The 110,475-nt window shown below is 41.0% G+C and overlaps 6 protein-coding genes and 1 long non-coding RNA gene across 9 annotated transcripts; 5 read left to right on the forward strand and 2 right to left on the reverse strand.

Annotated features, from left to right (window-relative positions):
- The first annotated feature begins 9,285 nt into the window (after positions 1–9,285).
- Positions 9,286–12,816, forward strand: LOC146680530 (zinc finger MYM-type protein 1-like). Of its 2 annotated transcripts, XM_085449136.1 has the most exons (3): positions 9,286–11,217; positions 11,642–11,756; positions 11,964–12,816. In XM_085449136.1, the coding sequence occupies exons 1-3, from the start codon at positions 9,689–9,691 to the stop codon at positions 12,489–12,491; spliced, it is 2,172 nt and encodes a 723-aa protein (XP_085305262.1). In that variant the 5' UTR covers positions 9,286–9,688; the 3' UTR covers positions 12,492–12,816. The 2 variants fall into 2 exon arrangements, 1 of the variants encoding a protein (XP_085305262.1); XR_014918140.1 differs by having other exon boundaries at positions 9,286–11,756.
- A 7,256-nt stretch (positions 12,817–20,072) lies between these two features.
- Positions 20,073–37,085, forward strand: LOC146680531 (protein shisa-like-2A). Its single transcript, XM_085449233.1, has 3 exons — positions 20,073–20,389; positions 29,821–29,957; positions 34,167–37,085. Exons 1-3 carry the CDS (start codon positions 20,208–20,210, stop codon positions 34,352–34,354), a joined length of 507 nt encoding a protein of 168 aa, XP_085305359.1. The 5' UTR covers positions 20,073–20,207; the 3' UTR covers positions 34,355–37,085.
- Positions 37,086–42,608: 5,523 nt separating this feature from the next.
- Positions 42,609–55,667, forward strand: lg23h19orf44 (linkage group 23 C19orf44 homolog). The gene is made up of 10 exons (XM_085449423.1): positions 42,609–43,065; positions 47,248–47,415; positions 47,548–47,669; positions 47,764–48,289; positions 48,767–49,136; positions 50,352–50,431; positions 52,930–53,401; positions 54,136–54,225; positions 55,106–55,272; positions 55,472–55,667. Exons 1-10 carry the CDS (start codon positions 42,946–42,948, stop codon positions 55,559–55,561), a joined length of 2,205 nt encoding a protein of 734 aa, XP_085305549.1. The 5' UTR covers positions 42,609–42,945; the 3' UTR covers positions 55,562–55,667.
- Positions 55,668–56,446: 779 nt separating this feature from the next.
- On the reverse strand, positions 56,447–64,224 carry akr1a1b (aldo-keto reductase family 1, member A1b (aldehyde reductase)). 2 transcript variants are annotated; one of them, XM_085449427.1, is made up of 10 exons: positions 64,158–64,224; positions 62,472–62,646; positions 59,775–59,870; positions 59,006–59,125; positions 58,684–58,835; positions 58,209–58,404; positions 57,920–58,119; positions 57,462–57,534; positions 57,283–57,369; positions 56,447–56,761 (listed from the first exon to the last, which is right to left on the reverse strand). In XM_085449427.1, the coding sequence occupies exons 3-10, from the start codon at positions 59,853–59,855 to the stop codon at positions 56,696–56,698; spliced, it is 975 nt and encodes a 324-aa protein (XP_085305553.1). In that variant the 5' UTR covers positions 59,856–59,870; positions 62,472–62,646; positions 64,158–64,224; the 3' UTR covers positions 56,447–56,695. The 2 variants fall into 2 exon arrangements, with proteins under 2 accessions (XP_085305553.1, XP_085305552.1); XM_085449426.1 differs by lacking the exons at positions 62,472–62,646; positions 64,158–64,224 and adding an exon at positions 62,337–62,425.
- Positions 64,225–64,357: 133 nt separating this feature from the next.
- On the forward strand, positions 64,358–73,923 carry uhmk1 (U2AF homology motif (UHM) kinase 1). The gene is made up of 9 exons (XM_085449425.1): positions 64,358–64,658; positions 65,299–65,428; positions 66,170–66,356; positions 67,145–67,342; positions 67,449–67,543; positions 67,622–67,698; positions 67,787–67,885; positions 68,018–68,106; positions 68,599–73,923. Exons 1-9 carry the CDS (start codon positions 64,358–64,360, stop codon positions 68,743–68,745), a joined length of 1,323 nt encoding a protein of 440 aa, XP_085305551.1. The 3' UTR covers positions 68,746–73,923.
- A 3,139-nt stretch (positions 73,924–77,062) lies between these two features.
- On the reverse strand, positions 77,063–95,825 carry mep1ba (meprin A subunit beta a). The gene is made up of 15 exons (XM_085449424.1): positions 95,726–95,825; positions 95,558–95,585; positions 95,307–95,357; positions 95,176–95,219; positions 84,120–84,198; positions 83,913–84,030; positions 83,084–83,262; positions 82,707–82,925; positions 80,681–80,830; positions 78,975–79,190; positions 78,483–78,739; positions 78,016–78,226; positions 77,750–77,926; positions 77,373–77,629; positions 77,063–77,257 (listed from the first exon to the last, which is right to left on the reverse strand). The coding sequence occupies exons 1-15, from the start codon at positions 95,765–95,767 to the stop codon at positions 77,213–77,215; spliced, it is 2,073 nt and encodes a 690-aa protein (XP_085305550.1). The 5' UTR covers positions 95,768–95,825; the 3' UTR covers positions 77,063–77,212.
- On the forward strand, positions 84,979–85,337 carry LOC146680536 (uncharacterized). The gene is made up of 2 exons (XR_014918276.1): positions 84,979–85,123; positions 85,203–85,337. It is a non-coding gene; the product is annotated as an uncharacterized LOC146680536 (long non-coding RNA).
- Positions 95,826–110,475: the final 14,650 nt, after the last annotated feature.

Consider the following 110,475-nt stretch of genomic DNA (forward strand, 5'->3'; position numbering starts at 1 on the left):
CAGCAAGGATGGCAAAAATACAGGCTGGAGTTCTTCATTTCAGTCAGATGATCACCAACAACAGATCAGAGATGGAGTTGTGATGGAGGTAGCAATGATGAGAGTGTTGTGCATACACTTTTTGTAGATGAAGCCACTAGCTTGAGAACGCAGTAAACAGAAAGCAAAAATTCTGAGATGAACAATGAGTTAAATCAAATGAAAACATATCCATCCTTTTCCACTTATTTGGGGCCAGGTCACAGGGGCAGCAGCCTAAGCTGAGAAGACCAGACCTCCCTCTCCCCGGCCACCTCCTCCAGCTTGTCTTGGGGAACACCAAGGCATTCTCAGGCCAGCTGAGAGATATAATCTCTCCAGCGTGTCCTGGGTCTGCCTCAGGGTCTCCTCCTGGTGGGACATGCCCAGAACACCTCACCCAGGAGGCGCCCAGGAGGCATCCTTGTCAGATGCCCGAACCACCTCAACTGGCTTCTTTTGATGTGGAGGAGCAGCGGCTCCACTCTGAGCCCCTCCCAGATGGCAGAACTCCTCACCCTATCTCTGGGGGAGAAGACAGCCACCCTTTGGAGGAAGTTCTTTTCTGCCACTTGTATCCATGATCTTGTACTTTCGGTCACTACCCACAGCTTGTGACCATAGGTGAGGGACATAGATCGCTTTTACACTCAGCTCTTTGTTCACCACAATGGACCCGTACAGCGTCTGCATCACTGCAGTCGCAGCACCAATCCATCTGTCGATCTCCCGTTCCCTTCTTGCATCTGATAGAAGTTTTCGAAGAGATTAAAATGATGTACTGAGAAATGGATTTAACGCAAAGTCTGAAAATGTATTGCACAAGGTAAAATTTGAGTTGTTTTTTTTTTTTTTAACTAGCATATACAGTATTGCATCGTGGCTTAAGAGTTGGGAGTTCGCCTTGTAATCGGAAGGTTGCCGGTTCGAGCCCCGGCTGGGATAGTCTCAGTCGTTGTGTCCTTGGTTTGGGCAAGACACTTCATCTGTTGCCTACTGATGGTGGTCAGAGGGCCCGGTGGCACCAGTGTTCGGCAGCCTCGCCTCTGTCAGTGTGCCCCAGGGTGGCTGTGCCTACAATGTAGCTTGCCATCACCAGTGTTTGAATGGGTGGATGACTGAATGTGTAAAGCGCTTTGGGGTCCTTAGGGACTAGTAAAGCGCTATACAAATACAGTCCATTTACCATTTCATACTAACCAAACCAGTAAAAACACCTGAACCTGCTTCAAAATCCTCTGTAATGTTATTGCTGCGTACAGATAGGTTTATTGTACGCAGGGAAAGGGAAAAGCCCTTTTTTTGTTGCTTAGTTCAGTTTTCCACTTTTTCTTCTATTGTTTTCTAAGGGTCTGTAAGTCAAAAACGTCCTCTTTAGCTGTCTCTTCTTGTTTGTCATCCAACATGAACTGTATACAAATAATTGACACCATGTTTGTCATCTGTCGTTTCCACCTTAGTGTTTTGAAATGGGATGTGTTGACTACTGAGTTAATCTGACTCAGAAACCAGACTAGTGACTTGGTAATCACTAGGTATCCCCATTCTAAATCGTCCTCTGCTTTTTGTGTTCTCTGACTCTAATGGGACTATGATTTACATCATGTTGTGTCCAGTAAAACTCGGCCCTACTGTAGCGACTGAGAGCTTGAACTGACCTGGAAAGTCTTAAATCAAGCGTGAAGTAGGGTCATTTTCACCTAAACTATAAAATTGAACTTCCTTTTTGCCATTAGAAAAAATGTAGTTTTAAGACACATGCAGAGATGGGCAGTAACGCGTTACTGTAATCTGATTACTTTTTTCAGGTAACAAGTTTTACTATTGCAAAAACGGTAATTAGATTACCGTTACTTTCCCGTAGGAACGCTGCGTTACCGTGTTACTAAAACCGTGATTTTTTTGCGAGAATGTCTCATGACAATGACGTAAGCGAGTGCGACGTTCGTGACAACAGCTGTGTGCAGATCAACAATGGATAATATATCGAGTGCGGGAGAGAGTATGAGCATGCAACGTTTAAAGCTTGGAAGTACTGACCTTACTTTGAGTTTGATTCTATAAAAAGTGACAAAAACATTAGTGTCTGTTGTGCGTGGGAATAAAACTTCTTTTTAAAGCGAAAAAACCCCCTAAACTTCCAAGCAAGCACCGGGAGTGCGCTACCACATAATGGGAAACTCACCGAGAAACTCGCGGATTCTTCAACTGACCGCTGCGGCACACCTGCACCAGAGCACACCTCCGCCTACCCTACTCCTGCTTTACAGGTGAAAATAGAGCAACAGGACCGCTAGTCTTTGATGTTATTTATTTTCTGCTGTTTTACTTGCATCTATTTGAAAGAGTGATTGTAAACACACACAAAAAAAATATTTTATGTGCTGGAATGTGCAGAAAATAAGTTTAAATGTTAAACAAATTTCTTCAAGTCAGAAAATGTTGCATATAATTACATTTTTGCTTGATGCATAAAGTTAAAACTAATAAAACAAGTTTTAAAAAGAGACTTTTCCATTTGATTACATTTTGTATGATGGATTATGTAGAAAAAGTAGAATTGGGCTGAAAGATCTATCGCTTTATCACCTATTCAGGTTGTAAATCGTGTTTTTAAAAAGTAACTAAGTAACTAAGTAATTAATTACTTTCAAAAATAAGTAATCAGTAAAGTAACGGGATTACTTTTTTGGGGGAGTAATCGGTAATTAGTTACTGATTACTTTTTTTAAGTCACTTGACCAACACTGGACACATGGGCTTTGCTTTTCAGTAGCTGTAAACAGTTTCCACACTAATCTGTCAAGAAATGGTGCATCATCCTTCTGCTTGCCAGGATGATTACGAACAGCACTTTAGAAGCACCAAATAATGGTCACTGAGAACAAAGAAGATAATACGCCTGAAGAACAGTGTGCTCAGATAAGGTGTGCGCACATACAGATCTGATACCACTGCAAGTGCATTAATTTATTTTTTCCACTAAATGACACAATGTCCTCGTGAATGCCACTGTCATATAATCAGCAGGTTTCAATGCACCTGCTTTTTAAAACGAAAGAAGCTGTGATGTAAATGTTAACATACAGTCAAAAAGGAATGACACATATGTTCCTCCTCCACATTTTTACAGCACATTAAACATTATGTAACAATTACTGTGACACATAAAATATCATGTGAAATACTCAAAGACGACAGCTAAATACAGCTTCTAGTTGCAGACAAAGGAGGATCAGAGATGAATTACAATGTAGAATACAACACCCCATAGCTATCGTCCATGTCTTTCTATTGCTGTGCTTTATTCTGCAGCTGTTCATCAGAGTGTTACATGAACTACACCTTTGCACCTGCATGCTCAGCTGTAAAAACTCCTGTATTCCTGCAGTCTCCTTTTCACTCAGCAACAAGATTTTCAGTTTCTTCTGTTCCTTATATAAACTGCCACATATCCATACAAGCTCAAACTGAATTACTACAGTGTATTTTATTATATCTCTTTGAAAATAAATTAGTTTTTGTCTTATTTATAACTTATTGTTCTCTCCACTACTTAATCACAGTATTTGAGCCAGGACTGTGACAAGAACCACAGCTACAGCCAGGTCACAAAAAGCAGAACACTAAGTCAGAAAAAGACAAACAAAATGTGATTCAGACAAAAGTTCCAAAATAATTATAAGCAGCGGGGCATTCGTGTGTCACTGTGTCATTCCTTGAACTTCTCAAGCCACAAGAAACCAGAAGTGAGTCACTTTGTGAGCAAGATGTTGTCGGAATGATGAGGAGGAGCAGGAAGACATCTGTACTGTGGCTTTTTTTTTTAAAAATAATAAAGTATGATGTTATTTAGTCGTCATAAAACACAGATAAAAAGAAGTTGTATTTGTTCCCATCCATTGGTGAAGTGTGTAGCAGAGCATGATAATCCACTTTAAGTGTTGTAACATAACAAGTGAAGCAAGCAGCAACTGCTGGTGCTGAAAAATGAAATGTCAAAAAATTTGGGGTTATTCAGCCACTTAAGGCCGACTCCAAAAGTGAGTCAATCTCCACATTTGCTACCATTCATACATCCAAATCTGATCACTTCTGGCCTCTCAAAAAAGAGGGTAATGTCCATGAACCAGTTAGTTACCTCATAATGGCTAAAATGTCCATCTTGTACATAGAGTCTGTGGAGTGAACATACAGAACAAACAGTCAGTGAGTGAAATGTGAAACTGTTGTATAGACTTGTATATATACTATAGTCTATAGTATACTCCTCAGTAGTGTACTATACAAGTAGGTGCACATTCCAATGTTCATTATTTTGTTATATATATATATATATATATTAGGGGTGCAACGATACTCATATCAATATTGAACCGTTCGATACAGTGCTTTCGGTTCGGTACGCATATTTATCGAACAATACAAAATTTTTAATTTATTTTATCAACTTTCCTTCTGACGATGCTGTCTGTGTTGAGCGCTCAGTGGATCTGCGCTCGACAGTGCAGCCTAGGCGGAGTAGTCGAACGCACATTCACTGAGCGCAGGGCAAGCTAGGAGACAGAAGTTAAGCTCTCCTTGCAACATGGCAAATTGAACCTCCCCCACCCTCATTCAGATCTGGCATTTGGAACTAGTTTGGTTTTCATGTGACGTATGACCCTGAAGGTAAGCGCGTCATGGACAAAAGTAAAACAGTATGTTGGATGTGCCATGCAATGCTCAATTACATGGGTGGGAACTACTGCGTTAGCGCAGTTAGCTCGTTAACGTGTTGGCCATCCAGCCCCACGCACTGGGCGATCCGCGGTAGCTCGTTAACGGAGATTTGCCGTGTTGTGGCGTTAACGTCATTTCAACGAGATTAACGCTGACAGCACTAGTGGGAACACAACGAATATGACTGCACATTTACGCCGACGTCATCCTAGTGCAAAGACACGTGGAAGCCGACAAAAACAACAAGCACGCATGCTACAAACTTTACCCGAGTCATTTAGACAGCCATTAGCACATGATTCTCCTTATGGGGACCTGATATGTTTAATATGCTGCTGAGAATATAGCCCAGAAGAAGCGTATAGTATAGCTTTTATTTTGGAAAGAGACATTTCTCTGTAATAAACTCTCTTTTCCAAAGATGAGTGATTTCTCGATCAGATTATTTTTTTTATTACTTTGTTGTTTCAGCAACATTAAATTTAAAAACTGTACTTTTGAGTTAAAATATATATTTATAATTTTAATAAATGACAAATGAAAAAGGCATGAACATTTTTTTGTATCGAAAAAATATCGAACCGTGACACCAAAATGAATATATATATATATATATTAGGGGTGCAACGATACACAAAATTCACGGTTCGGTTCGGTTCGATACTTTGGTGTCACGGTTCGATATTTTTTCGATACAAAAAAATGTTCATGCCTTTTTAATTTGTCATTTATTAAAATTATAAATATATATTTTAACTCAAAAGTACAGTTTTTAAATTTAACCCTAACCCTTGTGCGCGTTTTTTATTTTGACAGCAAATGCGCACCTGCGGACCACTTATGTGCAGCCCTGGTTATTTAGCTCGTCATATTGCAGCCACAGAAATTATTTTGTCCATGAAACCATAAAGCTGCACTTTCTTTTTGCCTTATAGTCTCATTTGTCATAACTTTTCCGTTTTGTGGTAAGCTTTTCTTTGGCTGTCACTTCTTCACCCTGACCTGTCTTATTTGGCTCAGCAGAACTGAAATATAAATCCTGCTGCTTTTACACATGCACTCACATAAGCTCAGCGATTCTCTGTGCGATCAACCTCTCACATGTTTAAGCTTGCTGCGGGAGATTTCACTTGTCATGTTTGCATAGTAAGCTAACGATTAATAAGACGATGTCAGAGGAATTGGTGCGCAAATTATCATCACTCACAGATCAGTGCTGTCGCTCTCTATACACAGTTCGCAAGATTGCAAAGTGAAAGCAAAAAAACAAGCGCAAATTCAAACGCGATTTCAATATGTCACATATTGACAGTGGCTCACCGATGCCAATGACATAATTACCCAGCTACATTTCTGAAAGAATGCAAAAGCATTGACATATATTTTTCCTTCCTACAATAGCCCGACGGGCAGAGTAGCCCGTCTGAAAAAAATCGCTAGCCCCAGGACGTCGGGCTAGCGATATTGCAAGCCCTGTATCTGATTGAGAAATCACTCATCTTTGGAAAAGAGAGTTTATTACAGAGAAATGTCTCTTTCCAAAATAAAAGCTATACTATCCGCTTCTTCTGGGCTATATTCTCAGCCGCATAAGGAGAATCATGTGCTAACAGCTGTCTAAATGACTCGGCTAAAGTTAGTAGCATGCTTGTTGTTTTTGTCTTTGCACTAGGATGATGTCGGTGTAAATGTGCAGTCATATTCGTTGTGTTCCCACTAGTGCTTTCAGGTTAATCTCGTTGAAATGACCTTAACGCCACAACACGGCAAATCTCCGTTAACGAGCTACCGCCGATCGCCCCGTGCATGGGGCTAGACGGCCAACACGTTAACGAGCTAACTGCGCTAACACACTAGTTCCCACCCATGTAATTGAGCATTGCATGGCACATCCAACATACTGTTTTACTTTAGTCCATGACTCGCTTACCTTCAGGGTCATACGTCACATGAAAACCAAAATAATTCCAAACGCCAGATCTGAATGAGGGTGGGGGAGGTCCATGTTGCAACTTCTGTCTTGCTAGCTTGCCCTGTGCTCTTCCTTCTGACGATGCTGTCTGTGTGGAGCGCTCAGTGGATCTGCGCTCGACAGTGCAGCCTAGGCGGAGTAGTCGAACGCAGATTCACTGAGCGCTCCACACAGACAGCATCGTCAGAAGGAAAGTTGATAAAATAAATTACAAATGTTGTATTGTTCGATACATATGCGTACCGAACCGAAAGCACTGTATCGAACGGTTCAATATCGATACGAATATCGTTGCACCCCTAATATATATATATATATATATATATATATATATATATATATATATATATATATATATATATTAGGGGTGCAACGATACACAAAATTCACGGTTCGGTTCGATACTTTGGTGTCACGGTTCGATATTTTTTCGATACAAAAAAAATGTTCATGCCTTTTTAATTTGTCATTTATTAAAATTATAAATATATATTTTAACTCAAAAGTACAGTTTTTAAATTTAACCCTAACCCTTGTGCGTGTTTTTTATTTTGACAGCGAATGCGCACCTGCGGACCACTTATGTGCAACCCTGGTTATTTAGCTCATCATATTGCAGCCACAGAAATTCTTTTGTCCATGAAACCATAAAGCTGCACTTTCTTTTTGCCTTATAGTCTGATTTGTCATAACTTCTCCGTTTTGTGGTAAGCTTTTCTTTGGCTGTCACTTCTTCACCCTGACCTGTCTTATTTGGCTCAGCAGAACTTCAGGGTCATACGTCACATGAAAACCAAAATAATTCCAAACACCAGATCTGAATGAGGGTGGGGGAGGTCCATGTTACAAGGAGAGCTTAACTTCTGTCTCGCTAGCTTGCCCTGCGCTCTTCCTTCTGACGATGCTGTCTGTGTTGAGCACTCAGTGAATCTGCGTTCGACTACTCCGCCTAGGCTGCACTGTCGACCCTAGGCGGAGTAGTCGAACGCAGATTCACTGAGCGCTCAACACAGACAGCATCGTCAGAAGGAAAGTTGATAAAATAAATTACAAATTTTGTATTGTTCGATACATATGCGTACCGAACCGAAAGCACTGTATCGAACGGTTCAATATCGATACGAATATCGTTGCACCCCTAATATATATATATATATATATATATATATATATATATATACATACACTTTAAGTGTTGTATTTTGCATAGTACAATGCAAAATACATTCAATACAATACAATGCATCACATGAACATTATCAAGCCGTCCTAAAGGAACTTCCACATTTTCTGACCTCTTGTTGTTTTCATTCACATCCTGTTACAAATCATCCTGAGCCATCTCAGTTGGATTTCAGTGATTGTGGATGTCAGGTAATCTAGTGCAGTGCTCCATCACTCTGATTCTCTGTCAAACAGCCCTTACAGACCCTGCAGGTGTGCTTTGACTCACTGATGAAGGGCCCACGAACTTTAAATGGAATGGCATATCGCTGCAAGGTGCTCTGGTAGTCCTGCCGGTCATGTGTTTTTCTGAAATCGGGAAAGAAATTTAACAATGTCTCCCCGCCCCATAGCTCGCACATGTTGTGAAACTCAATCTGCTAGTTGTTCACAGCACTGAACAAGTGAACTTCCGCTTGCACTCCTTCACACAGCCACTGTGCTGCTCCTTTTTCTAATTATTGATTACAGTGAATTACTACAGCCCATAGAACCTGCTAGAATGAGGAGGGGGGTGAAACTGTATATGGGACTGATAACTAGAGATGGACCGATCCGATATTACGTATCGGTATCGGTCCGATACTGACCTAAATTACTGGATCGGATATCGGAGAAAAATAAAAAATGTAATCCGATCCATTAAATATCACGAAAGCACCTCACAAAACTTGCAACAGGCCGTAACTCACCTCAGAACGTTAGCACGTCGGAGCAGTATGCATCACGTGATAGAGCGGCTGTGGCATGCGGGACCTGTCGGTGGTCTGGATAGCATGTGGAGCTTCGCTAGCAACCCGGCATTTCATCTCCGACAAAGTTATCCCCGAGAGAAGTAAAGCAAGTGTGTAAGTCCATCTCTGAATGTTTGTAAAGCATTCCTGCATTAAGCTTAACAAGCGACTGCCTCTCCTGCTGCTACTTCAATCGTGAAACTGCTTAACGATCAGCTGATCGGCTTTTCTGTCGCGAGTCCGTGACTCTAGTTTGCTTTTGGCCCACTTTGCACCAGAAAGAGGAAACCAGCGGCTGAACAACAGCAGCACGTTTAAGCTTGATCAGCTGTTGTTAGAATTTATTTAATATTACTTTCTACTCCAGGATCTTTTTCTATGTAGCTGACGTAACTGTGCAGGGGCGGATCTAGCAAAGTTTAGCCAGGGGGGCCGATAGGGCATGAACAGGGAAAAGGGGGCACAAAGACATACTTTTCTTTCTTACTCTCATTTAAAATGTCGAGCTTTTAATAAATAATTATCTGACACCCAAAGTTTTAATTTGATGTAAAATGAATAGAAGTCAATTACTGTATATAGTGACTATTAAGTCTAATATATATACCAGTGGCGGCTGGCCCATAGGGGGCGCTCGGGCTCCGCCCCCCCAAATGTGGAGGAGTAAAAATATATATTTTTAAAAAATTCATCAATGATAGTTTTACTATGTGTGTGCCCATATACAGCCAGGCGTATTTTAACATTTTCACCAGCTGACTCATTAAAGTTCAACCAACAAACGGTGTTTTTCTTCTTCTGGGGCGCTCGTCAAAGCGCCCTTGATATGCAGCGAAATAGCCTATCATTAAATGGTTGCCAGGGGAAAATAATAAATATTTGACCTATCAGCGTCGCTGAATTAAATGGTTTGGGGGCGCTTAAAATTGCGCCCCTGCAGAAAACGCGCGAAGATTTGCTGTTCTAGAATTTTACCTCAGTCAGTAGCCTAAGTGAGCTATAAGGTCAGAGAGAGACGATGGCAGCGGTATTGTTAACGGTTGAGGCACAGCCTCCCCCAAATTCGGTTAGATCGCTTCTAACCTACCCTTTTGCCAGAAGGACAATGGCAGAAAAACTGCAAGTTAAAGAGTTGGGACCTGACAAGCCCGAAATTCAACTAACCCAGGCAACGAAGGAGAAGTCAAAAGCATACAACAGGACTTTTTGTCGGAGTTGGTTCCAGCGCAAGTCGTGGCTGACAGGCTGTGGAACAGCTAATGCACTTTTTTGTTTCCCGTGCATACTGTTCAAAAGTGACAAGTGTGATTTGACGTGGACACAATCTGGACAAACCGACTTAAAGCACCTCTCCGAACGAATCAAGAAACATGAAAGCTCACGAGTTCATATGGACAACAGTGTAAAGCTAGCTGTGCTAGGGAAAACTAGCATAGCGGCGCAGCTAGATGATGGACATCGGATTGCTTTAAGAAGGCACAACGAAGAGGTAGATAAAAACCGTCATATTTTATCTAAAATCATCGATTGTATTAAGTTTTGTGGTGCTTTTGAGCTAGCAATGCGGGGACATGATGAAAGTGATTCCTCAGACAATCCAGGGATTTTTAGAGGTTTAGTCGACTTGATGGCATCAATTGATCACGACTTGAGGCAACACCTTGAAAATGCTACTGTATTTAAAGGCACCTCGAAAACAGTCCAGAACGAGATCCTGGATTGCATGTTGGCAGTTCTGAGAGAAAGGATCGTGGAAGAAGTAAAGGCAGCGAAGTTTTTAGCCATTCAAGCTGATGAAACCACTGACATTTCTACACACTGTCAGTTAGTCATGGTGCTAAGATACATTGACCAACGAAACCGTATTCAAGAGCGTTTTTTTGAATTCATCAAGCTACCCAATGCTTGTGCAGATGCAATAGCCAGTGCCTTATCGGAGAGGCTGCGCTTCATCCTCCCCCAGGGACAAGAGAGAAAGTTGATCGCCCAGGCCTACGATGGGGCCGCTGTAATGAGGGGTACCACTGGAGGAGTGCAGCGTAAGATACAGGACATTTATGCTAACGCTCACTACGTACATTGTTATGCCCATCAGTTAAACCTGGTAATGCAACAAGCAACCTCCCACATCCCTCAAATCAGTCACTTTTTTTCCGACATAGCAGGATTCGCTTCTTTTTTTACTAAATCGAGCAAGAGGACTGCAGTGCTTGACGAGGTGGTGGCGCACCGACTTCCAAGTGCATCGGCAACCCGTTGGAACTTCAACAGTCGTGCTGTGAATACAGTGTATGAACATAAAGACGATCTGGTGAGGTGTTTTCAGACCATCCGTAACAGTGAAGGATTTGATGCCCCTACAAAGAGAGATGCCGGTGGTTTCGTGAGAATGCTGGAAGACGAAGCTTTCTGTTTTTTCCTGGCCTTGTTTCACAAGATAATGCCACATGTAGACATGCTGTATAACCACCTACAGAAGAGAAACATCGATTCTGTCACCATCGCAGGGATCACCCAGACATTCATCAGCCGCATGCAGGCTATCAGGTAGGCATAAAAGCATAAATATGTAACCTAGAATAAATGTTAATTATCTATGCATAGATTCTATCAAATTCTCTGCATATATTCTGTGTTCTGTGACTTAAATGTTTAATGGAATTCAGATAATTTTGATTTATATCAGCCTTTGAAGTAATTTTATGAAAAATATTTGATTAAGTATATTTGATGAAGTATATTCCCAGTAATGATTTGATGTAGCCTATACCATAGGCTATTTCCTGAAATTATGGCCAGGGCCTTTATTTACTTGCACTGGTTTTCCCCCAGCCATTAAACCAGGTCCGGTTATTAATTAAATCCGGTAATTCCCGGTAATTAGAACACAACCTTTGTTTGGTTTGTGTTTGGTTAATATATCCCTATTCAGTTTTCAGAAGCCATTAATGAAACTTATGTATTGGATCAGGGAGGCACTTCCTAATCTGGTTGTGGATGAGGAGTACAGGGGACCTGTTCAAGACCCACCCACAAAGAGACGGAGAACATTGGGGGAAGACAGGCAACACCATTTGGCACTGGAGGTAAGCACTAGCTGCTTGGTCTGATTTAAATCGGATCATCAGATAAAATCTAATGACGATGCTGTCAGATGTCATTTGATATAGTGGTCATGACTGTTTTGTTTTGTTATGGACAGATTTTTTTTTTCAGAATAATGATTAACATGAGACATGTGCCAAAGTCTTACCACTGAATCTAACTCTTACCAATTATATATTATTGGATAGGTGTGCGACACCATTATGAGCCATGCCAAGGAGAGGTTTTCTTTCACCAAGCACCTTGTCAGCGCCACTCTGTTGCAAGGAGACTTGTTCCAACAACACAGCAAAAATTTTCCAGATGCAGCACTACAAACCACAGTGGAAGCCTATCCCTCATTGGACAAAGCCAGACTTAAAACAGAACTGTCCCTGATCTACGACAACGAGGAGTTTCAGAGTTGTAGTGGTGCGCTGGCGCTCTATCAGGTTCTGATGGAAAACAACCTTCAAGACACATTCACCGAAACTGTAAGTCTTCTTAACATCCTCATCACCACACCAATGACAACATCAGAATCGGAGAGGTGTTTCTCTACTTTAAAGAGGATAAAAACTTTCCTGAGAAACAATATGGCTCAGGATCGGCTCAACGCTCTGGCTATGCTGTCCATAGAGAAAAAACTCACACAAGAACTTCCTGATTTCAACACCAGGGTCATCGAGAAATTTGCCACTCAGAAAGACAGACGAGCAAAGTTCTTGTACAAATAAGAACCCTTAACCATATTTACTCTCTTTCTCCATCCCTCTCTCTTTCTCTCTTTAGCCCACCCCCCCAATCAGTTTACAGTTGTTGTTTTCAATAGTTATTTTTCATTCATTCATTCAAAAAAAAAAAATCTGTTCATGTTCATTTTTACAAATCTATACAAATGGCCAGAATATGGTTGTTCATTTTTACAAATCTATACAAATGGCCAGAATATGGTTGTTCATTTTAAATTTAAATTAAAATTGTGTTGTTTGATGTACTCATTAAATGGGTCATTTTAGTCGATATCATAAAAATTGCCCCCCCTGAGATTTTTTTCAGGAGCCGCCACTGATATATACCCTAGTAAGCTATAGTACTTTTTACTTTGGGATGGTACCATCTGTGCAGTCTGCAATTTTGTTGAAGAAAGATGTTGAATCTATTTAATATTTCTTGAAAAATAATTGATTTCTGTGCATTTTTTTCACACTTCATCAAATTAAGGTTGATTACGTCGATTAAGCATCATGAGGTGGAGCGTGAGGGGTGGTTCCCTATTTTTTATTTATTTATTTTTGTTGTTGCTGGGAGTTGGAACCCTATTAGTTAGGTTGCTTAATATTTACGCTAAGTACTCTTTAAAATACCAGAATAGTGAGGATGGTGTAGGTTTAAGTTTATTAGATTGATCAGTATTGCTGAACTATGAAATATTTTTTTTGTATACAGGTATAACAGAATAGCTTTAGTGTAGTTGTTGTTTTAAACTTGAGTATGAACTTGCAGACTTGCAAAATGCAGCAAGATATTTTAAAAAACAGTTTTGTTGATTAAAAAACACTATATCGGATTCATATCGGTATCGGCAGATATCCAAATTTATGATATCGGTATCGGTATCGGACATAAAAAAGTGGTATCGTGCCATCTCTACTGATAACTACTGATAGTTGAAGTGGTTCAGGTCATTGTCCACTTTTAAAATGAACAATGATCCCACTGATGAGAGCAAAACCACTGGTGGTCAGGTGTGAACAACCGTGGGGATACTATGAAGGGAAACTAAGTTGAGTGAGCATGATTTTGAGGGGAGAAATACACAAAGAAGAGTTTTCTGATGTTATTTGGTGAACTTAATTAACTAAAGTTTGTCTTGAACACTGTTTTATGAGGAGAATAATAAAAAAAATTCAGAATTTATCAAATCTAAATGTAACAACATAGTCTTTGTGGAAGGAAGGTCAGAATAAATTAAAATCCCCTTTGAAGGTGAAAAATGTAAATATTGCAACATTTTCTCAAAGAAAGCCCTCACTGAGTTTTGTAGTCCCTCATTGCTTGATACTGCGCACAATAAACCAGTTCGAAGTTCAAAGTCAAACCCATCTAATGACTGCCATGAAGAGAAAGGCAAGGAAAAGAACTCTATGAATGCTTGAAAATAAGTGAAACATGCTCTAAGCCTGCAGCATGTATCCTCATTTACGTTATAACAAAATTCTCTTTCTTTTATTTTTATAACAGTGAATTTCTTTAACATCAAAACACCAAACACCATCAAGCTTATCCACTTCGACTGTGTCAGCACATGGATGCAAAATTTTGCCCTTTAGGTATGGTGCCCCCATCAGGATGATCAGTGTTATGAATACTGCCACAAAATGTTATCCGACCCTCTCACTGATTTGCTCTCTATATGGTAACGTTATTAATTCATTAAGTACTTTATTCACATTTCCATGACTTATGTAAACGTTCCTGCATGATAACCAGTTTTAGGATTTTGAGGTGAGCGTTACTGATTTGAACTAAACAGTGTAGGAAACTGAATATTTTTATACGCTACTGAGGTCTCATCTATTCACAAAGGTTATTTGAAGACTGAGGACGTGATGTTATGTCAAAGACTATAATTATGCTGTTTGCCTACTCTTACACAATAATTTTCCATGAGCTAAAGCATGAAAATGCAAACTGAAACCAAGTTTGAAACAAAATGATGGTATAATACTAGCAGACTGTTGCACAGAGTGCTGTGGCAGGGTCAGAGTAGCTGACTAGTTTACATACATAAAGCCAAATGCACAACAAAAATAAATAAAGAAAATGTCATCATTGCTTAAAAGCCTTGGCTTTTCTCTGAACCTTTACCATTAGCACTGGCAGTACATCATATTTTGATCCAATGCTTTATGCGCCTGGGTCCTCGTGACATAAGACCAATCAATGCCCTTTCAAACGTATTTTAGACATCAGAGCTTGGATGTAGTGAAATTCTCAGATAAAGCAGAACAGCGGCAAAATTTTATTTACAGGTTCACAACAGACTAGAGAGCACTATTTACACAGTCGATGTCCTTTGTTAGTTGGTTGGCTGCCAATTGATTTTAAAGTTCTTTCACTTATTTTTAAACCCTGAGACGATCTAGTCTTTCACCGTCTTTCATTACCTTGTCTGGCATGTTTCAAATCAACTTTGCAGTCATTCACAAGTGTAGAACAAGAAGCTGAGGTAGCTTTTACCCTCTGAGAGGTACAAGCTGTCTACAAGCTGCAAGTGCTGATATCATTCAAATTAAAATGTATTTTTGTTTTTTATTTATTAACCATTGTCTTTGATAATGACTGATTGTTGTTAGTTTAGTTCATGCCGTTCCTTTTTACTTTACATATTTTAGTCTTGTGGGGGTTCTCTTGCAGTTAGTTGCAGCCCTTGTTTGTACTATAATGGACCTTTGGGAAGCTGTACACTTCTCCTGTTCGAAACAAGTAGCTTCAGCTCATTTTTCTTTATGACACCTCTCCTTTTAGTTCAGCTTTCTTCTGATTGGCTGCCTCTTGAAAACAAAAGACTTAAACGCTAGGAAACTGGGCTGCTGTGTGCCAAGAGTAGCAAAAAAACCAAACCCATTTTGGCTCAAAGGCATTACTTGTACATGTGCTGACTCATTATTTAAAACTCTTAAAGCTAATTATCACACTATGTCAGTAAAAGAAAATATAGAAAAATCCATAAAGTTTGACCAGTTGATCGAGTTAAAAGTCATTTAATGAGTGTTTCACTGAGATTGTTACTTCAGAGGAGCATATATTCAGGAATGCAGTGCTCTTGAATTTGACAGGATCTTTCCTTTTATTTAGGTCCAAAAAAATCTTAAGAGATCTTCTATTGTAATGTAGGCTAGACACATTTGTATAACAACTCTCATCAAAACAGTCTCTTAGCCTCTTTCTGTCATCCAGTTGCAAGGAATCGTGATTTTTGACCGTGCTTTAAAATTTAATAAACAGATTAGCTCTGTAGTTAAGACAAACTTCTTTCAACTAAGGCTCCTCACTAAGGTCAGAGCCTTCCTCCTACCACATGACTTTGAGAGTAATACACACTTTTATTTCCTCTCGTTTAGACTATTGCATGTCTTTATAAGTTGGCTGTGATCTAATATGACACCTGCAAGCTGTTCAAAATGCTTCAAAATTCTTTGTTCACAGTTTTGCTTTTTGTTAGGTTCAGATTTTTTCAGTAGTTCTATAGTATTCTTTGCCCTCTGTTCAGTTTGAGCATTATCCTGTATGTAAATTTGATGTTTCAGCATTTCCTTATTTGGTATCAGCGTGGCCGTGGCTCAGAAGGTAGAGTCACTAGTCAGAAGGTTAGTGGTTCTATGCCAGTCTGTTCCAGTCTGTACCTACCACAGGTGTTGCTCAAGTATCCTCGAGCACTGAATGCCTAGTTTCTCATCACAGTGGTAATGTTAGATAGAAAGCACTTGGGAATGGAAGAAAGTATTTGTATGAGTGAAAATGGCTTTTAGTATGAATCACTTTGGGTGCTCAAGCAGAGAAGAAATGTGATATAAAAGAAGCAATCAGTATTATCAATCATTTCTCTTTGAATTTTATGTGTTTTGCTTCCTGTCCCATTGTTTAGATCAGCCATCCCCAAAGTCAAGAGTGCTGTGGGCCACTCAAGAACCAGAAAGTCCCAAGCGGCCCACCCAGTCTTAAATCTTCACTCTAATTAAAAGACAAGTGAAACTGATGTTTTCCCTTTTTTATTCAAAAAACATAAACAACACAGGCTGTTGGCTATAAATTGCTAATGCTACCCAGGCCACTATGTGACCCATCTGTTACTACACACAAACCTCAATATAACAGCAGCAAATTTAGAATCGGAGTAATGAGTAATATCACAAATTTTAACAGTTTTTGTTTAAGTTTTATATCAATCAATACATATATTAATAGTAGATAAATATCTCACTGTACGTACATGTGAGTCATTTTAAACTGAATTCCTGTTAGTACTGTGGCCCACCTACAGTAACTTCGCAGCCCACCAGGGGGCTCACTCTTTTGCAAACAAGTGGTCTTGATTAAATGCAGCTGTGTCTCCTTACCCTGCTGTCTCTATTTCCCTGATTACTCTCATATGTATAAATCATCCTGTTCTTCTCCTCACTCCTGTTAGCTTTTTGTTAAGCCCTCTTTTGTGTTTGTTAAATGATTAAGAACTTAGTTGGATTTAGTTTGTCTTTATCCTTACGGACTCCTCATAGTAGATTTCATATCAATCTTAAAAAGATGTGCTTTTTCTGTCCTCCTGCTTCTTCTTTTTTAGTTTTATATCTGGATTTAATTCCATGCACATCTTAACAAGTAGAAACAGAGACCTGTCTCTGTTGTGATAAAGAGTGAACCTTGCTGTTTTGGAGCATGTTTTTAAAGTTAGTTTTCTTCCAGTATTTGTCTCTTAATTCTGAACAATCTGTCTGTACCTACCACAGAGAAAAGCCCCCATAACACATGCTGCCAGTATGCTGTGCTTGACGCGCATAGTTCTTTGTGTGTGTGTCTGTGTTTTGAGTCCTTGAAATAATGTTTGGCAGACTTTGAGTGGGTTTTATATACTTTTTCTTGTCAACCTTCTGTCTGCCCATTAATTGATAAGTGCAGCTGAGTTGGTCGCCCATACAACAGGTTCTCCCTACAGAGATCTTCAATAACTGCTGGGTTCATAGAAAAGACTCAACACAAAAGATGGATTTAGAAATTCTGTTTAAAAATAAAGCCAATGGAGAAGTTTCATAAAACTGCAGTCTTTCTAATGGCAGAGTGGATGAGTCCTCTCCCAAAATCAGTTGGATTGTATAAAAGTCTGAGGGTAAAACAAATAAATGCACCTCTTGACCATGTTCGTGACTTTCCAATCATTTTGAAGGCAAACGCCTCAAGATAATGTCAGTTTTACTGTATTAAAGGTTTATCACAGGAGTGTTCATTTAGCATTTGGTCACTAATGTTAAAAAAACAAACAAAAAATGTTGATCACAAAAATATGAAGCTTACATAAAGTTCTATTCCTATAATTTTTCCAAAACACTGTCCAATGGTCTGGTAACTCATCTAGAAGTGTACCTATAAAATATTATTTCCTAGATCTGATACCAGGCTTCAGGAAATTGTACAAATAAACTTTACAATGTGTATTAATGATTAATTTAATCAGTCAAATGTATTTAAAGGTGAAGCGTTTGACTTGATTTCTAAAGGATTGTTCTGCTCGACGAGGAGGAAAAACAGACTAAAGTGACTGAGCTGGAGCATTGGAGTGGCTTTTCTTTTTTATTCAGTGCAGATGTGACAGTTGCCTTACATCAGCAGGTCTTGGGTTTGAATCTAGCTTGGACGTTGCTGTGTTGAGTTTGCATGTTGTCCCTGTGCCTGCATGTGCTCTGTCTTCGGCTTCTTCCCACTCTCCAAAGATATGCTTGTTACGCTAATTTGTGATTTTTCTAAATTGACCATAGATGTGTATGTGAGAGCATTTCTGTCTTAAGTCCAATTACGGCTCCCATGACTCTGAATTAGATAAATAATGGAGTAAATGGACTGATGTGTGACATGTGTGTCATGTCAATTCAGAACAATGTGAGGGCTTGATGATCAGGATGAGTGCACCAAGTGCCCTCTGAATGCCAGGTAAAGAAGCTTGTAGCTGTGAAAGAAATCACTTGCTGTCTCTCATGTCTCCATTCAGAGTGAAGAAGTGAAGAGGATAGATAGTAACAGCATTTAAATCAACTCAAGATGTAGAGTGGGACTGCAGTCCTTCCATTTTTTTTCAAGTCATGGAGATTTTTATAAGGGATCATCAGTGTGACAGAATGAACCAACATTTTAGTCATGGCTCATACAGATCTGCTGAAATTTGAAGAGACAAAAAAAAGTGAGACAAAAGGCAGGTTCAAATATAACACATAGTAAAACAAGAGACCACTGGGAAGCAATGACGTAACAGTGACAATTTTGTATGGTATGTTATGCCTAAAATCATCAGTTTTGTGGATTGTCAAGAAAAGAAAAGGTGACAGAGGTCATTGGAGATATGCCCAGACTGGTTGGAGCTGACAGAAAGGTAAGTTCACTTTACAAAAGTGCTGAACAGAAAAGGTTCTCCACATGCAAAATCCATCCAGTCTTGTGAAGCATGGGCTTAAAAAACAAAAGACTATGTCAGCCACAAACAGAAGCCTGAGTCTGCAGTGGGCAGAGGCTAAATAAAAATGGACTTTTAAAGACTGCTGCAGATAGTAGGCTTGACAACACAGACAACAGCATCAATCCATGGACCCGCCCGGGGTCAACAATCCAGGCCGCTGATTGTGATGTGGGGAATTTTTTTTTTCTGCACACTTTGACGTCCCTTAATTGCAATTAATCATGGTTTGAAGGGCACAGTCTCAGTGTTGTTGTAACCATGTGCATCCTATTATGACCACAGTTTACCAGCTCATAATGGCTGCTTCCAGCTGGGTAACACACAAGTCAGCACTTCAGTTTTAAAATCTTAAATGTTCGATACAATTTTGCATTATTAAAGGTGACTTTTATAATGATATCAATTTTAATAGCAGGAAATAAACTAGATGGATAATTATTTTATTTTTCTCTTTTTTTCCACATTTTTCAAGTAACCTATATTTGACAGCAGCATAATAAAACTGGAAATTCCATTTTTATTAAACCACCATAATATTTGTAGGGGCCCCCATATCTGCACGCCTATAAACAAAATTCTGGAGGCGCCCCTGTGACCTTGGTCTCTTTAGCACTTTTACAGAAGAGTTTTGGTATCGTAGCGCTATCGTGCTTTACTTTCATGTTAAAATGATTAAACGATAGATTTAATTTGATGTAAAACGCTTTCACACGGCATTTCCAGACCAGGAAAGCCGTAAGAAGGAGATTGGTCATGATTGCCACATTAATGCATTGTTTCCAATTCACCTAGCCCACCACTGTGCTTATGGTCGCAAGATGACAAGAGACATGCATCTGGCACGTGCTTGGCGCACTTGATTGTCACCTGTGCCATGAGGGCAGAGCCCTCAGCTTTGAATTGTCTTTATATGTGGTCAACAGCTGCCTGCTTCCTGAATGCATACTGCAACTTAATTAGGTAAATCTTTCCAAATGTATCATTTAGGTAATGTAGTTGATCATTAACATAGATTAGTTAAAGATATCGGGGATCGGATTATACGAATGTACTGTGTACCATGACGACAGGGTGGGGGAGATAGAGAGGGAGTGTGAGTGCGGTACAGCTTCTGGATCACACTGTTTGACGGTGATGAGAAGTTGCGGCAGTGGGAAATGGACGGAATGAAACCGGGTTTTAATCACCGCGCATCTGGCTCTCCGAGTGCGCGCAGTTTACGTCTGACATGAGTTCGGACTGCGAGAGTTACTACACCGAAGAAAACGTGCTCGTGGAGAACTTCACGTGTCCGAAAGCGGACGGTGACACCACGGCACTCTACTGCTGCGGGTTCAGTGACTTGAAGTACTGCTGCGCTGACCCCAACAGCTTTTTCCCTTACGAATATGGATACATGTGGTGGCTGAGGTAAGAGCATGTAAACTCTTAAATCACTGATGAGTGTTTCATAGAATTTTCCGATTTATAGATGGTACATGACATTGATGTAAATCAACATGTATCAGGCAATCTCCAGAGCGCAGTGAGAGCAGGAAGCATGCGATGCCAGTTTTCTGGCATCTCTTGGATTAAACAGAACCGCAGAGGGAAATATAAGGTAAACGCGTGGATGGGTTGTAAAGCGCAGAATCATTTAGTGTTCCTATTAGTGCTTTGTATTTAAGAGCCAACTTGCTGATGACATTTTGCGTCTCGTGTCTGTTTAACTCCAATCATGGTAATTGGCTGTTATAATGAGAGACTATAGACTAGAGGGAGTTTTGAGACAGAGAACACGGGTAACCTTTAGAACAATTTAATAGCGCAGAGACGAATTTCAATGAATCTGAAGTTTTAACTGCAATACGGTGCAGAGGAAATTATGAAGGTGTACCACAAACAAGCAAGCAAATGATGGAAGATAAATTAATGACTTATGCACTGCTCTCAGGCATGCACGCGCATACTGTAATTAATCATTTAAAGTAAATAAATTGAAACTGAAATCAGAAACACGGAAATAAAAATATAAGAAAAAAAAGTGTAAATGTTCAAATCTGATGTAACTTCTAAAACAGTAAATTAGAACTGTTGAGTTTGTTTGTTTGTTTGTTTGTTTGTTTTGTTTTTTGTGCTCAGGGGCCCCTCTATGCTTGATGTTCAAGAGATATGGTTAAACCAAAATTTGCCCCCAGGGTTATTATACATAATTGGATCATTTCTGCAATTTGTGTTATGACTCATAAGCCACAACATAAAATGGATGCTGACCCCGGAGGAAAACAGGGGCTTTGTGTCAACTGCAACCAAGAGAGCATGACTGGCATGGCATGGTGGCCATATTAAGTTGCCATAGGCAATTCAAGTTGTGGACAATTGTCAATTAAGCCCAAGCACCTAGACACTCTTGCAATGCCAGTAGGGATGTAGAGGGGCCATATTGTCATGTTTCAGTTTTCCTATTTTGGGTATTTAAGATTTGTGATTATGTTCTTATTTTGTTCTCAAAATTAATGTAACATATTTCATAGCCCATTATTTTTCTATTTCCTTTTTTAAAATATTTGACAGTAAAATATTACATTATCCTCCATTGTTCAACAGTGGGGAGATTCACATACCTAAACCTTGGAAAAGAACATCATCAAAAGAGAGTGCAACATCACCTGTTCCGCACAAAAATCTCAGTAGCTGTGTATGTGTAAAATCTATCCATGCTTTCATGTCTGTGAGAGTTAAGGTCAGTGAAACTAGCCAACAGCGGACACCATATGGCTACTCTGCATCATTATATGTCATTATATGTAATAAGAATTTCAGTGAAACACTGGTGCTTTAACACTTTTAAGCCACAGAGTATGCATTCATATCATCATGCAGGAAACAGAGAGCATAACTCGCATACTCTGCTGCTCAGGTGCAAAAATCGAATGTTTAGGACATCTTGTTCCTTCATATGAGAATGTAGTAAATGTTCTTGTAGTCTTTAGTGTGGGGGAGAGAACAGAGAATAATAATCAGGCTTCTATTCTGTGATTTTTTTTTTTTTTTTTTTACTTCAAGTACATTCTGTACTCTGGATTCTCAGACAGTAAAGTAAAATGTTAATTAGGAAAGATGGTGGTTTTCATCAGTTCTCACATTCTGCCTGCATACACTGCATATATACATATACTGGCATTTTCATGATGCTGCAATTAATTATGTAATGTGTTAATTAACTATAAATGTTCTGCATAAACAGTGTTTCCAACTGAGAGGCACCTTTTCAGGTTTCGAGGGGCACATCCAAAGGTGTTTTTTAAAGACGTGTTTCAGTTGAAAAAGAAAAGTTTTGAGAAGAGGTGTCAAACGTAAAGGCCTGGGGGCCAGAAAAAGCCTGGGCAAGATGCCTGCTGGACATCTTTGGAAAACGTGAAGGAGGGCATACATTTTTAACAATATTTTCATAAATTTTACAGCTTGTTCTGCTGACAAACACTTTCCATTTATACACACCAACAGTAATAAAGTAATAGATTAACAATTAACAAAAAACAATAGACATTGTTTACAGTGTATTCAAATGGAAACAAATAAATAAATAAAATATATAAATATTTACATAAATCATTTGCTTCAATAAATGAACTACCAGAACCTTTTCTCTACACATTGATTTCAGTTGAAGCCCAAAGAGTTGCACAGACAGATTAATTTTATCAACTAAAACAGCATTTCTTTATCATACAGTTGACACTGCACTTCTGTTGACTTCTTTTTCTTATATTGCGATGTCTCAGAGATTAAAGTGCAGTTAAACCTCCGTACACCGAGAGAAAGGGGAGTTTCCCTTTGATCTTAAGTCCAGCCCACCTAAGATCAAAGTGAGCTGTATGTGGGCCACTGTGCAAAAAGAGTTTGACATCCTTGCGTTAGAGGCAGCTCTTTTTTAAAAAAAATTATTATTTCTATTTGACTCTGCATCAAAACCGGGTTTAACATGTGGATTTTGCATTAATACATTTTACATTAACATGGAAAATGCATCTCCCAAATATTAAATAAAATGTCACTGCCACCTTCCAGTGGTGATTTGCTGCTAGAGCCTGGTGGGTGGGCAACACGTGCAATCCCACACATTTTGTGAGTTCCTGCTACGCCATTAACTAACATAAATAAAAACAAACTTAAAGGGGACATATGATGCTAATTTTCAACTCCACATTTTCCTTCTTGCACTCTTGGGTTTGATGCTGCCTTTCCGTTCGACGTTTGTCTGCAATGAGCCATTTTAGCTCCTCCCCCCTTTAAGGCCTTACTCTGACTGGCTGCTACTAATAAACAGACAGTTTGGACAAAAGGTGGGTGAGGCTTCTATGGATCGGCAGAGGTAAACATTAGAATCTTTCAGTTAATTATTTAATGCTCACTGACACGCTCTGCAGGGGTGGGGGCGGGGGGTAAGCCACAGAAGGTCATTGCTGAAAAGGCTAGCTGTTTGTGGAGTGCTGTATTGAAACACATTAATGGAACGTTGGTAGGAAAATGTACAAAAGCTACAGGAAAGACCGCAGCCTTGAGAATTGTCAAGAAAAATCTATTCAAGAATTTGGGCAGGCTGATTAAATTTGGAAATCCTAGAGTCTGGAGGAAAAGGCACTGAATCTAAGCTGTTTGAAGTCCAGTGTGACATTTCCAGCCATTGCTGACCATGTTATTACTGTGCTTGTGCATGGCCAGCCAAGTAGCAGGACCTGAACCCTTTCGATTCTGTCATGGTCCTGAGTCTGAGGACTCAGTGTTTTGTGTTCCTTATGCTTTTGTTCATTCAGAGTGTGTATTCTGTTGTGATTTTGCCATTTGTTAGGTTTCTGTTCTTTGCCTGCCTGCTTCCACTTCTCTGTGTTCCCTCTGTCTGTCCATGGTGTTATTGTGTCTGCTCATGAGTCTGCCTGTCAAGTTCAGTGTCCGGTCTGGTTCTCTGTGTCTGTTAGTTTCCTGTTTTATTCTGAAAGTTCTTGTCTCATGTCAGTGTGTTCAGTTTTACCTCTCCCCTGTCTCGTTAGCCTTATTGCTCCCAGCTGTGTCTCCCTCCTGTGGCCCATTCCCTGATTACTCCCCGTGTATTTAAGCCCTGTGTTTTCCTGTGCTCTCTGTCGCGTCGTCTGGTTAACTCCATGTCAGTCTGCATTATTCTGTTACCTGGTATTCATTCTGCGTCTCTCTGCCATCTCTCTTTGTGCATTTCGCTCCTCCTCCCGTGAGTGTCTGGTTTAAGTTTTGTTCTTTAGTTTTCCCAGTTTAGGTTTGTTTACTCCCCGCTCTGCTCTTCCTGTTTTGTCACTTTATCACCTCTGCAAATAAATTTTCACTCGCACCCCAGCCGGTACCTGCATCTTGGATCCTTTTCTCAATTCACCACACGACTGCTGTGCAGCCGTGACAGATTCTCTGTGGGGTATTGTTAAAAGGAAGATGAAAAACACCTGACTCATAAATGTAGACGAGCTGAAGGCTGGTACCTTATCAATTTAACCTGAGGTTCAGTAACACCTCAGAACTGCCACAAATAATTTGTGAAAAAGAAGCCCAAGCGAAGTATTGCCTGTATAAATGCATATACATTTCTGATGTTGGACATTTTGGTCTTATGATCTTAAGGAATTATTCTCATAATTTAAGACATTGTATTTCTGATTTTCATGAGCTATAAGGTCATATTTTCCATCAAAGTCAACGCCTCACGGCAGTTTTTACTGCAGAAACTTTAATTGTGAGGTCCAGACCTCAGTAACCTCATAACTGGTTTTAACCAGGGGCGACCGTGGCTCAGGGGGTTGGGACGCGCATCCTTAACCGGAAGGTCGCCGGTTGGATCCCTGGGCTCTGTGTCCTGGTCGTTGTGTTCTTGGGCAAGACACTTTACCCTACCGCCTACTGGTGTGAGGCGCAATATGGCAGCCTCACTTCTGTCAGTCTGCCCCAGGGCAGCTGTGGCTACAACTGTAGCTCGCCTCCACCAGTGTGTGAGAGTGAATGAATAGTGGCATTGTAAAGCGCTTTGGGTGCCTTAAAAACTGCTATAGAAATCCAATCCATTATTATTAACCATGGTACTGATATTAACAGTGCTGTGAGGTTAAGTTTGAGATTCAGAGTCACTGCTTTATAGCGTGCATAAGCAGAGGCTACATGTATTCTGAATTAGTGAATTTTATTGCATTTGCTGTTTCTCAGAATTAGTCCTTTTTTCACTCTGCTTGTGTCTCATAGGTTTAATGCAATAGGTTTAATAATAGGTTCAATAAGTCCTTAACAGAATGCATTAAGAAGAAGGCCAAAAAAATAAAGGAAAATCACTCCATTCACTAAGAAAAACATCCTGTACTACTGGAAGTAGAGCACAAATAGAAAAGACAAAAGGGACAACATTGATTTACTTAAGGAGCATTGAAAAAAATTATGGGATATGTCAGTAGTGTAAGAGTTATGAACCATAGCGTTGAAGCCAAATGATTCATTCATGCTACCTGAAGTCCACTGGAGTGCAAGATAAGAAGTCTAAAAATGTAAAACTCAGTCATGACATGGGGAGGCTATTATTGGTTTTTCTTTTCTTTTTTTTCTTTTTTTTTGCCTGTCCCGTTTGGCTCTTTTGCCATCAGAATTGTTGTCTAAAGGCAAAGAAAGATGCCCAACAGATTTACTTTACCAAACTGACCATCCCAGCCTTGCCGTAATGGTCCATTTGATTCACCTTTTATTGTTTATTTTATTTTCACTTGCTGAATACGGGACAGACTTGACTGGGGGAAAGAAGGGGAGAAAGAAAGAGGGAAAGAGAAACAGCTGAGAAGAGGGACGGGGGAGAAGGGCAAAAGACAAAAACCAACAGAATGAGCAGGAAAAAAAAAAGAAATAAAAAATGCATATATCAATCACCTGGATCACCTGTTGAGAAAGAAAAAAGAAAATAAGCAGAAGAGAACAAGAGTAATAGAATAGACATCATCACAATGATATATGGGAATATGACAGTAAATACTAAATATTAAACATTATTGTGCAGCACATAAGATCAACAGAACACAGTGTGCTTTGAGGTAGGAGCCAAAAAGGGTGTAGTTTGTGGGTGTGATCACCCGTGTGTACACCTGTGAGCATGGACGCGCTTGTTTTTTGTTTTTTTAAAAGGTTCCTTCATGTAATGATCTGCTAGAGGGTGTGGGGGGGGCCACAGCCCCGTCCTCCAGGGCATGAAGCAGGTATGGAGGAGATCAAAACTCCAGACATCCAGAGGCCCCCAGAACACAAGAGACCAAGGAAGACCAACAGAGGGGCAGCCGCGCCACTGTCCCGGAAAGATCTGAGGAGAGTCCCAGATGAGGGCTCACTCAGCAGCCGCGGAGCAGAAGCCAGGGGGAGTTGCAGTTACGCGCCCGTGAGCTCCGCCGGCAGCCAGCCGCGCCTGAGTGACCGAGCCCCAAGCCGAGTGGCCGGGGGCACCCCACCTCCGAAGTGGCCCGAGCGAGCCCCAGGCTCCAGGCCCCGATAAGCGGCCGCCAAGGAGTGAGCCGGTGTGTACCTGGACGCCCATCCCCGGACACAAAGAACCACCAACGCACCGATGTCTGAGGGGGTCCGCCACTGGCAGGGGAAGTGGTGGTGGGGGGAGATAGGCCTCCAAACCTTGGAGGGCCTGAGATGTCCCCAGAGAGGTGGCGCCTGACACCCAACCTGACATATAGACACAGACATACAGACACACACATATACAAACATCCATTCCCACCCTCATGCTCTCATATGCACTTACTCCACACTCAACCAACGTGGAGACAGACATAAAGAGACGTTGTACACACGATCACACTCCCCAAGCGTACTCTACAAACCGGGTCTAGGTACCCTTGCCCCTGGAGGGGGGAACTGCACCCAGACCCAGGTGGTGTTACCCTTTTCCCTGCGGTGGGGGGAGGCAGACCGCCCCGACTCCGCAGCAGCAGGGAGGCCCCACACTCCAGACCGCAGTTGGACGGCCAACTCCTCCTTCTAGCCCCCCCGCTCCAGCAGGCCGCAGAGAACGGGGGTGAGAGAAGACTCCAAACCTCCCTCCACCCGCTCATTGTAGTGTTGATGCATGTGTGTTCTAAGGTGCAATTAAAACCCAGGAGGGCATGGAGCTACCTGCCAGAGAGCAGCAGGTAAGCGCATAGTCCCTCCTGCTAGCCCTCAATGTCTACGTGTATTTAACATTGAGAGGTGGGCAACGACGCCAGGGGTGAGGTTGTACACCCTGATGGTCTTTTGGAATCCGTGTATCGTGCCCACCCCCAAGATCCTATATGTATGCGTAATGAGAGTGTGAGTAATGTGAATGTCTAAGTTGTGGGATAAAATTGAGGCAGAGGCAGCCAGAAGGGGACAGAGGGGGGGGGTAGCCTCCTCTGCACCCTGGTGACATACCCCTACTCCAAGGTCCTGCATGTGTGGGTGGTTCTGGTGGAGCGGGAAGAGGGAGGCAGATGGAGATGGGGAGGGAAGGAAGGGAGGGGCAAGTGACCCCTCCCTGGGGCCAGCTCCCCCGCTGACCCCAGTAGGCACCCCCATACTCCGCGACCCGCCAGGGAAAGGGGGCCCAGGCCCATCCAGACCGGGGCCCAGTGCAGCAGCGCCTCCCGGCCCCACAGAGCCCGGGACAGTCCACCCATCCCCACCACAGAGAAAACTGCACCCACCCCACCATCCACTCATCTTCCAGACTACATAAGACAATAAACACCCAGGCTGAGATCTTCCTCCACCTCTCCTGTATCTCCCCCTCCTGCAGAGAGAGCTCCTGAAGAGAGGAAAGCTCCTGCAAGATGTGACAACCTCCCTCACCAGTTGAAGAGCCCCTCAGGTGGCTCGACACACCGGCGACACCCTGCGCCAGGGCTGGGCCCCCATGCACCCACCTGCCCACAACCCCGGCAACACACCAACCAGGACCCAAGCCCCCGAGGCCCGGCCAGGGCCCCAGCCCAGAGACGGAGCGCCCCCAGAACCTCACGCCCATCCCGGACCCACCCAGGGGCAGCCAGGCTACCAGGTCAGTAACCCACGTCCGTCAGCACAGACCCTCCCCTAGCCCCGCTGCACGCAGCCACGAGGAAACCGTCACCTGAGAGCCAACAGAGCCCCTAATTGGACATCACCGCTACCCCGGGTTGAGCCCCCCAAGAAAGATGCCTCCGGGGAACCCCCCGACGCCCTAAGCCTGTCCCTACCCCCACACCAATCACAACAGTGAAGGCGGGACCAAACTATGACCCCCCACCCCCACTAGGTGATGGAGCTGATCAAAGGAGCCCAGAGCAATTGATCTGATGTGGTGGCAGAGGCTGTATCAAGACTAATGTAATCTAATAGATAATTTCTATATTGGTTAGAATTAAGATTATTTTTATTTTTCCAGTTCATGAGGACAGTTTTCTTGGCTGTGCATAGGGCAGTGAAAACCATATGGGCTATATTCTTTTCTGAAGTGACATTATCTAAGCTGCCCAACAAACACTATTCTATTCAGGTATGTTTCTATGGCATTGGCAATTGTTTGGGAACATTGTCACACTGAAAAACAAGCCATTAGCAGTTAGATGCTCTCCAGATATTTTGATGCATGCTTAATCATCCAGGTAAGTAAATCCCAAACAACTGCCGAGGCTAATATCGGTTTTTCTATTCAGGTATGTTTCTATGGCTTTGGCAGTTGTTTGGGACCATTGTCACACTGAAAAACAAGCCATTAGCAGTTAGATGCTCTCCAGATATTTTGATGCATGCTCAATCATCCAGGTAGTAATGTAACGTTTTCAATGGGAGAAACATCCAAGTGACTTCTTCAGTCTCGGCTGACTGCAGGTTTCCCCAATCTTATAAACAGTCCAAACTGTACTGTTGAAAACATTACATTCAGATGAACAGAATCAACCATATGCTTTCCAGATAGTTTTGTATTGTGGATTTAAATCTAACAATTCTTTTCTGCATTCATAATTACATACATTTTTAAAACAATTTGCAAATATTCAAAACTGCCAAATTCTGAACCCACAGTTTGACACTTAACAAAACCGTAGCATACGTAGCATCAGTGCCTAATAATGATCTGCTGCCAGGTTGGTATGAGAACTGAATGAGCTGAAAATGAGGCTGAGGAGTCTGCAGTGGTCCAAACTCAAATTTCTGACCTACATGAGACTCCATCCAGGTGCTTAAAGCAAAACGCCTGTATCCATATTTGTGCGAAAGTAAAATAGCAGGTGTTCAAAATGCGATGAAAAGAAGCAGGGATGATTGTGAAGGTGTACCCAAAATGATTACTTATTTTTCTTAACTCTCTATCAATAATGCACAATTGGAACAAAGAAGAAAATATAAAAAAGAACAGACAGTGCTAAATTTCAAGCAGTGACTCTTGATAAGGTGTACACATACCAGACAAGCAGACATTTCCCCATCACATTAGCCTCCATATTGATCTCTTAAAGAAATTAATGATTTGTACTTTGTTGTAGGGGAGCTCCTAGTAAATGATCCTTGCCCTCCTCTACATCTCAGCTTACTCAGTGTGCCAAGCGACATTAGTTTAAGAGTTTGCATTTTGTTTAACTTTCCTCTCATATGAGCACAATGGCAAAATTTGTAACCAGGACTGGCCAACAAAATAAGTAGTCTGGTAGTTTGTGTGAACTGGGTAACCATGGATGAGCCAAAATTGACAGCCTGATGTTGTTCATCCTGTACATTTCTAGCCATCAGCAATATTGTTACCTCTCTGAGCTACAGTAACCAGGAAGTGTTTTTCTGGTGTGTCTTTGTTCTGTGTCTTCTAGTCTCGGAGCCCTCATGGGTCTCTCAATAGCAGCTGTGGTTCTTCTCGCCTTCATCATCACTCTGTGTGTCCTCTGCTATCTGTTCATCACCACCAAACCCAGAGGTCTGGACAATGGACTGCCGCTGCGAGCACCAGGTACAGAGTTAAACTTTCTGCTAACATATCAATAAAATACACAGAGTTAAGTAGAACTGGGCCTCTGACAAAGTCAGAGCCAAAGGTTCTGAAATACGTCAATTGGTATCTTCTCTATTTATTATTAAAATAATGCTAATTTCTTGCCTTGCCTTGGTTTATGGCCAGTCTTTTTGTTTTATTATAGACATTATTAATGTACTTGATGAGCAAGAAAAAATCCCAAAAGACTTCTGATGAATATATTCATAAGCACAAAAGTTATTACTACACAACCAATGAGAGATGCTTTGCTTTGGATCGTTTCTTGATCTGGAAACAAAACATTTTGCTTTTTTTCTTAATTACTGAAGCATTAAACTGTAGAATGCATCAGCCACAGAGTGTGGGTGGATGTTACAGTTGAATTTTCAAAAGTTTTATCTCAAATTTGTGACCTTTACAGTGTGCTACTCCAAAGAAGTATTTTGAATGAAAAACCAAGAACACGGCATTTAGGAATGCTAAAAGAACCTGATATGATTTCCTTTCAAAAAAAAAACTGGAAAACCTTCTTTGACAAGACAGCCGAACTTTGTTGCTGAGTGAGGAGGCAGCCTTGTACTAGATAAAAAATGTTTGCAGAAAATTACATTTGGTGGAGCTGTGTTTGAAATGTTTTAGAGCAGGTGTTTTGTAACCGCTATCTCCAATTCAGTTTTGATTTGGCTCAAGTTTGTGTTTGGGCAATTAGAAGTTTTCTGTCTGGATTTCTTTCCAAATGATTTTAAGTGTCAGTAAAATGGTTTCCATGTTGTGCCTCACAATTGTGGAGCTGTGACTGGACGACTCTGGGAGGGTTTGGGTGGATATTTTGAAAGATAAGTTAGAGCTTATTTTTTTTTATTCATGTGGGCTGTTTGAGAAATGGCCACAGTATAATTTTTAAGTCTTTTAAGTCTCACTGTGCACATTGTTTTGATTTTATGACTCACAGCTTTACCACGGTCACTCTCACTCCTGTCTTCAGCAATTGTTTTTGGAGAGCTTGTGCTGTCCTTAAGAGAGGTTCTGGTAAATCCATTTTTGTTATGCATGCAGGACCAGAAAACAGACAGTTAATTAATAATGACAATAATAATATGACCTGCTGTGACAAAACAAATTTCCCACGTGTGGGACTAATAAAGGTTATCTTATCTTATCTTATCTTATGACCTACATGTTCATCCCACTATTTATTAGACATAAAAACAAACTGAAAATAGAGTGAATAACAGACTTTATCGCCAAGACAGAAGTTAAGTTAAGTCAAGTTAGTTTTTTCTTCTGTTCACATGCTTTATTAGACTTGCATGTTTTTGTGATGACTCCAGCTCATGTAGCTGGTGTTGTTATTATAAATGTATTTGTTCAGCTTCAAGCCTTCCCTTCATATTCAGGAAATATGCAAAAAATCTTCTGACCAAACAATATATTGAAAAAAATTGGCATCATTCTGCTTCCAAGTTTGGAGAGATGTTAATCAGTGTCTGCTGTGAATTAAAATATGCTGCTTAAACCAGATATCCATAATCACACGAATCACACTCCTCCATGCTTCAGGGTGGAAAATACACATGCAGGTATCAGGTTTTCACTAATCTAATATCTCTTTCCTGTCTTCCTTGGTCTTAGCACTTCTTTTCTACTTCTTGATAGTTTTGCATCTGTGCTTTTTGTCACGATGAGTTGTGTGACTGTCAGTGGCTGGACCCACGTGCAGGACTCGGAGACAAAACATTAACTTAAACGACGGCTTTATTTGCTGGAGAGTCACCTTTGGACGATACATAAACAACAACTTAAACTAACTAGACAGGAGATGCTGAAGGAAGACGACCATGGATACACACACAACAAACGTGGAGGACGCAACAACTGGCAGGGAAAAACACAGGGCTTAAATACATACTGAGGTGATTAGGGAATGTGAAACAGGAGGAGAGCACAGCTGGGACTCATCAGACATGACAAGACAAGGGGAGGCAAAACTCAACACATTGACATAGTACACAGACTTTCAAAGTAAAACAGGAAATTGAACAGACGTGGACTAAACTAGGGGATACAGTGACAGAAATCAAACCCAAGAGAATCAAAACACATCATGAAAACAAAGATAACTAATACAAACAGAAAAACACTGAGTCCACAGACTCAGGACCGTGACACTTTTAGTTTCCTGAAATTTTCCAGATTAACTAATGTGCATGCACTTATGGACTGTTTTTGTTTAAAATATGTCACACTTTTTCTTAAAAACTTTGTTTCCTATGTGTTATTTCATAGTTTTTAATGTCTTTTGTTTTGTTCTACTCAAAATGAGTTGATATGTTCATCGTTGTTTCAACCCTGTTGTTGATTTGGCAGGTCTAAGATTCTTAGTTTGAACTTTTTGTGTGCATTATAGCAGTCCCTTTGAAGATTTAGATGTGTGCGTGTTCAGATATTAAAGCTACCTGTCTCAGGTCAGAAACTGAATCTGAACAAAGAACAATGGGGATGGAGTTCTGAATTTAAGAAAGAGACATGTTGTCATTCTAATAATTTGCTCCAAACAAAGCTTTAATTCCACAAGCAGACGCGAAGTGCACAAATTGTGTAACCCCTGTCTCCTGTGCCGTTCGGCTTTGCTCATGCATATAAATTATTAAATATCTTTAATGTTGTTTTCACTCGAGTTGCCTCATTAGATTTCTGCACAGGTCTTCACACACATCTACAACCTGCTCTTTCATTCACCCCGCTGTGGGGTTTGTTGCACCTGTTAGACACTGCTGTCATTATAATTGGTCGATGAAGTTTGGGGACATCGTGTGATTCCAATCTTCCACTTGAATGGAGGTCCAGTCTGCCAGAGTAATTGACAGCACTGGTGTGGGTGTGCAGGGCATTCAAAACGTATATCAGAAACTCTGTCCATCCGCTCACTTTACACAGGTGGCATTGCAGTCAGAAAAAGAAATATTTGCATTTTATAGTGATATCTGTAGAGGCCGTATAACCTAACTCAGTCGGAAAGCTCAATTTAAGGCTTAACGTTTCAAACAAGATTAACATTAAGGGGTGAGATGGGGGATTAAGATGTTCCCAATACTCTCTGGTAATTTATCATTAGCCAAGGTTGAAGTCCACAATGTATTAATTTTTTTAAGTCATGTGAAAACAGATTTCTTTCTTTATTTTCTGTAAATTTGTAACTTGAAGATGTCACACTATGTAAACTCTTTGAATTACTGTGGTTTAGTAACAGTGCAAAGAGATAAATAGTAACTTGTAACACATTTGTAAATGATCAAACTTCTAATTACAAATGCCACTGGGTTATCAAGAAACAGTCCACTGATCACAACTCACATAGTGTTAAAGTTGTCTGGCTGACTCAACAGGTTACTCCTGTGCCTGTGCTGAGCAGGGGAATATCTGAGACAAAATAATGTGCTGTTTATTTGCAGTTTATGCGTCATCAAGTGTTCAGTTAGCCATATTTTTCTGACATAGCTGTGAGAGTGATTGTGGACAGTGAAGTTGTTGCCAGTTTGGCACACTGCGTTAACACACAACGATCTCTACAGCAACTGGGTAGACCTGAGATGGCGTGGCCTCGCCTGCAGCCTGTCTGCTTGGACAAGCATTTCACTGCATGTTGTACTGCGAATTGTGTATGTAACAAATAAAATTTGAAGTTAGGATAACAAACATGTCTTTGGTTGGCTTTTCACATGCTGTGTCACATAAATAGCAAAGAAAACACATGAATTTGCAATATCCAACAAAAAAACTCCACTTCTGTGTAAAGTTTGAATGTTCTCCCTCCCATGTCGGGTAATCTGGCATGAATGCTGGGTTAATGGGTGATTCTAAAGACTGGTGATCTGTCCTGGGCATCTTGCTCTTTGTAGGCTCCAGCACCCTCATGACCCTAAATTGGATCACTTAGAAAACTGATGCTTAAATAAAGACTGTCTAAATGATCATGCATTTTGGTCATTCTTGTTGACAGCCAGTAGCCATGCAATATTATGGACAGTTACCTCATCATGCTGAAAGTGTGATCTTGTTTCCCTGGTGAACAGGTAGTCTCTGATTTCACTTTACAGATATCATCAGCGTTATCATAGTAAATGGTACTAAGTGGAACCACAAGCCTTATCATTTCTTCTCTTGTCCGTGAACTTCTTCTTCCAGGTTCTACATCTAGCCCACAAGCACCAGGGCCCAGTAACAGCAGTGTCCCACCTGGTCCCCAAGGCCTCAGGAAACATTTCCTGAGAGGCAGGCTGGACTGTGACAACCAACCCCCGGACCCTGACCGCCTTTTCCAACGTTGTTTCTTGGCTACGGTTACGTCTGTCAAAGTGGAGGGTCCTGCTTAGCCAGAGTTATTTCTTGGTGTTTCTTGGCCGCCTACCTGTCACCACTCCACTATAGTTTTCTGCATTACAACAATCCAGGCTGAGCTGAAGTTTGATCTCCACATAGTTACATTTTGTCATGTTTGATTCAACAGAACACAAATGCAAACATTTCTGTTTGAGCCCTGAGACAAATTTTTCCTGCTTTAGAAAAAGAACAAACTGAAAAGGTTTCAGCTGATTAAAAATGTAGCCAAAGATGCAAATGTGATTTTGATGGCGCAACCTTTTGCATGTATTACTTTTAGTTTGAAGAGTCACAACTATTATTTGTTGCACTGAAACCCAGAAGTTATTGTTCCACTTAATCAACAGAGACAGCAAAACCTCTGATTGGAAATCATTATTTTGCTGCCTGTCCCAAAAGGCTGCTTGGAGGAATACAACTAAACAGTACAATTACAGGCTGCTACTTTATGGATAGTTGAATATTTGTATGCTGGCAAATCACCAGCAGTGAGTATTCAAAAGAATATATTTACTGAAAAATGTTGATTGCACATTATTTAAAATCCACAGTTTGAAATGGCTTTAGATGGATGAGCTTACTTCTAAAAAATTTTTTTAAATGATAAGTAACCCCAACATGGACCTTGAGGGGAGAAAAAACAAACAAACTCATTGACTCATTCAAATAACGGGGGGTTTGGGGTGGGGGCGAGGGGCGCACTGAGTTTGCCCACATGCTGTGTGTTTGATTTATTTGAGCCATTTCTTCTCATTTAACACGGTGGCTCTAAACACAGTGAGCACAGGTGAAGAGACATTCAATAAAGAGAGGGTTGAACTCTGAGTTAAAATGAACCCGAAGCATCTCACTGCTACCGAATCCTGTCGGCCTTCTTTTTTTTACACATTTTAGACATTTTTTATTTGTAAGTCCTTTTAAGCATGTGACAGGTAACATTACTGGCTTTGTCAATCTCTTAAAATGGTTTTTGTCTTTCACACATGGGTTACTTTTATGCCAATTTCTCTCATGGAACATTGACACATAACACTCACGACCCCGGCTATGAGAGCTAAAGTACATGTGCAATTCTTGCCAAACAGTACGTTCAAAAAAACTGTTGCACTTTTGCCAGTCAGCATTGTGTTTGTTTACTGTAGTGAAGCGTAACCATTACAACCACCACACTTGTCACCCAGCATTGTCACTAAAGAATGGCTGGGTGCGTATATGTTTGTGCAGTGCAGCAGCAATGGCTAGCTGCTCCTGCCACTCCCAATCAGGCCTTCATAAAGACAGAGCTCTTTCAAAGAAAAAAAAATATAATTTTTATTGCAAATGAGAAATTCCGTTTTTTGTTTGGCCTTTTTCTCCTTTTTTGTTCAATGATAGTGGACCAAGTTTATTTAAAAATAGGACAAATCTAAGTGATAGGAAGTCCTAAATAAATGATAAAATAATGGCGACAAGAGAAAGAACCAAAGCGAGATGACAATGACTGAAGGAAACACACAGACTAAATGCACAAAAAGGAAAGTGACAATAAGACACAGGTGAAGTGAATCAAGACAGCTGAAAGAGACGCAAATAATTTGCACAAAGAAACAAAGAACAGAAAAAGAGAACTGCAGGACAGCAAAGCGAGGAAAAAATAAGATGTTGTAACAAAAACCAACAACCATGACAGATTAACATTTGTGATTTTAAAGGAAATGTCTACAAAACTCCAAGATCGATCACCAGTATCAGGTCAAATGTTCACTCTGGGGGCTACATTGGTTTGTTTTGTATGCATATATTTAGCGCTGTTTAACAAGCCAAACTAAAACAGTTGGTGATCATTATTCTTTCTTAGCAACTACACCTTAGCGTTGTCATTGTGAGCATGTTACAGTAGTATTAGCACCTGTCTCACAACAATGCTGTGCCTTAAATTCGGGCTCACAGAGCTGTTAGCATGGCTGCAGTCTCTTACTTTGTGTTGTACGAGAAACTATAGCCATCCATGCAGACCTGAAGTACTGGAGTATAAAGTAGGCACCATGCATGTGGTTGATACTGGCACTCCAGCTCGAATGGCAGCAGTTTGTCTCTGGAAACTGCCACTGCAGAGCAGAGCAGAGCAAGGGTGTGTTAAAACTGCATTTAAAGCAGTCCAACTGTACATTGTGCTTTGTTCAGCAACCACCAAATGAAAAGAAAGCTACAGATTTTGCTTTGTTTTTATGTGCCTTTTTGGTTTGCTGTTTTTATTTGTTTTCAATCCAAAACATTTGAATTATGTGATTTGACTTTGTAATTTCAGTGTTTTTGAGTCAGCTGTAGGAATGAAAACTAGGTCTGGCCACACTTTAATCCATCAGTGTTGTTGTGCTTTGCTGAGTGTGAAAAGAATCTGGAGGAATTTCAAACCCACTTGTATATCTCCCGTTCACATTATGGAACAGTTTGTGTTTACTTTGCAAAGAAAGAAAGAAAGAAAGAAAGAAAGAAAGAAAGAAAGAAAGAAAGAAAGAAAGAAAGAAAGAAAGAAAGAAAGAAAGAAAAATAAATCAGCTTTATGTTGTAGTTGTGGGTTTTCATGTTAATGCAACTGCTCAGTTTATTTAAATGATAGGTGTCAGGCTTATTAATGACCTACATGAATTACAATAAATCGTTCTTATTGTTGAAATGTACTTACAGAAAAATGTTTGGCAGCTCAAGTGCCTATTACTGATAAATAAGTTATTAAAGATTATGAAGCTATATGTGTGTGTTTGTGTGTGTGTGCATACTGTTTGTTGCCTTTATTACATAGCTTTGAACTTACTACGGTACACTTTTTTTTCAACATACTTTTTTTCAATGTTCATCGTGAATATTTTATAGTTTGACGCACCGGAGCTGCTGTTGGAGTTTCACTGGTAATTTACTCCCTATTATAGGATGTTTTTATGAGTCATTCATATCAAACCACATGTCAGAAGAGAGCCCCGCTCTTTACATTTGCAACAGCACCATCAAGACTCCAAATGTCTTTCCAGCAAACTCTTGGTCCTCTGCAATCCAAGCGCATAGTTTAGTAGTAGTTCATGGTTTCAAGTTATACCTAAATGTATGTGTATGAATATGAAATTTGTGCAAAACAGTTCAAATGTAGCCACAAATGTTTTTATTTTTAAAGCAGTCAAACTTGAGCCTCTTCATCCAGGCTTCAATGCAAAAGCCACACTACCATCTTCATCCTCTCTGTGTCTTACAAATACAACAATTTCGGCTCATTAGACCATTTTCACTGGTGTAGTGTTCACCTCATGGTGTCCCTTTTTTTTTATTTTTTATTTTTATTTTGCCTGATTGCCACAGTCTATTCCAGACAATTAATGTTGATGTGTCTGCTGCTTATCTGCTTATCGACTCTTACCTGGAGTAAATTTAATTGGTGATTTCTGAGGCTGGTAACTGAAATGAATTTATCCTCTTATCTACAGCAAAAACGGAAAAAGGGGAACATTCAGATCTTTCTTTCCTGTAGTGATGTGAGAGCCAGTTTTATCACACTGTTTGATGATTTTTGGAACTACTTTTAAAGAAACGTTCTTGAAATGGTTCAGACTTATTTACCTTTTGCTTACTTACCGTCTGATAGTAATCATGGTGCCATGAGTTTGGTGGTCTTACAAGACGGGCTATCATTTAGGCTAAATGAGGCACTTTTTCACGACCCACAACATCAATATATAAACATCTTATAGTTGAAATCCATTCTTGCGGGTTAGTTAAATAAGTGAAATTGAACAGGTGGTGAGCTAATCTGAGAGACCGGGACGATAGTAAAGAGCAGCAGCTCAAAGTAGTGAAAGCAAAAACTGAGTGAGCAGGTGTTACAAATCTTTTGAGTGGTGCCTCACTTAATGGTAATTTTTAGTTTATATGTTTTAATATAAGGCACAGCAGCTCGGTTTCATGCTTGTGCTTTGATCTTTTGGAGGCTTCCAGACAGTATGTGATGTTTAGTGGGGATGAAGGTTGAAAACTGTCATAAGTGTGCAGTGTAGTTTCACTAGTGGAATGAAAAGTGTTGCATGTGGAAGGTGATGCAGCCAAAGAACTGCAGTGAATTTCTTTTGAGATCACAATAATTAAAAGATGTTTCATTTTGAGGCTGTTTAAAAACACTCAGAAAATGAAGTATTTCATTTTGGGTACAACAGCTTGCCACTGAGGCAATACCCTCTAAGGTACTGCTGCTGTACACTTGACAGGTAGTGCTCATTTGTACTCTTGTAATTTGAAGCTACCGTACTGAGAGCAGTCTGAAGCCTAGTTGGTTAGGAACAGTATGTCAGATCCTTCACTCGGATACATAATTAGCACCAAATGTAGGGAGAGGAAGTAGGTGGCAGATCTGAAATGAGTCATAGTGTACTCTTGTTCCTGAGGTTTACTCCTGCAGGAAGCACTAGTTTGATCATTTACGCAGACTGCAAAACTACCAAGGGAAAAGGGTTCATATTCAAATTCATCTTCAATCTTATTTAAGTAATAGCATTAACCTGAAGTGTTCCATAAAAATGATCTTTCTGCTTATTTCTCGAACAGTGTAAAATTTCAGTCTGACGGGGAATTCAAATTCAATCCATCACTGGTTTCATTGTTTCGAAACAGATGAGCCAATCGTAGCGAATGATGACAACAAAATCTCAAGAAGTTGAAAGAGGCCTCTCCATGAAATTATATCGGTATTGGCAGTGTACAGAGACACGATTTGAACTCACAGCACTTTAAATTTCCAGCCACACGCAGATGGTTAAGTAATACAATGATGATGAAAATAAACAATGAAATGTGAAATTCTGCTTAAGCAAAAAGAAAGTTGGAAAGGAAGCAATAACGCAGGACTGAGGAGCTGCTGTATCAGATATAGAACACTGATTCATAAAGACAGTATGGTGTGTGTAGGACTGAATGAACTTATAGTGCCATGGTGTAATTTGTAAATGACTTGTGGCAGGTCAGCACACTGGATGGATGGATGTGTGGGATGGCACTGCTCTCTCTGGCATAGCACTTATCCAATAAGTGGATCTAATGAATTTAAGGAGAGGCGTGAGTCATTTCAATAAATGTTCTCCTAGTAACACCACAATGAAACAAACAAAGGAAGAGATGGGGAGACTATTTTTGTGTTCTGACCAGACAGTCAGTACTGCTCTTTTTCAGTCCTTTCCAGTGCTATAGGTATCCCATCATTACAAAGACTTTGCAACAGCAAGTTCTGTTTTGTCCTGACGGCCATTCTTTGATTGAGGTTATAAAATGTGTGGCCTTTTAGACGTAAGTAGTGACTTTGCTAACTGATTTAACACATAGAAGGACATGTGTAGGCAGAATTACAGGATGGAAAAAGTCTTCCACCTGTGTGCTGCATCAGTTTTGTGTGTTCTCAGTCTGCTTATGCAACGGGATTCAACTAATCTAAGTACTGAGAACAGCTCAACTGTAGAGCAGGGGTAATATCAATCACAGGGACTGATGTGAGTTTATCAGTAGCATTACTTGCTTTTAATTACTGTGGTTCTGTCAGCCTGAAACTCAGCTCAGCTCAATGAACTGCTGAGTGGGAACAAGATTTAGAAAAATCTCTACATTGTGATAAGAGAGAAACTCAAGCCGTAGAAGTCCAGCTACTGACTTTGCGCCTTGAACACTGGCATCCCGAAACTGGTGTTTGATCTCTCAAGAATTACCTATGCTGAGTACTCACCTCTTTACACGCCACACATGAACTACGTTGGTCTTAGATTAAGTAAAAAGTGAGGGAAAAGTTATCATAATCATAGAGGCAGATAGAGCCACATTAATAAGAAAGACACTGCTGAAATAAACTGGAAGATTTCACAGCTGAGTCAAGCATTGTTACAGACCTAGGGACAACCTCCACCTTCAAGACACCAGCACTCCGCAAACGTTGGCCTGTCTAAGCCACACTTGCAAAAACTGGTTAGAAATCGTTTAAGGACCGAAGAACAAGAGGTGTTGACCTTACCTGAGCTCAATAGCAAATTATGTGGCGACATTCAACTGCAATCCCAGCAGTTCACTTCAGTGCTATGTCACATAATTCCCTTCTAAACAGCTGGCAATTATAGGCTCATATAGGGTGTGATATTTTTAACTCTTTAGCCTACAATGCTGTTATGCTGTATCAGCAACCCACTTTACCCCAGATCCTCCTTTTAATGTATGTACTCACTTCACTAAGGTCAAATCTGTCATCACTCCTGCCTGATTTGCTCTGTTGTCTTGCTTCTATGAGCATACAAAAATAGACTCTATTATCCAGAAACAGCTGTGCTCTCTGTAAGTCTCTGAATAAACCATTTCCAAATATAGATCACTGCAGATCAGATATAAAATATAGTCTTTTGAGTGCAGAAGTGCTGACTGAAATCAAATTGATTTCATGTATATTGTGGATTCTTTTGGCACTGTAACAATATCTCGTCTCCTTTGTTGTCTAGCACTATCATCAGGTCAGAAATTCAATTTGTCCAGTGATTTTGTTTATGACAAAATACCTGCAAAACAAATGACATTCCCATTTGTCTAATCTGTATGTTATCATGCTAGATTCACTGCTGGGACTATGCCCAGTCTCACAGAGCTGCTAGTGTGAATGAAAACCATTTCTTTCTTTCTTTCTTTCTTTCTTTCTTTCTTTCTTTCTTTCTTTCTTTCTTTCTTTCTTTCTAGATCGCAGGCTTGATTTGAGCGTCCTCACGGGAAACAAAATGTCCTGAAGGGGATTCTATCTTGTCATTAAAGAATCAGCAGCCTGATACAATAACAGGTGATTTCTTAGCACACAGGCTGATAATAAATAATGTTGACTGGGCACATGCAGAGCTAGCCTGGCACAAGGACATGAAAAAACAACAAACTCAATAATACAGAACAGCTCCAAGGCCGTGGCCATTGGTGACTCCAGCCCTGTGTGGGAACTAGAAACAGCATTTCCTGTCAGCTGTCTGACTTTTATGCTGCCGCAATCTGACACAGGGCGGGAAAAAGTGAAAAAGACAGACTGTGTTTATCTCCGGGATGTGAGAAGCCAGAAGAAGGCAAAAAAAAAAAAAAAAAAAAAAAATGAAAAACCTGGAACATCTTAGTGTCATCTGCACTGAACCTCTGCAGGCAGCCAGATGCAGGTACTTCATATATTGATCTGTTTGTTTAGTTTATTTGCACAATTCAGCAGCATCTGTGAAGCTATTCCGAAATATCCATAGAAAAATGCGTGCATTTAATTGAATTCCTTTTAAATTGCCCCTTGGTCTCATAATACAAAAAAGATTATCTCAAAACTTCTGATAGTCGCCTCACAACATTTGAAAATAATTAGTAGAAACTCAATAAACACAAAGCAGTTGTTAACGATTTTTTTTTGTCTTTGTCTTGCTGCTATTGATCGCTTGAAAACTCTGACATAAGAGCACGATGTAAAAAAATTTCTATCTTTCATATTAGCAGCGAAAATATGTAATCATATATATAGACAGAGAGACTATATATTTTCTTAATGAACAGCAATTCAGATCACACAATATACTAAAGCCTGTTAATATTGCTTAATCGGACGGTCATCTTCGTATAGCAGAGTGGCGCAGCGGAAGCGTGCTGGGCCCATAACCCAGAGGTCGATGGATCGAAACCATCCTCTGCTATCGCATGTTTTAAAATCAGCGCATGTTAAATTTGGTGTACAATTAAACATGCTCATCATAAAGACTCACATTTACCTGCTGGATCGCACAGGGCCAGGGTTACCTCTACAGTCTGTTTAGGATATATTACTATTTCCATTTTGCATTTTCTTGCCATTCTACCATGATTTTTGTAGTATTTATGGAATTATAGAATAATAACTAAACTAGTTTAACTTACTATTATTACCAACAAAACAATACTAATGTGGAATGGGGGGAATGGAGGGAAATGGGCGCATGCTTGGACACAGAGGTATAAACAGAATAGATCGCAAATTACGAACCTTCTTTGATAATGAATAAAACATAGCAGCCAAATAGCTTTAAATATAATTAAAGTAAACATAAAATAGCAAAGCTTAGATTTAATTTTGACTAAAGTGCAGAGATAAAAATGGACTGAATGAAAAAAAAAACATAACGGTGCCCATGTAGGACACATACACGTAGCTTCTGTACTGAACTGTAGGTGGCGCTCCAAGGAGAACTTTCTTACTACCAAGAAGAAGAAGACGGAGGCGGAAGCTCTTCCATGGAAACAACAGACGCTTCTAACTCATACTCGTTTACGTAGTAGGTGGGATACGGAAATAATGTAGTTTAATTGGGAACTCCTGAATGTTGCATAATTGATAATTAACTATACTGACAGGAAAGGCATCTAAGTGAGTCTATGTCGAATTTTCTTTGTGCAGTTAGAAGTTTTAGCTTTAGCTACTTGCTAGTCAACAGTAGTCTCTCGTATGCAGGATAACATGGGTTAGCTACTGTGGAAATTGCGTACAAAACATGTGATATTACATATCGAACTGTATCAAGGAGCAGTTTGCCAGAAAGTGAGTGTTTTAAAAATGTGGAAACTAGGCGGCCGAAACTCCGCTGTGGATCGAGCTCAGGCGTTGCTGTCCGCAAAGAGGAGCAATGGAGGAGACGCTCAGGGCTCCAGGCAAGAGTCCTCATCCAAAACACGGGTATGTACCGAGTTTTCTTTAGCTGTCGTCTCCCCCCTTTTTAAGAGCTGTCTGTTCTTACACGGGAAAGTTACCTTGTCTGTGGTAAAATTAAATTTGAAATTCTTCAGCATCATAGTTAAAAGCGATGAAATAATTTAATTTGTTTTCTTGCGTTACGGTTGGTAACAATAATATCAGAATCTTTATTGTAACTTTACTCTGATGCAATGAAATTTTGCATGTAAGATAAAATAACCTTTATTAGTCCCACACGTGGGAAATTTGTTTTGTCACAGCAGGAAGTGGACAGTGCAAAAGTTATATAGCAAAAATTAGAATACAATAAAAATAAATAAAATACTGTACACAACTGTACAGAAGAGAATAAAATAAAACACTATGTACAGTAGAATACATAGAATAAGATGTACAATAGGATAAAAATAGAATACAAATGCTGTATACAACAGTAAAAATACAACTTTGTCAGAAAAAGAGTATTGCACTTAGTGTTATTGCACATGTGTGGGTGTGTGTGTTTGATCAGTTGGAGTCTTTGTTGTGGAGTCTGACAGCAGTGGGGAGGAAAGACCTGTGAAATCTCTCTGTCCCACACCGTGTGTGCCGCAGCCACTGAAGGAGCTGCTCAGTGCTGTCACAGTCTCCTGCATGGGGTGGGAGATGTTGTCCATCAGGGATGGCAGCTTAGCCACCATTCTCCTGTCACTTACCACCTCCACTGGGTCCAGAGGGCATCCTAGAACAGAGCTAGCCCTGTGGATCAGCCTGTTCAGTCTCTTCCTGTTCCCGGCAGAGATGTTGCCATCCCAGCAGACCACACTGTAAAAGATAGCTGAGGCCACCACAGAGTCATAGAAGGTCTTCAGGAGTGGGCCCTTCAATCCAAACGACCTGAGTCTCCGCAGCAGGTACCGTCTGCTCTGCCCTTTCCTGTAGAGGGCTTCCGAATTATGAGTCCAGTCCAATTTGTTGTTCAGATGAACACCAAGGTACCTGTAGCTGTCCACAGCCTCAATGTCCATACCTTGGATGTTCAGTGGTTGCAGTGGAGGATGTTTGTGCCTGCGGGAGTCTACCACCAGCTCCTTGGTTTTACTGGTGTTGATCTGGAGGTAGTTCAGCTAGCACCAGTCCACAGTCTTGGGTCAGTCCTCTGTACTCCTTGTCGTCCCCATCAGTGATGAGGCCGACTATTGCAGAGTCATCAGAGAACTTCTGCAGGAAGCACTGGGTGGAATTGTGGGAGAAGTCTGCAGTGTAGATGGTGAAGAGGAACGGAGCCAGAACCGTTCCCTGTGGGCCCCCCGTACTGCAGATATGAATAAACAAATAAGTTAAATCCAGATAAAAATTTATAATTTTGATGAAAATGATCAAATAGAGGTTTTAAAGTGGTTTTGCATTGCAGTTCACATCTCTGAGGGCGGTATGTATGTAAATTGCAGATTGTGTGGGTGTAGTTCTACTCCTTGTTACCAGTGCTTTAATGGAGCAGAAAAATGGAGTGTCATAGAGGTTGTTTCTCAGCTTGTTGATACTAGTTTACAGCAGTGGTTCAAACAGGCTGTGAACGCGGTGGGTGGTATTTTCACTCCTGGCTCTCATTCTCAGTTGGCTGTTCTGCTGCTATTCAGGTCCAGGAGTTTTGTCCCACTGAGCTGTGCTTACCGCGTGATGCAGGTCCTTCCTTTCAATAGCAACACTTCAATGTGACATTCTCAGTGGTGCTCTTGTAGAAATTTACCAGCAGATTTTCTAAAGAAGTATTTCTTGTGAGATATTTCTTGTGAGATACTATAAGTGCATTTGTCTGTGAAGGTTCTCAGTCATCCAGGTCATCGTAGTCAAAGGAGCTTGCAAAGAAAAGCGTCTGGACTTCTTTAAGTTGCTTGAAGACGTTTCACCTCTCATCCGAGAAGCTTCTTCAGTTCTAAGGTCAAATGGTGGAGAGTCCCAGATATAAACCTAGTGGGAGTGACCCCCCACAGAGGGACAAAAGGACCCCCTGATGATCCTCTAATCGCCTGAGCCAAGGTGGGAAACTGGGCGTGGACCTCTACATCGGAGAGACCAAACAGCCACTTCACAAGCGCATGGCACAACACAGAAGAGCCACCTCCACAGGACAAGACTCAGCAGTCCATCTGCATCTTAAGGACAAAGGACACTCTTTCGAGGATGCCAAAGTTCACATTTTGGACAGAGAGGACAGATGGTTTGAAAGAGGAGTGAAAGAAGCCATCTATGTCCACTGTGAGCGACCATCTTTGAACAGAGGCGGGGGTTTACGACACCAACTCTCTGCCATTTATAATCCAGTTTTGAGATCCCTTCCCAGACGCCTTAACGCCCACTCACATCCTGGGCCATCTGACCTCAGGAATTCGCATGATAAGGTGGGGCCAGGTTTCACAATGAGCTCACCCGAAACTCTGGCTGATTGGGACCCACACCCAGTTTCCCACCTTGGCTCAGGCGATTAGAGGATCATCAGGGGGTCCTTTTGTCCCTCTGTGGGGGGTCACTCCCACTAGGTTTATATCTGGGACTCTCCACCATTTGACCTTAGAACTGAAGAAGCTTCTCGGATGAGAGGTGAAACGTCTTCAAGCAACTTAAAGAAGTCCAGACGCTTTTCTTTCCAAGCTCCTTTGAATAAGTGCATTTGAGCTCTTTAAATAATTATTTGATTTGTGTAATTTTAAGTCTTTCATATTTTGATGGAATCTTTAATCTTTCCTAAAGACCAGCTTTATTCTATGTATGTATCTATCTATCACTAAACAATGGATTATATAGTATTCGTATAGAAGGTATGATGCCTTCTCACTCTGCCTGGATGGACGCTGCTGGTGAGGCACCTGCTGCTTCGGTAGCTGCTAAGTAGGACCTTTGAAGCCTACATTACATCCTCTTGCTGCCTGGGCAGGTAGGCGGAGGCTGGTGTGGCGTGGTTTTATGGGGAAGCCAGAGGTCAAAAGCTTCACCCTGCTTCTTCCTCAGGTCGCTAACCTGCTGCATAGCAGTTAGTGCCTCCTCAAACGATCCCCTAGCTCGTGATGGCTTATATGGAGAATTCATAATGACCTTGTCTTGGCCAGGAAGGCTGGAGAGATTGAGCCTTGATTGAGCCCTTATCCAGCAGGGGGCCCATGTCCTGAAACAGCTCAGCTTGGTAGGCTGAGAGCAGGATGACCACATTCAGATTTTATATTGACTGCGCTTCTGATTTATAAACCTTTTGGTACATGGAGGCTGTGAAATACTCCATCTTACCTGGAAGGTTTGGTCCCACTGACACAAGTGAACGTCTGTTCAGATAGAGATGAAATGCCACTGACTGCTCCACGCTAAAAAATGAGCCCCAAAATTTGAGGAAAATGTTTAGTAATGGCTCATCTTCTTTATACACACTGGGACAGCAGTCATGAGCTGCTTGATGGGTGCCTGGCGAGTGGGCAATATTTTTCTGTCTTACACATCCCTCTCCTCCCCCCTGATTGCCATACAGGCAATGAAGAGGGGATGGGGTTTTCTCAGAGATGGTCAAGGGAAAGTAGGTGACACCTGGGCAAGGGTGGGACACGACATCCTTAACCTTGCCGCCACTGGCGTTACCCTGAGAGGAGCCAATATCCATGATTACTAAAGGTTAGATTTGACAACTAGCAATAGTCACAAACACAAACCACAAGCTACTTGTCTAGCTAGTTTTTTTTTTAACATGCAGTTTGCAGCAACACAACAGCTGCTATTATAACAAGATATTTCCTTGACAAAAATATATAATTACATTGTAAAAGATGTTCCTGAAAACCAGTAAAACCCACATTCGGACTACCTTAATGGCTGTGTCAATAAACAGATTAATTGAATTATCCTGGTCCAGGACTGCTGAGGAGCTCTTAGAGAATGAGAATGCTTGGTGTGGGGCCAGTTAAGGGGTCAGGGGACCCCGTATCCTTCAAGTGATTGGTGACAGATGTGGTGGTACTGGAGCTTCCATGACTGGTCATGCCAGAAGTTGCTTCCCAGTGAGATCCAGCGTGAGGTTTGATAGAGATGTCATTCAAGTCGTTGTGACTCTGAAGTATAATTCACATGTAAGAGCAGAATGAGGTACTACAGTGATTAAATCTTAAAGCACTTCTTACATAAATATAATCTGTTTCTTTGTAGGTTTCTGTAGGTGAATCTTTCAAACCCAGATCTGCTCCCCCCGAAACACACAAATTATTCCCAGATCTGAGCGACTTGTCCTCAGTCAGTTCAGCTCCTGAGTCTGGAGGGGATGTTAAAGCTACGGATGCTGAAAAGAACCATGGAAGAGAACTGGATTCAAACAAGGTAACTGCTAATTGTTGCTGTTGCTCAATAATGGAAGACTACACATTAGTGTTGTTGAACCCAGTAAATCCAACTTGACATGAATTGTATAATTTTTTTTATTAATTAATTAATTAATAATTTTTTGGTTAGGGTCTCAGGCCACAGAGCTCTCTGGGAGGAGGAAGCAGGTTTTTGAAGAAGGCTCCACCACCAACAAACAGCAGCCAGTCACCCGTCAACCGGGACCAAATGCACCCTGAATCTGAATCAAGGTAAGATTCAACATATAAAAATGTGGTTATTAATTTGCACAAAGAATAAAACGTTTTCTGATGTGAAGTTACCTATTTTAATATCGCTGGTCAGAAATGCATCATCTTCACGGCGTGCCACTCAGACTGCATCCTTGACTAGACTGGCTGAAATTGAGAGTCGCATCCGGAGCCGCAAGCAGGCGCAGGAACAGGCCAGACAGGAGACAAAATCTGCCCTCATTCTGACTTCGGATTTGGGAGTGTCATCATCAGCACCAGCAAGAGTCACCCAAACCCCAGAGACATCTGTGCAACAGTCTGTACAGTCTAGCAGTGACCAGAGCCTGAGGGGAACCCGTTTCCTTAAGAAGAAAGCAGCTGGAGCTCTTGAAAACACTAATACATCTCTTACTATGGCTCCAAAAAGTGTAGATGTTAGTGTGAGAGTCAGGTCCAGAGCAGCAGATCGTGTAGCATCTTCAGAGCGTTTGGAGACAAAGTCAGTTAAACTAACGAGTGGTGTCAGTCTGGAAAGTGATGAAGAAGACATGAAGAAACTGCTTGGAGACTCGCTGGACTCGACAGACTATAGCTTCTTAAGACCTGGGAGACCTGCCTCCATGAAAAAGTCAGATAAGGTACACTTGGGTGGTTTTTTTGCTTGGTTCACTCCCATTACTTACAGCCTATAAACTGACAGCATCATTCTGATAGGCATGAAAACAGTTTTAATAAGAAAAAGAAACATTTTGAACCCAGTTTTAATAAAAGAAAAAGTTGTTTATTACAGGAAATTGGAAATTGTCTAAATTGAATGATTACACAGGCAGAGCTAAATCATTTTAACATAATAGACAGACTTTTATGCATGACAGACTTTCATTGTGGAAATAATGACAAGCCACATTCACACAGTGGTTGTTAATCATGCCAGACATGTACGTGGTTAAGACATCAGGCTGTTTTCCTGCAACCTGCACTTTAAGGGTTAGAGTGAAAACCTGATAATGTTTTCACTTTAAGGGTTAGAGTGAAAACCTGATAATGTTTTCACTTTGATGGCTCAGAGACACCGTTTTATCAGCTCAAAGCAGCTGTGCTTTCTACTCATACAGGTATTCCTCAAAAGCAGTCATGAAGTTCACTCCACTCCACTTACTGCCGAAGTAATTCCTTCACCACCCTCCAACACAGCACCACCTCGCTCCTCTGCTTCTCCTTCTAACCGGAGTTCTCCTTTCCGATTCACTGGCCATGCCCAGGCCCACTTCAGCCCCTCTGTGCTCTCTTCTTCTCCCTCTCCACCCCGTGTCTCCTCCCCACATCCTCCAGAAAGACCGGGCACCTCCTATAGGCCAGAAAGCCCACAGCGATCCCTGTCCTCCCTCTCAGGACGCAGTGAAGTGCTCTCTCTGGACGAGCTTTTCCCTGTGGAGACGGGATCTGAACGCCCACTCAGTGAGATGAGTTCAGTTTCTTCTGAAGGTGAGAGGTGCTCATCAAATGCATTTAGTCCTAGTGTTCAAGAGTTGATTGGACTCAGCTGTGTTCTTTGTGTTTAACTATTAATAGCAATCTAGGAGTATGATGTATTGATCACTCCTATGAAAGAGAGAGCAACATGGCGCTCATTCCTTTGTACATTAATGACTTTATATCTGAAATAAAATCACTAATGTCCAAATGAACATCTCATTACTGCTCGTATAAAAGAAGGTTACAGTGTGGTCATTCTTCTGTTCAATATTGAAGTAATGTTATACTTGAAGAAAAATTATTAATGACAAAATGAACTCACAGGATGAATCTAATTTGTTTGGCAGTTCTTGGAAAGCTTTTCATGAAGGCAGAAAACAACATTTGTGCTTTCAGAGGGAAAAGGGGGAATAAAGCATGTATTATCAGTGTTTCGAGAACCTTTTTATTGTATCGAGCCACTGTGAGTTTTAACAAGCTGCTGCATTTGATAGTGGATTAATTTGATAACAACAGAAAAAGAATAGATTTTATCTTCTGATGCACAATGGCAAACACGGGTATTAGTTAAACCATCCGTCTTTCAAGCATGTCCATATTTGCAGCATCATCAGTCATTCCCTCAAAATGCACAGTTTTTTTTTTTTAATTACTACAGTTTAACGTGCAAAGAATTAACTTAGTTTAGACTATCTGTGTTTTGGGATATTCTTTTTTAAAATTATATATGTATAGATAGTTCTTTTTTAACTATTCCTATTTAGTGAAGCGCTGTGTAAATGTACAAATAATGTAATAGTTTGGTTTAATAACTGTGATCTAGTGTCCCTGTCATTACCACATGGGAGGTACAACTTCTAGGCCCAAAGACATATTGATAATATTGATAATAAATGTATCTTTACCAGTAATTGATACTGTTGGAGCAGTATGCTACTGGCAGTCATAGTGACCTGAGCTTTATTTCTAGTACCCTGACGTGCATTGTAATAGACTTCGATATGTTCCAGTTTGTCACATAAACCAGTTTTATGAGATTGTCTCAATTTACAAGTTAGCCTCTTTCAATATTCAGTTTTCAGTTTTTAATCATCAGGTGTTTTTAGTGTCTTTTTGTAGCCTTATGCGTTGCACTGCTAGCAGCTATAAACTGAGTAACATGTTATAGTTGGCTACGTGAATATACACTCTAAATTCTGTCATTGTGGTTTTATGTTTCTGCAGACTTCAAGATTAATGTGATGACACTGGATGACCTTGCACCTGCTCGCCTTGAATTTAATGCAGAAACGCCAAGAAAACAGGTGGGAAATGACAGGAATTAGTTCTAAACAAGTATAAAGTGAAGAAGAAAGGAGAAAGTTTGCCATTCAGTGTAGCATAATTTAAAGAGGACCTATTAGTCTCATTTATAGCACCATATTTGTATTCTTGAACTCTGCCAGAGTAGCTTTGCATGATTCAGAGTTCAAAATAATCCATATTTATCTTCGACTCATCATATCTGTGCCTTGGTGCAGCCCCCTCTGTTCATACTCACTCTGAAAAAAACCCATCCAACCAACTCTGCTCTGACTGGCTACCCCTCATAAACTCATGATTTGAGCAGTAGGTGGCTTGGGCTTCTTCCACACAGCTGTGTGCCAGAGATGACCATATAAGACTACACTTGAGTTTTTGGCCCGCATAGATGACTTGCACATATGACCTGACTAAACTTTGAGCATTTTTAAAATGAATGTCAGTCACTATAATGGTAAATGCATGAAAGAAAAGAGCATAGCAGGTCCACTTTAAAGGAAATATTTGTTGAATTGCACTCATTATATCTATGAAAACATGTTATACACAAAGTCAAAACAAGCTATGAACACATCATCAACATATCATCTTTTCAGATATGGGGAAACAGCTGTGTTTTGGACCACAAGACATAATTGTTGCAGTTAAAATTATTAGAATTCTGATTTGCTCATCAGCTCCAAATGGAACAGCCAGGTAGTTGGCTGCTAAATGCCTCACTATGATCCCTAGCTGTTGCTTACTTTGTCTGCTGTTGGGTTAGGACTGCTGCTGCCACAGACAAAGAGCAGCAATGATTACCAAAAGAATTTGGTTAAATAACATAAAATAAAAACAATGAGTTTAATGAGAAAGACTTTATTATAGACACTGGATTTGTTGTTTATATAACAAGAATAGCCGGCCACCTAGGGAGCCACCAGCTAGAGTAGTGTCAAAGAAAAGGAAGAAATATTTTAAATTGCTCTTGATGTGATTTCACTGACTGCCTGATGTTCCTTACGGCATTAAATAGTGAGAAAGAAAGCGCAAGGAGCTGTGACTCAGGTATTAATCACAGGTTCCTGATGTTATGTGCAAACATTATTCCACAGTGCACACACTAAATAAATCCTTATTTAGAAAAAGATAATAACTGTATGTATGCAAAGTTGTATCCTTGTGTCTGTGATAGTGATGAACGATAATCGACACCCTGAAGTTAATGTAACGCCACTGATATTAATGCTGGAGACTCTAAATTCTGTCCACAAGGACATTTTCTCCTTGGCGTGGTGCACTGAAATTTGCATTAATAACGAAACCAAAAAATCTTACATCATAAAACAGCCATGTGTTAAAGCCTCACATTAATAACCACAAGCATTAAAACACATATGTGCAATAATCTGGATATTTACATGTGATATCCTAGGGGTTATGATTATAAGTTTGTTTTCTGTCATATCTTAAATATGATTCTTTCTCTGCTCTAAAATGGTCAAAAAACATTCTAAAGATTTATTAGAATAAACTAAATAGAAATAAACTAAATAGAAATAGAAATTTTATTCCACTGTGGCAGTGGAAAAATGAACCTTGGACTAAGTTTGAATTCTAAGAGGCCCACAGAAATGAGATGGTTTACGTTTACGTTTTAAATAGACTGATTATAACATTAGCATTTGTAACTTTTTTAACAACGCTATCCTATACAATAAACCTATATCATAAGATACATTTATATAGAGGGAATCAAACAGATTCACTCTATATTCTAGAAGTATCTGCTAATTAGTGCTAAATAACCACACTAATTAGCTGTGCTAGAAAGTTCAGTCACCTACACTAGAGCACAAACTTCTTGTTGTGTTGTACCGCACACCAAACCGTATTATTACCTGTATTATTATTAGTGGGGTGGCTGTAGCTCAGAGCAGGTAGAGCAGGTCATCCACCAATCAGAAGGTTGGTGGTTCGATCCCTGGTTGCTGCAGTCTGCTTGCCAAGTATCCTTGGGCAAGATACTGAACCGCAATTTGAGTGGATGTGTGAATGTTAGATAGAAGCAGTTAGGCATAGAAAACATGCTGATGTAAATGAGTTGATGAGACATGTTGTATAAAGTGCGCAAGTAGAAAAAGTAGAAATGCTCCAAAATACTAACAACACAAATACTGTTGAGTGGTCCAGTTTACAGACTTTAATTGAAGGAGGTGAACCAACTGACAGCTGTTCTGCTGAGATATATACAGCGAATTCTAGTTATCCTGTCTCAAGGAGATAAATGGGGCAGTAGTAATGCTCCTATTCTTGAGAGGATGAACTTACATTTTGAGATACTCTTCAGCTGGAGAAAGCAACTGTTTACTGCATTTTATTGTGTTTGTCAAATTTCCTTGCATGCAGGTGAAGGCTGATTGTTAGTATACGTATAATATTCTTCAGGGGACCCTTTGTCTGAGATCTCTAAATTCTCTGAAGGACTCCCTAGACTGATATCTTTGCTTTCATGAAACAGGGTAGCCCTGTTCCAGGATCTCCAGACAGAAAGCAGCAGCTACACGAGGAGGAACAGCAACAAGACCAGCTGCTGGATTACCAAAGTGACTTTGAGAGTGAGAGCAAAACAGAGCCAGATTACAGTGCCAGTCAAGTGTCAGAGGATCTCCAGAGAAATGGAGGTGAAGAGAAGATGGTGTCAGAAGTCAGAGATGGGGGTTTGGATTCAGACATGTCTGATGGGAGGACAGAAGATGATTATTCGAGAGCTTTCTCAGAAGCAAGTCATTCCTCCACCTCACGGACCTCAGATCGCAGTCACACTTCCAAGTCAAACAGCCAAGGCAGAAGTGAGGACTCCAGACCGTCATTATTACATGAGGGCCAGGCTTCATATCAACAGTCGAGGAGATGTACTTCAGCCAGAAAGGTTTTAAAAGAGACTGCAGTACAGACCCATTCTGGTCCACTGGCTTCAACATGGCCAACAGGTTTGTCTGCTACACATAGTATTTGTCTATCTAAGATGTGAGAGAGACACCATTTCTCACCAAAATTCCTTTAAATCATCTTATTAAGTTAAAGGAGATCTTGTTTGTATGAAGGCGCTAATCTGAACTTTATCTTGCATTGTTCTTTGGATCTAAGAGAAATACTTATTTACTTTTTAAAATCCTGTAACTAAAATGCCAGAGTAAACTGATATGTCTGAAGCTGACTTAGAAAGTCCACAGAATCCACAAACTTCAGAGCATTTTAAAGGTCAGGCTCTGTGGCTTCAGGCATGTGTAGAGAACTAGGAATAATTTTAGGTTGTTGGACTTGAGTGAGCAAGATAAAGAGTGAACTTGGCTGTGCAATACTCTGTAGGTAGGTAGGAAGGAATTTTAAATTGGATCCTTAATGCAACAAGTGTCACAGGAGCAGCCATTTGGCATTTGCGTTGCCTGCGAGCACTGGAAGGCAGATTTAATGAGTGACGAAAGCAGTGAATTGCAGAAATCAATACAAGTTAAGATGAATTCATGAGTGAATATCTGAAGCTTCTTTTCACAAAAGAAGAGAAGCTTGAGCGCTGTTTCACGTTGGTGTTGATTGACAGGGACTAACGTAAATGAGTCCATGATTATGTATGCCGATGTGAACCAGAGAGGTCCCCATTTTCTGAGTGGGCAACTAGAACTTATGTCTTATCGCATTGAGCTTTAATTTTTTTTTTTTTCAGATATTCCTGCTGTGGACCCTATGGTGAGCATGACCTACATAAATCCTTCTCCAGTGGTCAGTCATACCCTCAATGCAGAAATGGTAGAAGGTGAGAACCAATAAAACTAAATAAAATACAAAATAATTAAAAAAAACATTCTATATTTTTTAACATATGTACTCTTCCCATGGTCGATGTTTAAAATTTTGCTCTTTCACGTGCTTTTTTACCCCTCAGCTGTAAAAGTCTGATTGGGTATTGTTGTCACCCTGCCAGGCGGGCAGGCATGCAGTAGGGGTTTTCAAACTGATACCATAGAATCACCTACAAAAAATCTTCGATGAGTTTGAATCTCAGTGACATTGACCTCAAAGTCAAGGTCAGAGCTCAAGTTTTCAGAAAATCTTATGAATGCAATAACATGAGAACAAAGCGATGTATTATTTTAAAATTCATACCATAGGTGTACCTACTAAGAGCCTGGGGTGTACTAGTACATCAGGCCAATTATGCTCCTCATTGGTTAAAAAAAGTGATCATGATTTTCTCCAAAATGTTTCAAAAATAAGATTTTTGATGGCATTTTCCACATGATCTTGCTGACAGATTAACTAACAGACAGCACTGAAAACACACTTTCACTGAGACTCTTCACTTTGTCAAGAAAACTAGAAAGTTGTCAAATTTTGGATTTGTCACACTGATAACAGAAAATCTTTTAAACCTGGATTCAGATGGTAATTCTCAGGGATTATTAGGGTTTGTACAAGGATGATGGCAAATTTCAAGTGAGTCATACTGATGGCTGTGGTGGGGCCATTTAAAAAAAAAATTATGAAGCTGTAGCGCCATCTATAGGTGATATACTGGGAGACAGTGCCTTCCAGATCAGTTAAATAGTTAAAAGACATTTTTTGTTACTGTCATTTAAACATTCATAAATATTTCAACTTAAACCTGCAATGTGTATCCCTTGGTTCTCCATCAGCAATCAGCACCTTCAATCCAGCTGTATTTGTTCTCAATGAACTGCTAAAACAGCAGCTTGCCATGACAAGGCGGTTCATTGAAAGCAACCGCCACCTGCACTCCAGCCTGGTGCAGAGTCTGGAACCACCAAACTACAGATATACCACTCTCGAGGACACCAAGAAGGTAAAGTATACTCACGCACTGGCTGTGAATAACACTTATCTGTAGCTTTTTGGCTCAGTAATGGAAATAACAGACATTTAAAGTGTACTCATTGTACTAATTTCCAGCTCATTATTTTTATTTTTCATCTCCACAAAAGTAATTTCAAAACAATACTGGTCAAAGCGTGACTTAGTGAAACTTTCCCCTCTGTTTTCAGCTTATCCACATGCACAGATCTCCCAAACTGACAATGAAGGAAGCTTTAGAGGAGGTACTGCAGGAGATGAGAGAAGACCATTGTATGTGACCACTGTGATTGCAAGGACCAGAAGCTGGATTGTGTCTTTATTTTTAAAGACATTTTTATACACATTTTAAAAACTTTTTTTTCCCTTCTCAGTGGAAAATGACTATTATTCATAAAACACTGCGTGGAATTTTATATCAAGTGTCAAAATCAAGAGCTGGCAGCCAAATCCATCACTTTAGGTTCTTAATACTGGAGTGGACATTATAAGGCTGTGGTCTGCTAATGTAAAGATGGGCACACCTCCACAGCACCTGCAAGTTAAGGTAACTAACACAGAATGCAACAAAGTTGAAAGCTGATGCTGAAGGTAGACAAATTCATCAGAAGTGAGATTTAATAGCCTTAATAGTTATTTAGACAACTTCTGTTTTCAAAGAATGTGATTTTTGAATTCATACACCATCAGTGATTTGGAGTCATAGGTGGAGAAAGGAGGCATCAAAGTCACAGAATTTAAAAAAAAAAAAAAAAAAAAAAAAAAAGGCATGGAGTTACAGCACATTTCTCAACTTTAATTTTTATGTGGAGTTAGTTTCATGGCCTGCGTTTTTAATGAAATTTAAGTTTCATTACTTCTATATCAGGATGCATTTGGTTTTAATGCTCACCCCATGCAAACCATGGATGTCATGCTTGTGAAACAGGTTGTTGGGTGTATGTAAGCCTTCTTGTAGAACTGCACTCACAATTCACAAATTACTATTAATTACTTGACTGTATTATACAGACTTGTTTTTGTTGCATGATTGAGGTGGTCATGTAGACCAGATGAAATGAATGGGTTTAAATGGACACACCAAACAGAATCTTAAAAGCACTTTCTTCTAAGATATAATATTAAAGAGACAGCTTAAGCCAATAATCATTCAGTGAAATAAACGCTTGCAAGGGAAGTAACAAAATGTTTATTAAAAAATTAACACATACTGTACGGTGTTTTTACAGTTACCAGTTTTTCAGTCTCAACCACCAATATTAACTTGAATTACTCTAACGGCAAGTGCAGAATTGAACAAAATCTAAAGACAAACTTCGATGGCAGGACCCAGGAACATTTATCGGTGATGTGGGAAGGTGAAGGTGTGTTGATGGGGTTGTTGAAGGCACAAATTCAGGCTGTAGTGTGAGTTGTCAATATGGGTCATTGAAAGGGTAGAAGGGATGTCCGGCATCCCTGGGAACACGCTTTCCTTCCACCTGCAGTAACAAAAGTTAAACACATTTAGCTTTTTTTGTTTGCATTTTGCAAGTTCATGTGTTAATTCTTGACATCAACTGTTTTTTTCCTGTTTAACCAAAACTGTCTGAAAATACGTATTCCACTATGGCTTAGCTGGTAAAAATCAACCATCTCCTTTGAATACATTTTTTTTTATTTTTTAAAAATGAGCCAACTTAATAATTCTTTAATGACTTTATTGTATTCAATGAAGAGATGGAACATTTAATATTCATATAATGAACATTTTCCAAATCACACATAAGAGCTCCATAATCCAATATAAACTAACTTCAACCCACCCCCATCTTCATAATCATAGGATAGGTATAGTATTTTTATTATTTTCAGCTCGTATTTACAAGATTTACACAAACGTTGTGCAGTGTTGCATCTCTGTCTCTGCTCATCACTGCAGAGCTGATGTAGACAGTAAGAGCTCCTTAGCGGTTATGTCCCAACATAAAGATTTATTAGAGTACTGATTAAGTCCACTTACTTCGATCATTGGTACGATGTAGCGCCAGCCTCTGGTCAGTGCTGCGATACTTTTCATTTCTTCTGCTTCAAGGGTAAAGTCGAACACCTGACAACATAACAAAACCCTTTACATACAACACAACATACCTCACTGTAGCTGGACCACAAAATGTAACATTTATTTAAATCTCACTTCACCTGTATGTTTTCTTTGATGCGGGACTCGGTCACACTCTTAGGGATTGTTACGACTCCACGTTGTGTCTGCCACCTGGAAATACAGGATTTGTGTTGATGTGAAGCTGCTGAAGGGTTTCGTCACCATACCAGTGTGCATTTCTGCCCAGAGCATCAAGCACACGAGTTTTATACAAGTAGTATGCTGCTTTTTTTTAGCTTTAGTTTGCTGTTTTAAGACTAAAAATGTGAGTAAAGTTGCCATGCACTACACAGTTTAGATGCATGCTGAGCTACAGACTAACAAGCTGAATCAGGATGTGTTTTTGATGATATCATTTGAAATGTAAAATTGGAAACCTTAAGAAACAAAGAATGTAAAAAGGTCGAAGATAAACAGAGACACAGTGTGATCTTTGCATTTTTTTTTATTTTTTTTTTAGCAGAGTTCTTTTGGATATTCTGATCTATAGACTTACCTCAGGAGAATCTGAGCTGGAGACTTTTTATATTTCTCTGCAAGGGAAGAGATCACAGGCTCCTCCAGCAGGATGGGTTCGTTCGGATGTTTCCAGGCTCGATCAGCAGACCCCAGTGGACTGTAGGCCGTCATCACCAGGCCCCGATCCCGACAGTGGGCCAGCAGCGCTACCTGGGCCAGATAGGGGTGGCACTCTACCTGTCCAGCAAAAATGAAGCAATACCAGGGTCACCTCCGGCATTTTACAAACACCTTTTATTACCATCAACATCACAAACATCCTGTACCTGAAGGACAGTTGGTTTGACACTGGCGACCGACAGGATGTCATCAATCTGCCTGCTGTTGAAGTTGGACAAGCCAATGGCTCGGACAAGACCCTTTCCCACCAGTTTCTCCATGGCAGACCAGGTCAGCTTGTAGTCTGTGTCATCATATAGCAAGGTGCCATCCTCCTTTCTGGGGAAAGTAACGTCTCCTCGTCTAGGAGCAAGTCAAGAAGGTCTCAAAATACAGGCTTGTTTATCAGTTTGAGCATCAACTAACTTTTAAGAAATGTCATAATTTTTTTATAAACACTTTTTAATGAAGTAGTATAGTTCTTGTCAAAATCGTTTTAAGATTTTAAAACTATTAACCTGTGAGCAGATTAATTTGGCATAAGATATACAATAATCCATCAGTTATCTTGATATAACAAAGGTGGTTTTGGGAACATAAGCTAACTGTCTCATTATTGGACCATGTGGAGGCTGAGCTCACTGAAAGGCGTAAGGCCAGTGGATGAGGTAGAGGTCCAGGTATTCAAGTTTCAAGTCCTTCAGGGTCTTCAGGAGGGCTGGCTCGACATCATCTGGATGGTGCTTGCTGTTCCACAGCTTGGATGTGATGAACACATCCTCTCTTCTTAGGGACTGGAGCACAGAACACGATAGATATGAATTCTTTGTTTTTTGTTTTTAAAGACAGTAGTAGACCAGACTGGTCAGTAAAGTCTGACAAGTTTAAAAGCAGTTGCTCTCAGGGGACACATTTTATGTGTGTTTTTACTGGAGCTTTGAACAGTTTGGTGAAGCAGTTCTACCTTTTCGGGTCCAAGCTTTTCCTGCAGGGCTTCTCCAATCTCAGCCTCATTGCCATAGATGGATGCACAGTCAATGTGGCGATACCCAGCTTCCAGTGCCCAAATAACTGCTTGTTTCACCTGTTAGAAATAAATATACAAGTTTCAGTAAGTACCCATACACGTTCTTAATGTTTGTACCAAAAAATCTAAACTTAACATCAGAATCTGCTAAATTCTCAGACCAACAAGTGAAAAAAATAAATGGGCTGCAATTACCGGACATAAAACAATACTATATTAGACTTTCATTCACTGGATACTTAGAGCTTATCAAACGATTTCTTGTCCACTTGGGGGCAGTGAAGCATATTGATAGGAATTTATGGGCAAAATCAGTTTAAATGTAGGACAATCTAAATGTAATAAACTGTATTTTTCCCCCATTTCTAATACATTGAAAATAATATATGGTGAAAATAATGTCTTCCCCTTGTTCCTGTCTACTCTTCATTACTACCCTGTCAATATTTTTTTTTTAAATAATAAATAAATAAAATAGACAAGACAAAAAAAACAATCCAAAAAGCTGAGAGAACTGCAGAGTTGAATTTGTAAAAAACAGAAAGCACTTCTCAGTTTACACATGCCAATTTAATTAAGGATACAAAAAAGTGCAACTTTATTGTGTGACATTAAGATGAAGGAAAGGGGTAAACACATCGCCATTTTATTTTATTAGAAAGTCTCAAATGGCTTAAAAACAGGAGGACAGAAGTGCAGTTTCTACCTTTCCAGGCTCACTCTTCCATGTTCCCAGTCCAATGAGGGGCATCTTGCGCCCTGTGTTAAGAACTGCAAAGTCATTCATGCCTCTCAAAAGCACCTTAAAAAGAAAAGCAGAGTAAGAGCCAGTCAGTAAGACCTGCTCAACTCAGGTGGCTGTGAAAAAGTAGGAAGTGTGTACACCATTCGGTAGTTTTATACTGCATAAACTTAAGACAAAGACAAGGATGCACACAAACACAGGTCTTAGGAGAAACTGACAGCAAAGGAAATATATGACGGTGTAACAACAGTATGTCACAGTTTTCACAGTATAGCATTATTATTGATATTCTCAGGTAGAATGACCAATTATGCTTTGAAAACAGAGTTCAAACCATTAATGAGTCCAGCAGGTACAGCTGGACAGATAGGATTCTTGATCCATATACTTATTATCCCAAACATCACAGTCAAACAAATGAATATAAATAACAGCTGAAGAACTGGTAGAGCAACTGTCCAACTAGTAAAAGGAAGATCCAATTAAACTCATATTGACTGACAAATGCAAGGAGAGACTGTGCAAAGCCTTTGTAAGTGATATATCCATATCAAAATTTAGCTTAGATTAAACACAAGATCTCATGATGAGAATGCAGCCAGAACACTAGAATTAAGTTTGTATACAGGAGTAAAAATATTAGCTTATGAAAAACATTTCTGAATTGAAAGCTTGCACATCTTAAAGTATGAGAATTTCCAAAGTTGTTTTTGCACCAAAGGGAAAAAGGAAAAGCTGAAAAGGAAGCATGAAAGGAAATGAAGGCTGCTGACTTGCATTTTCAACAGCTAGAGGGATGTGATCATTCCCCTCACTATATAATAATTACAATACTTCAAATAAAAAGACCTGAAAGTAAGAAACTTGAGGATTTTTCTCAGAGTTGGATTTGAGATTCAGCAGCCAAAGAAATTTCTCAAAGTGCACTCACACAAACATTAATTATACAAAACCCATATATGCAAAATTGTTTCTCATCTAATTTTGAACACCATAGAAACACATCTGCTTTGATAATACCTGCCATAGATGTGTATCAGTCAATAAGTAGTGCAAGCCCAGATGTAAAAGAGCTCAGTGTGGCAGCGTGTAGAAGGAACTACATTCCTGTTGATCCAAGACACCTGTACCCGCCCTCTCTGACTCGCACCGCCTAACACAAACACTATCTGCTTGTTCCACATTCCTCTCAGACATCTTCCACTGATGGCACAAATAGTAACTGCTTTCAGCTGCTTCCGTATTCAACAGATTTTCTTTATGTCTTATGCAATTTCAAAGGGATTTGTCTCTCCTTCTGGGTGCCTGCTAGGGATGTTTCACTTGTTAGGCAAATGTGTAAACTACTACACTATGAAGCCACAAAGTAAAAAATAAAAAAAACTCCGCATAACACCACATCAGTTCTGGTGGCTACTTGGTGCCTTTTGAGATTTTGAAGGCTTGATCACTAGATAACAGAGGGTGGAGTAACTTTCCTCGGAAACAATTTAGTCAGAATCTACAAATGATCTGTGAACTTCTTGGTTATCATCTACTGACATCAGTAGCTTTCACTAACAGGCCCACACACTTTGTGGTTCCCACGTCAATGTCAGCTTTTAAGCACCTGATGTCTTTCTTTGAAAGCATTATAGAGAGACACATGACACTCTAAAAACTGAGCATTATTGATAGAAGTATGATTCCAGAGGGAAGAAGGGCAGTTTCTTTGTTTTGGCTGTTGAATGCATGCATGCATGCAGTTTTATATCCAAATGACCACTGAAATGGCTCCAAAAAAGTGGTCGCCTACAAGGTGCATGCTGCTTTTTGCCCTTTGAAATAGTTCTATTGTTGGTTGAAGATACAGAAGAGGGAGAAGCGGAGGCCGTGTTCAGAGGCCAACTAGAAAATGACTTTTATGGTTAGAGCTATATTTTGCCCTGTTTCAGCAGGTCTGACGGCTCTTTTTGATGTCGTATGTTAAACTTGTTTTCCTTTTGCATTCTTTTTTTATTGCAGGAAAGGAAAGCGGTGTTAATTTGGTTTGCAACTCGACTGACCAATCTGCAAAAACACCAGTATTTTCCAGATCTTTCAAAAAAATCCCTGAAAGTCAGCTGGTTTTCTGGAAAGTCACGCGCCCTGCCACACCTCAATACCACTGTCCTCGCGCTCACTGTCCTTCGACATCAAAAAAAAAAACTGCTGAACCCCCCTTAACAAATCTGCAAATAAGGAGTGACGTTTGTATTATGTAACAAATGGTAGCAAACAATGCTACACTTAGTAAAGAGGGAGCTACGGTTAGATAAAGTATTGTGGCTGTGTGGTCACTCGGTGGCTTCGCTTGTTGCTGAGATTGTCTTCAGGAGAAAAAAAAAAGGAATGTAACAGCTGCTCGTTAAAAACATCAGCCGCCACACTTTCTGTTGAAATAACAGCCGGCTGCTGTTGTAGCGTCTATTGAAGTCAACTCTCACATTCTCTCGCGTTACTCCCTTTAAAGTCGGTTTTTAGTAGAAGTCTGCACACACTCACCCTGCTGCCGAAACCGACACACAAACGACACAGCGTCTGCTTTAGGAGCTGACACTTCAGTGACTGCATGCTGTAAAATTATGTGACGTGAATTCTCCTTCACGGCTCTGTGCTCACTTTGATTCGTCAACTTACTGTTTCAAGGTTTTAAAAGCTGCCGACTTCAGTCAACGACCTGTTCCGGTTGTCCTCCTGCAGCGTAGGACCACTGTGCATAGAGTGCTGTTTTCTGCTAAATGTTCAAAAACACCACCTCATCTTGTTGACGTTTTCCTTTTCCGGTATGATAGTTCTTCCATTTCCGGGGAATCTAAAGGTAGTTCACAGAAAAATAATAATAATAACGTAAAAATGCAGAAACCGTGTAATAGAACGGGAAAAGGTCTACTCTGAAATAAAGTAAAAACTATTGGATTATCTTAATTTAAGGACTTTCAAATAGTTACTAGCTTTAGTGGCTTACTTTGCATATATCGGATATCAATCCAAATGTAATTTATCTAGAGAACAAAAGAAGCGATGTTCCATTTCAAATTTACGTCGTTTTTATAAATAATAAATAAACAAATTAATAAAGTCCTTCGGATGTCCCCAAGTATGTTATTATGTAGTAGGATATTAACGAATATGCATGATATTGTATCAATGATTTAAAAGAAAATGTGGGTTTCCCCCATATGGGTTTTTCTTTCTTTTGGGGCATATGGGTGCCCCAAAAGACAAAACTGCTGTGGGCTCTGTGTGGACACATCCACCTGGGACGCAGGTGTGTCAAATGTGGGTTTGCCCTGCTCATACAGCCCCACAGTTCACCTGCTTTTCTTAGGCGTGATCAGGAGGGACAGGATTACACAGTCCTGTGAGTACATTCGAGAGACAGTTAAGGCTGAGCAATTTGGAGACAAAGTTAGAGAGTCATGTGCAGAGGAGGGGTAGCGGATACAATGGACAGAGGATGTTAAATACTGAGCTGCCAGACAGGAGGAAAAGAAGACCTCAGAGGAGACCCGTGGAGGTATTTACACAGGACATACAGAGTGTTGGTGTGACAGAGGGGGATGTTAGGGATAGAGTGAAATAGATGCAGATGTAGTTTAATAGTTAATAGTTAATAGTTTAATTATTTATATAGCACATTTAATTACAACAGGAGCGTTGACCAAAGTGCTGTACAAGAATACAACATACATAATAAAACAACTTAGAGTATTAAAAGCAAACACCAAATATGAATTAACAAATAACAAATAACTCTCATGCTGTATTAAAAGCCAGTAAATAAAAATGCGTTTTAAGATAAGATTTAAAAAGATTGACAGTAGGAGCCTGTCTGATGTGTAGGGGTAAATTATTCCACAGCTTAGGCGCTACGACTGCAAATGTACCCTGTGATGACTCAAAAAAACGGTTAAATATTAGTTTTTTGTTTTTGTTTTTCAAACTACGTTTTAGCTTATAGTTTAATTTTAGTTAACCATCATATATTTGTTTAATCTAAAATAGTGTACGTACACTCCCTACCGGTAGGGGGCAGAGTGCTGGAAAAACATGCACCACCAACAAGGAAGGAGGGTGGTAGAAACGGAAGTAAGATCAATATCAACAACCTGAGTTTACAACTCAAGTCGAACTTTGCTGCAGTAGCGGATAACATTTCTGAAGTTATTGTTATAACTTCTTACGCTTTAGTATTGTTCGGTGCATTATGGGGGAAGCTTCAGCCCATGCGCTGTGGCGGCGGTTTATCTCTGTGCTCAAACTCAATGGCTAGTTTGGAGATAAGTTAGCTCACTTTTTGTCAGCTGACTGGCTTGAACTTACTTTGGCCGTCTCGGGTAGAAAACTGTCGTCTGATATGCTCGGATATTGCTTTCGGGTTAGTTTGAACACTGACGTAGGCTTAGTCAGAGAGTGTTCTCGCTGCTGTTGACGCGTCCCGGTACAGTCGTCTTTGCAATGATCCTGCAGCTGCTGCCACCAGTCATCTAGCTGGCTCCTCTCCTACTTTCCCCCCTCCCTTAATGGCTCACTGCGGCTCCTCTGAGCCCAGCGCAAAGGTACAGGCCCCGCACCCGGACAGCATCCTGCCCCCACAGGGTGGCGTAGACCAGAGCATGAAGCCGGTGCTGTTTGAGATCTTCGGCGAGCTTTGGACCGTCCAGTCGCGTCTCGGCCAGGGAGTCTCGGCCTCGGTGTACCGGGTCAGTTCGGGCAGAGCCACTGCAGCTGTGAAAGAGTTTCAAGCCGACACTCAGGGAGGAGATTACGGGTATCACAAGGAGAGGTCCGTGCTGGAAGACATCCAGGGACATAAAAACATCGGTAAAAGCCTTATTTCACTTGTGTAAAACGTTTGCTCTCATGTGGACCATTAAAACAGTTGCATAACAAACTACTTTTCTTTTCCTGTATAGAAGCACAACCTACCTAATCATTCGTTTACAAAGCAGACGTAGAACAACCTCACATATCTGAAAAACTGCCATTTCAACAGTACATGTGTATAAGAGATCAGAGTGGATCTACAACAGCGGAAAAGCTTAATAGGAAGCATTTTTTAACCAATAAATGTCAAATGTATTAGAAAATCACTGCCTATTTTTGCAGTATTTGCTTAGAAAACCCAGTCATCTGATTTGTCCCCACCCTAGTTTGTTTATTTCCTTTATAATAACTCATGAACTCATATCTAGTAACATGCTAGTCTTCAACACCTTCATCTGGCCTTAAGTAGTTCTTAAAAGTTGTTGTGAGAGCTTAACTTCAGTGGATTGTAATAATCCATTTATGTCATGGGGATCATGTCTGTACAGATCAGCAAGATGGTCTTATACTGGTATGTCTTTCTGCTGGCATTGCACTGTTATTGACTGTTTTTGTTGAAAACCTCAATGAAGTTCTAAGTAATATAATTCTCACCATGTGTGTAACGATGCATTCTTTTCCCCCTTTTGTTTCTCAGTCACACTGTATGGAGTGTTTACCAACCACAGCTCTATGGGTGTGACCACACGCTGTCTTTTGCTGGAGCTCCTGGATGTCAGTGTGTCTGAGCTGCTGGTGAGGCGCAACAGTAGTACCCAAGGTGTAAGGTAAGTGAGGTGATATCACTATTGTGTGGAGTAGTGATTAAAAGAAGCCATAGCTCGTAGGCAGTATGGATGAAACTGTGAATAGATAGAATGCTGATTGGTTGAAAGCTGAACTGGAACAGATGAGAGCACCAGTGAAGTTAACAAAGTGAAAGAAGTGGGGAAAAATAATCAAAGGTTAAAATAGCAGACACTGTCAATAGTCTCTGCAAATGACAAAATTTTATGATTTTGTACATGTCTACTTTTCAACTTAAACTGTCAAAAGTTAGTGGCATTTCTCATGGCAGTAGTTTCTATATTTACATTACAGACTTTTGCAACGTTATGCGTTAAATCTTTTATTACCTTCTAAATACATTGGATAGTAACATAGTTTTCTTTTCCTAAAGCATGGAGAGAAGGCTTCATGTTTTGCCATACTCGTGTACTGTGTCAAAACCTCATTCAAGCAGCACATAATGCCATCTGCTGGTCAAACAAATATGCTGCATGTATTGTGGCTGTACTACAACATAAAGTGACGTATTGTGGGATAGTTTGACAGCACTATTTATCAGTTGTTGGGAGTGAAGATTGTTCAGTTTTCCTTTTTTTTTCCAGCTGTAATACAAGATTTTTAACAATATAAACAGCATCTGGACCAGTGATCATGTTATATAATAAATAATGTTAGATTTTGTTATTGCTAAGAGGATGTGAGTTACCTGTGTAACATCCTAGTTCAACATTTGTGTTTAGAGCCCAGCAAGGCCACTCCATGTGGCTTGTCCAGCACTGTGCCAGAGACATCCTCGAGGCTCTCGCCTTCCTTCACAAAGAAGGCTACGTCCACGCAGACCTCAAACCACGCAACATCCTCTGGAGCGCTGATGACGAGTCCTTCAAGCTCATTGACTTTGGCCTCAGCTTCAAACAGGGAAACCAGGTGGGGTTTTGTTATTATTCTCAATATTTTAAGCTCAACAATTTATTCCCCAACATTAAAAAAACATGATGCAATGACTGAAGTTAAAGATGTGTTTTTTTTACAGGAGATTTTCTTTAACTTTAAATATTGTTCAACAGATTTTTTTAAAAATCCAGAAAAAGGTGGATGTGGTGGAAGATACAGGTTCATTCAATAGTGAGTTTGGCACTGATTAGGTGGGTTTTGACCAGTTTGTGATGGCCACTAGTCTGTGGTTTCCTGCCGTTGTTGCAGGATGTCTGCAGGTGCAGATGAGACTAAAGAGAGGTCTAGGTGTTAGAAGACATGGATACCTCGGGAGACTTTGCGTGGCAGACTTAGGGCAGACGAAAGAAAGCTGACAGCCAGTAGCGGGCTGCTGAAAGCAGACCATGAGAGAGCCTGAGCAATTTGGAGATAAAGCAGCTGTTGTTATTCCAAACTTCACCTTATGAAGGCATTGAGAGTTTTTCCTCTTATTGACAGAACTTCTTAACACAGGCTCTCTGTTTGTCTTCTTGGTTGGAGCTGAACCAACTAGCGATTGAGTTTAAGCTTTTATGAATCAGTCTGTATCAAATGCATTTAGAGCACATTATTTGAAAAGAAATAAATGCACTTAATAGAGATGACTAGAACAAATGTTTTGTGCTCATTTTGTTTTTATGTTAGCTAAAGATAAAATAGTGTGTATTTAGATGTGAATGTTAATAAAAGAGGATCAGGGATAGCTCTGTTTGTGAAATTACGACATCCTTATCTTGCAGGATGTCAAGTACATCCAGACAGACGGGTACCGCGCACCGGAGGCTGAGCTTCAGAACAGCCTGGCTCAGGCAGGGGTGGAAATGGAGGGAGACTCGGGCTGCACGGCCGCCGTCGACCTGTGGAGCCTGGGCATCATCCTGCTGGAGATGTTCTCAGGAATCAAACTCAAAGACACCGTCCGCTCGCAAGAGTGGAAGGTATGGCAAAGCTCTCCAAGTTTTAAGCAAAGAAAAATCTAATAACACAGACCTTTGGTGCAATAGAAAGACATGAGCTTACACAGTATGGTTTTCTGCCCTGCAGGATAACAGCGCTGCCATTGTAGACCATGTCTTTGCCAACAACAGCCTGGCATGCCCTGCCATCCCCGTCTATCACCTCAGAGACCTTATTAAAAGGTAAAGAATCATCCACTAAACAGTGAAGTCTTATCATGATGGCTCTGGTTGTTGACTCATGTTACTTTGTGTCTGCAGCATGCTTGTCACTGATCCAAAACAAAGATGCTCAGCTGAAACTGCCCTGCTGAGCCCATTCTTCAGTATTCCCTTTGGTAAGTGTCAATATTTGAGACATTCACTAAGATAAACACAACTCTCTGGTGTGTTATACTTAGGTGTGTGTGCGTGTGTGTGTAACAGCACCTCACATTGACGACCTGGTTCTGCTGCCTTCTCCTGTTCTGCGTCTGCTCAACCTAATCGATGACAGCCACCTGCACAATGAGGATGAATATGAAGGTACAACAGCATGATTTTTACTTTGTTTTTTTCCATATTTTTGTGTTGCTTCTATCCTTCACTGATTTCTCGAAGCTTTATTATTCCATCGCTTGCCTCAGTTAAGTAAAAATGTCGGATTGTCATTCCCAGATATCCTGGAGGACATGAAAGAGGAGTGCCAGAAGTACGGATCCGTGGTTTCTCTGCTCATCCCCAAGGAAAATCCAGGGAAAGGACAGGTGAGTCTTTTTGTCCTTCTAAAGCTGCTTTTTAAACTTTCCTTCTAAACAAATACAGCTTTTTCATACCTTTCAAATGAATTGAAATCTGAGAGGGTTTTAATCTTCCATCATTTTACAGTTGCTGTATTTTATTAAGAGAAGCCTTGAAAGAAAACATTACAGTTCACACTTCCTTTGCTGCTGCAGGTTTATATTAAAACATGACCGATCTTTTGTTTATTTGCAGACTTTTCGTCTCACTGTATATAAATGTATATCTATAAATGCAGTTCAGAAGATTGATTAATAATGCAGTCATTACAGCAGAAAACACATTTATTTTAAATTTATTTACCTTTATTTAAACATGAAGTCCCATTAAATCAGATGTTTTATAAAGGAAAATTGTTTGCAGCTCATTATCTAAATGAGTTGAAAGCATGTATTCAGCATAGCCGTGAAATACAAACAAATGCACCCACTAAATCTTCATTTCCCTTCTGTCCACAGGTGTTTGTGGAGTATGCCAACTCCAGCGACTGCAAAGAGGCTCAGAGGCTGCTGACAGGCCGCACCTTCGATGGGAAGTTTGTCGTGGCTACCTTCTACCCTCTGAGCGCCTATAAAAGAGGTTACCTCTATCAGACTGTCCAGTGAACTTTTAAATCCTCAATTTACACCTCAGCATAGTTTGCATGTTAAAAACACAACTGCAAAGGTCACCAATGAGTAGCTGCCCTGCAGTTTAAGCTCTTTCAGATATGAGTGAGTGTAGTTCTCCATGCAGTTTTCTACAGCAAATCTGTGTTTCATGCAGAGTGCAAACTGAGCTGTGTAGCCTCCACCTTCAGTCTGTGTGCTCTTTTTATCCATCCAGTGCTTTAATATATACTAGATCTGTCTCATTTAATATCTGTTAGCCAGAGGCCTGCGTTCTGGGGACCGTAGTGCCTGTTCGAGCTTCCGTATCACTTTCATTCACTCATAAAACCTCCCATCAGAGTTCCAAGATGAAAAATTATAGCTGCATTTAAAAACTTCTAAAGGACATCTCACTTGATAAATATATAGATATTGACTTTACTTCATCAGCTTTATACAGAATGCTGTTAAAAACATGTAGCAGATGTTAAGTAGTAATTTAAAGGGAGTTTTATGCATCAAACTCAAAACTAATGACAAAAACACCCTGAGAATCACACCCCTTCAAAGTGAAAATTTACTGTGGTGAAAGCAATCTGTTAATATTGCCTATTTATATATCTTTTTAGGTTAAACATTTTAGAGGAAATGACATGGTACCAGGGGAATATCCAGGTGTCTTCTGCCTGTTTTCAGGGAGATATTGTTTGACTAATGCTTCCACTAGCTGGTAGTTTTCACTCACTAACTCACTGCCATTATCTGAGCAAGCCGAGGGGTCTCTGCACCCTCTCCTGTAGCCTTATGCGTCGTAGCCTTTCATTTAAAGCCAATGTGCTCTATTATCTATTTTGATTATTTTCATTGTGTGTGAAACCTTTCAGAAAAACATGCAGTAAGCATAGTTGTTGTTGTTGTTTTTTCACTGCAGCACACAAGCAAGAAAATTAAGAGATAAAACTGAAGAACTAGTAGGTAAATAAGCCTGTGAACAAAAAAAGGTTCCAGCAGAGGCGAAAATGTTTTCTAACTTCCTCTAACTTGAGCCAGTGTGGTTAATGCTTTTGCTTGTAATTTTGTAGTCCGGAGCCAAAGCATTAACCAGATATTGGATGCAGATGTGTGCAGTGGGACATTGGAGATTACCCTGATCAAGTGGTGTAAAGCCACTACCTGGAGGATATTTGTAGCCTCTTTAATTAGGACTTTTTTTTTTAAGACAATCTTGAGTTGGTACAGTCCGTGTTGCTGTCATCACTGTTTTTAAATCTTGCACATTGTGGCTTTTAAAGGCTGTGCAGTACTGTTGCAAGGTGAAGGCTACTGTACTAACTAGATAAGGTTTAATATATGACAAGCTTCCAGTGTGTTGGTGCATGATCCAGGTGATTGATTGTACACTGCCAGCCCAGTGTTGTAGCATCATCGTCCTGTGGTAGTTAGTACTTTTCATACTAAAGCCAGTTTCTTGAAATGCTGCTTTTTGCATGATGAGGGGAAAAAAAGAAATCAAAACAAAACATGTAGCCTTGAGATAAAGATTTCCTGGAGCCAACAAAGTTAATATTTTGCATCTTTTAGCAGCAGGTTTTGGTGTTTTTGCAGTGGAATGTGTTTTTTGTTTTCTTGGTTTTATTCTTTTCCATTACTGGGTTTATAGTAAACACCAAGACCGCTCTGAAAGTATTTTGAAACATCAGACAATTTCTACACAAGTGCCCTATGACATTCACAGGCTAGCTAACTAACCAAAATGCTGCTATGACAGCTGATTGTGCTACAGCGGCATGTGCTTATAGCTAAAGCCTTTGCTGATGCCTTATGAAATAACCTTCCAGCAGTTTTAGTGTCCACACAAATTAAAGTGGACTGTTACCAACAATAACCTGGAACAAATCATTTTTCTCCTTCATTAGTTGCTCACTGCTAATTTTTCTTCTTATAGCCCAAGTAGCTATTAATCAAAAGCTCGAAGCTACATTTGACAGTGCAGGTGTTAGCTGCGGTAAACACTAATGCTAATACTGCAAGATTCTAGAAGTGAAATTCCCGTTATATTCTTCATGTTGATTTTGATCGTGAGCTGTAATTTTGTAACCATCCAAAGCAGACTGGCTACAGGCGACAACATTATGAAGCAGTGCTGTGTGCTCCTGTAGAAAGCAGATAGCAACCTTGTTTTAACAAAAAAAGCATTTTATTCATAGTAGAGTAAAATGGAAAAGAACTACTTCACCCACAATCACGATCTAAATCCTCAAATTCTGACTTGAATCCTTCTTGAAATGGAAAAGCCACAAACAGTGATTCCAGGCAGGAACAAAGTCCTTTACTCTATTGAGAACTTCTACTTTACTACATACGCAAACATCAACTACAAAATATATTGACAGCTATTATTTTACAACACTATGATGGGGAACACGATTAAATTCAAGAAGGCTGAAAGTTGTTTCCTCTGGAATCTGGGGTGTGCAGTGCATTGTGGGATGTCTAGTTCCTTCTCCGTTAAAAGTAACTTATGCGCATATTATTGTACCTTTTGCTTTTTTCCCTTTATTGTTTTTAACCAAAAATCTTTTTGTGTTTTTTTTTTTTTTGTTTGTTTGTTTGTTTTTTATGATTCCTCTCGTAGCTGGTTGGCTTGGTTCGAGGCTTAAAACTCTTTAACTTTCTGAACAACAACATGTAAAGTGCTTTGAGTGCTTAGAGTAGAAAAGCGCTAAATTCAAACCAGTCCACATCAATGGAGAAAATGAATGGGATATTCACTTCTAGAACCGGAGCTCTTAGAAACATGGGTGGTTACTGTTGAACTAGCAACAAAACACCTTTGATTATATTAAACAGAACAAAGGTTTTTTGTTCAGTTTTTTTGCTCAAAGTTACCCTTACAGTTGACCCATTATGCTTTTCCTTGTTTTCTGCCGCCGAGGGCAGATTTCCATAATATATCTTGTGTTTTGTGAGGGTTTGCTAGTCAGAAGAAATTTGGCTCCAAGGGAGAGGAAACGATTTGTTTCAGACAGGGTGGACTGAAGAGTAAGGCTCAGTATGTGGTAAAAGGAGTTATTCTGAAGAGTGAAACATGCAGTCACTGTATTGGAGTCCAGTCATAATGATATTGAGCTGGCATAATAAGTCTTCTTTAAAGTCTGGTGTGTGAAAAGCAGCAGCTGGGTATGCTGCTGAAACATAAAAACACGATAGAAACCAGAGGAGAATAAGTTTATGCATTTATACTCTTTTTTTTTTTTTAATATAATCCAATTTCATTTGGATTATACTTAAAATATAAACTGAAAGAGAAACAGCAGCGTTATCCTTGGAAAGGTCTAAAGATGTATTTTTCTACAAACTTTATGTTTTTGCCTGAAATGTGAATTCCAAAGTTGAGAGCATCTCTGTTGAGTTGAGAGCTGAGAGCATCGCTGCCCTGAAATCTTGATTTTTAAAACTTGAGTCCTTCCAACCACTTTATGATAAAGCAGGTTGTAGATCTGTGGCATGTAAGCACATTATGTAACTGTAAAACAGGGATAAATAAAAAAACACCCCACATCTACTCACCCAGTCAGATTAATTAATTGGCTTACAACGTGTTACAAAGAGAGATTGAATATTGTGAATGAATTCCTTGTTTATGTGGAAAATAGTAAGCTATTCTCCACCTAAAATGGGCTGTAAGGGTGGTTTCACTACTCATGAATACGACTGGGGCCATCCACAGTTTCTTTTGGACTGCCAGCCACAACACACAATAAACCAGAGAAGCACAGAGACGAAGTTAAAGATGTTCGACTGAAAAAGAACAGAACATGAATCCACACTGTTGTCGTTAAAGCGCTGCAACATGGTTAGTTTCATATGTTTTTGTCGTATATAATCAGTTGAGTTCTGGTTTTTACTGTTAGTAGTTTATAGTGAAAAGGGCAAAGCAGGTCTGTCTGTGGCTGCACCTTCAAAATGATAATGTGACCAGCTGGCTTTTATAAACGAATAGAAATACTCGTTGATTTTATGAAGCGTTTGTTACCTGAATGTCTGAGTCCAGTGCTGCTCTTTATTTCACTGGAAGCATGAATATAAAAAGAAAATGCTTCCACAGAGCTGTGAGAGAGAGACGTGGGGGGAATCCTTTGGCAGTTTTAAATGTTTGAGTGGAATATTTATTCAGGTTGCAGTTTTTTTTAAGGTGTTTGCTGATGGTGATGTGAGCTCTATGATGCAGAAACAATGTTTTTTGAGTTTGTTTATGATTTTCTTTAGGTAAACTTGCAGTGTGGAGCTTTGTCTCCCGTGTCTGACAGTGGAAGTCATTTCATCAACACTGTTAACGCATGCTGACCATGACTGTTTTTAGACACATCATCAGAAACTCTTCTTGGAAGTTTCCTAGGTTTTTTCCACTTTCCTCTACTCTCTCTGCATTACTGTGGTTGCTTAACTCTTCAGTTTCGGCAACCCAGTTATTGCTGGATAGGCATAAAACACGTTGCTACCAGTGCATCAAATTTAAAACTCCAGTACTCTATGAGCAATCATAAGCTTAATAAGCTTTGTGTTTAGAAAGACCTTGATTGTCTGCCACAGTCCAGCTTTACATTTTGAGATTGGGTAAAGTTTATTTAGACTGTTGTTTTTTAATATATTAGTTAAAAAAAAAATTCTTTGCTCAAGGCAGAAAAGACGCTCCGCGCCGCCTCATGCTGCTGGCACTCGCAGCAACTCGAGCAACTGAAAACGTACGTTGGCCTGAAAGTAATCCACAGATGGTTGTCTGGCTGCATTTTTGAAACCCTGCAGATAGGAACTGTATTTATGTACTTTTATCACTCAGAATAGAGCAAAGTGTGAGCAAATCAGAATATCCACGGTAGTGTTACGCCTCCTGTTTACGCCCTCTGAGGCTTGTATCTCTATCTTGTCTCTGAGGCAGCTTCTCACTTAAGACTTAAATCCATTATTTTGTCTTGATAGACTTCTTAGGCACTCAGTTAAGGTTGTTGATTATAAATTTCTTTTCTTCATTTATACGACTGCTTGTTGCAGCACTAATGCACACTACTTTATGTGCGACTGCATTAGTGTTTGAAGTATCTGGTTCTCTGTGTGTGTGTTTGTGGCATTAGAGCTCCTTCGAGTATTTTATGATGTTGTTCAGCAGAGAAATTAAAAATATTAGGGTTCAGAGGTGGGCGATGATTTTCTTTGTCTTTCTTCCAGTTAGCTGTCCCACTTTTGACCTGCATTTGAGTGTGTGTGCAGAGGATTTTGATCCTTCTTTTCCCCCTTTTTTCCAATTTCATCCTGCCTGCTCTTGTAGTCTTCCATCCTTCTTCCCAAATCCAATGCTGTGATTCAAACGTGGCTCATAAGTGTTTACTTTTCCAACTTTTTTAAGTTGTAAAAATGAGATTTGTTCTCTGCATATTCCATCTGCTTCACTTAAATTCTGGGTTTGTTTTCCTTGTAGCTGCTAGTGAATCAAGGTGCAGCTTTAAGTCAGTCCATTTTCTATATTTCTGCCATCAAAGATATATTTTTTCAGAGTGTACTTTATCTTCACTGCACATTTATTGTGCATCTAGATAGTGTCTTATATGTATGCACACCTGTGTGGAGGATGAAATAGCAGTGAAAAAGTTAAACGCCTTCTAGCTGTGTGCATGGCGTGATGTGTAATGTGTGCTGGGACTATACTGCTCCATCAGCATGTGTGTGGTGATATGGCTCTATATACCAGCTTGCTTGCAAAGGCAATCGAAAAATCCTTTGAAATGACAAACAGGGAGTCAGTTTAGAGCTGAAGAGTGAGTGAATATGAAAAAGTGCCGCCAGCTGTTTAATCTTTAACACAACTGTTGTATGATGTCCTGTTATTGAAAGCACATTATCAAAGGAATATCTTGAAATTCTTTACAGCACAGCAGATAAAAGCTGAAGATTAGATCAAATATAAAGAACATCAGCTGCTTCATTTACACAAAACATCAACTGACAGTGAAATGAGCGAGCTAAACGTGAGCAAGAACACTACAACAGTAGAAATGTCCTGTTGGTTCAGGGTTTTTTTGTTTTTTTGCTGAATTTGAATTTAACATGCTGCATATTGACAAAGTGTTTAGAAAAGTGTTCTTCGTGTGAATAATTGTCATTTTTCTTTTTAAATCTTTTAAAGCTGCAGTAATTGTTTCATTTTCAATCCAAACAATAATTCTACATGGGTTAAGGGAAAAAAAGCTCTGTGGAGCTGAGGAGACAGTCACTCCTTATGACATCTTTCACGTTACCCTTTATCATTTGACAACAAAGACACTGATTAGTGCAGCTTTAAAAGTGTGTTTTCTGCACAAACAGGTCCCAGAGTACTGACCTGAGTTTTCTTTTCTTTTTCTTTAATATCTGACCAACTACTGTTGTAAAATCAGGTTTGGGTATAAATGCCAAGCAGGCAGCACAATCTCTGAGGGCTCAGAAATACCAAATCCAGACCGGAGTACCAGCTGAGTGAAACCAAATGATGTGAGAAGCGAGAGAACTTGCACAGTAATTGTTGTCATTTCGAGTCCGAACAAATTTAAAAAAAAAAGGTCTTTTAGTGTAATCATTTAAAGAGTCGAAAGACAATCCACAAGACAAGTGTTGCCTTTTGTTTTTGGTTGAGGCCTTCTTGTTGATTTTATGTTTGAGAAGCAGTTTACTGAATGTTAAAGTTAGATGATCTTCCAGAGAGCAGTGGGTCCATTTGAAGCTCAAACCTGACTGATTGCTCATAAATCACAGCGATGTGAGGATTTCTGTCCTCAGTGATGAGTCCTTCTTACTGAATATCCCACCGGTCACTGAAAACAGATGATTGTTTTTGATTGTTACAGATCGTCTGCTTAGAGAAAGCACAATGTAAGAAGGTCACTGTATGCAAGATGCATGCAACACGTGTGAACCTGTGTGTGTTAATCCATTCTATAGAGCCTTCCAGATCACAGTAACCCATGGCACTCACTGTGTTTGAGTGTATCACAATAAAAACAATGCTTGACTTGAAACTGCAGTCTGTCTGGTGTTTCGGGACTCGGGATTTTCTCTTTTTCTCTCAGAAGTCTTAAAAAGACCCCTATATGTAGAACAAATGTTCATTTAACAGTCCAAAATGAAATATGGTTGTTATGTCCAGTATAAAATGATATTTAATAAATTACATCACTGGGATAAAAAGTCAATTTGTGTTTTTTCTGCGGTTCATTCTGTCCAGTAATATGGAGTGGAATGCCTCTTAGTGGTCACTGTTGGAACTGCAGTCAGCAGGTATGGTGAGAAACCATCTCAGCATGGTTCAAACTCGGGAATTCCATTTACCAGATTGATGAGGTTTGGTTAGAGATCCTCTAAAGTCTTGTAAATTAGTAATGAGGTAATTGTATTAAGAACTGAAGATGCCTCGTGGATAAGAGGTGAAAATCTTCAAAAAAACCAACAACTTGAAGTCCAGTCGTCTTTTTCTCAAGCTCTTAAGACTAAAGGTAATTGTGTCGTTAAACTTAAAATCCAGGTTATTCACCTTTGAAAATCTAAAAACTAATGCTTTGATTCCCAAACCTTTTCCTAGGTTACTTTCCCCAAAAATATTTCTCCAACTCAATGGGAGGATCCAGAATAATGTTCAGGTAAAAACGCATATCATCAGCCAATCCTTTGTGTAATTTATTTTGGTTTACGTAATTCCCTCATTCTAATTTCACTGATGCACCTCAGCCATCAGCGTTGGACATGTGTCCTGCGTTCTGCACTTACCACCTGAACCAAAGCATTTACAGTAGTGTAAACACAGGTAAATTAAATTTTAGATGGACATGCATACATGCGTACACATCGATGGTTAGGGTTCAGAACCAGGGAAAAAACACTGATAATCCCCTGATGTGTATTAGTTGTGTCCAGCATTAAAAATAAATGACTAAACATCCTGACCTGATTCTCCCAGGAGTCTTGTGAAAACAGACTCAGCGTCACTAAATATCTTTCTTCTTTTCACTCATGACCCCAGTTTCACTCCCCATCCATTTTATATGCCACTATTGTATGTCATTAACTTTGTGTCATTGCTCCAGTAGTGCTTTTTTGTGTCTATCACTTTTATCTTCTCTTCTCCTTCCTTTCCCGGTTGTGGCAGATGGCTGCTTTCCATGCACCTGCTTCTATGAGGGAATTTTTCCCACCACTTCTAGTGGATTTCTCTATAATTTTCCATGTTGTCATTTTACATTATAAAACTCCCTGAGATGTTGTGTTGTAGCGCTGAAGATATAACTGATGTCAGAAAGTGGACAAATGCTATAAAGACAAATGCTGTCAGATTTTATTTAATTCAAAGTCCGATTGCACTTGGTGACAATCTGATTAAACAATTGCTGAAATCACTGATTCACTCATATTGTAGTTTCTGTTCTGGCCACTGTCACATGTTTCCTTTGACTGCCCATCACGGTGTAGAGAAAGGAGGTGATACATCTTTACTTGGTTGCTCCTGTAATAAAAAAGAAATTTAATGTGAATTTGATCAAATTTTCTTTAGACTAATCAGCACAGGAAGGACACAGTAACAACTGAAGATGTGCTGACTCTGTTTTAGTCGTACTCACTTCCACGAATCCAGATATGTTATGAATGATCACCCCCTCCTGCTGTCTCTTCATCTTATTCGTCCTCCAGGCTTTCCCCACAATCAGCATGGAAACCACCAGCATGAGTCCTGCCACTGATCCAGCGATAGCTATGACTACAGTGGTGTTATTGACAGCTCCCTGTGGAGCTGCTTGATCTGCTGCCTTTATCGGTCTCTCATCACCATGGACGACAGAGTCGGGCATAGGCTGCGGCTTCAACAAGTCCGATAGATCTGAGGGAAGCCAAAAATGGCAAGGCTAACCAAACAGGGGTGGGTCATAATATTTGTCTCAGAATTGTAATTCTGATCAAAACATTGTGGTTCCCATCTGTTGTCTAAAAGCTTCCTCACCTTCCAGACTGAAGAGGAAGAAGGCGTCGTCTCCTTTGATGAAGTATCTGCTCCTCAGTCTGTCGTGGGTGATGAAGCTACTTGTTCCAAACCCTGGGCCTCGATAGTAATAACTGCCATCAGACTCAGTTATTTTAGAGCCCACAATCTTGGGATTATCCCAGAAGAACTCAGTACCTGGAGAGAAAACATGGAAACGCAACAGCTCACTGAAAACACGGAATGACTTGACAAATAATTAGTTAACCTGTTGCCCTGCTTCTTACCATCAGAGGACATCTTCGCAGGGTCTGTTGTGATCATTCGGTTCATGTTCATGTGCTGCCTGATGTCGGACTGCTGATCCATCAAGGTCATGGTTGCTTGGTGCCATGGACATGGCCACTTGAGATTGTCGTCATTGGGGCCTGAGGTCAGGTGGAAGTAGATGGCCATATACCCTGGATTGCTGCTTTGCCCGTTTAGGTAAACACCTACCTGAAGAGGGCAGGGCAATATGAAGCTACCACAGGGTTTCCACGTTCATTACCTAATGTACACTGGTTCAAAAACCTTTTGTTTCTCTCCCATTTGAAAAAGACAGGCTCTAAAATAGTGACTAAATGTATTTGAACGTCATAAATAAACAAAAATAGTGTTTTATTTATTATGGAGGACCGTACTTTGAAGTGTTTCCAGTTATTTTTAATGCAACAGAATTAAAAAGATATATAAATATTAAATAGTAATTTACCTGGAAGGTGTAACCTGTTGGTGACATGAAGCGAGGGCTGCTCATTCTCTTTCCAGCTGGTGTGGTGGCCAGCAGCTCGTTGATGCCACGGATGTGCCAGATGTGATGAGGACACTTTGTGGATGACAGGTTAATGTCATCCAAAGAGAAACCTCCCTTTGATGGATTCATTCCCCTCACGCCCTCGAAAACCACTCGGGCCTTCTGCGTCACATTCAGGTTGATGTTATGCAGCTCCCAGGAGCCCATGACACCTCCTGCAAAGATGGAAGAACAGATGTTAATTCTTAATTTATCAATTATATCCGAACTTTAACACATCCGTGTATAAAGTTTTTCATTCATTTAAAACTCAATTTAATTGTTCTTTTTACAAATCTCGGTTAAATGTATTGATGCGTTCGCTAAGTGTCACCAAATTCAGAACTTTCCAAATCACACCTTTAACAATAACCTTCACAATCACAACTCGGTCTGTATGTCATTTCTTACCTGAAATGCTGTGGAAGAGCTTCATTTTCCCGTTGGGGTTGGCCTTGTCGTACTCTCTCACCCAGATGTTGAGAACATCATCGTCTGCCCCGGAGTTATAGAGGAAGAACTGCAGACACTGGGCTCCAGATTTGGGATAAAGCCAGCGACTCTCCAGAAAAGCACGCTCGCCAGGTAGTGCAGAGGCTGTGCTGAAGTGCATGAAGTAACCTTTCCCTGGACAGCAAAAATCAATGGTGATATTAAGTATCAACATTGGGATGTTACAGCAAATCTGATTGCCTGTGAAAGACAAATAATTGTTGAAATACTGTATTTCAAACAACTACAGATGCTTGTTGCATCTCTCTTCTTTTTAAGGCATCTGCTTCTTCTTTTGTCTTTTTCTTTTGCCCAGTTTCCTCAGATTTTTTAATGACTCAACATCTTGAGATATGCCAAATTATCAGCTAATTGAGAATCAACTTCTTGGTGCAAAAACATTATCTTTAGTATTTTCCTAGGTTTGACTAAAGAAGTTGAAACAAATTATGTGTTTTTGCAACAGACTTCTAGTAACAAAGTGCCTACGGGTCCAATTTAAATGGTTTCTTTGCTAAATTTTCTGTTTTGTGTAGACACAACACTAGTCCATCAAATTAGTTAAGTGCTTATAATGCTTAAATGAATAATAGGTCAGTGGTTAGTGGTTCAACAAACAACAAAGCATTCTGCTTACAATGGTCATGTAGAAGGACTGAACTGAAACTGAGTGAAAAAGCAGCCAATGACGAAAGAATGAAAAATTATTGCTCAACACCACTTTAAACATCACAAGATGGACTCAAATTTAGATTATTTGATATTATTATTTTGATTATGGAATCAAAATATAGAGAAATTAGGAGTGTCATGAGAATTTTGCCAAGTACTGTACAGACTAGGCAGTAGCAGTAGTACCTAGAGGGTATTACCTCAGTAGCAAGCAGTTGTGCACCTTAAAGGTACAATAAAGTACTTTATTTTCTGAATGTTTTAAATCTTTCACATTGAAAAACCTTCCAATCTGTTTGTGAAGTCCTACAAACATTTTTCTCATTGCTTTCTCTATATAACAACAGGATATAGGTTTGAAGATTCTTAGCAGGCATCAGTTTTTATTCTCTTGATGTACCACTGGTATTAAAGCAGTGGGATACTGGGTTTGTCTTTTTGTTGTTAGCACAGCAGTAGTTCAACTTAACGAATAGAAAACCAAATAAAGAATGATTCTCTCTTTTAGTGAGATCAGTACTGAAGCATTTTATCCTTGCCGAGTTTATCGTATAAACACTTGCAAGTTATTTTTCTAACAAACTAAGCGTGTTTTTGTGAAAACAATAAATCCCTTTATCTTGATTCCAGTCTGAACTTTGCACAGGTCACTGCTGTAAATCACCTCGGCTCTCTTTGTTTTTCAGATACATGTAACCAAAGCAGTAGCTCTTAACTCAGATAAGAGCACACAGGTAATCATCCCTTGGAACTCTCAACATCTCTCTTCAGACATCCCCACCCTCCACAAACCAGAGTCCAGTTTTTGAAAGTGCACTAAATGTTTTTGTAGTGCACACTATTTATTTAACTAAGGGAGAACTGTTGGGATTAAGAATCCCTTTGTGCATGGAAAGATCCTTCCATGAAGGCTTAGCATAATAACACACATTTTTGTGATTATTCATGGTTACCTTTGCATTGTCCCAAATTGGTGAAATCAGTCTCAGGTCCTCCAGCCACTGAAGCAAGCTGCTCCCACTTTGCATCGCCAGAGCCCTGAATCATCCCGCAGATGTTCTCCTCCTCAAAATTACAGCTGTCCACAAAGGTGGAAGACGTGGCTGTTGAGAGGAAGCAATCACACTTTCACTGCTCGATCTAGTCCTACAGACAGAACACTGCCATTTCCCCTCTTTACAAAAAATACGTTTTAACTTTGGGGAAAAGAGATGACTAAAATTGAGAAATTAGCAAAAAGGAGAGGAAGCTGACACTTTTAATATAAGGTCTTTAAGGTTTATTGGTATAATTTTATAATCAATATATTCTAATTATATTATATCATAGTATAGACGCAGAGAAGCTGCATTCAGCTTTTATGCTCCATATATCTGGAACAAACTCCCAGAAAGCCTCAGATCAGCTGAAACACTCAGTTTATTTAAATCCAGGTTGAAGACTCACCTGTTCTCAGCTGCATTTGAATAAAGCACCAAATCCACACTTTTAAGCTTAAATTTCAAAACTTACATTTTAACTACTGATTTTATCTACTGTTCTGATTTTATCTACTGTTTTTTTAATCAATTTTAAATCATGCTTTTTATTGTTTTTGTTTTTTAGTGTCTCTGTAAAGCACTTCGAATCGCCTTGTTGTTGAATCGTGCTATATAAATAAACTTTCCTTGCCTAGTAAAATTTTTTTATTTTATGGAAACTTGTTTTGCAAGAGTTATTGATGTGCTCCGCTCTCTTCAGCTGTGTTATCACAGATCCAAGTTTTATTGGGCTGCATTGAAGTCTGTTAAAAAGAAACAAAGTGCTGATAAAGAGCCTGACAACTAAGTTGTGATAATGCAGATAAACAGCAAGAGTACAACCATCCACATGTGGCTATATTATGTATCATAATAGTACAAAAAGCTTCTAGGTCTAGAAAACAACTTGCAGACTTCCAGAGCTCCTGTGTGTTGACCTGAAGACAGGAAACAAATCGGCACCTGTGCCTTACATAACACTGTACAGTGTAGCGTGAGGGAAGTTAATCTGTTGATTAAACTATGGTTTACTATTAAACTATGAAGACTGATTATGGTTTATTGTCCAAGATTATCACTGTATAATCTCATCATTTTCTGCCAGACAGACTTTAATCTGTGCAACACTGCTTGGTTATCATTGCACATTGGTTTTAATGAACGGATTCAATTTATTGTTTGTTCAAAGTGCCATCGGTCACTGTAGATTCAATATACGTGTAGAATTTTTATCTACTGTTTTACAACAACACCCATGATGTGTTATGAATTTAAATATTGGTTCCCATCTTCATGCTTCTTCCCATCTTGATGTTCAGCTGATGATGACTTAAGAAAAACATGAAGATATGAAAATGCTGAAAATGAGCTAGATTAGCTTTCGCTGCACACTGAACACAAAGAGCAAATGTTTCTTTCATGCTTTGTTTCATGCTCTGTGCTTAGACATCTTTAGAGTTCCTACTTGGAATCTCATGTTTTTCAGTTCTGTTTTTCTGCTACACTATGCACAAATTACCACATGAACTTTGCAGAACTTGTTTGGGTTGAGTATGGGTAAATTTTAAATTTCCTTGCCATAATTGTCTAAATTGTTGGAAAATGCTCAAAGAGTCACCACAAACAACAACCTCTTAAAATATTTTCAGTTTTCGCTCCATTTAATACAATAATAATCTATTTCAGGGGATTTTATCTAGTCCAATGTGTTAGCTTAGCATGCTAATCCACATTAGAGTGACTAAAGAGATTTTTATTGCATGACACGATTAGTATTTGGTTAAACATAGTTCTAAGAAAAAAAGGCCATTAACACTTAATTTATGATATTAATAGTTCATTAGCACTCACTAGTTTTTGTGGTGTGGAATGTTTTCTTCCTCACCTTTGAATATTCTGTACGGTTTCTGCATTTCTTGTACTATATGTGATTCATTTCTGACAAGTTGTCATGACTCACTGCAGTTGTAGAGGCGGTTGAGCTTAGTTAGGTCACTAGAACTGAACCCCATCCTCTGGCCAATCACATCCATGAAGTGGGGGATCTTTGTGACGATGGTCGGCTCTGAGCCGATGTTGAAGGCCGTCTTGCTGTAGTGCATCACAGAACCATAGTCATAGGGAACCCCCAGTGCACTGGACACTGTGTCATCATATGTGTTGAAGTTGTGCTCTTTACCTGAGGAATACCAAGAAGAAATTACCCTTATTTGACACAATATTTCAGTTGTCTGTCATTATTCTGACAACAGGGATATAAGAGAAACACAAACTCCTAATGGTTGTCTAATCTAATTCTACATTAAATGAGGTGTAATTCACACTTGTCACTCTTACCGGACTGAATCTGATTCCAAATGATGTCGACGTAGTCGTCACGGTCAGCTCTGGACTGCTCGTGCCAGAAGCCGAGAGCATGCAGGAACTCATGTTCAACTGTTCCCAGCCTATCACAGTTACTACCAATGGAAAGCTCCTGCTTCCCCACATGACGGTTGCCAACAGAGGAGTAGCATCTGTAGAGGAAGAAATCTGGATGTACAAATCTCTAAACACACAGATCTCCCATCTTCCAGGCTCAACTCACAAACTGCGTGACTATTAGCAGAAGGCAAACAGGTAATACAATTAAAGCTACCACTAATAATGTAATTTATCACTTAATTATTATCTTTTTTTAGATTTTGTAATTGATTTCATTTACCAGTTACTGGTTATGTCAAGTTGGCAGCAGCCAAGAAGCGGTTGAGCATATATATATATATATATATATATATATATATATATATATATATATGTATATATATATATATATATACATATATATATATATATATGTATATATACATATATATGTATATATACATATATATATGTATGTATATATATATATATATGTATATATACATATACATAAATACACACATATATATATATATATATATATATATGTATATATATATATATATATATACATATATATATATATATACATATATATATATATATGTATATATACATATACATAAATACACATATATATATATATATATATATATGTGTGTGTGTATTAGAACCATATTTATAGGGAATGGTCATGGGAATGATTACCAAATGTTATTGTAGTTTCTTTAACAAGCCACCAGATGGTTGAAGGCTGACTCACCCATTGCCTTTAAAAACAGAGATATAGTTCTCCTCTCCTTTCCACGGCGAGAAATCGATGCAGGTCTTCAGTCTGTACTGATCAAAAGCCTTCAGGATCACTCCTTTTGCATTCATCTCTACAAAGTGCAAAATAAAATAGGGAAGCATAATGATTTGGTGCATAGAGTCACAACTGCTGTGAATGAGAGTTTCCAGAATGTCTTACCCAGGCTGTCCTCTAAGTAGTAGGGGATGATTGTTGGCCAGCGATATTGATCACCTATGATGGAGTTTCTGTCAGATGTCTAAAAGGAAACACGAATACTGTTATGTTGTAAAAATGCCTGCTAAGCCAGTGAACCTTCTTTTATCCTGCTTTAAGACTCTACTAATTACTAAAATTTAAAAAACGAATTCAATGATGTAATATGACTTGAAACTAGTGTTCGAGCCTATAATGAAAACTACAAACAACTGGATGTTTTTTTGCAAGCAGAAGAGACGCCATCTGCGTGCCATTAAAAGAATATGCAGATTTAAATCATTTTAGCACTGCCATCACTTTTCTGACCAAGAATTTATGGTCATCTTCTATATGCAGTCTGTGTTTTCATTATGTTAAATATCATGTGCTGTTTCACTGACTTTAATAGAAGGAGATGTTAAGTTCCTAATTTGGTCCTATAAGCTATTTCAGAAGCTAAATAAATCCAAAGTGACCAAATATAACATCCACAACTGGGGTTTAAAATGAGTCCACAAACCGAAAACACTAGAATCCAGTCCGGCAGGAAACGGTACAACATGACAAAGTACTGAGGGCAGACAGAAACCATAAATACACAGAAGATAACAACGGACGCGGAAACAGAAATAAAAGAAAACACAGCTTGCAACAACCAAGGTCACAACACAGGAAATTTAATTAAAATTTGAACACAAGAAACAAATGACTATCAAAATAAAACAGGAAGCGACTAAAAAGGAAATCTCTATCATCTTGGACTGTCACGGTCCCCGTGCCTGCTCGGCTGGCCCTGTGTGGCTACATGTTATGTTTTGTCTTTTCTCTCTCTCTTCTCTCTCTGCTCGCTGCCTGGGCGGAGCTCATTGTGAGCTCCCGGCCTCCACCACCTGTAGGCAATCACCTGTGGCTCCTCACCCTGTTTGCTCCCGCTACTTAAGGCAGTGACTGAGAGCACCTCGCCGCTGGACTATTGAATAACGCTCGTCAGTGCTACTTTAGCCTCAGCCAGTTTTGAGCTCTGTCCGTAAAAGTTCCGTGCTAACCCTTGTTCTCTGTATGCAGATTTCTCGTGTTTTGGTTTGGAGACTCTGGACGCTTTTCCCGACCCCGCTCTGCACCCCTGGGAACCCTGGCCCCCTTCTCCCTCACCTGTATATAGTGCACCTGGAGTGTGTAAATAAACCTGTTTTTCTGAGACTTCAGTCTGCGCCGAGTCCTCCCTGCTCCTCCGTGACAGAATAGTCCAGCCAACCATGGACTCAGCGGACTCTGCTTCCTCGGCCCCGATTACCTTGGAGGAGCTACTACACCGGCATGAGCAGATGTTAGTCCGGCTCAGTGGAGAGGTGGCCGCCTTGGCTCTGGCCGTCGCCCAACGAACACCACTAGAGGCGAGCCCCCCCGAGGCGAGCCCCCCGGAGCGCCCAGCCTCTGCCTCATCTCCTCAGGTAACATCAGGCTTTGCTGCAAGCGCTGCTGCACCACCTCTCTCCTCTGTGTCTTTGGATAAGCTGTTGCCCACACCTGAGGCATTCACGGGGCAGCTGGGGAAGTGCGCGGGGTTTTTGATGCAGTGCGCTATGCATTTTCGCAAATTGCCACATGTCTTTTCTAGCGATGAGGTCAAGATCGCCTATTTCGTTCAGCTGTTACGTGACCGTGCTTTGACCTGGGCGCAGGCTCAACTTCAAGCAAACCCTGTAATTACGTATGCTGACTTCCTTTCCAAGTTTAAGGCTGTGTTTGATAAGGGCTCCAGCACAGAAGCCGCCGGTCACCGCTTACTCAACCTTAAACAAGGTAAGCGCAGCATGGCTGATTATTCTGTTGATTTTTGGACCCTGGCAGCGCAAACAAAGTGGGGGCAGGAGGCATTAAGGACCACGTTACTAAACAACATCAATGACGACCTAAAGGACGAATTAATGATGCGTGAACTCCCTCAATCTCTGGAGGCTGTTATGTCGCTGTGTATTCAGGTGGATGATCGGCTGCGTGCGCGCCGGAGCGTGCGGAGGCACGCACCGCGGGAGCCGCGGGCAACAAGAGACCCATCCCCCCGAGTCACGAGGAGCCCGTGAGTACAGCGGGGGCGAGGAAGGAGAGCAGCCGATGCAGATAGGACGCTCCCGCCTTTTGTAGTATCAGGTAAATGTTAAGTGGTAGGAACGTTTCTGCTGGGTTGTTGTTGTAGGGGGGGGATGGAAAATAATAAAGGACACTCATGGAGTAATGGCGCGTCTCGTGTGTCTGTGAGTTATGCCTCCAGTCAAATAACATCCATAACCTCAAATAACGGAACATGGTGTCAGAAGTGGGATTGGAAACGTTAGTTGGGCATAAGTGAAAGGTTTCGGCGTCGGTGCCAGGTTAAAGGTCGGCCATAGAGGAGCTGCGCGAAAAGAGACGTGGCGTCATGAGTCAGTTACAAGTCACCCCGCCGGAGAAGTTCACTTTTAGGTCCGACGACTGGACCAAATGGATAAAGCGTTTTGACAGATTTCGCATCGCGTCTGGATTGGAGACGCAAGCGGACGAAAATCAAGTGAACGCCCTTATCTACACTATGGGCGAGGAGGCAGAGGACATATTGGTATCCCTGCACCTGACTCCCGAAGAGGCGAGCGATTATGAGACCGTTAAAAGGAGGTTGGATGCTCACTTCGTAGCCCGAAGAAACATCATATTTGAGCGAGCGAAGTTTAACCAGCGCCAACAAGAGACGGGTGAGTCAGTTGACAACTTCCATACTGCACTGCATTGTCTGGCAGAACATTGTGGATACGGGACTTTGCATGACGAAATGGTGCGAGACAGATTTGTCGTGGGTCTGAAAGACAAACGATTGTCAGAACAGCTACAAATGGATCCAGAACTAACGCTAGAGAAAGCGCTTAACAGAGCCCGACAAAGTGAGCTTGTAAAGAAGCAACAAGAGATGCTAAGCACTAACTTTAAAATGGATATTACCAACTCACAACTGAACCGCGTCCATGCTAAACGGCAAGAAGGGGCACGTCCCAAGCAGCTGACACCGCTACATAAACAAACCGCCAAAACACAGAAAGAAAAAAAGACACAATGCAGAAGATGTGGAGACATAAAAGGTCACAATCTTCAACAATGCCCTGCGAGGGAAGCCGCATGTAATTACTGTAAGAAAAAAGGACATTTTGCCAGGATGTGCAGAAACAAAAAACTGTGTGAAGTCAATGCTGCAACAGTTTCAGAGAACAGCGATACAGATGATGAGGTCGCTTTCTTGGGTTCCCTCTCTGCGGACACCAAAGAGAGTCCATGGGTAACAGAGATACATATGGACAAATGCAACACATTCTTTAAAATCGACACCGGAGCGGATGTCACAGCAGTCCCAGAGACTTTCTACACACAGCATCAGTTGGGGAGATTGGATAAGCCCAAAAGGGTTCTGCAGGGCCCAGGAGGAACACGTCTGAAGGTAAAAGGCATGTTCACAGCCACTCTCAGCAAGAACAACCACAAAACCAAAGAAGACATTTATGTCGTAAAGGGTTTATGCACACCGCTGCTGAGCGGGCATGCTGCAGTGGCACTACAGCTGGTTGCTAGAGTTAATCATATTAGCTTAGACTCTATTGACGCTGTCAAACAAGAATTCCCCAAGCTTTTCAACGGCTTAGGCAAAATGGAGGGGGAGTACAATATTGTTCTGAAACCAGAGGCACAGCCGTTTTCCCTCTCGACCCCTAGGCGAATCTCTCTTCCACTCTTACCAAAGGTTAAAGAAGAGCTGAACAGGATGGAGCAGCAGGGTGTCATTTCCAAGGTGGAGGAGCCCACTGATTGGTGCGCGCCTATGGTGGTGGTTCCTAAGCGCACAGGCAAAGTGAGAATATGCAGCGATCTCACTGAACTAAACAAATATGTCATGAGAGAGAAGCATCCACTCCCTTCAGTAGAACACACACTAGGACAGCTTGCAGGAGCAAAAGTGTTTTCAAAGCTGGATGCCAATGCAGGATTTTGGCAGATTCCCTTATCCAGGGACTCTTCTTTGCTCACGACCTTTATTACACCTTTTGGTCGGTATTGTTACAATCGTCTGTGCTTTGGAATCTCATCAGCCCCAGAACACTTCCAGAAACGGATGGCACGCATTCTTGAGGGTTTAGAAGGAGTCCTCTGCCAGATGGATGATGTGCTCATCTGGGGGACGTCACAAGCAGAGCATGATGAGAGACTTCGAAAAGCACTGGTTCGACTGCAGGAGGCTGGAGTAACATTGAACGACAAGTGTGAGTTCTCCAAGAACAGGATAAAGTTCCTGGGGCAGGTCATTGAGGCATCGGGGGTTAGCGCAGATCCTGACAAGACGCATGCCGTGAGTTCCATGGATGAGCCCAGCAACATAAGTGAGGTGAGACGCTTCCTGGGCATGGTGAATCACCTAGGAAAGTTTCTTCCTCACCTGGCGGAAAAAACGCGCCCCCTAAGAGATCTACTGAAGAAGTCCAACCTGTGGTCATGGGGGCCACAGCAGCAGCAGGCTTTCGACGGCATCAAAAAAGAACTGACAACACCCCCAGGGCTTGCTCTGTATGATCCAAATGCTGAAACGTGCGTATCAGCTGATTCATCTTCGTATGGCTTGGGAGCAGTGCTTCTCCAGCGGCACGCCGATCTAGGGTGGAAACCAGTAGCATACGCTTCAAAAGCTCTCAGCGCGACAGAGCAGCGATATGCTCAAATTGAGAAGGAGGCCCTCGCTTCAACATGGGCCTGTGAGAGGTTTGCAGAGTTCCTAATTGGGAAAACATTCCACATTGAAACAGACCACAAACCTCTGGTCTCGTTGCTTGGCTCCAAGGGCCTGGACGAGCTTCCACCTCGTATACAACGTCTACGCATGCGATTGATGAGGTTCTCTTATACCATATCTCATGTTCCTGGTAGAGACATTGCAACAGCAGATGTACTGTCCAGAGCTCCTGTATGTGACACAACTGAGGGTTTGCCGGAGGAAGAAATCAACTTGTATGTGGAGTCCGTCATAGCAAGCCTGCCAGCCACAGAGCCACGACTCAGAGAAATCCAGACACATCAGGACAATGACAGCATTCTAAGCCAGCTGAAGAAGTTCTGTGTGGAAGGATGGCCAGATAAGTACTCCATCGGAAGGGTTTTCCAGCCTTATCTGCCATTTTCAGGTGACCTCACAGTCCACAATGGTTTGCTTCTTTATGGGAGCAGAATAGTGATTCCCACATCGCTCAGAGCAGACATTCTGTCTAAACTACATGAGGGACACCTAGGAATAACGAAATGCAGAGAGAGAGCTAAACAATCTGTTTGGTGGCCAGGCCTGAGCAGTGAGCTGATAAAAGTGATTGGGACCTGTGACACTTGCTGCCGTGAGCGGACTAACCACAAAGAAACCATGCTACCTACCGAGTTCCCACAAAGACCGTGGGCCATGGTGGGAACTGATCTGTTCCAGATAGAGAATAAACAGTACCTGGTCATTGTGGATTACTTTTCCAGATTCTTCGAAGTTGCCAAACTGACATCTACAACATCAGAGGCAGTGATCGAGCACTGTAAATCAATCTTTGCACGTCATGGCATACCAGAGCGGGTTCGCTCTGATAATGGACCTCAGTTTTCGTCTGATTCCTTCAAAAGATTTGCACAAGAATGGGGTTTTAGCCATGAGACATCCAGTCCCCACTTCCCTCAGAGCAATGGGGAGGCCGAGAGGGCAGTCAGGACCATCAAAAGTCTTCTTAAAAAGTCTGGCGATCCCTATCTCGCCCTTATGGCATACCGGGCCACTCCATTGGCAAATGGCTACAGCCCAACGGAGCTTCTCATGGGTAGACGGATAAGGACAACTATTCCTGTCATCCCATCACAGCTACATCCAAGAGGTACGGACACAGACAAGCTCAAAGCTATAGAACAATCGTACAGACAAAAGCAAAGACAAAACTACAACCGCAGACACAGAGCACATGATATGCTACAGCTCAATCCTGGAGACAAAGTGTGGGTCTCAGACATGGATACTAGAGGGACAGTCGTGTCCATGGCAGGCTCACCGAGGTCCTACATCATCGAGACAGCAAAGGGCACGCTGAGAAGAAACCGTTACCATCTTACATGGACACCTGGGGCACCAGAGATTTCTGGCGATCCACCAGAGGCTTCACCTGAGAACTCTGTTCCAGCTGCACAGATTGTGTCGGTTCCAGACACTATCTCACAGAAGGCTAGCCAGCAGACTCCTGAAGCTGGGAGCCAAATCCAACCCAGGTCTAGGAGGCCTCCAGCATACCTAAAAGACTATGTTTGCTCATAGGGCTTGGAACTGAGTGAGCACTGGGGCAGAATAATCCCCACACTCAGGCTGAGGGCTGGGTAGTCTACCCCATCCCTCATAGAGACAATGAGAAATAAAGCAAATGGTTGCACTGTTTAAACATGTTGTTTGTAGCTGCACTGAATAGTTCAGAAATGTGCACTTATGCTTAGTGTTCAGAGTTGTATACTTTGAGAGTTTATTTTTGGACATTCTGAGTAGTCTGGTTTGAAACCAAGCGAGTTCAGTAAACAAGCTGTTACCAGATAAAGCACAAGGACATAGTAATAGTAGACTTTAAAGCGTGCGGGTCTAATCTGTTTTCTTGGTTATATTCCAGCATCACATCCTATTTAGTAGGGGGGATGTAGTATCAGGTAAATGTTAAGTGGTAGGAACGTTTCTGCTGGGTTGTTGTTGTAGGGGGGGGATGGAAAATAATAAAGGACACTCATGGAGTAATGGCGCGTCTCGTGTGTCTGTGAGTTATGCCTCCAGTCAAATAACATCCATAACCTCAAATAACGGAACACCTTTCACCCGCGGAACGTCAGCGTCGGTTCTCCGCTGGTGAGTGCCTGTATTGCGGCCGTAAGGGTCACTTTATCTCCACCTGCCCGGCTCTGGCAAAAGAGCGCGCCCACCAGTAGTGGAGAGGGTACTGGTGGGCGACCTGTCTGGTAAACACTCCCATCCACATTTAACATTGCCCGCAAAGCTCATGATACAGACAGCGATTCACCCTCTTTCTGCATTAATAGACTCTGGTGCTGAGCAGAGCTTCATTGATATCTCACTAGCCACAAAGCTGAACGTTGCTACCACAGCTTTGCCTAATCCGCTCCGTGTGTCTGCCTTATCAGGCCAACGTTTGCCGGACATCACTCATATTACTGAACCCTTGTCTCTCACACTCTCCGGTAACCATACTGAAAGGATTAGCTTCTTCGTGTTCAAGACACCGTTTGCACCACTTGTGTTAGGTTACCCCTGGTTGGTGCAACATAACCCCCAGATAGACTGGAAGAAAGAGCGTGTTACGGGGTGGAGTGTGGAATGCCACATGAACTGTCTTAAAACTGCCACCCCCCCGGTCACTCGGCTAACCACAGTTGAGCCCACAGAGGAGTGCGATTTGTCCGCTGTTCCCTTTGTCTATCACGACCTGGCAGCAGTATTCAGCAAGGACAAAGCAAAAATGCTCCCCCCCCACAGGCCCTACGACTGTGCCATTGACCTCCTCCCGGGGGCGCCGCTTCCCTCTGGCCGCTTGTATAGTCTCACCCAACCTGAGAGAGAGACAATGGAGAAATACATCACCGACTCGCTGGCCGCGGGCATTATGCGGTCCTCTTCTTCTCCTGTAGGTGCGGGGGGTTTTTTTTGTTTTGTTTTTTTTGTCAGCAAGAAAGACAAAACCCTCCGGCCGTGTATAGACTATCGTGGCCTCAACAGAATCACGATCAAAAACAAATACCCGCTGCCCCTTCTCTCCTCTGCCTTTGAACTACTTCAAGGGGCTACAGTGTTCACCAAACTCGATCTGAGAAACGCTTACCACCTAGTGAGGATTCGAAAGGGAGACGAGTGGAAGACTGCATTCAATACACATCTTGGTCATTTTGAGTATTTGGTAATGCCCTTCAGTCTGACGAACGCCCCTGCTGTTTTCCAAGCGCTAGTCAATGATGTCCTCAGGGATTTTATTAACCGCTGTGCTTTTGTCTACCTCGATGACATTCTTGTTTTTTCAAAGACTGTGAAGGAGCACGAAGTCCATGTGAGACAGATTCTCCAGCGCCTGTTGGAGAACAGACTCTTTGTGAAGGCGGAGAAATGTGACTTCCACGTAGACTCAGTGGCGTTCTTGGGGTACATCATCGCTCAAGGTAATCTGAAGCCTGACCCGGCAAAGGTCCAAACAGTCCTAGACTGGCCCAAGCCCCCAAATCGCCTGCAGCTCCAGCGTTTTTTTTGGGCTTTGCCAATTTCTACAGGCGCTTCATTAAAGATTATAGTAAGATCGCATTGCCTCTCACAAGACTTACTTCCCCGAAGGTGTCGTTTCAGTGGGACCCGCCAGCCCAGGAGGCGTTCGCCTGCCTAAAGGAAAGGTTTGCCACCGCTCCTATCCTTCAACAGCCTGACCTCAACCAACAGTTCGTGGTGGAGGTGGATGCGTCGGAGACGGGGGTTGGGGCAGTCCTGTCTCAGCGCTTTAAAGGTAAACTCCACCCGTGTGCCTTCTTCTCTCGCCGCCTCACACCAGCGGAGCGGAATTACGACATCGGGGACCGAGAGCTGCTGGCTGTGAAACTCTCACTAGAGGAATGGAGGCACTGGCTAGAGGGCGCTGAGCATCCCTTTATTGTATGGACAGACCACAAAAACCTGGAGTACATCCGGTCAGCGAAGCGTCTCAACTCCCGGCAGGCCAGGTGGGCTCTGTTTTTCTCACGGTTTGACTTTTCTCTCACCTACAGGCCCGGGTCACGAAACGTAAAACCTGACGCCCTTTCCCGGCTGTTCACCGTTACGGAGAAAGACCCTGACCCTGAGCCCATCCTCCCCTCCTCCTGCGTGTTCGGAGCAGTCACTTGGGCGATTGAATCCCAAATCCTCGAGGCGCAAGTCACCGAACCCGACCCAGGGACGGGCCCACCAGGGCAGCTTTATGTTCCCACGTCCGTCAGGTCACGTGTTCTCCAGTGGGGTCACACCGCCCGCTTTTCCTGCCACCCTGGACTTCATCGCACGATCTCCTTCTTGCAACGTTACTTCTGGTGGCCCTCCCTGATAAAAGACACTAGAGACTATGTGACCGCCTGTCCCACGTGCGCTCAAAACAAGCGTCCCAACCAACCGCCGTCCGGGTTGCTCCAGCCTCTCCCCACTCCTGGCCGGCCCTGGTCCCACATCGCCCTGGACTTCGTCACGGGGCTGCCGTCCTCTTCAGGTAACACAGTAATACTAACCATTGTGGACCGTTTTTCTAAGGCTGCACATTTTGTTGCCCTCATAAAGCTCCCGACCGCACTGGAGACTGCTCAACTGCTCACGGCACATGTGTTTAGGCTGCACGGCATCCCTGACGACATCGTGTCCGACAGAGGCCCTCAGTTCACCTCGCGGGTTTGGAAAGAGTTCTGCATGACCCTGGGCGCAAAGGTTAGTCTTTCATCTGGTTTTCACCCTCAGACCAACGGACAGACGGAGCGTGCCAACCAGGAGCTGGAAGCTGCCCTTCGCTGTGTTGTCTCCCACAACCAAGGCACCTGGAGCGACCAGTTACCGTGGATTGAGTACGCTCATAACAGCCTCACGTCGTCCGCCACGGGAATGTCGCCGTTTGAGGCTTCTCTGGGGTACCAACCGCCGCTGTTTCCTGCTCTTGAAGGCGAGCATGCGGTCCCCTCTCTGCAACACCACCTCCGAAGGTGCCGTCGGGCCTGGCGTACTACCAGAGCGGCCCTGCTCCGAACTAAGGAGCGAAACAAGGCCCTCGCTGATCGCCGTCGGACCCCTGCCCCTGCATACGCCGCGGGTCAGAAGGTATGGCTGTCCACTCGCTTTGTGCCTATTCGCGCTGAGTCTAAGAAACTGGCGCCCACCTTCCTTGGGCCTTTTGAAATTGACTCTGTTGTCAACCCGGTGTCTGTTCGCCTGAAGCTGCCGCGCAATATGCGCATACACAACGTCTTCCACGTCTCTCAGGTCAAGCCCGTGCTCTCCAGCCCGCTGTGCCCCCCTCTTAGGGCCCCTCCGCCCGCCCAGCTTGTGGATGGTCAGGAGGTGTACGCCATCACTCGTATTATGGACTCTCGGCGCCGGGGACGGGGTTTCCAGTACCTGGTGGATTGGGAGGGCTACGGGCCGGAGGAACGGTCCTGGGTGCCCCGGTCGGCTGTCCTGGCCAAGGAGTTGATCCGGGACTTCCATCGTCGGTATCCGGGTAAGCCTGGTGGGTCGCCGGGAGGCTCCCGTTGAGGGGGGGGTACTGTCACGGTCCCCGTGCCTGCTCGGCTGGCCCTGTGTGGCTACATGTTATGTTTTGTCTTTTCTCTCTCTCCTCTCTCTCTGCTCGCTGCCTGGGCGGAGCTCATTGTGAGCTCCCGGCCTCCACCACCTGTAGGCAATCACCTGTGGCTCCTCACCCTGTTTGCTCCCGCTACTTAAGGCAGTGACTGAGAGCACCTCGCCGCTGGACTATTGAATAACACTCGTCAGTGCTACTTTAGCCTCAGCCAGTTTTGAGCTCTGTCCGTAAAAGTTCCGTGCTAACCCTTGTTCTCTGTATGCAGATTTCTCGTGTTTTGGTTTGGAGACTCTGGACGCTTTTCCCGACCCCGCTCTGCACCCCTGGGAACCCTGGCCCCCTTCTCCCTCACTTGTATATAGTGCACCTGGAGTGTGTAAATAAACCTGTTTTTCTGAGACTTCAGTCTGCGCCGAGTCCTCCCTGCTCCTCCGTGACATGGACAAAGATTTGGCAAGATACAGGAAGACACTAGGAACGCTAGACTAATTAAAACACAAACAATCAAAATTCGAAATAATCCTAAACACTAACAGAAACAAGATTACAAAGATGGTAAAAACTCCAGACTTAACACAGTGGCACTACTAAAATATAGAAAAACCCAAAAGAAATAAAAATATAAAACTCAGGCTTTTCATGACAAAGGATAAACTCACTTTTTCCTGAATAATATCTCCTTCCAACAGGTCCAGCCCAGCCGCTAAAGGGAAAACAATAAAATAATTTCACCGACTCCTCAGAGACATTATCAAGCAAAATGAAACAAGAACAGTGAACGAGAACAAACCTTCATTGATGTTAATGATGTCCCAGTCATGGCCTTCGTCAACATCAATTTCTGCAGGTAAGGAATCAGTGATAATAAGATAAAAAGGCCTGTGAACTCTAATAACATGAACACAGAATTGGCTGAAAATGGTTGTTTTACTAAAGCATTAATATCCGGACAAGAGTAATACAAAGAAGTATATGGAACAGTGACATAAGTCCAACATTCCTTCAGTAACATCACCACCTAAAACATAATGTCTAGCTCACCTGTATCACCGGTTAGTTTGGCTGCTGTCTGTAAAGTAAATTAGAAGGCACAACAATCAATCAACAGAGAAGACTTTAATATTATCCCCGTGAAACTGAATGGACTCAAATCCTGCCTGGAAATGTAATAGATATTTTCATTGTATCCACATGAAGAGGTTCTCTTACCAAACCCAGAGCAAAGAGCAGAATGATCCACCTGAGCTTCATGGTTCCAGCTGCAGGGCGATGCTCTCTGAAGGCCTGCTGTGTCTCAACTAAAGCTGTTAACCTGTTTTTGTGCTGAAGAATTTCACGATCATTTTATGACTCAGGTTGTTAAAGATTGTGTGGTTACATAATTCATTATTAATTCCATCCATCCATTTTCTACTGCTTATCTGAGTTCAACTCATGGCGTCAGGAATCCAAACACTTATCTGGTGTTGTTGGAGCGACAGTAAATAACAGGTTTGAATTTTTGAAGTTTAGAAGCACAGGAGAGACTCACAGATGCAGATGCGGCTTTACCTGGGAGAGACAGTGACACAGATTTAAGATAAGATAAGACTTTATTGATCCCACGACGGGGAAACGTTTGCATTACCTCAGCTCAGGTACAGATATCAGAAGGAAATACAAAAATACAAATAAGTACCTGCACATGTCCATACACATGGAAGGTCCATTATGCATGAAGTGGTGACCGTGGATGTTCAGTGAGTCGTGACATCGTGATTGAGGAGTTATAAAGTCTAACTGCTGTTGGGGTGAATGATCTGCGAAAGCGCTCCTTCCTGCAGCGAGGGTGTTTCAGTCTCTGACTAAAGGAGCTGCTCAGCGCACTCCCAGACTCGTGCAGTGGGTGATGTGGGTTGTTCATAATGGATGTCAGCTTTATTAACATCCTCCTCTCGCCAACCCCCTCCACAGACTCCAGAGGACATCCCAGCACAGAGCTAGACCTCCACACCAGTTTGTCAATCCTGCTCCTGTCCCTGTCTGTGCATCCACTCCCCCAGCAGGTCACTGCATAGAAAAAGGCAGATGCTGCCACAGTGTCATAGAATGTCCTTAACAGAGTCCTGCTGACTCCGAAGGACCTCAGTCTCCTCAGCAGGTGGAGTCGACTCTGGCCCTTCTTATACAGGATGTCTGTATTTGTAGTCCAGTCCAGTTGATTGTTGAGGTGAACACCCAGGTACTTGTAAGAGTCCACTATCTCGATGTCTTTTCCTGGATGTTCACCGGTGTTGTGGGGGTGACTTCCTCCTGAAGTCTATGATCATCTCCTTTGTCTTTCCGGTGTTGATTTGGAGTGTGTTGGTCTCACACCAGCCAACAAAGTCACTGATGACCCCCCTGTATTCCTGATCATTGCCATCTGATACTCATCCAATGATGGCTGTATCATCTGAGAACTTCTGTAGATGGCAATCGTCCGAATTATAACTGAAGTCTGAAGTGTAAAGGCTGAACAGGAATGGTGAGAGAACCGTGCCCTGTGGTGCCCCCGTGCTGCAGATTACCACCTCGGACACAGTCATGGAGCCTCACATACTGTGGTCTGTTGGTAAGGTAGTCGAGGGTCCATGCAGTCAGCTGTTTGCCTACTCCGGCTCCCTCCAGCTTCCCTCTCAGCTGCTATTTCTGCTATTTACATAGCAGAAATCTTCTACATCTTTTGCGCCTCCATGTTTCCATGAGATGGCGGTCGACAATAATCCTCACTTCCAGGTCCCGTCTGATCCGGAGAGATACAGTGTTTTCATGTGACCACAAAATGTGCAGCTAATTCTAAATTGCTCTCTACAGTCCACTTCATAATATCTGAAAAAGACTAAGTGTATATTCTTGTTATTTTGTGGGTTTGCAAGTGTGCAACATCCATAAATGTCAACTTTTTTCAATGGCCTTCATACTGAGTTTACTGGTGTGGTGGAAGATTCCTTTTCTCATGTATTAATCACATATTTAATCATATCACATTAGTTATAGTAATATCACTTTCTCACTTTACTGTTGTAAGAACACTCCTGTCACTAGTTTGCATGCATGTGGAATGTTAACACAGTGAGGCCATTGTAATGGGAGATATTGAACAGATAGTGGGACTCCTTCTCCTTATCGGGGATGTAAATCCTTGGGTGACGGCCAAGCAGAAAGCAATGTCATAATTCTCTCTGTGAGGGAGGGGGTATAGCCCCCCCCCCCATGAGAGAGGCCAACATATAAGAGTTTGTGGAATGTTCTTTGTCTGTGTCTCTGTATGTAAGATGTAAGGGCGGCGGCCACGATTCAGAGATGGTCCAAGTGTTTCACTGGGAAGCTCTCTCCACATTGCAATGTGTTTATTAAACCCACTTCAAATCAAGCTCACTGGTTGTGTTGAAGGTTAGTGTTAAATTTTCCACAACACCTGAAATGCTGTTTTATACAAATTACTTTTAGGCCAATTTAGAAGCTCATATCTGCTTGTTGCATGACATTAACACCTGTAAAAATATCCAGCTCTATATTTTTGTTCTTGGACTCTTCTGTAGTGACTTTGCATCATTCAGTTTTTTTCCCCTCAGTTTATCCTTTTACTCTACCTTTAATCAACTCTCTTCTGATTGGAAGCCCTCCCCCAACAGATGGCTGTGGGTGCTGTTGGTGGGCGTGGCTTCTGTTTTCAGAACTAGTGTTCTGTGCCTGAAAAATGGGTGTTTGGAGCTGTCTGAAGCCTGAACTTAAATTACATGTACAATCGGTTGATCTGCAACCTAAAAACAGAAAACACATATAAGATGATATTACTGCAATTATTGACATTTTCAGAGTATTATGGAGGTGTGTACAGTGACCAAAATAAATGAATAAATAACAATCTTTATTAAACAGTCACCACTTCTTTTTGACAGGCAACTTGTGTTTATTTGGTAGTACAATCATTTATGCAACAAAATGTTAGAAAGAAAATGTAAAACCAAGTTGTTTGTAGTATAACATGTGAAGCTGTGACTCCTAATTAGGAGGCTGTAAAGGATTACCACCAATTTATCCTTTGTTCTAAAGTCAAAAAGAGTGAGATTAATGTGCTGTATTTGGTAAGCGAGCTCGGTGATTTAAAATAGATAAAAAATGTTCGGTTAATGGTTGATGATAAAGTTCATTGATAACCTTTCTGTTTACCATCATTCCTCTTAATTCCAGCTGTTTTCAGTTTATTTTAGTTTAACGACCATTTCCCATCTTTCCTCCCACAGAATCATTAAAAACACATTTCAAAACTCACTTTACTTAACACTGTAATTCTGAATCAGTTCAACCTGATATGAAAAAGGAAAAAACAAAATCTCTCAGAGAGACTATATAACTCGCAAAATACCTGACTTATTGTGCAGAAAGAATTCTGGTTTTACATAAGTGTGGCTTTAAAAAATGACTGTCAGGGTTTGATTGTTTGCTAAAAGTAGATTTTTAAAAGACAAACATTATGCAAACCCAGAAATTCTGACATATTTGTTACTCCTCAGTAGAGATGGCACGATACCACTTTTTTATGTCCGATACCGATATCATAAATTTGGATATCTGCCGATACCGATATGAATCCGATATAGTGTTTTTTAACCAACAAAACTGTTTTTTAAAACATCTTGCTGCATTTTGCAAGTCTGCAAGTTCATACTCAAGTTTAAAACAACAACTACACTAAAGCTATTCTGTTATACCTGTATACAAAAAAAATATTTCATAGTTCAGCAATACTGATCAATCTAATAAACTTAAACCTACACCATCCTCCCTATTCTGGTATTTTAAAGAGTACTTAGTGTAAATATTAAGCAACCTAACTAATAGGGTTCCAACTCCCAGCAACAACAAAAATAAATAAATAAAAAATAGGGAACCACCCCTCACGCTCCACCTCATGATGCTTAATCGACGTAATCAACCTTAATTTGATGCAGTGTGGAAAAAAATGCACAGAAATCAATTATTTTTCAAGAAATATTAAATAGATTCAACATCTTTCTTCAACAAAATTGCAGACTGCACAGATGGTACCTTCCCAAAGTAAAGAGTACTATAGCTTACTAGGGTATATTAGACTTAATAGTTACTATATACAGTAATGGACTTCTATTCATTTTACATCAAATTAAAACTTTGGGTGTCAGATAATTATTTATTAAAAGCTCGACATTTTAAATGAGAATAAGAAAGAAAAGTATGTCTTTGTGCCCCCTTTTCCCTGTTAATGCCCTATCGGCCCCCCTGGCTAAACTTTGCTAGATCCGCCCCTGCACAGTTACCAGCGTCAGCTACGTAGAAAAAGATCCTCGAGTAGAAAGTAATATTAAATACATTCTAACAACAGCTGATCAAGCTTAAACGTGCTGCTGTTGTTCAGCCGCTGGTTTCCTCTTTCTGGTGCAAAGTGGGCCAAAAACAAACTAGAGAGACGGACTCGCGACAGAAAAGCCGATCAGCTGATCATTAAGCAGTTTCATGATTGAAGTAGCAGCCGGAGGAGAGGCAGTCGCTCGTTAAGCTTAACGCAGGAATGCTTTACAAACATTCAGAGATGGACTTACACACTTGCTTTACTTCTCTCGGGGATAACTTTGTCGGAGATGAAATGCCGGGTTGCTAGCGAAGCTCCAAATGCTATCCAGACCACCGACAGGTCCCGCATGCCACAGCCGCTCTATCACGTGATGCATACTGCTCCGACGTGCTAACGTTCTGAGGTGAGTTACGGCGTGTTGCAAGTTTTGTGAGGTGCTTTCGTGATATTTAATGGATCGGATTACATTTTTTATTTTTCTCCGATATCCGATCCAGTAATTTAGGTCAGTATCGGACCGATACCGATACGTAATATCGGATCGGTCCATCTCTACTCCTCAGCTGTGAATAAATGAACATCAGACTCAAAATCTGCAAAAATTGTAAAATACCAAAGGCTTGAAGTGGTTTCAGAGTCATCAGCTGACTGAGGGAGCGATGAGACAAAAAAAAAAAAAAAAAAAAAATTAAAGCTGCAAGCAGCGTTAAGAGGGCCCTCGCACTCCATCTCATTGAGCTACGCCCAACACCTACACCCAGCATTTCTAATCTGATGTCACATTCATGGAATTCATACGTAGAACCACCAGCTAAAATTTCATCTCGTTCAATGATGATTATAGTAGTCCCACTAGGTGGCGCTCTAACCATTACTGTCTGTGAAGGTTCTCAGTCATCCAGGTCATCGTAGTCAAAGGAGCTTGCAAAGAAAAGCGTCTGGACTTCTTTAAGTTACTTGAAGACGTTTCACCTCTCATCCGAGAAGCTTCTTAGGTTCTAAGGTCAAATGGTGGAGAGTCCCAGATATAAACCTAGTGGGAGAAACCCCCCAATGAGGGACAAAAGGACCCCCTGATGATCCTCTAATCACCTGAGCCAAGGTGTGAAACTGGGTGTGGGTCCCAATCAGCCAGAGTTTCGGGTGAGCTCATTGTGAAACCTGGCCCCACCTTATCATGCGAATTCCTGAGGTCAGATGGCCTCAGGAATTCGCATGATATGGCCTTTGTCATTACTGACAAATCGCATATCAAATATTTTCGAGCTTGACTCTCGACTCATGCCTGTGAAGTTTGGGAGACGGGACATTGTGTTTTTGAGTGACAGCAGATTACTGCTTTTTGGCGAGTGATTTGAAACTCCACGTGCCACCATGACCACTCCGTTTCCCTGAGCATAAAAAGCTTCGCAATTTAACATCACAAAGGTCTTTAGATTCCATAAACTGGAGATCATGTCGTTCTGATTAAATCCCTGGGAGGAGTTTGTCAAAGTACGAGGCCTGATAAGAGTTTAAAATGTCGCCAAAATTGCACATTAATTTTAAAATGGCTGACTTCCTGTTGGATTTGAAATATTGCTCCAAGAGACTTTTTTGCACATTTTGATGTCTTACATAAGCTTACCAGGCATGGAAATGGCAAAATTAGAGCCAAAATGTCAACTTCACTTCCAAATGGCGGACTTCCTGTTGGGTTTGCGTCAAAAGGCCCACAGACTTTCTTTTAATCTCTGCATGATACACATGTGTGCCAGATTTCATACATGTAGCTGAAACTATGTGTTCGTAGGGCTTCATTTAACAAGGCGTAGGTGGCGCTCCAGAGCCATTTTCCAATGCTCATATGTAAAACCATTAAAATACAAAAACTTTCACCAGACCTGACACGTGTGCAAAATTTCATGAGTTTTTGAGCATGTTTAGGCCCTCAAAAAGGCCCTTGTCTTGCCTGAATAATGATAAGAAGAAATGGAGCAGATAGAATAGGGCCTTCGCACTCTCAGTGCTCAGGCCCTAATAAACAATAAAAACAAAGGTGAATCAAATAGACCAACAAGGCAAGGCCGGGATGGTTCATTTGGTAAAGTAAATCCATTGGCCTTTAGACAATAATTCTGATGGCAAAAGAACCAAACGCGACAGGCGGGAAAAAAAGAAAAAAGAAAAGAAAAAGAAAATAAGAGCTTTGTTAAAAACTCAGACTAAGGTCTTATTTTGATAGCCAGAGTTTGTTGAAGCTGTTTCCTGGAGCAGGACCCTGAACAATTAGAAAAAGCAGATTTAAAAACACTTCATGTCATCTGTGCTCATTAAACTGACATCGTGCAGTTCATCTTCTCACCAGCAGAGGGCCACAAATCACCATTAATGAAGAGTTCAAGGCGATGTTAGTGACGTCAGAGCTGTACGTACTGATCTGACCAATATGGAAGGTCATGTTTCTGTCATTGGATCAGTTTTAAAAGCAGCTGTTTTTTTTATAGAATGACAGAAACATGAGAGATGCTGAATGTCTTTAATATATGATACACTGAGTACAATTGGATGTCCACTTATTCAGCCATGATGGATCATGTGACCTCAGCTGCCACATGTGGCATACCTGCTGCTTCCAGGCATTGGCAGGCTCAGGAATTCCCATTTTGATTGACTGGTCTTTTGGACTGGGCCTAGTAATGACTGAATGATGCTTTTACAGCACTGCTTCAGTTTATTCCACACATTCAGAGAGAGCCACACACTGTAACATCATTAGAAAATCTCAGTAAAAACACCACCTCTGCTTCAAGGACTAAATTAAACAGGCACCAGTTTTCAGCTCTGTGTGTGCTCTACTTTTTTCTACTTTCAACAGAAAATATGATTTATTACATTCAGGGATATCATCCTCACTGTCAGACGTTTATTTCTACACACAGTGTATGAGTAGAAATAAAGAAAATATTGATCATATAAAAAGGAAAGCTAGAAAAACAAATTGACTGATTCCAGGCCATTGATTTTCCTGTTTGATTTCCACTGACGCTTCTATTGTGTGTCTGTCAAATCCAACAGGACTTGTGCAGGTTCACCATGAGCCAAACTCCAGACTAACAGTGAAACATCGGGCCAGTGTTAGAAGATAAAGTTCAGGAAAGTTTCTTCATGGTTCAGAAGATGTTCAGCAGAGGAAGACTTAAAGATGTGCGTGAAATGGACGCTTGTGATTGGTCAGAATGAGCCTGTGAAAATGGGACAAACTTTGCATAAAGAAAGAACACATTTAGTCTTTTCATGTAAATATATCTTTTTAAAGTGATTCCAAATCAAAGCTAACGCCATGCCAGCTTGTAGCTTTGATTGACAGTGTGTAGAACAAGCCTGATGACACAAACTCCCAGAAAACCTCAAAATCAACATAATGCATCCAAAGTTTCACAGCTGGGAGCAAAACATGTGACCAACAAACAGCTGTAAACATGTGTGCTTATTACAGTAAACACAGCAGTCTGTTCTGTTTGACTAAACTGATTTATTGTGTGTCTGTAGTTGTGTTGTGAACTGTGCTGGGCTCGTCTATGTCCCCGTTTCACAGAACAGCATCTTCAAGATGGCACAAATGCTTCGAATGTTTCAGCTTGACAAAGCCTCACGTTGCCCATCACTGCTTTTAACCCTTGTATGGTGTTCGGGTCTGTGAGACCCGTGTTCAGTTTTTTTCAAAAGAAAAATTAAACAATTAATTATTTTTTCACGTGTAAATGTGTTGTGTCTTTCCACTCACTCCACTTGATTATAACTGATTTATTTATAACATTTTATATAAAAGAAAAACGAGAAGCACGTTAATTCATAAATGTGATCTAACAAAGGTAAAGGGAAAAAATTAACCATGTTTGCTGTTCATATGTCTTGTAATTGGGATGAAGTAAACATCTGTTGAGTAATTTAACATAAAATTGTTTGATAGTGTTAATTTGGAAAGCCAAAACTCTAGCGGGTCCACCAGACCCATGAACACTGGCTGAGTAACAAAAATACGAACACCACACAAGGGTTAAAACAATGTTTGTGCTGCCAAGGACATCTTGTATTGGTCTCATGTCATGAATGGGAGTGTTTCAGGAGGCAGACTGAACCTTTGATGAGTTTGGTGTCTTAAACTGAGGAATAAAAGGACACAAGGAACAAACTAAAGAGAATCTATAAAAAAAAAAGGCCGGCAGCACATGAGGAGGAGAAACTGACACTGACATGATTACTGTTCATTTTTAGGTATTTTAATTACAGTTACTTACAATGTACTTGCATTACATTGTAAAATAATTAAACTCACTGAATATCATTATTTAATTTCAATAATTTATCTTCTAAAGGTAAAAGTAAACTCTGCCGCTTTAACATCGTTGTAGTGCAGGTGCACGTCATTTCGCGCCAGTTTGCTGCATAGTCGTATTCTAAAGCGGAAGATGTCAGACTCGGCTGAAGCGAGTGGCTGTTTTATGAAATGGATATATTCTTGTCTCTTCACTTTTCTGAAACAAGCAGACAAGAACATTACAGTAATATGTAAAACCTATCGGCCGCTGTTAATAGCACGAGTAATCTACTGAAGCGCCTGACATGAGAGCATAGACGAACACTTCTGAGTGATCCTTGTTCATCATCCATGGATAACACTGTGGCAACTCCTGCTAAGCAGGCAAAGCTTGATTTTACTTCAGCAGCACAGAAAGCATCTTAAGGTGATCTTAAAAAAATAATTACAAGCTACATTGTGGAAGAGAGGCTACCGCTGCGTACTGTAGAGTCTCAGTCTTTTTGAAAATTATTATTATTAAAATTATTTATTATTTAAAGAGTTTAATTTCTATTGTTTGTCCACTCAAGGTTTGTAGGGATTTTAAGAAATATTTAGTTAAATTACTTATTGAGTAATTAAGTTACTTTTCAGACACAGTAATTAGATAAGTATTTTAAATACAATATTGATTAAGTAATCAGTAATTAGTAATTAATTACTTTTTTAAAGTAACTTACCCAACACTGCTCTTTCTAATACTAACACCTGGAGATGGATAATCCGGTCGTAAAGTCTGACGTCACTAGCCGTGTCTGGGCCTAAACTCCGCTGCAGGTCCATATATCAAACGATCACTATGGCATTACTGAGAGTTGAAAAAATGTCTTTCATCTTTAATAAAATGATCAGCGTTCTGCTCTACCAGGTGTAACAATTGAGTTTAACATCCAGGCATCCATGAAAACGGAATTTATGACATTTAACGGAGTTAGAAGTTAGCAGGGAGTTAGCTCGCTAGCTTCTATCTAAATACAATATAGCATGTCCTGACTGCGGGGTTTAGGAAACAAATTAAAACGTACAGCTCTGTTATCACTTCCAGCATAAATGAAGACAGAAAGCTAAACAGCAGTGACGTTTGTAGGGTTACTGAAGTTGGGCTAGCTGGTATATAATGATGTGCTACGTGACCGCTAGCGACACAGCTATGTTAGCATAATATAAACAAGCTAACTTTTTTTCCACTCGATAAAAGTTAACGTGAGTGTTCTCGGTGGTCAGGAACAAATGTAATCGCATGGCAGGATGCTGTAAAAGGACCAAACTTCAGCCAGGAGAACAACTGAGATAATCCATCCACAATACGAGGTTAGTCATTCATATACTGCTGCATGGGCTGGGCTGTAGTTACATCCTAAGGTTTTAAAAACTGAGCTTAAATAAATGATTAGCGGTAATAAAAGCCGAGGGAGGTCAACAGTGATCACTGACTGTTTTAGGAGCTTTTTGAGATCAAATAGAAGAAAATACAAAACATTAAACATGTTAACGACACAAAAGCCATATTAAACGCAGACTACTTTATTTATTTATTTATTTTCAAACTTTATTGAAATTATAAAGCGAACAGTCAGTCATTCCAGTTCAGTTTGTACAGTAGACATACAAGGCAAATAAGAGTAACAATATAACACAGACTACTTTAGGCCCGGAAGTAGGATTCGTCACATCATCACTTAACGACTGGATAGAAAGCCATACATGAAGTAAAGCAGACCTTCCCAAAGTGTGGGGCCCACCCCCCTAGGGGGGGGGGGGGGGGGGGGCACAGAGCCATTGCAAGGGGGGGTATGAAAAGGAAAAAACAAAACAAAAAAGTTCACAAACACTTGTTGTAATGATTAACTACTCCTGACATTTTGGAGACGTTAGCTCTTTATACAGCAAAGTTACAGTGGGATACAAATAACATCAGGCTGATCCTGCCACGATTTGTTCCCCTGGTTCAAATCACAGACAAACAGCATCCAACAGTTGTTTATGTTTTTGAACCCATTTTGCAGAGGGATTGAAAAATGTATTGATAGCAATGTTGAATATTATTACACAGGAAAAAAACAACTAATTATAATTATACATGTAAAATAATTATTTTACATGTAGTTACATGTAGTGACGCCTCTGCCTTTCTAAATAGAGGGACAGTAGCTGCGTGTGTATATGTAAACATGTAAAGCCTGAAGATAGTCAGATTAACAGTATTTTGTCTCTATCTGCTATTCTGCAATTCATCTCATGTAAACAATAACATGGCGCACAGCGTGACGTGAAAAAAGGCACATACCTTTGACGTTGCGTGACGAAGTCTGTACTCCTCATCCACACATAAAAGCAAAAAAGGAGTTTTAAAAAATCTCAGTTTTCGGTGAGTCCAAACGCCGTTTATGTGTGGACGAAACAGCTGCGTTTTCGACTTATTGTAAAAGAGTTAGTAGTTTATTTTCTTACTAGCTGTAATTTATTGCAGATTACTTGTATTTGCTTAAGTGTTTACTAAATGTTTGAGGTGTGAAATAAACCGCAATGGAGCAAAATATGGGTGTGTGCGTGTGCACATGCGCGTGCGAGGGGGGGCGCAAACAATTTTCTTGTAAAACAAAGGGGGGCCCAGCAAAAAAAGTTTGGGAACCACTGAAGTAAAGTAAGAGAGATATTTGTCTGTGGTAATCTGCTCATATAATATGTCTTGTTTTGATTTTCTGGTTGGTTACAGCTGCTGCTTTGCCAAGTGAATTCCTTTTACCCACGTGTTTCCTTTTCCCTTAACTTTAATGATGCGTTTACATAATGGGAGCAGAAGCCGGAAGAGTGCACTCCCCCTATAAACAACGATAAAACAGTAAGTTCTTTCTAAAAGTTTTGCTTGAACTTGCTTGTACATGCGCTTTTATACTAATTAAACACACCTTTGAAAACTTGTTCGAGCCATATAGTACTTTGCAGTGATTTTATACGGGGTGGGATGCTAGTGCTATTGCTAGTGCAATTTCCAGCCTACGTGCTTTAACCTGGCCTGATTTTCCTGTTTCACAAAAACAACAAATAGATGGAGGAAATGGAGGCTTGTGAAATGGGTCTAACTCGTCTGCCGTTTTTGTCGGCAAAATTATCCACACACACCGCCGTGCTATGAAGTCTGGGATATGTTGGGACATGAAGGATACTGTTAAATCCTCCCAATTCTTTCGATCTTTGTGCTGAAGGAAGCACAATACTCTGTGTATAAATGCACAATCAACAATTATTTTATTACACACAATTCAACACTTTTGAGCATAAACCATCCGGATGGGGACACAGCAAATCTCCAAATGGTGGCGGGTTACTCAACCTCTTAGAGCCTCTGTTGGCCCCCACCTAGTCGTAAAAACCTAAACATTCACATTCTTTCTCTCTTATGGCGCCTAAGTGACGGCCTGGGCTCCCTGTTTTGTCTCCTCCCGATGAGATGGGGCAGAAAACCTCTCCGGTATGCTCTCTTCTCTTCTAATCAGACAAATAAGGCCATGACTCTCTGAAAACAGTATTTCTTATAACTCAGCAGTATAGTGCGTCATAAAACAATATCATTCATTCACAATAAATCAGCAGTCTAATGTAATACAAATCAGTTTAATAAATCTAATAGTTATCACCTCTTCAGGAGAATAATGCAAACTAAAACTCTTAATAATCTCACAATCTTTAATTAGGGGTATAACATGGCATAAGATAATATAATAATCTCATAATTCTATGAATATGATCGCACATTAGTTTTTAGTGCCTTTCCATATTCATGTGCATCTCCACCACGTTTGTTCTTGGGGTTTTTTGGAATTATGTTTAGAAGAGAAGCAGCAGAGGATACAAACTCACCAAGTTTCACAGAGTACGTTTGCTCTGCCAAATAGGATCTGAACCACTGCAGTGCGATACTCCTAACACTCACTAACTGCTCTAAACACGAAATTAAAATTTTCGGATCCACAGTATCAAAGGCAGCAGTTAGGGGGAGGGATAGCTCAGTAGGTAGAGTGGTGGCTCCATGACCAGAAGGCCAGCGGTTCGAATCCACTGAACGATTACCCTGAGGTACCCCCGAGCAAGATACCGTCCCTACACAGCCATTGGGCGCCTGCTCCCCGGGTGCCCAATGGCTGCCCACTGCTTCACTTAGTGAATGGGTTAAATGCAGAGAGGAATTTCCCCACGGGGGAAATATTTTTATTATTATTACATCTAAAAGCACGATAATAACACAGTCACCTGAGTCAGTTGCTAAAAACAGATCATTAAAAACTCTTAAAAGGGCACATTCTGTACTATGTAAAGCTTTAAAACCAGATTGAAAAACTTCTAGAATACAGTGTTCTTCTAAAAAGGACATTAATTGCTTGTAAACTACCTTTTCAAGATTTTTTGAGATAAAAGGCAGTTTTGAAAAAGGCCTGTAATTTATCAGGATCAATAACAATCAATATCAATAATATCAGGATGAAGAGCAGGTTTCTTCAGCATGTTTAAGATTCACAGGTACAACCCCATATGGAAAAGCAATAGTAAAAACTTATAAAAGACTTGCATAAGATGTGGCCTACTTCATATAGTGAATCATATAAGGATCATCAGAATCATGAAAGTGGCCACTTTCTCATTACTTTAATATATTGTTTAAGTAAGTATCCAAAACATACAAGTTTCATTTATATAATTTTTCAAGGGATCTTATATCTGTTTCACTCATACAAGTTTCACACAACACAGATACAAACTTTATAAGATTTAAATATATCTTTTCCATATGGGACACCAGAGAACTCCCGACACCCGACGCGTAACGATTTGTTACGTCCTGAGGCATCCCATGGGAAAGCAAAACATAACCTTCTGGGTTCCTATGATATGCCCCCAATTGTAGATGGAGTCCCATAGAATGTAGCTGTAGATAATATTACATCTGTGAGATGATTATGAGTATTTTTTTTTCTCTAATGGTTAAAATTTTATTTCTAAAGAAATTCATGACTGGTAAATGGCCTGCATTTGTCTAGCGCTTTACTTAGTCACTAAGGACCCCAAAGCGCTTTACACTACATTCAGTCATTCACCCATTCACACACTGGTGATGGCAAGCTACATTGTGGCCACAGCTGCCCTGGGGCGCACTGACAGTCTGGGACAGAGCAACAAGCTTTCTTTCTGTGACTCAAGAGTATGGAATCCACTTCCACCAGATCTCTGAACCATAGACTCTCTTTCTACTTTTGAATCATGTCTTAAAACCTATCTGATTTGGTCCTAGTCTACTGTTACTTTGATTAGTTTTATAGCTGTGACTGTATACACTAACTTTATTTAACGTTTCTGTTTTTATTTTGCTGTACTAATTTAAGGTGACCTTGAGAGTCACCTTACACTTAAGCAATTTAGCTTGAGCTTGCCCTCTGATCCCCTTGTTAAAGATAGGAACCACCATGTTAGTTTTATGATCACTGAACTCTTCTCACACCCAAATATTTGCATCGGCCACAGCAAGAGCTGTAGTTGGCTTGGCCTGCCAGGACCTATCAGTTACCTGTGAAGCCCCAGAGGCAACTGACAGTATGTGTGACTTATGTTTCCTAGTGTAGTTTCTACCGATCTTGAGTTTAGCTGTATTCCAGTTTAGGTTGTCTTGTGTGTTATATGCTCCCCTTTTATGTCATTGTTTCCTCTTTGTGCCCTTTCTTCAATATCTCCCAGTTAAGTCAGTCTTGTCTTCATTTTGTTTGCCAGTTTGTCTCCCCAGACATTGCTCTTGCTCGTTCTCTCCCCCTCCATGTTTCTCTCTCTTTGTGTCCCTCACCCTTTCCCTCCATGTCTCAGTCTTGTGTCTTGTGTTCCCATGTTCCCCTCCTTGTTGTTCTCCCCAGTGTGTCATGTCCATCCCTGTCGGTCTGTCCTCTGTTCTATTGTCAAGCCTACATGTCCTTGCCTAGGTGTCAGTCTGAGTGCCACTTCACTTCCTGCTTTATATTGACACCCCTTGTCTCATGTGCATTTTGTTCAGTTTGCTTCTCCTCTGTCATGTTTAATTTATTCCTGCTCTGCTCCCTTGTGTTTTCACTTTACTTATTACCCATTGTTTATATACAATATATACAATATACAGAGTGTATATATACAATGTCTCAGTGTTCCCTTGTCCCTCGGTGGAGTCCCTGCTCACCTCTCCTCGTGTTTCCCAGGTTTTGTGGTTTCCTAGTGTTTTTCCCATTTAGGTTATTGTTGCATTCA

The sequence above is a fragment of the Copadichromis virginalis genome, linkage group LG23, assembly GCF_057382275.1.
Source record: "Copadichromis virginalis isolate Kocher_CV1m ecotype Utaka linkage group LG23, C_Virginalis_male_GT1.1, whole genome shotgun sequence".
NCBI classification, from domain to species: domain Eukaryota; kingdom Metazoa; phylum Chordata; class Actinopteri; order Cichliformes; family Cichlidae; genus Copadichromis; species Copadichromis virginalis.

Coding starts and splice junctions, on each gene's coding strand:
- lg23h19orf44 (XM_085449423.1), top strand. CDS start 42,946: ATGTGGAAACTAGGCGGCCGAAACTCCGCTGTGGATCGAGCTCAGGCG. Junction 47,416..47,547: donor GAGAACTGGATTCAAACAAG/GTAACTGCTAAT, acceptor TTTTTTGGTTAG/GGTCTCAGGCCACAGAGCTC. Junction 54,226..55,105: donor CAATGCAGAAATGGTAGAAG/GTGAGAACCAAT, acceptor GTTCTCCATCAG/CAATCAGCACCTTCAATCCA.
- LOC146680531 (XM_085449233.1), top strand. CDS start 20,208: ATGAGTTCGGACTGCGAGAGTTACTACACCGAAGAAAACGTGCTCGTG. Junction 20,390..29,820: donor GGATACATGTGGTGGCTGAG/GTAAGAGCATGT, acceptor TGTGTCTTCTAG/TCTCGGAGCCCTCATGGGTC. Junction 29,958..34,166: donor ACTGCCGCTGCGAGCACCAG/GTACAGAGTTAA, acceptor TTCTTCTTCCAG/GTTCTACATCTAGCCCACAA.
- uhmk1 (XM_085449425.1), top strand. CDS start 64,358: ATGGCTCACTGCGGCTCCTCTGAGCCCAGCGCAAAGGTACAGGCCCCG. Junction 64,659..65,298: donor CCAGGGACATAAAAACATCG/GTAAAAGCCTTA, acceptor TTTGTTTCTCAG/TCACACTGTATGGAGTGTTT. Junction 68,107..68,598: donor AAAATCCAGGGAAAGGACAG/GTGAGTCTTTTT, acceptor TTCTGTCCACAG/GTGTTTGTGGAGTATGCCAA.
- mep1ba (XM_085449424.1), bottom strand. CDS start 95,767: ATGAAGCTCAGGTGGATCATTCTGCTCTTTGCTCTGGGTTTG. Junction 84,199..95,175: donor GAGATATTATTCAGGAAAAA/GTGAGTTTATCC, acceptor GTTTCCTTTTAG/ACATCTGACAGAAACTCCAT. Junction 77,927..78,015: donor TGCGAAGATGTCCTCTGATG/GTAAGAAGCAGG, acceptor TTTTCTCTCCAG/GTACTGAGTTCTTCTGGGAT.
- akr1a1b (XM_085449426.1), bottom strand. CDS start 62,405: ATGCAGTCACTGAAGTGTCAGCTCCTAAAGCAGACGCTGTGTCGTTTG. Junction 58,120..58,208: donor TCAAACCAACTGTCCTTCAG/GTACAGGATGTT, acceptor TTTGCTGGACAG/GTAGAGTGCCACCCCTATCT. Junction 56,762..57,282: donor ACATCGTACCAATGATCGAA/GTAAGTGGACTT, acceptor TTGTTACTGCAG/GTGGAAGGAAAGCGTGTTCC.
- LOC146680530 (XM_085449136.1), top strand. CDS start 9,689: ATGGCAGCGGTATTGTTAACGGTTGAGGCACAGCCTCCCCCAAATTCG. Junction 11,218..11,641: donor AGCCGCATGCAGGCTATCAG/GTAGGCATAAAA, acceptor GTATTGGATCAG/GGAGGCACTTCCTAATCTGG. Junction 11,757..11,963: donor AACACCATTTGGCACTGGAG/GTAAGCACTAGC, acceptor ATTATTGGATAG/GTGTGCGACACCATTATGAG.